Source organism: Aquila chrysaetos, chromosome 11 (assembly GCF_900496995.4).
Source record: "Aquila chrysaetos chrysaetos chromosome 11, bAquChr1.4, whole genome shotgun sequence".
In the NCBI taxonomy this organism is placed as follows: domain Eukaryota; kingdom Metazoa; phylum Chordata; class Aves; order Accipitriformes; family Accipitridae; genus Aquila; species Aquila chrysaetos.
The window spans coordinates 23,140,374-23,257,383 of NC_044014.1; the positions used below are offsets into that span (position 1 = coordinate 23,140,374).

General features: G+C 46.1%; 1 protein-coding gene across 6 annotated transcripts; it reads left to right on the plus strand.

Annotated features, from left to right (window-relative positions):
* Positions 1–7,812: 7,812 nt before the first annotated feature.
* Positions 7,813–108,557, plus strand: TLL2 (tolloid like 2). Of its 6 annotated transcripts, XM_030031284.1 has the most exons (23): positions 7,813–8,017; positions 44,336–44,446; positions 64,024–64,131; positions 68,071–68,241; positions 70,262–70,379; positions 70,825–71,003; positions 71,302–71,407; positions 75,066–75,164; positions 76,681–76,805; positions 82,529–82,644; positions 84,586–84,688; positions 87,782–87,898; positions 91,510–91,655; positions 92,625–92,820; positions 96,717–96,842; positions 98,591–98,751; positions 99,522–99,702; positions 101,051–101,176; positions 102,032–102,159; positions 102,971–103,184; positions 104,247–104,497; positions 105,021–105,082; positions 105,704–105,858. In XM_030031284.1, the coding sequence occupies exons 1-23, from the start codon at positions 7,867–7,869 to the stop codon at positions 105,741–105,743; spliced, it is 3,135 nt and encodes a 1,044-aa protein (XP_029887144.1). In that variant the 5' UTR covers positions 7,813–7,866; the 3' UTR covers positions 105,744–105,858. The 6 variants fall into 6 exon arrangements, with proteins under 6 accessions (XP_029887144.1, XP_029887142.1, XP_029887143.1 ...); XM_030031282.1 differs by lacking the exon at positions 105,021–105,082 and having other exon boundaries at positions 105,704–108,557; XM_030031283.2 differs by lacking the exon at positions 105,021–105,082 and having other exon boundaries at positions 64,054–64,131; positions 105,704–108,557.
* The last annotated feature ends 8,453 nt before the right edge of the window (positions 108,558–117,010 follow it).

A 117,010-nucleotide genomic window follows, 5' to 3' on the forward strand; every position in this document is an offset into this window, starting at 1 on the left:
GGGGGAAGATGGGAGAATCCATGAATTTGGAAGCCTTCGTGCAGTTCCAGTAAATTCAAGCAGTTCTTGGAGAGAAATGCTTTAAAGGGCAGAAAACTGGGAAAAGCATAACAAAAAGTTGTTTTAGCTGGTGGACGGACCTATTTCAAAGGCAGGCCTCTGGAGACAAATTTGCTGTTGCAGTATTGTCGCCAATCCCATACCAGTTACAGTCTTTTTGTTTTCATCAGTGTATTTGCCATGGTGCGAGGCTTTTGCAATAAACCAAGGATTCATCTGTCCTGAGCAACAGAGATGATGTTAGTTGCTACCAGCATTTTTGGCTTGTTGATAGGTTAATTTTCTTGCCAGCTCCTAGTAATACAATGCAGAACTATATGTTGAATATCTCTGGAGGTTCTACCATGCTGAGGCTTCATTTCTTATGAAAACCAAACCCATAGGAACTTCCCTTGCATTCTAGACAGGAGACCTCCTTTAAGACCTTGGGCTTGGAGCATTCCAAAACATAACTATGCAAGTTCATACTTATCCTTCAGCTGGCATCGCATGACTACAGCATTCCAGAAAATACATGCATTTTTAGAATTGGGAATTTGTGCAACAAACAAAATACCTAATTTTACAGAACTGTTATTTTAGGGTTTTCTCTTCTAGTATTGTGAGAAATGCTTACCCGTATGATGCAGTCGTTACCTTGATAGATTCCAGTTCACCAAAGCATAGACCTAAGCCCTATAAACTTGAAATGCTATGCTGGGACTGGGCCAAAAAGTTTAGTCTCTACTAGTTCTAACAAGCTGACCAACCTAGAAAAACATGCTACAGTTAGGCACCCCACTGTGATGTTTGGTTGGTTTTTTTTTTCTGAAGGCTGTGTGTTGCAAGCTTTTACTTGGTTTCTGAAAAGTTTTGAGAGCTGTAGTAGCTAACTCTTTCTGAGAAGCTTCCAACCATTGCTGAGAACATCATGCGATACTGAACTTGGGAAAGCTTTTGTGCCTGCTCCTTCTCATTTCCCAAAGGTTTGTCTCAGGAATTTTGGAGTTGTGTGATGTACTAAAGCAGTAGACAAAGCATGGTGGTTTTCTGGGCTCCTAGAGATATAATGCTTCCTTTGAGTTCATTTTATGCTATTTTTTTCATTCTGAATCACTAGCTTTGGTTTAGCCATATCACTTTACTGGGCTGAGAAAAATGGATTATGTTATTAGCTTAGCGTGAGGCTTTTCTTGCTTTGCTACAGAGGAATAGCTACAAGAACGGGATGGAAATTTTCTCCTCATTTCCCTCCTAATGTCTGGCCAGAAGTTGGCAGGAGAATTAGTGCATATTACCTACTGTTTGTTTTAAAAAGAGATATGATAGTTTTACAGAGACAGACACCCATTCACCTGCAAGAATTGGAGACATGAAATGTTGAAGAGATGCTATTAGGTTAAGTTCTGCATTTGGACTCTGCAGAGTCATTTTTAGTAATTTGAATTGCTTAGCTGAAAGTTGATTTTTGTTGAGAACTTTTTTTATCTGTTTATCTTGCTACCAGACAGTGATCAATCACCCGCCTTTGTCTGAATTTGAAATGTACCACACTTTTTTATGGTATGTATAGCAAAATAAATAGCGAAAAATGAAGTCACTATTCCTGGTTTTAGCAATCTAAGGAGTAACATGTTAGACAAACCTATTTTAAAGTATTGCTTGCCTAATGAGAGGAAATAGCTGCATGTTCTGTGCCATAGCCAGGTGTGTGGTTTGGATTAAGATGTTACTACAGATAAATCTATGTACAGAAATCCTGTGCAGAAACTGTAATTGGGAAACTTCTCTAAGGCAATTTTCCATGAATGAGTGTCTCTGCTTTTTGAGAGATTCATTAAATTCTACTCACTGTTGTGAAACAGCCTAAACTCAGGTAACATAGGCTACCAGCCTCTGTAAAGGATGCCTGTGGATGAACAGGTAAATGCAACTATCCCATCTTTGTCTCATAGCAGAGGCTTGGAGAAATGTTTTTACTTTCCCAGATCCATCGCTTTGGGGAAAAAGAAGAAAATTCTTTAAGACAGATTTTTTTCCTATGGCAAAGAATACTTTGGAAAGACCAGTGGATTCACCTTTCAGAATTTTGAACTGACAGATGCTTTTCCAAAGGTGTTCCCATGCCCTCCTGCTTAACCTTGCAGCAGAGATTACCAAAACCACCAGCTTTGCTCAATGCTTTCCAAGCACAACTGACTCCTGTATGAACCCTGAAAAAGGTAGTAATGAAGCATCAGTTTGACATGCCTCAGTTTGGCAACCAGTAGTCAAGCCAAAATTCATACTTCCAGATAAGACAGATTTCTCTCCCTGCCTCCCGCAGCTTGTCTCTGACTACAGCTCACAAATACTCCAGAAGTAGCTTGTTTTTCCTCTCACAGTTCAAGGATTGCAGTAATGATGGGAAGAATGTTTGGTGCCTTTTTAGATGGGATGACTTAAAATCCTGTCTGCCTCTACTTTGGTGAACAAAAAGGAATATTCCAACCATGGGTAGCTTGCTTCTAGCATCCCGAAGCGTCACTGCTTGTGTATAACAGGGCTATGTTGTTAAACGTATGTTGAGTTGTTAATGCACAGGTGAATGTGCCTGTGACTGCAGTGAGCTCTCTCTACAGCAGATTTCAGAACTCCTGGAACACATTTAAGCACCTATGTGTCAGCACCTTTAAAGATTCCTTTTGGGTAGTGAATCATTTAATCTTACAAGAGGTATTTCCTGGGTGGCAATGAAATAAACTTGATTAAAAAAAAGGAATGACCCACCCCCAGCCTACTGCAGTAGAGACTAAAATGGGTGATGGAAGGAAGTGAGTAGCGGTCAATATTCGTTTTATCACCTGGATTTGTCAATGACGGTGGTCAAGCTGGTGAAGAAGGGATGTCCTAAGAGGGGTCAACTCTAGGAGTGGTAAGGGGAGTCGAGAGCAATAGACTGCTAGATAAAACCAGGTGGAGAAAACCAGCGAGAGGAGATGGGGAAAGTGAACAGGCTTCATCAGGGTGGGAAGCCTGTAACGGTACTAATGGAGTAAATGAGCCTTTGATAGTGTTGTGAAGCAGAGGGAGGGTGATGGGTCTGCATAGTGCCCAGTGGTGCCTGTAGGAAGTGATGCATGGCACACCGGGTTCCACCTGCAGCAGGGGTTGTTTCCTACCAAAAAGGAAGCAATGAAATGAGTCTAAGCAGAAGTGACGGATACCGGAAATGCAGAGGGAAGAGGAAAGAGAATGCTCTGCATTCAGAAAGATGTGCTCCAGCTCTCCAGGGCTCCATCTGCCTTTGTAGTGGTGATCTACATGGAGGAAGAAATGTCTTAGAACGTTTGGGGAGCTAAGACCAGGAAAGGAAATCTCTGCTCATAAACCTGGAGACAGCTGAGGAGTCAGGAGTGGGACAGGCTCCAAGGGAGTGGTGCTTCAGTCACTTCATTAGAAGATTTGATGGACCCAAGTGTTGGCAAGAGGGAAGAAGCAGGTCTTGTGGAAGAACTAACAAACTTGTGTGTGTGTGTTTTGGCCTCGAGACATGTTGTGTGCAGGGATATTCCATCAGCGCTAAGTAGCTCCCACATAGCTTTGCTCATGGATGCTGTTCAGAAAGAGCTGTGTGCATTCTTGCTCAGCGAGGCTTGAAGACGGTGGATTTTGTTTGCATGTGTTGGGCAGGAGGGGATTCTGCAAAGGAAAAGGCTGCCTTTGACAGCAATGGATGTAGATTGTTTTGTTTTGTTTTCGGATAGTTAACTGTTGGTGGCACGAGTTGCTCTGCTGGTGTGGAACTTCACTGACTGTTTTACCAGCTTAGATGAAAAAGATACTTTCACAGGACTTCTTACGTTCCTTATTTGCACTGATGTGGCACCTGCCAATCAAGATGATGTGAACTGATCTTCTAAACACCAGGTCGCAGTCATTACTCTGTGTGCACTGCTTTGGCTGCCAGTTGCAAAATGCCGTAATTGTTACTGAGAGCCATTTCTAGAAGGGTCGAGCAGCTGTCATGTTGGGGACTTCCAGAGTCTACTGTAATGGGAAAACTTTTTTGTTTGTGTGTGGGTAATTGTAATAGACTCCCCTGAACTCCCTCACAGGCTCATTCTAATTGCACAATTAAGGATCCACATTTTATTTTGCTCCCTTCCTCTTCCTCCTTCAAAGCCGTAGGATGTTCTCTTGTATGTTCATCCATGTCTATAATAGAGCTTCTGTATGCAGAAGAGGTTGGGCTCCCCAACATAGGCTGCCATCCTGCAAGAGGTTAACAGACAGTTTCCATGTGGTCAAAAGACTTTGTTCTTAGTGGGTGACAGCCCAGATCTCCACACTGCTGACAAGGGCAGTGTTTGCTCTGCTAATCCATGATGCTGATCAGGGAAGCTGTTGAACCACCCTTGCAAGCGTTCAAGCTTTTATTTTCCAGCTTGCTGTACCCTCAGAGAGTAATGCTGCCAGGACCACCTCTATCAAGCAGAGAGAAAAGAGCACCTCGTGCTATTATCTCATGAGAATTGGGAGTTCTTCTGAAGCACAGAGGGGCGATCAGCCTTTCCTTTTAAAATAACCATTAGGCTCTGTTCTTTGACAAAATCATGGAAAGTAGCAACCTAATGTGGAAAAAGTAAAAGTTGTTAGGGTTAGCATGTATATGAGCAGTATAGAACTCAGGAGATGGATCTAGTTACCTTACTAAGTTTATTCTGATGGACGTTTGTCTACATTCCTCTTCAAAATCCTACAGTGATGGAAACTCCCTTGATTCTTCATGGCAATCTGCTCTAGGGCTTCCCTGTTTTACTGCTAGAAAACTTGCTTGAAACCTAATTGTTCCTTGGTCCAGCTGATGTTTATTCTTCCTTTAGTTATTTGAAGAGGGCTACTGTCTTTTCCTCTGTCCTCCATGCAGGTCTCACATGCAGGGCTCAGCTCAGGTCTTCCAGAATTGTACCTAAAGCCCCTGGTAATTATCTGCTAAGATGGTGAGAACAAGAGCAACAGCAAGATGCTTCTATGCCCATGAGGCCTCAAGTGCTAGACCGGTTTCCAAAATTACCTTTCCTTTCAATATTTCTGTTCAGGACACTCATCAATGGATGGGTCAGCTGCATGTCAAATCTTCGGAAGTTTGTTACCCATTTAGGGCTCCTGTTCAAAGTGCGCGTATTCTCCAGGCTTGATCTCAACAGGTGGATTTGGTGTTACAGCCCCAGTTTGGTGACCATCAGTGAGGAGTGAAGGGTGGAGAGTTTGGAATGAGCATCTTCAGGGCAATCAAATGACCAGGCAGCTGGTTTGCTATCTAGCATTAGCAGTAAGTCCTAGTCACGACCTTGACACGTCCATTGAAAAGTGTTCTTGTTATTCCTGGTTTTGCCTCATTTTGCTGAGATTGGTACAGCAAAAGGATGTTTCACTCTTCCAGTAAAAATCCAAGACCTTTCCCATGCATGTCTTCTCTTCCCACCCCTGTGAGTGATGGCCCCTGGAGTAGCCTGGGACTTTCCCTCACGGGTGACCCAGAGTCTCCCACCTGCTGATCCCTGTCCTTCAGGTTTCTCCTCTGATCTGGGACCTGCTTGGAAGCACAAAGTGGAGGAAATGCAGTGCGTCTTGTGCTCAGCTGTTGCCAGAACTGCTGACATTAAAGGCTGAATGCAGGTCTTGGGCGTTAGCGTGGACCAGCTGCTGTGTTTGTTTGGGACACGGAAATAAATGGCCAGCTTGCTCCATCTCACATGACAGTTCAAAAGACAAGAAAGATTCTGAGGTGTTGGTGGATACCTGACTGCCATCACCTTGGTTATAGTCCCCAGAAAACGAAGTTTAGACAGAAAAACATTGGTGTTAGAAGTTTTCCTCAGGGTGTTTCTTGTGCGGAGGATAGGATTGCGTCCATCACGTGCACAAAAATGTCTCATGCTATAAAGATTTTTAGAGTGCCCTTACTGTAATGTCTTGTACCTTGCTGGTAGTTGTGTACATGACATCTGGTTCTTACCTTTCTTGACCTCTCCCCCTGGGTAGCTATACGGGCTGTGTCTCCTCAGTGCTGTGTGTTACAGGAGATAGGTGGAGAACCTGGTGCTTGGGGTGGAAAGTGGGTAACTCATGCCAGCCTCCCCTTGCTGTGGGAGGGAGTCTCCTCCACGCTCCCCAGCCAGCTGTTTGTCTTTACCCAATGGGCTTTTCACCAGTTGTAGAAAACTCTAGTGTGTTCGATCAGCAGAGCTTTTGACCGTGGTCTTCATGCCAGGGTTTGATGCAGCCTTTTTGGCTTCTGTGAAGGTTTGGAGATTATATTAATTTCCTGACTTTATCTTTTCTGGGAAGCCAATATTAAATGGGGGGTGGGGGAGAGAGGCAGGAACGGTTTGCAGTAGCCTGCATTGCTGCTGAGGAGATGCCTGAATCATGTTGTGCCTTTTTATGCTCAGGTATCATTCATTGCTGTAGACTAGAAGAGAAGTGACAAATTTATGGATAGCTGATGGCAAGCCATCATCTCGTAGAGTGAAGGGAGGGTTTGGAGCTGGTGCTGTAACAGGAGACACTGCTCAAAGGTTCTGCTGTGGGAGCTTGGAAGTACACAGCTGAAGGAGCAAAGAGTTACGGCACAGGGAGATTGTGGTATGCACTTCACCCCAAGAACCCCCCCAGCAAGCTTGTACACTTGTCAGCTCTCCTCTGCTCACCGGTATAGCGTCTGTACTGTCTTTGCCTAATGCTGCATCTGTTGAGCGGCACGAGGATAGGTGAGCGACCCGTAACTAGTGCTGCAGTCTCAGACTGTCACGTCTTGTTCAACTGCCCTATGCAGTGTTGAATTCATACGGAAGCACCTGGCTGGCCCTTGGGAGATGACTCTTAAGACTCTTCAGCATCCAGTGAGGTGGCTGGGCTTCAGGCGTCCGCCCTTTTCCCACAGAGTCACTGTGTAAATAGCAGAGACATCCCTCCTGTGTGGACTACCTCCACCACAAGCCAGCAGCCCTGAAGTAGGATGCTTTCCAATGTGTTACCCCATGCTCCGCTGTTAAAGATGTCTGAGGTACCGTACAACCTTGGGCAGCTGGGGTCCACCAGCTCAGATACCACGGCGTAGATTTTGATGCAGCTGAGCATCTCGCACACGATCCGTCTGCCTGATTTCCCAGGCCTTGCTGTATATGGATCATCCCAAAGCCCAAATTTCCAGTAAAACAGCCCAGTTGCTCCTGAAACCTGCTGTAATGCGCTTAAAAAGCGGTCGAGAGGGGACAGATGCACACCCTGACGTTTTGCCCCACCTTTCTTAATTTCTCCCGTTCTTTAATTTGGTTCTTCTTGCCCCATCTTTTTTCATCCATGCTCTTGCAACTCTGCTGACGCACGGGTTTTAAGGCCGTGACGCAAAATGTTGTTTCTCCTGGCAGCAGATGAGCTATTTCTCTTCGGCTGCCCATGAAGCAACGATTATCTCGAGGGGAAAAAATAATAATAATAGTAGTAATTATAATATTAATAAATTTTATTTATTTTTTCGTTATAATTCGAGCTTTTGCCACTCAAGTGTGGCAACCGGGAAGGGGGAACGGGGTTCTCCCCCCCCCACCCCCCCGCAGCAACCCCCCCCCCCCCCCGGCCCGGGCCGGGGGGGGGTGCTGCGGGGGGGGGGGTGCTCGTGGTGTCCCTCGGGGGCGGGGCAGAAGCGCGGGCGCAGACGTAATTGGCTGGCCGTGCCTTGAGTGACAGCATCGGCGTGTCCCCCGCCTCCCGCGGTGGCGGCGGCTGCTGTCGCCGCGCAGTGCCCGCAACCGGGGCAGCCGTGCCTCCTTCTCCGCCGCTATGGGCCGCGGGGCCGCCCCGCTCCGCCGTTTGCTGTTATCGTTGCTACTTCTACCTACCGCGGGGACGGGCGGACGGGGAGCCGCCTTAACGGTGGGGGAACCGGAGACGGCGGAGGAGCTGATGGAGTACCGCGACCCTTGCAAAGCCGGTAGGGGAGCGGGCGCGCTGCAACTCCGGGAGAAGTTTGCAAGCACGGTGGTGGCGGACAGGTGTCCCTGCGAAACGCTCCTCGCTAGCCCGGTACCGCGCGGGGGGACGGGCCCCGGGCTTACCTGGCCGCGGCGGGAGCCACCCCCCACCTCACCCCCCCGTCCCGGCCGGGAGCCGCCTCGGCATCCCGCTGCCCTCCCAAACCCCAGCGGGCACCCGGCGAGCCCCCCCCCCCCCCCGCCCCGCTCCCGGTCCCGCCGGTGCGGGGGGTTTCTGGCTGCCCCCCAGCCTGCGCCCCCGCCGCCCCCGTTACCTGCGGGTTGCAGCCCCGGGTAGGAGGCTACGCTGGGGTTTTCTTAAAAAATTATCCCCCGCTCCCCCCATCTCTTCGCTCACCCACCTGTTATCCGCCCCTCCCACTGAGGTCTCTGCAAAGCCAGGGAAATGCCCAGCGGTGCTTTGCAGTCTGGTGTTGGGTGGTTGGTTTTGTTGGTGTTCCCCCCCCCCCCCCCACCCCAAGCTTTTTCTGTGCATTTTTGCAGCCTGTTGGCAGCTGTTCCGACTTGTCCCGGGGTCCGTCCGGCCCGAAGTTGCGGTGCGTGCCCCGGAGAGCAGGAGCACGCCGGCGCTTTGCGGGCTGCCTCCCTGCCGGCGGCTCCACGGGCTGGCGCCGGGGCTCTCCCGGGGCTCCCCGGCGGGCAGGGAGCCGGTGCGGCCAGCCCCGGGCACCCGCCGAGCCTCCCGGGGTATCCGGATACTTTTCTAGTCGCCTGCGTGCGAGTTACCGCATCCTCTCCAGGAAGGCTCCGGCTGCTCCCTCCATCCCTTTTCCAGAGTTTTTCGTTCCCGTGTTAGACTGCGCTCGGTGGTTTCTGAGCTCGTTGTAACCCTTTTTAACCGTTTGATCCTCCAAGAGCTTCTGTCGTTCCGAATATCTTAATTCGAAGGGAATATGAACCCAGGTTTTCTCTTTGGAAAACTCAGTGGTACTCTTGATCTGTCTGTTCCTCTGTTCGGTTCCAGCTATCAGCGAACATTGTGAATTGCTTCTCTGCTGGGAAATCGGCAATCGATACCTTGTTAGTCTTGTTCCATTTACAGATAGCTTCGTGCAAAGTCCGATTTTCTTAATGCTGTAGAAATCAAAAAAAAGGAAGGAGTTTCTTTGTGTGTGGTGTTCTCGGTCTCTCTTTTGAGTTGGGGCTTTGCCCCCCAAATGCTCTCCTAGCTGTTCTTCAGTGTCCCTTGGTGATAGCTTCCCTTGTTATCAGCTCTCTCCTGACTGCTTTTAGGGGACTTCTGGCCGTATCTGCTCACATAGATGAGCTCTGTCAAAGCAACGTCTATCAGAGCCCCTCTGTCTTGTATAGCAAGTTGTTTAACTGGCCTTGTATGTGGGCTCTGTTGTGAGTGGTGGATTTTATTCCAAAATTCATCTCAGTCCTCTTCTGTCCTCAGAGTCTTTTTTGCACAAAACATTTCCTTGATCTGTAAGTCATTTGTGTTTTGATATATAGTTGTGGGGGTGTGTTAATTCTTTTTAATCAATATGGGACCTAGCCCACCCAAACATGCTTTACTGTATTTGTGTCTACTTCTAAATGGTAATGAACTAGTCTCTCTCTTTCCAGTGAAACTGGTTGTTAGTGATACAGCTATGGTTCAGACCTGGAGAGCTGCAGGTACAGTGCTTTGGCCTTTCTGTCTGAAAATGCACTATCTTTGCTTTTTCCTCAAAAGTATGGCATCATCTCCAGTGAGTCTCACTTGCACTTCGGACTGTTAGGTATTACTGTCAGGTCAAGTATGCAGAGGATGAGGAATGCTCCTTTAAGGAACACATGCAGAACACTTACTTTAGAGGACTTACCTACATCAGACAGGGAGCCTGTGGCAGAAAAGGAAAAAAAAAATTATTTCCCTAACCTGCCATTTACCTGCCTTTGCTGTAAGACCCTTTCTTTGTCCTACAGTCCCCCCATTTCCAGGCTCTCTACCTCTCACTTCTGCACGTACACAGAGAAGAGCCTGGACTGCCAACGGCAGCCTCCCTTCGTTGTACATCCTCATCTCCTCTCCTGGTGGGCAGAAAAACCTTATGTGTGTTATTCCTGTCAATTCAATTCAGTCAGGATCAGTTGCAGAAATGATCTTTATATTCTGACTTCTCAGTGTTTGTCTCTAATACTTTTCCAATGTCTTCTTTCTGATAGAAAGAAAGGAGCAAACAAGACCTCTGGAGGTCACACAGTCCTTTTCTGGAGCCCAGGACCAGGCTGGTGTTTCTGACCGTGCCGGCACACATCTGTCTGTGGTGGAGGCTGCCAGGCAGCCTAGCCCAGCGCTACTTTGGCTTTCCTGTTGTCTGACCTGAGGCTCCAGTCCTGCAGTTTAAGTCTGTCTTTCTCACCCAGTCTGCTGGGTGTGGAGGACAGTGTGGTGCCTTCTGCTTTGCTGCAGCCTTTTTCACTGGTGAGCACCATTACCGGCTTTCTCAAGTTTCAGTCTTCTTTTCTGTAGAAGAAAAAGACTCTGGCTCTTTCAGTCTGTCCTGACTGGCTGTATTTCCTGGCTCTCTGATCCAGTTTCTCTCCATGTGGGCTGTATCAACCTAAAGTGCAGAGCACTTATGGAACAAGACACTCCTTATGCGCCATGTACCTGTCTCTGTGCACTGAATGGCTCCACTTGTTAAAGTCAGCCCCAAAGAAAGCAAGCAGGACTTGTACCACATGGACCCATGTTAGACCCTGTCTCTCCTCCTCCCCCTGCCTTGCATTCGCAGCCTTCTTTCTCTTCCAGTACTAGACCATCAGGAGAGCTAGGCAGGTGTTCACTGCTGCAAACGCCATCCCAAAGGGTTAGTTCAGCCAAGATTAATGAGTGAAGAGATCTGTTTCTGTAAGTGAGATGAGGTGAAGACAACTCTGATGGAGTTGTCCCTCCAAGACGGGCTATGTCAGGGCTGTTGTCTAATGCCTATGAAGGAAGTCTATCATGCTCTGTTCCTGAGGTGCTATAGCAGTGTGTCCTGGTTTCAGCTGGGATAGAGTTAATTTTCTTTCTAGTAGCTGGTAGACTGTTATGTTTTGGATTAGTATGAGAAGAATATTGATAACACACTGATGTTTTCAGTTGTTGCTAAGTAGTGTTTAGACTAAGTGAAGGATTTGTCAGCTTCTCATGCCCAGCCAGCAAGAAGGCTGGAGGGGCACAAGAAGTTGGGAGAGGACACAGCCAGGACAGCTGACCCAAACTGGCCAACAGGGTATTCCATACCATGTGATGTTATGCCCAGTATATAAACTGGAGGGAGTTGGCCTGGAGGGGCAGGTCGCTGCTCAGGAACTAACTGGGCATTGGGCAGTGAATGGTGAGCAATTGCATTGTGCATCACTTGTTTTGTATATTCCAATTCTTTTATTATTATTATTGTCATTATTGTTGTTGTTGTTGTTGTTATTATTATTTTCTTCCTTTCTGTCCTATTAAACTGTCTTTATCTCAACCCACGAGTTTTACTTTTTTCTGATTCTCTCCCCCATCCCACTGGGTGGGGGGAGTAAGCGAGCGGCTGCATGGCGCTTGGTTGCCAGCTGGGGTTAAACCACGACACAGTGACAAGTCTTCTTAACTTCCTTGGGCCTGACTTTCTCTGTTGGTGGGACGCTGTCAGTATTTGTCTAGAAGCATGACTGGCAAGAGGGCAATGATTGCAGATGTGCTGTGAAAAGCTCAGGTGCCTGGTATGCTTTGCGAGGGAAAGTTTTTGATGGTCTGTGGAAACAGCTGGCACTGTGAGGCTTGTGGTGATGTTTCCATTGATGCCGTAGGCACAGGCCCCTGTGCACAGTCTTGTGGCTGCAGATTGTATGCAGGCTCTTAGCCCATTGCAAAGACAAACTGCTGCTCCACTTACGTGTTTTCCAAAGCTGTTAAAACTATAGTGCTTTACTTCTTTTTTTGCTGGAGGCTAATGGCTGTGACCCAGAGGCCGTGATGGATTTAGACCTGGCAGGTTACGAGGTAAAAGCTTGCCAGTTCCTCACCCCTGCAGCTCATGCCCTGAGGTTGAGTGCAGACTGTCGATGGTTGATCTGCTAGACGGGAGTGAAAAGCCTGGCACACGCTCCTCTCTGTTGCATTAGCTAAGGGTGTAATAATCTCCAGCAGCAAAGCAGGATGGACAGCACAGGGCAGTAACCTCGTAAATCACTGCAACTACTGAGCTACTGGTATAAACACGTGCCCAGTTACCAGGGCTCAGTCGATGGGCCATAACTCCACTGCTGCTCAACCTCCTAACTCCAGCCGTCCAGGATTTCCTTTTCCTAATCTGTGTCTGCTTCCCTGCCTTTTTGATAGGGTAGAATGAGAGGGGAAAACGCCTGAATGGCTGATAAAGGGACAGTTGAGGCAGGGCTGCACCGTCGGTTTGAGTTGCCAGGGGAGGTGACAGTGCTGACTCTGCTGGGTGGGTTTTGCTGAGTGTTGCAGCAGGTCACTGGAGCTTTTCAAAAGGAATGGTACAAAGGTTCCTGCCCAGATCTGCTCCATTATAGATGGAAAAATGTCGTAAGCCTGACGTGCTTCGGATAGATCTGCTGCTTAGAGGGTCCAGCTAAGGATATCCAGGCCAGGGTGCAGGTCTGAGGGAGGCTGCCTGACAGACAGGCAGCCCGAATAACTATGGATGCCTGGTAAACAAAACAAGCGCATCCTTCTGGGGCTCCTCAGGCAAACTGGAACCAAAAGAATTAAATAGGCTGTAATTTGTTCTGGTAGTTATTTTGAGAGCTGGGCGCTGAATAACTTGTTCCCTGGATGTTTACAGACTCAATGACCCCTTCCCTCCAGGGGCAACCCTCTGATGAGGCTCTTTTCCACTTGCCAAATCAGCAGGTGAGGAGAAAAAGCTGCAGATTGGTCTCAGCATCTCGGTTCCTGGGTACTTTGGCTCCTAGTATGGTGCCTGCTGCCCTTTGTGAGCTGGATTTGCAGTGTTGCTTCCCAAGGCCTGGCATTTCCCTTGGTAGCTCATCTTCCAGGGTGGGATCCATTGAGGGTGTCCTGTGTTGGAGTCCGCTGTTTCTGTCTGCTCCGGCTAGGCTGTTTATTCTTGTATGACATATCTTGTCTATAGGCTGACAGAGTCTGGACACGGGCCAACCTCCAAGTCTTGACTCCCAGGCCAAGCAGGCGATGCAGGGTTTCTCCGTGCAGGTGTTTGCGTTAGGAGACAGGCAGATCTGCCTGCCTAGCCGTGTGCTCCTGAGGCAGAGACCAAAAGGGTCTCAGGCTCCTGCTGCCTGTGCGTGTCTCAAGTACCCTTCAGGGGGGTTTGCGTTGCTGAGGAGAGCCAGACTGAAGAGGAATTGCATATAGGTACAAAATGAGCCTTGCAAGCAAGTTCAGCTTCCTTCTGTGAGACTTTGATCAGAGAAATGCCTTTTGCTCTGGGCTGTTGCTTGCAGTGCTCCTGAGCAGGCAGAGCCTGGTGTGGGAAGGCTGCAAAACGGGAGCGGGCTCTGGCAGGGAGGTGGCACCTGGAAAGTGAGTTAGTCCCTATGGATATTGTAGAGTGCTGGGGATGTGAGCTCAGAAGGGGAAGAACTGAGGCAAGAGGTACGAGGGGGCACCGTTAGGGAATTGAGCAGTAGACGCATCTCTCCTGTTTCTTTATCACTAGAAAAGTTGTTAGAGAAGCAGTTTGGCAATGATAGTGCAGCTTTTCCTGCCAAACCACTGCTCCTTCAAGCGTGGATGCTGCTTGCTCAGTTGCAGGGTACCACTGTGCATCCCTGTTCCTGCTCCATCTGCTGATTTGATCCACCAGCTTCTAAATGCCCCACGGCAGGGGTCTCACACCCCGAGTGCTGTCCTGAGAGAAGCTCTCACAGAGAGACTTAACTTGTGCTTTACTGTCATTCTGTTCCTCCTAGCTCTCCCTCTGTATAGGTGCGGTGCCTTTTGTTCTGGAGGCAGCAAATTTCAATTGGGTTGTGGTGCAAGCATCTGAAGTCGCATACAGACATTTCTGTGGGCACCTGAGGAATTTGCTGTTAGGAACTGAAAGCCTTGAAGGGGTAATTAAATGAGAAAGTGGAGAGAGGATCTGTAAAGTCCAGGTCGCTTGAATATTGCTTGGGTTTTGAGTGTGATGCAACTGCTGTTTTCTCTGTTGGAAGCACAGATCAGTCATGTTAGCGGGGCAACTTGAAAGCTCTTTGCAGGCTGCACTGTGGATCCAGCCCACTCAGCTCTTGATGAGGGCCTTCCTGCAATCTCACAAGTTGTTCTGTTCAGTTTGGCAATGGTGGGAGCACTGGCAGAGCATGTGCCAACCTGCCCTTTGCTTCGGAATCCCAGATTCCTGTGGAGGAATCTCATTTGCATCTTACAGATTTTCCATAAAGCTTTGAGGCTTCTGAGCTGGCATGGAAAGCCTAAGGGAGCTGCAGTGCAGCTGTGGTGAGGGTACCAGTGCCTCTGGTGCGGGGCTCTGAGTTTGTAAAAGTTGGTGGTGGGAGCTTACCCAAGGGCAGTCAGTATGGTGGTGGCAGTGCTGGGAGCTGAATCTTAGTCTCCTGACATCAGAAGTCATGTGGGCTTCCAGAAAATAAAGTTTCCTTCCTCCTTTCTTTGCCACCAATAGTGACATGTGTGCTTTGCGGGAAGAGTCTGGGATGTAACGCAGTCTGTGGATTCCTCGGTGCTGATGCAAACATTTATAGAGGAAGGAGAAAGCTCTCACCAGCAATCATTCCCCTTACGTTTTTTCCCCAGTAGGTTGCAGGAAGGGTTAAATGCTCGAGGAGGAAGTTGACTGAGTCTTTTTGGGTGGTCTGGGAAAGAATGAGAGAACAGACTATTCAGTCTTTAATTTACCTGCTTTGGGGAGGTGACAGCAGTTACAGAACGGAAAACAGGTGGGTGAGGACTAGTGGAGACGCTGTCTTTATATGCGCATTCAGCGATGCAGCCGTTTGCTGTTGGGGAGGCTGTATTTCACAGTGAGGTAGAACTGTAGCAAAAACTTCCTCCTCAAAGGGAAGGTTTAAGGTGGCTTTTATTATAATCCTAGCCAAACACAAGCTAATGGCTGTGGCTTAAAAAAAAAATAACCACCAAACATTTTCTTGCAGCTGAGATTCCCAGGTAGAGAAGCCATTAGCCTGGGGAATTTGAGAGCAAAACCTTATGATCACTGGGAAAAGAAGCACTTGAGATCTGGGTCTGAAGTCCTTCCAGTGTTTAGCTGCCTACTTGGGATCTGACAAAACCATGCTTGTGGTTTGACACTTCTTGGGCTGTGTTGGATCTGCTTGTCCTGCATGAGATGTAACACTCAGTGCTATACCTACACCTTGGGATTTAGCAATGGACAGGACAAGGGATGGGCAAATTTAGGACAAGGGGCTTTTTTTTTTTTCCTTAAGGAAGGCTGGTGGGGTGGGGAAGAGGTGCTTGGAGTTGTCATGGATACTTCTCCGCAAAGACCTTGTAGAGCTTTTATTGAACTTTGTAGACTGGGGGCAGTTCACAGGTGTATGCCCTTAGCCATAGCCTGCCCAGGTTTGAGCAATGAAGACTGTTCGTTCCTCAGGTGTTCTGTGGCATAAGATTAGTAAGTCAGAGAGCCCCAGACAAAGGCATTTAGAAAGTGTGCTGCAAGTCTTCCAGGCTTCAAAAGTCTACAAAGCCGATGATTTTGGTTTGAGGCACTTAACTGCTTGTGTAATTATATTCTACCTTCATAGTTGTGCTTGAAGTTTTTATTCTCTTCTTGTCCTAACCTCTTGCGCAGTGTGCCTATGCCTTGCTGGACGGCTAATGCAAGAACTAGCTGCATTTTACTGGTAAGCCTCTTCTTTCTCACTGCTAAAACTGTGCTTGTGGGTGTCTGTCTCCCAGGTGAGTAGCTGCTGCCCCAGTCTGGGGAGGAGCTGTGTGACTACAAATACCTGCTGCAGTGTGTTCAGGCTCACACATTTGTACCCAGGGAAATTGCAGGTGCCGCGTGCCTGATATACTGGATTTTCTAGCCTCCTTTCTTTAATACATCCATTTATTTTTTTTTTCACATTGCCTTCGCTGCAGAGACCCTTGTGCTTTCTGCCTGCTGCCTGCTTCCCTCTGAGTTTCGCACAGATCCGTTTCAGCTGTTCCCGTCTCCCTTTTCCTGAAGCTCTCTCCAGTCCCTGCCTGGAGAATTGCTGAAGTCCTCTTCTGCTTTCTGCCTCAGGTGTCCTGCAATGCTTTCTCCCCCAGGCTGTGGGGTACTCCATCTCCTCTCCCACCCCAGTAACTCATGCTGTTCACCCAGTAGTCAGCAGGTTCTTCCATCCTCGCTCACGGAACAGAAGCCCTGAGCTATGGTGTGCATTGACCTGCTGTGTTGCTCTTGATGAACTGGTTCTGTGCAACAGGCTGTTTGCTGTAATAGGTGGGCTGCTGTGGTGCCAATCTCCCCTGCCCTTTGGGAAACCAGATGGAAATGGTGGGGCTGGCTTCTGCGAATCAGAGTCCAGAGCTGTCTATGCCAAGGGGAGAACACTGACTTGATGGGGAGGTCCATATGCTCGTTTTGGAGTCAGGCAACCTTGGAAGGAAGGGGGCACCTCTGCCACTGAATGACTGGGTTGTCCTGGATGACAAGTATTGCAGGTATGAACCTGCAACAAAATTGCTTTCAACTAGTGCTGAAATGTGCTTTCACTGCTCAGAAGGAATGGATGATTGAGCAGAAACTGGCTGTTGTTTTGATTCAGCTACTAGCTCTTCTGGGGTTTGATTCAGCTACTAGGTCTTCTGGGTTTTTTGGTTTTTTTCCTCCTTTGTTGTAGCTGAGCTCCCAGAAATGCTGATCTCCAAGGGTGCCTGTATTTTGATGTTCAGATCCACTCTAGCACTTCCTGAAGAGGAATAGTCAATAGAAACCGCTTAAATGCGCAAGGAAGCCTTTGATTAAAGAACTCTCAATGATTGATTGCTCTTTCTTGGCCAGTTTGTGTCAGCCCAGCTTGGAATGGAGAGAAATGTTTAACTGCATGTTGAGAAGGAAACCCACGTGAAACCCCAGCCACTGGTAAATCACCTTCTGGTTTGACTGATACAAATTGTCAGAGACCTGCAGCTGCTGCCAGTCCATGAATCAGCTCAGCTTTAGACCCGCACAGAAATTCGCATCCTCTCAAGTCATTTTGTATTCGTGCAAATGTCAGCACCCAAGCAAAAAGCATCTATTTAACCTCCCCATCCACAAACCCCAAAGCTGCTTGCAGCAAGTTCAAGACTGCTGAGCATTTTATCTCCTCCTCTTATGAGTTAGTGTTGGAGTATGGTTGAGTCCCTTTGTCTCCTTATTAGAAGCTGTTGATACGGTCCTGGAGGGTGCTGAGAATTACCTTTCTCCACTTCTCGTGTCATAGCTGTGGGTGTTGCCAGTCTCCCACCCCGCCTGCACACAGCATTACCTAATCTGCAGCATTTTCATTTGTTCAGAACTTTGGCAAAATTAGCTGGTTTTGTTGGTATTTTGCACGCTGAATTTCAGATGAGACCTGCTGGGGGTTGTTCATTCATTTCAGAGAGTAGAGTTTGGAGGAGAGAGATTTATTTACAAACTGTGCCCTGGCTCCTGCTAGCAGTGGCTGTACCTGACAGACATGCCTGTCCCTGCTCCAGGGGCAGATGTCTGTTGTGGAAGTTGAGGACTGCCCGCACCGATGTGTGTGTTGGAAGGATGCTGTGTGAAGAAGGTATTGGTTCAGCAAGGCATTGGTTTTGCTTAAAAATTCCTCAGATATAAAAATACTTAAAGGCACTGGACTTGCAAAGTCAAAACTCCCTCTTGCAGAAATGCCAGCGTTATGCCTACTTTGGAGCTTGTGATGTAGCTTCTTGGGCATGTAGGTAGACCGGAATGATGTGACGTGGACTTCTGTCTTGAACAGCTATCCTGTGCAACGAGTCTACTCTGAGACTGCCTCAAATACAGGTAACAAAGGGGACTTCTGGCTGCATTATCCATGTCTCTGTTGCAGAAGTTGGGTAGTGGGTAGCAAATGAGGCAGCTGCTGCAGGAGAAGCTTGGACAGCTGCATGGCAGAGGTGTTTGAGCTGTACTGGAGTCAAGAGGCACCAGGCTGAGAAACTGCAGTTGGTAAATTATTCTGGCAGGCAGTGGGGGAACCTAATATAGTGACCTACGTGTTAGGTGGCCTTTAAAAGGATGGAAATCATGCACCTGCATTTCCCTTACCGAGTAACTTGGGCCTAAGTAGAGCTATTCCTTGGGTGGCCTATTGTCCTGGCTTTGGCTGGGATAGAGTTAATTTTCTTTCTAGTAGCTGGTAGAGTGTTATATTTTGGATTCGTTTGAGAAGAATGTTGATAACACACTGATGTTTGCAGTTGTTGCTAAGTAGTGTTTAGATTAAGTGAAGGATTTGTCAGCTTCTCATGCCCAGCCAGCAAGAAGGCTGGAGGGGCACAAGAAGCTGGGAGAGGACACAGCCAGGACAGCTGACCCAAACTGGCCAAAGGGTATTCCATACCATGTGATGTCATGCCCAGTATATAAACTGGAGGGAGTTGGCCTGGGGCGGCAGATTGCTGCTCAGGAACTAACTGGGCATTGGGCAGTGAATGGTGAGCAATTGCATTGTGCATCACTTGTTTTGTATATTCCAATTCTTTTATGATTATTATTGTCATTTTATTATTGCTATTATTATCATTATTATTTTCTTCCTTTGTGTCCCCTTAAACTGTTCTTATCTCAACCCACAAGTTTTACTTTTTTTCCCCCCAATTCTCTCCCCCATCCCACTGGGTGGGGGGAGTGAGTGAGCGGCTGCGTGGTGCTTAGTTGCTGGCTGGGGTTAAACCACGACGCCTGTAGTCAGTAGCTCAAGCTAGATATGAGCAGGAGAGTGATAAAACAGCAAGGGTCTGTGCTTCTTTTATGGAGCCTGTCAGTAGGCCTCCAGTCAGAAGAAACTGCAGTTCAAAGTTATATGCACCTGGCTTTGGATGTCTTTGATACTCCAGAGGTCTTGGTCAGGCTTCTGTGGCCAACAGATGATATACCCTGCCATTGTCCAGATGCTTCTCTGTTGGTTTGTCTGCTGCCTGTGCATTCCTGACAAGAGTAACGCACAGCCCTTTAGGTAAAAGTGAGTTTTGAGAGATTTTGGCCACTGGGCCAAGAGCTTTCTGAGTTATTTGCACAGTGTGACTTGTGGTGCAGTCTGTTTTTTGTGGTTCTATTGCAGTTACTCAGATTAGAGACCCATAGACCATTTTGTTTTGTCTGTGCTGGCACTGCTGACCTGGGAAGGAAGGGATGCTCTGATTCTCGGGGCTGACCCTTCGGGGGAGCTGGGGTGGCCTGTTGGGCTGGCTTTGCCCTGGAAAAGAAGCCTGTTACGTGCTGTGCTGTTGATGTTGGAAGTGTATTTTGCTCAGTGACGCTCTGAGCTGCAGCTGGCCTGTGTATCAAGCTGCTGATGTGTTGTGCAGTTGACCGCTGCCTGGATTTAATCTCTAACCTTTGATTGTTCTTGAAAGCATGTTCTAGGGATTGCATTCCCACCCACACTGCTCCTGTGACCCCTTCCATTTCCTGGGTGTCTAAGTACAGAACAGAAAAGATTCATTAACCTGGCAAGTAACCTCTTTTTACGGGGTAAGTGATTTTCCGTCACGCTTTGTTAGATCCTATTGATTTCTGTTTTTCCCCTCTTTGGCCTCTTCTGACATATATTCTCTTCTTTGTCATGCTTCAGTAGGAAGGTGATATGTGATATGCTGGGTGTTTTTTCGCTGTTTCCTGGGCAGAGAGCTGGGATCTCCTAAGGCCATTGCTTGAGTGCCCAAGTCTCTGCCTTTTCTTGGAAAGCTTTGTTGTCGAGGTAAACTGCTGGTTAGTAATAGAATGTAAAACCTCCTGGCTGCCCTCTTTTTTCCTTGATGTTGAGAAGAGCATTTTCATTCCTTTTGCCCTCTTTGCCCATTGTACAATCCCTCATCTCCTGGCAGAGGTGCGACGTGTTTGCCATGGGGTTTGCAAGCATGCGTGAAATGGAGAGCCTCAAACCATCAAGTGTGCCTGCTCTTTCTGTCCTCCTGGGTGGTGTCAGTGGCTGGGTCCTGATGCTTTTGCGGTGCCTGTGTATTTCATAGCTACACCTCTGCTTGGTGTGAAATAGAAGGGGCTGCCAGGTTTGGGCTGTCCCACTGGCTCATCGTTACAGAGGTAGACTGTGGCAAGCGTGAGGGGAAGAGGCATGTCCTTGGAGCTGGGTGGGAGGGCTTGGGGGTGTGCCCTGTTTCAGGAGGAACAGGACATTCTGTGCAAAATTCCACCCAGGGAACAGGGAAAGTGTTTTCTTCCCAACGAGTTCCCCTCCTTCTGTGTACATTTGTGTATTCCTCCCTCTGGACAGTCATCTTTATACTAACGCAGCTATTGCAGAGATAAAATATTTCAAAGGTAAATGCTAAATACATGTTCTCTGAGCAGGAGAGCCTGTACCTCAGTTTTGAGAAGGCTGTTGCTGTTTACTAATGTGTTTGATTTTTAGACAGAGCCTTTCTGTGATTCAAGGCAGGCATTTCACTAGTTAGAGAAATAGTTTTCCTTCCAAAAGTACACTTTTACCTTTTGTATTAATTTCTCAACTGTCATGGTTCTTGCTGAATTCCTCTTCTATATGCATGAATGTTTTTAGTAGTCTTGTGTAGAAGTGCTGCAATTGAAGTGTCAAAGACTTAAAAGCTAAGGGAGCATTGCTGTTTCTTTTAGACTTTTGTATTGTTACAGGAAGCCGTATTCCAAAGGAACGGTTGGCCTTTGCACTGTCCACTGGCCTAGCCTGTCCTAGTGCTGCTCAGCTTCAGCTGATCAGAATGAGGAGCTCTGCCCAAAAAGAGAAATAAAGCTCTCTGTGGCAAGGTTTGTCATCTAGGTTGTCCTGAAGGAAGATGCATGAGGAACAGATCCTATTAATTTACATATGTTAGGCTGCGCTTTCCCTAAAATAGGAAATTAAAGCCTGAGGGGTCAGTGAAGGGATACGAGCTCTGTCTGCAGACCAGGCAGACTGATTCACAGTGATGTGGGATGGAGAGCTGTGCTCCTAGCTCTCAGCAAAAAAGGGCCTGGCTGTTTGGTGCCAGGCTGTTTGAAGGCTTGCTGTCATGGTTCACTACATTATGTGGGAGAAGGTGGAAAAGCTAATGGGAAGTTTTTGTAGGAAAAGAGAGTGGATACTTTGGTGAGTGGAATACACCAGGAAACTCCTGAAGACCTTACCAGATCATAGTCTTAACTTTGAGTTGTGAGCAGATGTGGGGAAACAAACCAACAAGCTCAAGAATCTTAAAATGCATTCAGTTCAGCATTTAAAGTTGTTTTCTTCATATGGCTTTCAAGGCTTTGAACTTTCAGTTTCTGTGGTTTGTTTTTTGTTTTTTTTTTTTTTTAAAGTTTCCTCATGTACTTCATTAACCCCAATGACATACCTTGAAAGGGGGAGCAGTAATCTGTTGTTAATACAAGTTGGAGTAGAGATGTTGGAAGGTCTCGTAGAAAAACTGGGAAAGCTGGCAGTGTTGCTATCAGCAGAAGGTGGCACCGTCAAAGGAACAGCTGGATGTGGGGCTGGCTAGGGAGGCTTGGGACTCTTTAAAATATGCTTTGGAAGGACGTTTGCTATCTGGTGTGAATGCAGGGCTGCGGCTTGGTGACTTCTCCCTGCAGGACTGTTGTCAGAATGTCAAAGTGGCCTTTCAGTCAACATGGAGCCTCAAGGGATTGTGTTTAGGGGCATGCAGGTACTCCTTCCCGTGTAAGGAGTGGACCGCTCCTCTGCTCCATGGTGCCGCTGTGTGATGCGGGCAGCTGCTGCTTCCTCGAGGGCTGGCTGGAGGATGCTGTTGTCTGCCAGAGAGAGAAAGTCTGGAATAAGCCATGTCCTGGAGGGACTGGAGGTGAAGGATGGGATTGTGCTGCAGGTGGTGCCTCTTCTCTCCTTCTTCTGCTGGTGGTGAGTCAGAGAGGGTGAGGGATACACCAGAAGTCCTGTGCATCCTGGGGCTCTTGTTACTCATTATCAAAAACCTGCCAGCAACCTCTGTTACACTGTCACAAGCCAAGGTCCTGGCGTTGTCTCCATCCCCCTGCCTTGCCCCGAATTTTGCTAACATGCATGAATGCAGAGTCCTGAAATTCAGGTTCATGGTTCCAAAGTTCATGGTTTTGAGAATAAACAAAAAACTATTGTGGTGGCTGAGAGCTGGGTACCCCATTAACCCAGAATCATGAATATTTATCATGCTGGATTACAAAAGAACATAGAGACTATATTGTATTTCCTATAACTTTATTTCCATGGCATCTTTTCTTGGCGGGTCACTTTAATGTAAGCTTTGCTTATTTAGTTGCACACTTTAAGCCGATTAACTTTTTACTAATAAAATGTGTGTTGACTCCCTTTGTCCCAGCTCCTGTTTGTTTGTACCTACACTCCTGTGACAAAGAGTCACAGAGAACTGCTTTAAGCTCTGTCTAAATCCCCCTGCTGGAAGCTTTGCACGAGCTGAATGTGTCTGGGGGTGATTTCAGCCTTGCATTTTCTCTCTCGCCCTCTCGCTGCCTGGAAGCTGGGCCCTGCAAAGCAAGCTCTTCTGAACACCGCCTCCACTTCTGAAAGAGTTTGTGGTGCTTTGGGGTTTGGGAGGAATGATCCAGCCTGTTATTGTCGCTCACTGAGCTGGGTCAGAATAAAACTATGAGTGGGGGGAGTTGGAGAAGCTTTCCAGCCATGAAGACTGATCTGTGGCTCTGCATGTTCAGTAGTTTCCCAGCTGGTAACCACACTATTCCTTCTCTGCTTACATACCTTGCCCTGTCATTCAATGCCCAACATACTGCATGTTTCACCGTGACTTCTCTCTAGGAACATCCCAGAGAGATGATTACATCCTGCAGCTTTATTAAAGGCCCTCTATAAAAATTCTCCTTTTCCACCAAAGACAGTTCAGACCAGAATTTTAAAGTTAGTTGGGAGCCTAAAGGTATGGATAAGCACTTGGAAAATACTTTCTAAAGGCCTTTTATAAATGTGTTCCTTTGTATTTGGAGCTTTGCCAAAGCTAAAATGATCCCTTAGAAATGTACTGTTAATACTTAAGAATGGCTGATCTGCCTCAAAACAAACTCGGTAGCCTGTTTCCATCGGGCCAGCAGCAAATGCCAAGGGAGGTGTAGAAAAGTGGGGTAAAACAGAGTGATACATCCAAAAAGTCTCCCTGACTGTAGCAGACTCCACAGTCCCTGAGCCAGAGATGGTTCATTGTCTTTAATGATCTTGGATAGCTTTGTCTTCCATCTGCTTTCTTTTTGAACCTGCATAAGCTTTTAGCATCCATAGCCTCCTGGGATCAGAAGTGCCAGAGCTTAACTGCAGCATCCCTTTACTCTTTTCTTATCCACTTGTGAGTCAGTGCATCGGGTGTTGCAGAGGTTTAGTTAGTGTAGCCTACCAGTTTCCGTTCTTGTTTCCTTTTAGACCAAAGCTTCCCATGTGTAGTGTCTGTCTAGGGGAGATTCAGAGGAACACAGCTGTTTTTAATAGCAGAAGATACTCATCCTTTGCTATTGCAAGAATATCCTTGCTTTAAGAACTCGAGATCACACTAGCTGGGAAAAAGGAGGGGAAATGTTGAGGGCACTAGCTGCCATGCTCTACACCTCATGGAAATTGGTTAGTGCTTCTCTGCAGCACGTTTTGCAGGTGAGCATTGGACTGCTCAGGTTTGAGGGATAATTTTGAATGTGCCCATTAATTTACTTGCAGTGGAGAGGGGATGACCAGAGGAGGTGCATGCCATTGCTCCCCCGTCCCCTGTCCTCTCCAGGGAAGTGTCTAACAAATTGTGGTGGGAGGTGATGGAAGGAAGGACAGTGTAGGAAGGGGATATACTCACCACTGTAGTATCTGCGCATCATCTAGTACTGGAAGTTTGAAACTCCTGTTACTTTGTTAGAGATTTTGGTGAGGTTTTGCGTCTGAAGGCGTGGTTTCAGAAAACACCTTGTGTTTGTGATGGCCCTGATTTCAGGGAAGGGCATTGTGCCTTTACTACTGGACCCCTGAGAAAGCTGATAAAATAGTTGTTCTTCACCCAGTCTCGGCTAACCATTTGGCTGCTGTGATATGGTTGTATGGTGGACATAGGTAGCTCTGTGTTGTGGCATCTACAGATGGCTGCTGGTGGTGTTCATCCCATGGACAGTCAGCGGGTGAACCGGTGAGGTTAGGAAGAATAAAAAAGAGAATCTTCATACGGTCAGTAGCAGATCTCTAGTAGTGCTCAGTCCGCTGTGTTGGATGGGACAGCAGTCAAGATATATGAAAGTAGTGCTGTGGGTGAGTTAGTTCTGTGGCTCGCCCTGAACCCAGAGCATGCTGGTCCAGAGTGAAGCTTTGATTATATGAGCTTGTAACTGGCTTGTTATAACAGCTAGTTTGGGATTCTGCTTAGGAGCTGGGGGTGATTTAGGAAGGAGCAGCTTTAAAGTGCAAGTGATAGGAGCACTTCCTAGCTTGTGAAAGTTTGCAACCTGTCCTCCTTCTGACGGCACCTGGAAAGCATGTAGTGACAGCGCACCTCCTTTGGGTAGTTTATACACAGTATTCTCCACTGATGGCAGATGTGTATTTAGTGCAGTGCATTGGGCGGGAATATTTGGGGTTTTAGTTATTTCTTCTAGATCTGTGAAGTTCCTTGGGTTGTCTTCCCCAAACTTCCCAATGGCTGTGTGCCCTGTATCTAGGACTAGTGGAGCAGATGAGGTTTCACATGAGTCATGATTGATTTTCAACATCTAGTGTGTGGATGTAAAAGGGCCTACTAGCAATAAGTCCAGAGAAATACATTGATGTGTTCCCCCTTTCCCTTGCTCTCTGACCCATTGTGCCACCTTCTGTCACGGATCTTGTAACTGTTCCTGTGCAGTCAGACCTGGTGGGGAGACAAAACCAGCCTTAGCATGTGAAGCCATCACCAGCCATGGAAATACCGGTTCCCCATCTGACGGTACTCAGTTCCTGTGTGACAGCCATGCCATATCCTGCAGCAGGGACACCTTTGATGTGAAAGGACACTGTGAACTATACTCATCCTGCGTAACCACCATTAAATACAAACAAAGTATAAATCTCTGTGCTGGATGCAAGCTTTTTCTTTGTGGTGCTGACAGTATCTTTTTGTTGCAGCAGTTCCTGCTAGGGGCGCAAAAAATTCAAGGATCTTCGTACTCTCGATTTCCTCCTGGCTGAATAATATAAAAATTGGGTTGACATGTTTACATCATTCTTCTGTCAGCATCGTAGTTCAACAGTGTCCATCATACCAACATATCTCAGGAGTGGTGTGTATATTGCATGACTGTTGACTGTGGAGTATTTGAATGTGTCTGAAGACTGATGCAGGGCAGTAATGTCCAGATAAATGAATGAAACATGGACATGAGGCTACTTGTATAGTTTTGTGTGGAGAAGAAATTGTCGTGTGTTGGTTGCTTTGTTTGAGGAATGTTATGTTGGGAACAGAGTTATGTTTTCTGCACTACCTTAAATATTACATTTCTAAACTTCCTCAGACTCCTAGACCCTGGTAATACCCCTTTCTATCAGTGGATTTGCCTGCTCTCAGCTCTTCAGTGTCTGATGGTGAGGAAGCTCTGTCCTCTCTTGCAGGTGCATGAAGAGTGGATGAAGGTTTTTCTCCCCTCTGCAGGTCTGGGGAAAATGTGGAGGGGAATCAGAAAAGTACAGCTTGAAGACCTCCATGCTAGGCAATGCTGCTTTATGGTGGTTTTAATCTTGCGCAAGGTTAATATTAAAAGTACGGGTGTGTACCATGCAAGGAAGCACTGGCATTTGACGGGTTAAAAGCTGTGGTGTTGATGTGGCTGCAGAGGGATAACTGACAGGAGGGGGAGCAGATCTGCTGCTGCTGGGTTGTTACAATAGCTGGAAACTCTTTTTGATGGGGGCAGCCTTTCTGGAAAGTGCTTGCATTTTGCTTTCCACTGATCCAGAGCTGGCACAGGAGACCTGCTCCGTGAGAGGGCGAGCCGGGGGCAGATCTCCTTGCTCATCGTTTCTGCTAATGGTGGGAGAGAAAGGGATTTGCTACAGCGCTCTCAGGCTCTCTTGCTGAGCTGAGATGCCCTGTCTGTGGCATCTTCTGGAGGAGCAGGAGGTGTTGAAAACCAGCATCCACGGGAGCAAATGCCTGAGCACTGAGTCTTCTTTCTGACCCAGCACAAGTGTCCTTCTGCAATAAATGAGCCACTTCCCGGTTTTGGTACCTTCCTTTTTACCAGCGGGGCTGGTGACCCTCCCTCCTGCCGATGCCCAGGGGTGCTCATGGCAAGGCCTGGCTTAAGGCTGTGGGAAGCTGGAACTAGTTTCTAGTTTGCAGTTCTTTGGGCTGGAGTTTTTCCTGACATTGGTCTGCCTGGGGCTGGGAAGTGTTTTCAGAGCCTGAGCCAAAAAAAGTCTTCGCTGCCTCAGAGCAAGGCTAATGCAGGGAGACCTTCCTGGCACTGTTAAATCCTGGCAACTGCCTCAAAGCAGCTCTGTCCTCTCTCCCCTTTGCACCCTGCTTTTGTCAAACTGCAACCTCCCACTTCAAAGACAGGCACGCTTCTGACACAAGAGTGTTTGCTATCCAGAGGGCACAGACAGCTTGTCAGGGAAAGAAGTTGTCTTCATTCCCCGTGTAAAGACATTTTATTAAGGCTGGGAAATGTCAAAATTGAAGTTTGCTTTTGCACCTTCAATCCAACCCTGCTTATGTGTTACGATAGTCGCTAATTATACGATTGCATGATGCTGCTCCTGGAATAGATCCAGCTGTGGGGTGAAGGGGACTGATGATGACAGGGATCCTTCCTCTTCTCTTGCAGAGCCAGGGAGGTGCACACTGAGCAAGGATGAAAAAAGCCTCTATCTTTTAGACAGCTGAGCGGCACCATGGCGAAGTGTGTGCTGATGCTCTGCACCAGTGTTCCTACGTGGTCTTCAGTGAGCTGTGGCAGCAGTCTTTCCAAGGCTTCTTGCTACCTTTGTACTTTTCTGGGTGTTTGACATGGGAGCATATAGATCACTTGCAAAAGTGGCAAGTACTAGCTGCCGCAAAGGAGGGAGCGGAGCTCTGACACAGACAGGACTAGGCTAATGCACAGGGTGCAGCTGGGTTGTTTCAGCAGAGGGATGGCCAGCAGAAGTGGTTATGGTGTATATTTTTATATTTATATGGTTGTATATTTAATGTAGCCTTGTGAATTTTTGTGAAGGCCTGGGATGAGTAACTCTGGGTGATGGTTTGTTTTCAGTACAAGGCTGGAAAGAGATGGTTGGGCATACTGATGTAGAAGGCCGTCCACTGCCTAAGGAGGGCTGAGCAGCTTCTCTCTAAGTCAGCCATGTCCACTGACGCTGCAGTTGTGGCCACTTTATTCTGGCTTAAGTCTGGGCTGCTGCTGGGGAGGACAGTCTTCCCTCCCGTCTTCCTTCTCCCAGTATCGGTGAGCTGTGGGAGCTGAGCGCAAAGAGGGACTGATCTGGCTGAGAACAAACTGGTTTTTACTGAGTTGGCAAAACCAAGTTGCTTTTTACTGTGTTGCTTCCCAGTCCTATGAATGCATGTGGTAGCACAGGAGAGGCCATAGGAACAAGTGACTGGGAAGGAAGAAGGGGAGAAAAGAGATAAAACCAGCTGCCTCTGGGAGTGTAAACTAACAATTCTGCAAGTTGCATGCACAGTGAGATGGTAGCTGTAGTTAATCTTCACTGAGACACCCTCCAGTTTCCATGAAGTTGTAGGAGATTTTATGTATTAGTGATCAAATGTGACCGGAAAGCACTGAATTAACAGTTTATGAAGGTGTGGAAGGTAGACCATATTTGCATATGCATAAAGGATAAGCCTTGTTGAACATCATCATCTGCTGGATGCTTTAAGCCAGTCTTGCTGCATGAGGGGACAGAGCTCAGTTAGGCTGGCCTCTCTTTCTGGCCTTCCCTAGGAGGTGAAGGATTAACAATGACTCCTTCAGATTACTTAACACTATAGTTTTATGCTGGCTCTTCACATTTGCTGTGACGTGATACAATGCTGAATGCCATGAAGGGCCTTTAAATGGCAAACTGCTTCCACCTGACTTCAGAGCCTTTGATTCCAGTCTGGAGCTGGGTCTACTAGCAATTATATTTTGTATAAATTCCACCACCATCCCTTTGGAGATGGCAGTGTGTTGGTTTTCCTTCCATACCCCATCTCCAGTGTACTGATTTCTGTTCCTGAGAAGACTTGTGTGTTCTGCAGTGATATCCCCAAAAGCTACATCTTACCATGAGAGACAGACTGTGATGGAGAGCCTGAACATGTTCCTAGCACTCTCCGAGGGCAGCCTTCCATTACCATAGTCTCGTACTTGCATGGGCTCCAGGCTTCCTGCAGAGTTCAGGGCATGAAATAACTCCTGTAATTTGGACCCACGGGAAGAGGCTGAACTGGAGAGGACCCTGCACTAACAGTGGAGGAAGCAGAGGTGGCTGCCATTAGCATGCTGAATCGCACAGCATTTTCATTCATTCCAGCTGTTTAATGGGATTACATGAGGAGTGGCTTCTGCCTGCAGGCACTTAGTGCTGATGGAAATCTGCAGCTGTCTGGATCGGTTACATGCAAATCCGATGCCTCCCCTTTATGCACAGGAATTTATGAATGACGGAAACCATGTGAATCAATTGCATGAGTAATTTTTCATGTGCTTCACCCTATGTCAGATTGGAGAGAGACTTTCAGTTAACTGTGTCTGTGGTCCCCGACAGCTTCCCCGAAGAGGGAGGAGATGCTTTGGGATGGCCACTAGGTGTAGGAGTAGGATAGCTTTGGTGAACGTGAATCCCCTTGTCTTGGGCAACGGGAGACAGACCAGTATGCAAGTGGACGTGGAGCGGAATGCTCTCATCTTTTTCTTGGTCCGACTGCCTTGTGAAGAGGCAAAGACGTGAAACCCTTCAGCCTCAACAGAGGGAAGGTAACTCCAGCACCTCGGTGCTGGCCAGAGGCAGGTGGTCTCTCTAATAGTGGAGCACAGGGATGGGGAGCTGGGACATCCAGCTCTACCTTGGATTCTGTGACCAAAAAAAATTGCTTCACTTCTTCAGGACAGGCTGAGAAACATATCTTTGGGTGGCTCTTTGAGACATCTGTTTGGTGCCTGCTTCACTAAGCTTTGTCTAAAGAGATGAGGTGAGTTTTATGGTGCAAGACCTGTTCCAGTAGGCACGGATTCTGCACTGCGCTTTCTTTGGGTGCGAGTATAATGTGCTGTTATTGACAAGGAAAATAGTGGCATCCATGTACTTTCCCCTTTGAATTTTTAAATCCTTCTAATAGCCTCCCCTGCATTTCCAAATAGATATTTTTTGTCTGCTTCGCTGACCAGATCTACCTTTTGGAGAGCAGTATCCCTGAGTGAAGGCCTTACCTGTCTGTCAGCTCAGTCCTCCCATCTACTGACCATTAGTTTGGATGTGGTCTAGCTGTAATATGGCAAATGACCTGTTGCCAGGCAGGAACTGAGCAGGAAGCCACAATGGGTTCACATTAAAAGTGAGGTGCTAACTTCGGATGGCGCAGCAAAATGTGGAAACATGAAATTACAGCTTACATGGAACCCCAGAGCTTCATTTATGCTTTGAGGAATTCTAACAGCTACAGCCTGCTGCCCCATGGTAATGTCTGGATGGGGGATAAGTGAAAAGCATGCCTGTCCTATGAGTAAGTAACTTCTCTGGAACCAGGAGCAAGGGTGGTTGCGCTGCCTGACCTGATAGATCTTCACATGTTGAGGTATTCTTTACAGGTCTTTTCCAAAATCTGCTCACTGTGGTCCATAAAATGTGTTGCTGTGGTGGCATGATCCTGGGAGGAGGCAGCGTTTGGACCAGTCAGCAGCATCTGACTGTGCAAGGGGCTGAGGAAGCCCAGGCAGACCTGGGAACAAAGGAGCTGTTGCTGCAAGCTACGTGATGAAACTTTTCTCTGCGGAAGCCAGACAATCTCCCCATTTATTTGCAAGTGGCATTCGGTCACAGTTTTTTGGCAACATATGGAAACTGTTTAAATTAGCCGTATGAGCCATACGTGAAACAGATGCATATTCTTGAGCAGGCTTTTGTCATTGATGTTTGAGCAAGTGAAGGGTGCAGCTGGCTTGCTTGGGAAGTGGGGAGCATGTCCTCACCCAGATGTAGTTAAGTGCTTGAAGTGAAACAGAGAACCAGAATGTTACAGAATGTGTGTTGATAAAGACCGACTTCTCATGGGCGCCTACTGCATAAATAAGATGAACAGATGTAATGACAGTTAACCCTTCACTGCTTTCCTGATTGCTCACTGCTGCTGCAGGATCACTTGTGTCAACAGAAGACTGTAGGTCTGTGACTCTCTTGCTGGTGTCTTTCACTTGTATGCTAGTATATTGACACACTAGTTTAAAGCTCTGAGGTCTGATTAGAGCACAATTCTACACCTTTCTGAGCAATCTTAGTAAATAGAGAGTAATGAGATCTTTTTGAAGAAAGCAGAACATTGTGACTGCTGTGGGTTTTGGGTGTGAATCTTGAGAGCAATTTTGTACAGGGAGAAATTTCACACAAAGCTGATGCCTCCGTAACTGGAGTTGTGACAGCCTCTGAACTTTAAATCCTCATGGAGCTCTGTACACTGGGAGGATTGTGTTGCTACACAGTCCTAGATGCTCACTGTGGTGTGTATGGTTGGGACAATAAAAAATGGCCTTGAATATTGAGAACATTGACTTCATATGTGCCAACTGCGACGGGGTAGACCAAGGTAGGAGTTGCTGAGACCGCAGTGATGGTTGCTGTGGATGTTTGGGTGGCTGAGTTTAGCTGATGTGGGACAGTAACACTGAAAGACAAGAACGGGGAGTTTGTGGCAGTGGGGTTCAGAAAAGGGTAAGGAAGCAGTGAAAGCAGAGTTCTGGGAGCACTGCTGATAGGGCTGACTGGAAAGGAAGAGATTTTGGGACATCAGAAGGAGCCACCCGAAGGAAGACCATGGCAGGATGCAGATCTCTCCTACAAGGGCAGGACTGTGATTTTGTCTGCCTTACAGGGATGTCTGCACAGCGCAGTATTCATATATGGGTGTGCTGCTGACGGTCCTGTAATGCTGGCCATGGCAAAGCACACTTGAGGAGTGTCTGCTGGGGCGGGCGGCCTGGCTGGATCCTCTGCTATGTGTCTCTAAAGGTGCAAATCCAGAGAAGTATTTGAACAGGCTGCGGACAAGGCTTAGGAGCTGCAGAAGGGGAAGCAGGAGATCCTGTTTACTCTATACAAATGATGAGAAAAGGCAATCACTGGTTTTTTCCAGGCTTTCTTGTAGGAGTTTAAAACAGGCAGGGAATGACCAGAGGGTATGAGGTGGTTTAGGGGACTCTAGTCTCCCTGAACCAAGTGTCCTTGCAGCAGCCTGTGCTCTGGGCCATCTTGTGCTGAGCTAGCAGCACAGTTCCCATATGGGGCATCGCTGTATCCTGCAGGATCATCCCCTTCTGGGATCAAAGATCCAAATCTTTGGATTACATGGCACTAGAGGTCAGGTTTCTGTGACCAAGGTGAGTTACTTGTCAAATGCCTGTTTCTGGGCAAGTTGATGGTATGGGGAGTTTCCCTGAGGTGCATAATGCAGGTGCGAGTGCCCTTCTCAAACACCCATGGGCTGAGCCCTTCCCCAGGCTTGTGGAGGGGATTCCCTTTGCTGTAGCACCAAAGGGTTCAAATGTAAAACCAATGTGTTTTCAAACTTAACAGGCAAACCAAGCAACTGTTTGTGATGACAAATACTGGTATTTTGGCTTGCAGACGAACCTAGGTGAAACATCTCTTGGGATGTGTTTTGACCTCTCCTCTTTTTTCTTTTGTTCATGTGCTTCTTTGAACCGTTTTTGCCTGTGGTGAGACTTACCCGGAAGCATCCTTGTCACACGCATTACTCTAGCAATGTTTTGCGTACTGCAGGGGGTGGAGCGCTTCATTTTGCAAGGTTATTTTTAACTCCTAAATACTTGTGGCGAGGCCAGTCCAGGATGGTGGCTGGATTCTTCGTAAGGAAGGGCTGCGCTCCACTGCCAGGGTGAGCGATTTCCACTCCTCCTGCTCGGGGTGCCGCTGTAATTTTCCATGTGTAGTATCTCCCTCTGGGGAGTGTTTGTAAAGTTTGATTTTTTAGAGGGAAGAGGGAGGAAAGGAGATAAAAATCTGCTGGTCTCCTTTTGTTGCGTGTTTGGGTTTTGGGTTTTTTTGTTGGGAGGGGAAAAATACTTTTTTGTGTTTTGCCCCTTATTAATACAACATAAATGCCGTGTTCTAGACTGCACCACAGCTCAGCATGTGCCTGGGACAGTGCTGATGCCAACCTGCTTCCTCCTTGGTTTCTCTCCTACATTTGTGTTGCCTACTGCTTTTGCTGTGTTGTGCTATGAGATATGCTCACCTGTTTCCTCTGCTATCACCTCTTGCTTTTCCTTGACGCTGTGATTTTGCAGCTTGAGAGGGCCCCAGTCCTGTGGGGTGTTGCGCCTTTCATTCCCTGGAGTGAGCTCGGTGGTCTGTGAAGGTCCTTGCTGGTTTGCAGAACAGGAATGTGGCATTTGCCCAGTTCCTGAGATCTCATGCAAGGACGGCTTTTTTTTTTTTTTTTGTCTGTTCTGCTGGGACACCTATGCCTACCTTAGGGCATAAACCCTGCTATAGTCTGGGGGTGTCTTTGGTTACATCCCATGCCCCCACCACACCATTCAGTGCTGCAGCCACTCTGGCTACTAATCTCATTCTGATCTCTTCATTGTTTTGTTTTTGGCAACCCAAATTCCCCACCCAGGCCTGAGAATTTAACATCAGCACATTTGCATGACTGATCGGATTTGTCTCGCTTCTATGACGACATTGTTTCTATGGAAAATTAATGGATTCTCATGTTGTATTTTTAATGGCTGAAATCACCCCCCTGCTACCCTCCCATCCCTGAGCTCTCAGAGGGGAAGTCTGTAAACAGCTCAAATTAGCTATCCTCCGTAAATAGCTCCCATTTCTTTCCTGCCTGCTGTCCATTTCTTTTCTCTCTTCCAACAGAGCTGCAACACTCCTCTCCTGGTGTTGGTGGATAAAGAACAATGAGTAAAATGAGCCTATGTTTGCTTTCCTTGTCTGGCCCTTGAATAGATGTGATCTATCATGAACTACCCCCTTTCATCCAGGACCATGTGGTTTTAAATTGTCAGCCTGCCTTAAAGTTTGCTCCAAGCAGGCCTGGGTTGCTACCTTCCTTTTTTGAGGATGCAGCTCAGTTAAGGGCTCCGCTTCTGTTCATTTTTACCATCAGCCAATTTCTTCTGCAGGTGGGGAGGTGGCGGTGAATTTCCTGCCTGTCTGTTTGCGGTCACCCGTTCCCCTGCTGCAGTGCTTGGGGTGAGAGCAGTGAGGTTTTGACACCTAGTGTGTCAGGCCAACTGAAGGAAGAACATCCCTCCCCAAATGATGCAATTAAATAAGCTGTAATGGTTCACTTTGCGTTGTGGGCATGGCTGGTGAAATGTCCTCAGTGGGGGGACAGTGCTTATCCATTGAACCGTTCCTAGTGAAGTTTAGGGTTAGAGCAGTTTTAGTCTCTAAATTTTCTTCTGCCGTTGTTATTCCTCAACGTAATTTGGAGGAATAAATCCAGGGCAAGTCCCACGGTATGGGAATTACTTTACCAGAAGGTCTGACCTGGATTGTCTCCTCCCAGAAGACTGAAGCTGGTGGCAGGAAGGCTCAGAAAGTCTCTCTTGTGGGACAGCTGCTGAGGGGGGTGCAATGTTTTAGGTCAAGGTCTCCTAACACATGGTAACAAGAAAGTAGTGTTGAGCAAGGACCTGAATGCCTGAGACAGAAACTGCTGGCAGCCAGTCCCTGTGCCTGTCCTTGAGGTGACGCTGGGGTGAGTGGGTAATTGCTAACTGCCCCTAGCCATAAGTGGTTGATTGCTGAAAAGCAGGGCCTGTGTTCCCCACAAGGCAGAGGGGAAGGTCCTTTGAAAAGAGCTTGTTCCATTGCCACACAGCTGGGCTGCACTCGGTTGTCCTTATTTTCCTGCCTGCCCCAGACTTGGCTCGTGCACTGGGGTGTGCTTGCTGCTAAAGATCTTGCTTGCGGCCCCGCAAGCCCAAGGTGAGGTGGTATCTCTCACTGAGGGTAGGTGGAGTTATTCAGGAGCTCAACTGAGCTTTGTGTTCCTACCTTCTGGTTTTATGTCCAGATATCTGGAGTACAAGACCAGCCTGGTATCTCAGCCAGGATGTCGTGTTTGCGAGCAGAATAGGCTTTGCATCAGTGCTTTGGTAATTAAGATGGACTACTACAAATGGCAGGCAGGAAACTACGGGGACCTGATTGCTTCGTTACTTAGGACAAAAACATTGCCAATTTTTTAAGCAAAAATGCTGAAGGTATGGACATAAAGTGGTCGCTTTGAATTCTTGTGGTGGGGGGAGAAAAGGGGGCAGGGAGGAATCCAGTCTGTGCTTGGTTGAAGCAATCAGCTGTGCAAAGTGTTACTTTTCTGGATGCGATTGTTGCTTAGGGCTTTGGATTATATTAGCGTGGAAAAAACGCCTCCAAGTGAAGGGCCACAAATCATAGCTGGGCCAATAGGGAGGGAAAGAGGACTATAAAACAGGAAATCAATTTAATACTCAGTGGGTGTTTGCAGCGTGCTCACCCTTCCTTCAAATTGCCAAAGGAAAGATTAATTAAAGTTATATTGAGCAGCAAAAATGATGGAGGGTGTGAGATGGGGCTTGCGTGGTACAGCTTTCTCCATAATTAATTGACAAAGGCATTCTTGGATTTCATTACCCAGAACTTTGCCATCTCCTGCTCTTAAAGGGCAGCTGAAGCAATGCTAGATTTCCAAGCCGGTATTGCTGCCTTGCAGGTTGTGCTAACAAGGATCAATTCATAGGCACTTGGGGAAGGTGCTGCCTCTGTCAAGTAGGGCCACTGTGCTATTTATGGGTCCTGTCATTTAGGGTCAGACCACAAAATGCTTTTATCTGCTTGTGGCTTTGTTTCCTGGTTTCCGCTTTGACTAAGATTGAGAGCTGTATGCACTGCAAGGTGGAGGTGTTGGCAGGGGATGGAAATAGCTGGTGGCTAGGTCTCTCATCTCTGTCTGCTGTCTTTATTTAGTCAAAATAACTTTTGAGCAGGGTGTGACAAAAGCTATAGGAGGCCAGGGCTTGTCTGGACCACTTGCTAACTGTCAAACAGGGAGAGAATTGTATGTGGCTCCCCTTCCTTGCATCATGATCCAGCTGCCATCTTGTGTCCCTTCTGTACTTTTCATGAAAAGCTGCACCTGATCAGTGCTATCTTTGTGAGCGGCTTTTCCTGCTTGCACCAGCTGTTTTGGGGGGCTGTTGTGTGTTACTTTCCCTCTACCTCTCTGGGATAGGCTTTGGAGAGGCCTGGGCTTTGCCTTTGTGATGGAGTTTCAGAAGCCAATTCCTGTAAGCTGAGATGCAGCTCAACCTGCCAGGTTCCACCTGTCGGTGACTAGAGCGCTTCTTCCCAAATTTTCCCTTGAAGATCTTCACTTGGTTTGATGCCAGAGCTTCCTTTAAATCTGGCTAAATATGAAGCTTTCTGCTCTTGTTCTTCTGAAAAGGAGCTGTGGCAGTCCTCTCTAAGGGTGTTTAAACACTTTGCAGTGCAAGAGGGAGTTTCTACATACCGTGCTGTTGTAAGGGGAAAGCTCTGCTGTCTGCCCAGCGGTCCAAGGTCTGGCAATCCTGGAAGTTTGTTTCCTCTGTTGACTTCCATAATAAATTACTGAATATGCTCACTAGTGCAGGGCTGGGAGATGTAGAGCAGCCTGAAGCTTTGGGTTAATTGGATACAGCAGCTCCAGTCTTTATTGGCAATATGAGCACCATGGCCATGCCTGACTTCTGTTTGTTTTTCGTTATTGCTGTGATGGCTGATAGCACCTGGCTGTGCGATATTTCAGAAAAAAACTTTTTTGTTTAAAAAATATGTGTATGTTTAAAAGTCTCTTGATGCAAGGCTGGCACTAGATGTTCCTAAAATCAATTGTAATTGATTGGGCCAAGAAGAGGAGAAAGTGATCACAGCTTCGTTCAAATGCTGGGTTTGGCACATCTTAAACCAGCTAGGACAGAGGAAACAATGGTTGAGTAGGTTAGATTACATGAAGTTGGCAAATCAAGGGTTTGGGTTTTGTTGTTTTGTTTTTGGCAAGGGTATCTTGCCAGTCTGTTGGCTTAGAGAAGATACCAGGTCTGTTCTGAGTCACTGTTGGCTTTTCTTCTACGTGGCTCTGAACTTTGTGTAACTTGGAGAATAAAGAGACTTATGAACACTAGCCCTGTTTAAAAGCAATTTCCCTGCACTCTCTTCTACAGGCTGGGAAGGTGTCAGCTGCTCAGCTTATGGATGCAGGTAGCTAAAGACACAAAAGGTATGCTTTCTCATCATCCCTGGATGCTCTAAAGAGAGATTGTTCCTTCATAGTCCACTAGCTCAGTGCAGTAAAAGATAGATTTTTTTTCTAGCCTACCTTATGTGCAGACTGCTTCCTCAAACATTAAGCAATAGCAAATGGAGAGATGTCCAGACAAGGATGGGATGGGGTAGTATCCAGTTGAGAGCTAAACACTAGGGTGGAGGGAAGAAATGCTGAGCTGGCAGAACTTGCAGAGGAAGAATCTCACTTTGAAGTGGTGGCACAGAGTGGGGACATGCTGCTTGCGCCCAGGAACAAGCTGGATCTGAAAGTCCTTTCTGGCCTGGGAGAAAAGAAGGTGCTGAAATCGAGCCTCCTTCTTAGCAGAGAGGAGCATTGGTGGCCATGGTGGAGTTGGACAAGGAGCTGGGAAAGGTACCCGTGTCCCTCAGGCAGCAGGAGGGGGCCAGGGTTGCCTGGGCAGAAAGACAGCCAAGTGAGCTGCAGAGCTTGGTTTCACTTGCACTGGAGTGAGGTCTCCAAGTGAATTTAACTGCCTGTGGGGTGGCTCTGTGCATGTCTGTCTGTGCTGGGAGGTAGAGGTCAAACTACATACGTTTGTGTTTCCGTGGTAGCTTCTTCCTAAAGTCTGTTGTCTGCCTACATGTAAAATGAGGCCAAGAGACACTCTGCAGCCTGCATACAGCTTTCAGGGAGAACAATTTGGAGATGCACAGCCAAAGGCCTATCTCATATCAGCATTGCCATGGGACATGCACCATCACCTAGAGCTGAAAGCAGAGAGAGCAAAAATGTTATGAAGCTCACATAGCTTAGTTTGCTTCGCATGGAAACAGGAAGGGTTAAGCCAGTCCCTTGGGTTTTGCACACCACATTACAGGGGAGTACCATCCTTAACCCTGTAAGGTGGTCTGAAGTATTGGGCAGCAGACGTCCATCCCCCTGCAGTGCTTTCTTATGAAGAGGCAGGTGTTTAACCATTTAAGAGCCCATAGAGGGAGCTGCTTTGCTGCCTGTGGCATGGATTTCCAGCTCTGTGTGTTCACATATGCCCTCATGCGTTGCTCATCATACCAGGAATGGATTCATAGATCACTGGACTGGAGTGACTGCCATGTCAATGTGGAAAAGATGAAGACCTTGAGTTGAGGAAGCAACCAGCAGCAGGAGAGTTATGAATATTAAAATGGAAAGGTCTTTCTCCTAACCTAATTGTGGCAGGCATTACAATACGTGCCACTGAATTGTTCGGTTCTTGGTTAAAATAACATCACATTCAGCCAAAGGAGAGCATATATCATTCCTTAATGCTGGTCATTGTGTAGGCTCACATGTACGTTTGCAGCTTTGGACAAACTCAAACCCAAAATATTTCTTTGTTCCTGCATCGTTGCCTTCCAGGAAAGGAAATTCATTGAATGTGAATCAGAATTTCTGGCCTAATTCAGTCTGCTGCAGGTAACTTCCCAAGAGAAGGTGCTGTGGGAGTACTACACATGATAATTTAGGCAATTCGGGTTTCTGCAGAAGTCTGAACAGGCATTCAGACTCTGATTCCCAGGAGGTTTTGACGTTTTTGAAGTATTTGTTGCCATTTAGAAGTGGACTGTTGTCTTAGACATTCCTGCACACACTGAGACTCATTTCTGAAATGCAGTGTGCTCTCTGGGCAGGGGAACTCCTGTCCACTGAAAACTGAATTGCCGAGTCCCTATTGCCAGGAAATCCTACTGATGCCAGACACCGGCTCTGGCTCCAGACACCCTTGCTGTGTGGAGGGATTTACCGCCAGAGCCTTCAAGCCAGCTTATCCCCAAAGCTGGCCAGTGGGAAACTTGTGATCATTCCTACTGAGGAGAAACAAGTTGATCCAGATGAAAACGTAATGGCTGAATATGGTGGTCTTGATATTTTTCTTTTACTCGTTACTGCCGCTTGTTTCCCATCCTCCTTTGGCTTGAGTGTTCAATGCTCAGGATCTGGCTCTATTTCCAAAGTGTTGGTTTGGGATATTTTCTCTCTCTTCTTTCACGTGTTTCTGCCTTATTTTGGGGCTTTGCTCTTCCCTCTGACACAGTTGTTACTTTATCCAAAGGAATGTGTTGAGTTTTTTCTTCAAGGTATAAATCTTTCTTAGCATACTTCAGAATACTGTTCTGCTGGTTCCTGTGCCAGCAAGCGGGTTCACCAACAGTAGCAGACCGGTCTTCCTGCAAAGAAAGTAATATAGAGGTGCTGGGAATGCACTTTGATCTGTTGATTTATTTATTTATTGTTAGACTGCAGAGTGTTAGCTCTACTGAAAGTGTGGCCAGCCCTGAAAATTAAATCTCCCAGTGCTCAGAACTGTCAGGTTGGGAAGCATCAGCAAATGCTGAAAAATAACGAGTGTTTTTGCCAGTGCATGAATAGTCATATTGTTGTTTGCCAGGAGGTGGCACTCATTATTGCCTGCTTGTGTCTGCATATGCCCAGCACTCCTTGCCCGTAGCTCATGTTGCTAAGGTGGGACATCGGTTTTCCCTTGTACTATTTGGATATGGTACAATCAACTCTAGAACAAGAGGAGCTGGTGCCCTACGATCTTTCAGTAATGCAGATGATGGAGAGCAGAGATCTGGGTGGGGATAGACATTGTCCTTTACAAATATGTGTGTGATCTTACGGGTGGGTTCAGAGCACATCCTTCGATTGCACTGTGAGCCACAAACAGGCGGTGTGGCTTATCGCTTGGGTCACACAGTTGGCTCGGTGTCAGGCAGACACAGGCAGGCTACCTGGGCTGCCTGACAGTGGCTTCTGTTGATGCTTACAAAATTGGAGATGCCAAAGTTAATTGTGCAAATGTTTCCTCCTTGGCTATTGTGCACTGGCACAAGTAGTCATGAAGCATCCCTGCTTGGGAGCCCAGCTATCACCTACACACAGAGCTTGTGAACACTAGCAAAAACTGAGTTTGAGTCACGAGTATTGATGAAACAAGTCTGAGGCATCTACTTGGGTTCACTTTGCTATTTGTTTTCCATGCTCATTGTTGTACTGCACTGTGGGAAACCTGCTGAGCAAGAGTAAAGTCCTTCCAGCAAAACTGTGTTAGAACTGTGCTGGAAGAGCTGAAATGAAGTCTGTCAATATGAGCTGTGCCAGCTGGCTGTGAGTTCAGACGAGACCCTCGAGCTGATGACATAGACTAACTTAGCATGGCTCTGGTCCCACAGAAAAAGGACTCCTTTGGCTCAAGTTAGAGGGCATAGTCCTTAATCTAGGTTCAGATCCCATTCAGCACCTAATACCTGCCATTTCTTAATAAAAGCTTCAGTCGGTGAAAGAGTCTATGTTTGAGGTGGAATGGGATGGAGGGAGCGTTCCTGGCAGGCAGGGTATGCCTGTTTCCAAGGCCTCTTTTTCTGTGAATGTCTGTCACAGCAGGTCCTGGTGGGTGCTACAGGGAAACTTGCAGTGGTCTCCCATAGCATCCAGAGGGTGACTGCTTTGCTCATCCCTGTTATCAAGGTAAGTCTGGCCTATACTGATGCCCTGGTGCAGGAATGGGGGTTTCCTAGCAAGGGGCAAATGGGTGAATGTTTTGCTCCCGCTTGGTGGCTGGAGATCAGTTCAAACACGAACATTGGGTGACGTTTCTCAAGCATGGAGTTATAGTTGTCTTCTGCCAGCTCAAGTGGCTCTCATATACTTGTATAAACTTGGAGCTGACTGCGATGAGGGTGAAGGATACCCATCCACAGGTATTTGTCTTGAAGTGTTAGAGATCAGCTTGCTTTTAACAAATCACAGTATTGCATTTTGTTTTGAGATGTACTTTTAGGAACAATGTTATTCAGTTCTCTGGCTGAACACCAGAAGCTTTTCTTGGTAATTTTTTTTCCCTACTTGTTGTCTTTGGGGAAAAAAAGAAAAAAAAAAAAAAAAAAACCAAAAAGAAAAACTGGAAAGGACAGCAATTTTGTTAAAAGGTCTGGATGAAACACACTTTTCACAAAAAAGGAATATTTTAAACTGTTGTGAACATTTTTGTATCGAGTTCTCAGAGACAGCAAAACTTTTCTCCCCTGAAATCAGATTGTGCTTCTCAGAACTAGGGAAAGGAAAAAACACAAGCAGGGAATGGGAGAAAGGAATTGCTTGGGGTGTTGGCAGGAAAAACAGGTCGGAGGTGAAAAACAGGTCGGAGGTGATTTGCGGGGAACAGGGGTCAAGATTTTTGAAAGACGACACTTTGGGCTCTCGCATTGCTTTGGAGTGGGAGCCTGCCAGAGCGCCCCCCCCCCCCCCCCCAGAGTTGCTGTGGAAAAGGAGGACTGTGAAGGCATTGGTGGGTTTGGACTCTGTGGCTGTGTGTGAAGCACCTGGAGAAACTGTTCAGCCTGTCCTCTGCCTAGAAGGATGTGTTGTCCTTCTCAGTGTCATCTGCCATTACCTTCCAGGTGTCATGGCACCTCTGTGCTCAGCACACAATGCAGACACCAGCATGTGGCCTGTTTTCCTGGGTGAGAAATGTGCTGAAAACGAAGACAGCTTGCCAGGCTGCTTTTTTCATTTGGGTGCTGGATTTTTTTGTTAAACACAGTCATCCTTCCCCTTTGCCCCAACAGACAAATGCTGTCCAGTTGCATATGCTGGGAGGTGGTGAGGTTAAACATTCGGGGTGGTTGGTGCAGGTTACTAGTCCAGCGTAGAAGCAAACTCTCTCATATTGGCTCCATCAACCTCAATAAGAGCTGCTCTATTCTTACTATCCAGAGCGATTAATGCATCTTCTTGAAGAAAAGCTGGCATGCTGTTGCACCGAGTGTTAAGAGTTTGCACCTGGCTGTACACTGCAGAGCTCCCTGCCAAGAGAAATACTGGTTTCCAAGTTTGTTAGCCTGCTGTTTGGAGATTTTAATTTTTTTGTTTGTTTTTGTTTTCTTTTTTGGAAATCTTCCCACATTAAATTAAAAAGGAGACCTTGGTAAAGGAAATCAGAAGGGATGCTTTGAGATGCTTCATTTGCCAGCAGTCTCTGAACTTGTGACCCTTTAAAATAAAGTGCTTGGGCTTTCCTGTGGGACGGCTCCCTTGGGGTGGAAGCAAGCATCTTTCAGGCTTGTGTGCCTTTAGGAAGGAGCCTTTGACGGCACAGGAGAAGTTGCAGTGCAGCTTTCTCAGCCAGGACTTCCAGCAAGGAAAGTTGTTCAGCTGGTTTGGGACTGTGATAAATCATGGTTCCCCTGGAGCATGCTGGGACTGCAGAGAGCTGGAAATAAATGCTAGGGAAATTCAGCTTTTGTAGTGGGCCGTCTTTCAGGATGATGTATGGCTTTGTAACAGAAAGAGATTCCTTTGCTAGGGCTGGGAGAAAACTGCTGCCTTCCATTGGGAAGGAAAATGTAACAATTCTGTTGATGTAAATCCATGCTGCAGGCTTGCCCTGAAAGCTGTGCTTTGGTGTGGGCTGCCTTAGCCTGAGGAACAAACTGTGGTACTAATGGAAAAGAGCCACTGAGAGTGCAAGGTAGTGGCAATTAGTTTGGGGCTGAAATGGTAGGTTTGGCAGGAGAGTAGGGAATGGATATCCAGTTGGCCAGTATAGTAGTGACTTACCAAATGTGGCTGGGGATGGAATCAGATGGCATGGGATGCCATTTGCATCTCTGCCCCTTGACTGCTACGTTGTCCTGAGCAAGTAATTTCTCTGGATGGATAATATGTCTTGCCTTCAGATTGCAGTCACAGGAGCCTATGTCTCTGCTTTCTTCCACTGGCCATTCCCAATCAGCTTGGGATGTTTGGCCATGCTGGTAGGCTTGTCTGCTGGTTGGAATCTGACAGTATTTTAGGTTCTTCTCTGTTCTGTGTGAGGGCTTGGATTGCCAAGAAGTTGGGGAGAGCCCGAGTTCTATGTTTGTGTAGCAAATGGAGGCTCTGTCCTAGTTATAACTGATGTCAGTCTTTGTATAGGTTTGCACTAACTATGGTCTCTTCTGGAGCTGTTGCCGCCTTTCTGTACTCTGGGGTTTGGTAGCACTGTTAAGGAGACCCAACCAAATTGGGTTCCCATTCCTCTGCTGTGGCCAGGTAACCAGGGGGAGACAGCTTTGTTCCAGGGAAAGGGGGAAGCATCAGAGTCCCCCTCCACTCATGCCAGGGCTTTGCTGCTCATAGCAGCTCTTGGCTGGGCCAGTTTGTGGTAGCTGGGATGTGCCCAGCAGCAGGCAAAGACTTCTTGCTGTTCCCATGTCCCAGAACAGTGGCATTGGCAAATGCTGTTGTACCGACTGAGGTGCTGAGATGCAGAATAGAGAAGGCAAGCGCTGCATCAGAACCAGTGCCATGTTGTATCAGAAAAAACTTGAGTTAATCTTTCATAATTCAGTTGCCATAGATCTGATAGCAGGTTTCTGATATTCAGGCAGAGATCCATATTTTTTTTTGTCTTGGCAGTAAAAGTGAAGATGATGAGTAAAATCCATTGGTTTCTCATGCCTAACATACTTTGATTGGTGATGTTGCTAGTGTAGCAATGGGATGTTCCCGCCCCCCCCTCCAAGTAATATAAATGTTGTTGACTTAATAGGAGAAGAAAAAATGATTCCATCAAATCTGGTCACTGTTGCAGACAGTGGCTCAACATTGCTCCTTGTCTGACTTACTGAGTTCTCTTGAACTGTACCACTGATTAATTTGCTCTGGTTTTTTGTTTGTTTGTTTTTTTTTTTTAATTTTTCATCAACCTATGCAGGCTTCTCATATGAGTTTTAACAGCTCTGTTCATAACCTGTTTGTTATCTCTGAAAGATCTGTTCTGCTTGGTCAACTGCCTCATCGCCTGTGTTTATTTTGTTCAAATTCCCAAAATGGTAACTATACACTGCAGCGTCAACTTGGTCGGGATACTCCTGGGGTATAATTTTTTCCACTCAAATGTTTTCCAGTCTTTTTCTCTCAGCTGTGAATGTCGAGGTATCTGTTTGTTTGCCTTATTTCCTGTCTTCTGGCTGAAACTCAAGTATTTTTACAGATTTAAAAACTCTGCAAACTTAAATCTGGGTAACTGATCCACAAAAGGACAAATAACTGGTGTTTCTCCACTGGAGTGGAAACAGTAGGCTGGCGCTCAGCTCGGATTTAGAGCAATGCAATGTGTCTGAGTGCTAGCCATGTGTATGAGGTCCTGCAGCCTGACAACTATAGCCTTTAGATGTACATTGCTGAGCTTGAGTCCTTCACCGCTGTCCTCCTGTCTTATGCAAACTGTTGGCCTGGGGATGGTGTGCATGCAACATCTCAGGATCTGAGCTGCAGCTTAGCTAACTCCTTCACACTAACTAGGGAAATGCCAATGATTGTCCTCCTTGTAGGCTTTAATGAAGAGTGAACCCTACCACCTTAGTGCCTGGTTGAGACCCAGACCTGTAACAATGAGCAACACGAGGAATCCCAACTAATCAGCTCCTTTCGGTGGATCTGCACAGTGGCTTAATTTAAATGCTGTCACCTGGCCTCCACCAATGTCCACTCCGTCTGTACTTTTAAAACTACAGCTGTGTATTACCTTTTTCTGGTCCATGGAGTGATTGCCTTTTAGGTGTGATGTGGGTCACGTAGGAACTGTACTTTCCTTCCAAAATAAAAACTGAACTAATTGCAGTTTGTTTCTCTTCAGCTGCCTTTTGGGGAGATATCGCTTTAGATGAAGATGATCTGAAGCTGTTTCAAATAGACAGAACTGTTGACTTAACGCAGCACTCTGATGGAAACACAAGACACACTTCAGGTAAGGGCAGCCCCAGGGTGGTGACACCTTCTTTTCCCTGGTTTTATCCTTAAGGAGGAAGGAGTTCCCTCTCACTCGTGATGCCTGTTCCCACAGGCAGGGAGGTGCATGCAGAGTTTAGTTGTGTGACTGAGGGTGGGATCCAACTCTGAACTTTGTTAAACAAAAACCGGATCGCAATTTTACGTAGCCAATCCTATCTTGTCTCAGGGAGAAGATTTTCAAATTTACAACACTGGTCTTTTTCTACAAGGAACTGCCTTTCTGCAGATTTGGAAGGAAATGTGTTTGAAATAGGGACACTTGGTTTGGCATTAGTTTTGACTCCTATTGTCCTCCCCCCCTTTTCGTGCAATGTGTGATCTTAATGGAATAACACATTTTTTCATTATGCATTTTTCATTTCATTACCTGTCTACCTAGGTAAAACCTACTGTAGTCTTGCATACAGACTACACTTCAAGTAATGTTATAATTGAAATAGGTTAACAATTGTGTTGATTTTCTGTAAAGCCAATGATGAGGTAACATATGGTTATGTTACCCCCCTACACAGCTCTTAGATATGTTCAGTCTTGTGCCAGACCAGAGTTGTTTCTTGACTCAGGAGCTCTGACTGGACTCTAGCTCTAACAGTCTCTGAAACACTCTGCAACTGGTTTGGGGGGTTTGAAGGGCTCCCTGTAGTATTGTTGCCCCTACTCCACTTCATGCTGCAAGAAAGAAATTGTTGGAAGCCTGAGCTCTGAGAGATACCAGAGGGACTGGAGACAGAGCAGGTCAGGACAAACTTCTTTTCTCCCTCTGCTGTTACACGCTTAGATTAGCAAGTAGGGTGAGAGGTTGGGTAGAGAGAGAAATCACTGAAATCATATGTTCATGTGATTCCTGTGCGCCGCAGCTCGTATTGTATCATTTGTAAGGACTGGTGGCTGGTTCTGTACCCTTGTGACTGCCTAGCTTTGGTTTCAGAGCATCTAAGCACAGCGTAGGTCCAGTTCTGGGGATCAGTGCTCAAGCTTCCTGTTGGGATGAGTGTGAAAGATAACACATCCAACACAGAGGCATGCTTTTGATGCTGATGTAACTGATTAAACTCATGCAGATGCTGAGATTCTGGGCAGAGGAGGGCTGTCCAGTTCTTCAGAGTATGGATTGCTCCCTGGAAATGCAATTATCCTGCATTGTCATGTCACTTAGCCCATTCATACCATGTTTCGGGCTCTGGCGCGTTCTCAGGTGATAGGTGATTAGGAGTAGGTTGCCTTTGGAGCAGTAAATCAGAAAAAGAGGACTAAGTAAGTGGGACAGGCAGCATTCATCTCCTCCACATCCCTCTGTCAGTTCCTGAAGTTAGATGAGAATATTACTGGGGAAGAAAAGGCAGGCAGTGTTTGACTATTAGTTTTCTCTGGTGTCTTTTTTAGTTGTCACATCTAGCACATTTCTTTCACTCGGCAGTGGTGCCAGACCCACGCCATCTGGTAAGTGAACTGAATTTTATAACCCACATCTGTATCACGCAATGCAGGCACTGGTCTCTTACAACCATGACTCATGTTGTGTGGTTGGAGTAGTCTCTTCCTGGCACCTTTTATTGACTGAGGCAAAGCTGGTGCATCATGCAGTGCTTTGCATTAGGTAAATGGTGGTGTCACTCTCCGGGAGGCTTATTCGCCCCACTGGCTTTCAGCCCCTGGAAGTGCAAGCTGACAAATGGGCAGCCCCTGTGGCTGTCATGCTTTCTGCGGGGCATGCAGAGAGAGATCTCCGTGTTCACCTGTCCTGTGAGGGGGCTCTCTGCAGGGGCAGGAAGGGCTGATTCTTCTCTTGTGGGGCTTGCTTGACACTCGTGAATTGTAAGAGGGTGGTCTACTTCAGCATGGTAGGGATTGGTACCCATTCTTCCCTGGGAGAAAGTCCTGCTCTCTGCTTTTTTATTTCCAGTGGGAAGAATGCAACCTCTGTACAGAAACAGCCTAAGACCTTTTTATGAATGGGACTCCTTGAATTATAACATTTCAGAGTTTCCTAAAGCTGTTAATCGGATTAGTTGTATAGTGGAGGAAGTACTTAATACGTATATAGAGACACACAGGCTCTTCGTATCTGGGAGCTGCAGTTCTGAACACGCTATTAGGCCAGGCATTCTTCTTCCCCTGTGTTGTTTCCTTGTCCCCAGAAAAAGATGTTTGGCTGGGAGGAGGGGTGAAAATTGTGCCATTTGACACCATTGGGCTGTTTATAGGTGTACACCCTATTAGCTTTTGTGGAGCATTGGCAGCTGTCAGGCTCTGGATGAAGAATGAGGTTCCCATGTACTTATGGGTGACAGGGGACATGGTTCTTCACTGGATCCAACTGAAGATGATCTGCTTTAGTAAAAGCTCTGCCTTGGCTGGTGAGGACTCAGACTGTCAAATGTTTCAAGCTTTCCCCTTCTTCACCTTCTTCCAGTCTTTGTCTAGAAAGATAGCTATGCCCTTCTCTAGGCCCTTGAGAGAGAGAGGCAGGGTATCTGATATGAGGACCATCTGGATTCTGCCACAGATCTCTGTACTGAGCTTAATTTCACAGCATGGATGAGCTCCAGGCTTGTTTTCTGCATTAATTTCCTGCTTGCAGAAATGCCATAGTCACTATTCAGAAGCTCAAAATTTGTAAGCCTGCTTGTGGGATGCCTTGAAGTTCAGTGTTTCCAAGCATTTTCTCAGCAAATATCCGAGCTAGTGTTTTATTCCCGGTATCTGGGACTTAAAGCAATGGATCAAATAGCATTGTCTTCCTGGTGAAGTCATAGAGCAGGGTCATGGTTCCTTCCCTCTGCGGGATGTTGGCTCAGAGCTCTCTGGCAATCCCCTTGAAGACTGCTCATGTGGTGTTTACAGTTAGGGGTAGCTGTCTCCTTGGTACCCACCTCGGTACCTTGCTTCAGAGCTCCCGCAATGATGCCCTTCTTCATCTTTGTCTGGATGTCTCTGTCCAGTATGCCTGGATTCTTTTGTGTGAGTGGTCACATAGGGAATTGGCATTACACAGGGAACTGCATCACTTGTGTTATCTACTTAAAGCCTTTTGGAGTGCAGCATATGACCCGATAGTCCTTATTCATGTGAGCAGTCTCCTTTGCTCCACAGGAGCTTCCTTTCCAAGAATTTGTCAGGAAGAGTACAGGTTGAGCAGCTGAAAACTGCAGAAGGCTTTGCAATAGCATCTTGTGTGCAAACATCCTTCTCTGGTGCATTTATAAAAGTGGGGTTTTCTTCAGATCCTGTTGAGGGAAAAGCAGGCATGGTGGCGGTCTACAGCTAAGCGTAGCCCATTTAATCCAAGTAGTTTTTAGGTGCCTGCATGTTGATCTCTGTTGACTCGATTAAAACTCCGAGCTGTGAGTTAGTAGAGAGTATTTGCACACAGTGCAGAGTAACTCTGAGTGAATGTCAGGAGATGTGTTCTTCCAAGAGGGCTCAGGACTACCAACTAGTTAATTTCTTGCCTGGACACTTTCAGGATTTCCCTGAAGTTTTATTCCAAAGTGCTTTCCTCCAACCCAATTTTAAATCATTCCAGTTATATTACTTCCACAGGTGTCTCAACCTCAGCTCTGCTTTACCTGAAGCTTAGTTTTACTTTCATCAGTGATCTGGTAAAATAACTGTTTAAAGTTGCATGTTTGACCTTTCTTTGAGTTGAGGTAAAATTTTTCTAATTTTCTAAACCAGGGAAAAAAAAGTAGTTTGTTTTGGGTTCCCCCCCCTCCCCCATTGGCTCTTCTCCTTTGAACCTAGGTCATAAGCTCAGAGAATTGCTTGTGATCTTTTTCTTTGCTGCTTTTTATATTATAAAAGATTCTGCAGGCCAAACTATGCCCTCCACATCATCTACTCATCCTGCTATTACCATCTGTAATGCCAGATAAAAATCTGCCAAACAGGAAATTTCCTCCTTCCCCTTAAAAACGTTTTGCAGCTAGAAGAGGGGACAAACAGTAAGGGATGCTGTTAAAACAAAAGTGTTACTTTACATTTAAAATGTTTAAGTTAGCTACCTTTCTGTCTCTTTTTCTGTGGGATCAAGTTTAGATGTCATGTTTACTATGAAAATCGGTAGTTCTCATGCAGTGGTGTTGAAGTGGATACCCTTAGGATTTGGCCCCGTAGAGATACGGCAATGGTTTAAAACATAATGAAATTAATCCGGTACCTGGAGATCTGCCAGTGAGCGCTATCCTCAGCAAGCCCATGCTTTGCCACCTCCTAATTGCTTTGATGAAAGATTTTTCAAAGAGCTTACAGTTTTGAAAAGTTTCTCATAGATTTATTTTATTTTTTAACTTTAGTGAAAATATTTGCTTTTACAATACAATTTTAGTTTAGAAGAAACTTGAGCCAGAGCTTTGAGGATTCCTTTGCTGCTGAGAACCCCCAGATGGCTTTGAAATGGGAAACAAGAAGATCCACAGGCAGGCTGTGAAACTGCACAGTGTCACCTCTCTTTTGGACTCAGATGAGTCCACTGGTGCAAGGTGATTGTCTTTGCTTTATTGCTTTATCTGCTGAAGCATTAGCCACAGAGGAAGAAGATTTTTTCCTTTTCTTGTTGTGCCTATGGGAAGGATGTGCCTATTTAATCCTAACGGGCTTAATTTAAGTCTTTTCAGGCAGCTTAGGGATTAAGAGGACTTTTCTGATATATTACCTCTTTTCCTGATTTTTGTATCACAGAGGCAGTTTCTAGCCCTGAAAGGCACCTCTGTGAGTGAGAAAGGCAAGTTTGGCTCCTCTGGGTTTGGCACCAGCCGATCAGAAGACACAGGAGTCTGGCTGCCCTCGCTGATGCCGTGCTGTGCTGGACTTGCTGCTGAGGCACTGACTCTGCATCCCACTGCCGCCAAGAATGCTTTTCAAGAACAGTCAAAACAGGCTTTCTTTGCATCTGATCCTGAGAGGTTTTTAGGCTCATGGCTTGAAGGCCTTGATGAGGCTTTCACACTGCCACAAATGAGTGGCAGGAAGGATTTACAGAGCGTCTTTGCTACCTAGAGTGAGTAATACTTCAGATAACAGTGCAGCTGGGATAGGGATATGTTTGATCCCAGGATTTCTACTGAAATCAGAGGGGAGACAGAGGCTGCCGTGAATGGCTGGAGGCTCTGACAGCAAATTCATGCAAGTTATTCTCTGGCAAATGAGACAGACAGGAGTTCTGCATTAAACCTTCTCTTAAGAAGGGCAGGGAGTTGGTTTGTTGGCACATGCTAGCTCCGCTGTTCTTGAATGTGCCATGAAAATGCAGGCAGCTACTCTACTCCGCTGCTTCACCAGGTCTGCACAAGGCCCACATCAGCTTTGCTTCCTCTTGCTTTGGGACACCCATGGTTGCCTTGTTTCATGGGATTCTGCCTCTTGCAGGCACTTGCTCATAGCTTTTTTTTTTGTAGCATGACAACCCAGGAATCTCAGATTTCAATGCAATGTGCATAAACTGCTTTGGGGCATGAAGGCAAACCTCGAAGAGACCTGGAAGGGAGCAGAATGTGCAGTCCTGTGTGTGTGCATACCTGAAAGTCTGTATGGTGCAGGGGGGATGACTGCAGTGCTTTTCAAGTTGCATAGCAGCTTTTCATTCACCTGAGATAGGCTGTTAGGCCCTGAAACATGTTTCACTGCTCTCTAGTTGCATTCTTGAGGCAAGGTGTTGATTCCCACCTGAGCTGGGATTGCTTGCAGGACAGGTTGCTGAGTGCAGCTCTGCTGCTAAGAGCTGTGTTATGTAGCCTCAGGGTGGAGAATAAGACTTCTCCTCCAGAGGAATGCTTGAGGTGCTGGAAGCAGTGACAAGCAGGCCTTCTGCTGCTTCACTTTGGGAGAGGTTGCTCAATCTAGGGGCTGTGGCCAGTAGTAGTGCTGCACATTACTTCCAAGTCCTCTGAAGCTACTGATGTGCTTCTAGTGAAATTTAAGTTAGTGCAAAAGGCACTTCTAGAAGAATACAAAATCCAGGGATTTTAAACCATGACTGACTGAGATTCCAGGGAAGATCTGATTTATGGGTTTGAAGGAGAGACTGTTAAATTCAGCTGACTTGGCACACGCATGCCAAGCTCAGAGCTGTTTTTCCCTTGTAACTCATGTTTGGTGCTCTGCTGTAGCAGCGTTTGGTTCAGGGCAGAAGGGATGGACTTCAGCATTGGTGGATTCAGGACTGCCTGGGGACCAACCTTTAATTCATTTAGGCTTAGAGCAAATCTTGGGATTGTGCTAACTTAATCTGAGCTGTATTGGTCGTAACTGGCCAGGAGCAATGCAAATAACTATGTACGTTCTGTAACATAACCCGCGTCTGTGAACTCTCTACAGGCGTCTGGTCTTCCACTGGGAAATCTTTAGTGAAGGTTGCTTCCTCTTATGTGGGTAGAGGAACATCTTTGTTCCAAGAGACCTGTCTGAGGGCTCTGTCCATCTGTTTGCATACGTCCTTTCAGTTTTCCACAACACGTCAGGTACACTCTAGGGATGTCTCTTTGCAGTCCATACAGCCTCTTACCAGGAAGAGGAGCTTCAGCTCACTTTGCGGAAAGGTAGGTGCCAAATGCCTGATGCTTGGCCTGATGCTGAGGTTGTTTAGCTGTGCCAAATCATTTTCCTATGAATAGCCCCAATGTTTACCTTTTCGAGTCCATTCAGTCAGTGGTTTTACCAGAGCATACAACCATGAAATGAATTTCCTGTAGTTCTGTAGTTTGCTAAGGCAAGGCAGGAGCTCTCCTTTGGACGAATTGGGTAAGTCCTCTAGGGCCGAGAGCGCTCTTGTTCACACTGCTTTTCTGAGTTACCTCCTCTCCCAATTCCACATATCTATGCAATAAGCCAGATCTTCTCTTTGCAGAAGAGCAGATACTGTGTTTTTTCCTTCCAGCCCAGAGTATTGCCATCCTATTGTAACCTTCTCAGACCTACCTGATTTTCTCCAGCATAAAGATAATTGCCTAGAAAGACCATGACCCTTGGCTGTTGCTGATGAACCTTCTAAGTCCCCCTGTAGTTAAGGCTCTCCTGCTAGCAAATGTTAATCTTTAGGGTTGATATTTTCACTTCAAATGCTTTTCTTTTTTGATTCCTGAGTGCCAACTTGAAGTCCTTTTTGGAAATGTTGAGAGGGATTTTTCTCTCTAATTGCTGATCTTAGGGATGCCCTTTTGCTAGTCACAGGGACAGAGTCTGCCAGTCTGGTGCCTGACAGTGGGAGAGGAGAGAAGGTGATCAAGTCAAGGTGCCAAAGCGTGGGAGGTGTGTATGTGCAAAGAGGACAGATCTCCCTTGCAAGGTTGGAGAAGCAGCCCTGAGTTGGGACAGCACGACTGTCAGGAGCGGGGAAGTTGGCTTGCCAGGCATGCCTGCCTGTTCTCGTCGTGCCACTGCTACTGGATTGATCTGTCAGTTGGACAGCGCCTGTGGGGTGATTGCACAGGCTTCGGGTCTAGAGCCCTGGGGATATGCTGCACGGCACGTGTGTTGGTCCATCCAGTGAGCTGCAGCTCAGTTCACAGGCACAGATTCTGCTCTGGAGGGTTTTGCATCTTACACTTCCAAAAGCACAGCACAGGCCAGCTTTGTGCTTTTGGCTGGGCTGTTTTGCCCTTTCCACACTGCTTGCTTCCAGTAAGGAAGAATTCCCCTAGCTGTTCAACATGGGGGCACAAGAGAGGGGCAGAGCAGCAGCTCGTTTCTTTGCTCCTGCCCTTGTATGTGCGAGGGATTCTGATTTCCTCACTCCATGAGCTCATGTGTGTTGTACATTCAGCTCTCCTGCTTTAGAGATTCCCGCTCATCCTTGGGTTGCCCATAGCCCCTTCCCCCTTGCCCAGAGGGCTGTATTCTTCTCCCTCAGGAGGCGGTTTCACCTTGTCCCCTGCCCGGAGAGGGTTCGGTGCATTTGGCCATTTTTCCCTTCCTATATTCACCTAAGGGAGTTAGTTCTTTTCCTTACTTGTCTCCTTGGACCTCTCCCTTAGGTGATAACCATGGAGAGCTGTCTCACATGCTGACAAATGCTGTCTTACTGTTATCCCTGCTTCCCAATGTGGTTTTTGTTCCTACTTTTGCTGTGTTTTGTACAGTCCCTATGTGACCTTGAAGTGTGATGCAGGAGAGAGCGTGGTCCTTAAATGCTAGATAACATTTGAGTCAACATTAGGTGTTAATGGTAGGCTGCCCACTGCCTCCCTAGGCAGTGAGGTGCTGCTCGTGATGTGCCTGAGTAGCAACAAGAGGTGCTAGAGTCCTTACTCTACCTGTTCCACCAAAAGGTGTGCAGGCTCCAATTTTCTTCGGACTAGGGTCTTTCCAGTGTGACACGTTGCTTCAGAATCAGTTGGGACCAGTGGGGCCTGCAGTGCTCCTTCACACAGTGGGCTATGGTGTTCCAAACTTGGCTTGTGAGAGGCAGAGAACTGCTTCATTCACCACAGGAGACATGAAGTCTGTCTCCTCTTTCCCCTTTGCTGGTGATAAAGGTCCTGCAGGGCAGGGTAAAGGGAGTCCCAAGCAATAGGTGAAGATACCACCTGGCCCTAGCCAGAGCACAACCTGAATGACACAACCCTACTACTTGCTCTGCAATCCCCCTGGAGTAAAATGTATTTTTTCTCTTGTCTAGGTTCCCAATGGCAGCTGGTCACGTGCACCACAAAGTTTGTTTTGTAAATGCACTGTTCCCTGAAATCAAGTTTTCTGGATGGTGGCCCCCCGCCTGTCAAAATAAGTGGTTTTATTTCTGCTGTGCAGCCAGCGTTCAGCCTTACATAGTTTTTCTTTTAGTGATTTTATGAGCTCTGCTATATAGCTCAAATTAATCCACACAAGCAATAAAGCTTTCTCCATTGTAACGAAAATCCCCAGCTATTTCAAACTCTGCCACTTATTCATTCTTAGTGGAAACTTTGGTTGTGTTTATCCTGCGAGTCCAATTCATATGCTTCTTTTAGAAATCAGCCAGGAAGGCAGTAACTCAGTATCGCTCCTGTCAAATGCTGCACATCAGAAATTAATCAGCTTGGATTTTGTTAATGAGCAATTAACTTTAAGCACCCGAAGACATCTGCAGACACTATATACATTGATGCCATGGTTGAAGCTGCTTCCAAACAGCCTGTTTCTATAGCTCCTTCCTATTCAACGTGGTGCCACCATCAGCTTTGGGCATAGCTGCAGCAGTGACACTGCACGGACGATGCTGAGTCCCTGCTGCTCCCTGCTTGACTTTGCCTGGCTTTGGCTCCCAGCCCCTGCTTTCCCCATACCCTAAGTTCTCTTTTGGGCTCATCTCAAGCACCTGGAAGTTGGTGCTAGATGGCATTATTAACCCTTTAAGGAGCTGGGGTAGTCAACATGTAAAGCATTTATAACATCTGATTTCTGTTTGCAACTGTCTTGCTCTCAATCGCTCTTAATTAAATTTTCTTTCGCTCTTGTCTACAGCTGGTGTAACACACTGGGAGGCTGTTCCTTTTACTGATGCCAGAAGAGTCTGAATAGTCTTTTGTGTTTAAGTGGAGGTTATTAAATAGCTTTATATTAATTAACTGTGATGCAGGGAACACATGGGCAAATGCACTTGAGGAGATCAGTTTATCCATACGGAAATTACATTGGAAGTTAAATCCATTACCCTAATTGTAAAATACGACAGTGCTTAGCCAGTAACTGCAGAATTGCCTAAATCATGCATTTGTTTCAGAGCTGGGCAAATGCCTAATTTCCTTGAATACTTGCTTAAATGAAAAATTGAATTTGCCTCAACTGCATAGGCTGCCTTGTCATTTCTGAGAGTGTTTTAGCAAATGAATTTGGAGGCAGAAACGGTCAGTGAAAGAGTAGGGTCTAATAAGGTCTGAGAGCAGTCCTTGCAGGATGGTCACTCTGCAAGGCTGGCTTGGATGCCTTGACCCTCAGGCTCTCTCCTTTCAAGCAGGGATGTTGCTGTGCCCACAAAATAAAAGTTGCTTACCCTGTTCAGCAAAATAGCTGGCAGGTCCAAGAAACAATCGGTAGCCAAAATGGCTTGATGGATAATAGCAAACAACAAATAAATCAGAAGTTGTAAACTGCTCGTGGTTGATTGTGAACAGAAAGGGGTTACATTTGTGGAATAAATGTGTTCACTTTGAGCTCCTTGTTCAGGCCTAATTTGGAAAGAAGGCTGGTGCTCGTAGCTGCAGCGGACAAAAACACTTTTGCTGCGGGTCCCCTTTTCAAATGGCAAGGACAAAGTATTTATTCAGCTGTCAAGTGGGGAAAGAAAGCAAATTAGTTTTAGGCTGAAATGCTGGACTGTGTTTGCTGCTATAGTTCTGAGGCCAGATGGTGACTTGGACAGCCCTAGGGGATGGGTAACAAGTTTCTCCAGGGCAAAGATCAGAGGCAAAAGGAAATATTCAGATTATCTTGCTGTTCCACTTCCTAGAGCGGAGAAGATAGTGTGAGATGCATAAGGCTGTGTTAGGGAGGGGATTAGCCTCTCTTCTTTTCACAGTTGATGGTGTTGCTGAACCCTGGAGTCAGTCTGTGGCAGAGAGTGGGTTTGAGACCTGACTCCCCCACCGAACTGCAGCTGTCCCTGGGACAGACGGGGCAGCTTCTCTGCCAGCAGCTCTCCGTGGGCAGCTCCCCGCAGTGAGGAAAGCCTCTCTGCTACTTACCCCCTCCCAGCTCCCCCACGGCTTTTTTAATGACTGGAAATGATTTGGGCATCTGTTTCACCAAGGAGCCGGGACCTTGGGGCTGGAGATGGCCTAAGGCTACCCAGCAGTGGCCACGTTTTCCTTGTGCTCCCAAAGCTTTTCAAGCCCCATGTGTCTTTCTGCCTCAGTGCTGGCTCATGCCTCAGTTTCCCTGCTGTTGGCAGTCAGTTTGGGGTGTCCTTTAAATGATCTGTGGTGGAGCTGGTAGGTAACCAAGCAGACGGGGCATCTCGGCTGTATCTGCTTAGGGTGCTCAACTGCCTGTTAAACATGGTGCAGGCTCCTAGGGGGTAAGAAGGCACCAAAAACTCTCCGGGAAGCTCCAGGATTGGGAGTGGCTGAATATCCAGGCAGAAAGCAAGTTGGAAGAAAGGTCTCTGTGCTGGCACCACACGCTCTCCATGGAAGGAGTTTTAATTGCATTCAAACATAATTTAGCTTCCAGTGTAGTTTTTTAATTTGAAGTTAATTTTTGTCCAGTATAAACAAGGTAGAGGGAAAACAAAAGGATTAGGAAGGCTGAGTGGGAGGAGCGGTCTGGCCGGGCTGTGGAGAGCCCAGGGCTCCGACTGGGAGCCCACAGCTGGAATGGGGCAGGGGGATGCTGCAAGGCAGTGCGGGGAGCTGTGCACGGCCATGCCCAAAGGGGCCCAGAGTAGGCTGAGGCTGAAGCAATTAGACTGTGCAGGTCAGAGGGAAAGGGATGTTAGCAGAGGGGGGCCGGGAGGGTTTGTACTGCCTGCTAGAACAGTATTGGGCAAACCCAAGCCAGCTCTTACAGTTTCCTTATCACCTGCAAGTTCACTTCTCTTTTTCTTTCCTTTCAAAGGAGAAACAGGGAAGGAGGAGGATTATTGTGAAATCAAGAGGAATGTGGTAGAGAGGCAGACACCTGTTAGAAATAGATCTTGATCCATCAGATTGATGAGAAATCAAGTGCAACGGGGTGAGGGGGTAGTTGGTGCTACACATTACTGGTTTGATGTGCTGGGAGGGGAGATGTTGCATACTGTGTGTGGGGACCTGGCCATACAGCAGAGATATGCACGTGGCCAAAGTACATGTGTACTCGCCTTAGCTTTTTCACTTGTCTCAGTAAAAGCACTGTAAGCCAGGGACTTGCAGGACTCTTTCACACTGGAAGAAATCGATGACACGACACAGGTTGTAGGTAACTCCTTTCTTTCTTTTCTCTCTCATCTGTCTGTCTTTTTGCCCCAGGGAACAGAGGTGGTTGTTACAGCCTGCAGGGAAAGGCCCCTTCCAGTCTTCTCTGTCCTTCCTTGTCTCCAGAGAGCGTTGCTCCCCTTAAGCATTGGCTCTCAGTTGAAAGGTTGGTGGAGAGGTCGGGTCAGGTTGTCCCATTTCTTGCAATGCCTAATTTAAGAAGAAGATGCATCACAGTATAAAAGTGATGCTGCCACTTCCAGAATAGCAGGGAGTACCTGGGGATACACAGGTGTTGGGGAATGGTGCTGCCTACACTTCTGCTCTGCCTGCCGTGCCGCTCCAAACATGGATGCCCAGCAGAAGGGCTTGGTGCATTAAGTGCTTTGCAGCTCATGTTTGTGGCAGCCCTGTGTTTGCTTAGCTTCCTCTTCTTGTGAACTTCCCTGGGAGGTCAGTGTCCTTGCCCTGCACAAGCATTCACAGAGCTGATATGGGGATGACACATCTGCTTGTCAAACCTCTGGACCCTGGGACTCTCCCGAGTTATTGCAGCTAGTCAGCTTACTTTGAATATGAAAAACGGATTCCTGCAGGGAATTTGGCAGTCAGAATTCTTCCCCTCTTTAATTTATTTTTCTTTAAGTAAATTGAGGGAACTTCAGCTATTCCATTGACAGGAAATGCTGAAGGTTCTATCTCAAATCATTTGCTCAGATCTCTGGGGCCTGGGGGTTTATGAAAGATTTTTGCTGTAGACTCTCCACCAGCTCTGGGAAACATCTGTTCTGCATTCTGAATGCGTTTTCCCAGCAGAGCTTGTTTTAATAAAATCATCACTTTGTGGTTAGAAAATCCAGTGCAATAAAGTGTTTCTTCTACACTAAAAAGTTCTTGACCAGTGGTTAATGAGGAAGTTAAAAAGCAGCATATAACATCGTTTGACTTACCCTGTTCTTCCAGAAGCTTCTCTGATGGTCATAATATGACAGAGTTCACCAGAACTGAAGCTCTGAACAGTGACAAGTCTTTAATGTTACCTGAACTTCTTGAGTTTGTTGACGCTTCATTGTAGCTTCTGTTTGAAATCCAGTCTCTAAGCTGTGGCATGTGACTAGCATATATATTGAATGAGACTATGAAAGTTAGGTGTTTTAAGGCATAGACAGAGAAGGTGAAATTGTTAATCATTTTTTAAATGTATTTTATGATGCTTTTTTCCCTTGGTTGTGTCCCAGCTCTGAAATTTCCTCCACAGTAAGACTTATTAGAAAAAGTCTTGTGGCAGTTCAATCCACCCGAGACCAGATAATTATGCATACAGTCAAGTTATTCTCTGCTAAATCAGAAGAACAGGAGAACCTGGCAAAGTCCTCAGCACTCACTGGGGACTCCTTTGTCCTCAACGGAGGTGATGAACATAATGGTGGTAGCTACTTTCCAAGTTCAGCTATGGAGCCCTTCTCCTGTGTGGACAGCAACCAGGGGAAGGAAGAGGAGATTCAGTGAACATGGAGAGAGTCTTCATTGGCCTGGAGAGGAAAAATTATCCTGGCTTGGAACTGCTCTGAAAGTGGCAGGTTTTGATTTTAATGGGAACTTTTCCACTTTGGGAAAAAGGGAGATGTTGCAAGCTTCATCCCATTCAACTTCCCATGTAGGAACATTTTGTGTTCTCAAACTGCAATTTTTCAGACACCTACAATTCCTATTGGCAGTAGTTGGGTTTTAGACTAAAATTCTAAATGGGCATCCTCTGAAAATGAAGCTTGACATGTTTCAGGATACACTGATATTTCTCCTTTGCTTTCAGTTGGGTAACTCATCTTGCCCCAGAGTTTTCAGATAAAAGCTAGAAGACAGGTGGTGTTAAAACGTTTTAGAAGTCAGCTGCCTCTCAAGCAGCTTTGAGGTCTTAGGGGGACTCAGTAGCAGGGTGGTGGGTATTTCTAGGCCCACTATGTGCGTCCTGATTCACCAGTGGGCTGCTTAGCTGCTTTGCCTAGCTTTCCTCTCCTTTTTCAGACAAGAAGCCCCTCATGGTTTGTAATCAAGTGGCAGCAAGCGCAGAAGCTTTATTTAGTAAGGGATCTGATTGCTCCCTCTTTGGTGGTTCAGACTACCTGGGCTTAAAAAAAAAAGGCAGAACATGCACAGCAGTGAATACCTTCAATCCTAAGTTGCATCTTGTAGAAGACAAATTTTCGGGTCCAGTATATTACTACTTCTCCTAGTCCCACCCTCTCTTGTGGGAGGTATGGGTACTGAATGGAGTCTGCTTCCTGATCTTTCCTCAGGTTACCTATCTTTTATCCTCTGCTAGTGGTACAAGGGAACTGCAAACAGTACAGTTTTGATGGCATGCTTTGTGCATTCTCTCTCTCTTAGTGTGTTGTCTTTTCTTTTGGTTCCAGCTGAACAACTTGGACTTCTTTTAACAAAATTGGATTTTCATTTTCCTCTTCTGGAAGAGTGGGAGAAACTGCTTTCTTCCTAACAATGCCACAGCCTGCTGCTTTCTGCTTCGCTGGACCCTTACCTACCATCTCAGGCTGCCTCTCTAGTTCCTGCAAACAATTTAGGCCAATTAAGCCTGTTCTTCAGCCAGGGTTGCAAGCATGGTGGATTTATCTCAGATTTATGGTGCATTTAAGCTACTGGATGTTTCTTTCAGTCAGCCAAGCTCCCTTGGCAGTGCTGGTCTGTGGGAAAGAGAGAAACGAGTTGTACAAGTGCGCTGTAGGTAGAAGATGAAATATTCCCAGCCTGGGCAGAGAATCTCTTGTGTGTTCTCTGCCAGGTCATGCACAGAAACTAACTTATCTAGTTAGGAAGTCCAGCAGTGTCCTGCCGGAGTTGTAGTTGTTAAGCAGGACAAATTGTTAGGAAGGATTGAAGCACAAAAATGTGGGCGCTAAAAGAGCTTAGGAGATTTAGTACAGCTCCCTGCACAGAGGCACGATCTAACAAATTCTGTATCATCCCTGGTTGTGGGAGAAGCAGACAAAGCCTTAACAGTCAGGCTGGAGAAAGGTGATGGCTGCTCTGGTACAGCAGCAGGTGGGAAGTACTGAGGATGAAAGTGCCCTTGGAGGACTTGTTAACTGCTGGATATACATTAAAAAACAGGAAAGTCAGTCCTGGTTTGCCCATCTCATTACGGGCTATGGTAAGCGGTAGACTAAGCCTGCCTTTTTTTTACTGTATTGGCTTTCCATGGAGCATTGTGTCAAACTGAAAATCTCCATTCTCCTCTTCAGTGTTTCTGATGACAATAGGCTTCAATACATACACGGGCATTTCATGCTCTAGAGCGGTACCTCTGGAATCTGCTCTGCTCTTGGACATGACAGAATAGTCCAACAGAGAGGTACAATTTCAGGAATGTGTGGAGGGGGCAACAGAACCTGCACATTGCCTGCAGCTTAGGTGTAGCTGCTTCCAGATGCGAGGTGCATTTCTGGGCTTCCTTATTTATTGATTATGGCACATCAGTTACTTATCTTTGTTTTGCTAGGATCCTGCATTAGCCTCCTCTTGGGAAGAATCAGAAGAGAGGACTAAATGTCTGTCAAGTCACTTTAATCTTTGTGATGTGTTTAGGTATTGTAAGGATAGGAAATGTCTAAAAGCTCAAGTGAATTGGAACAGGATCTTCCAAAATTCTCATGTATGATTCCAAAACACCCTTGTGGGAGAGAAGGGTATGGGTGTTCCCTGTCTGTACTAGTGAGATTAGTAGTGTTTGAAAATATCTGATATATCTGCACACCCATATCTGGCCTTTGTGTCGTGCTTTCCCTTTTCATCGGCTACAATGAGACAAAATATGCAAAGATGTTGTAGATTTCATTAGTCACACTAGTTTATTCAAACATCTCCTTTGCATAAGAAACCAAGGCTTGCACTGATCTCTGGGAAAGAATGTGCTCACAGCTTGGAAAAGCTGTCTGCGCAAATGACACTGCAGCACGGCAGAGGTCAGCAGCTCGGGTGCAGGAGAGGGGGCCCGGCTCTAGGGTTTGGTGCCATCATTTGCAATTCAATCCCATACAGCTCCCTCTTCGGGGAACAATTCACTAAATACAGAGTTGTTCTTTTTTCCTAATTCACCATATAATTCACCTCCCAAGTTCAATTAAGAAGCAATCTGTTTGTGACTGGAAGCAAGCTGCATTTATTTAGAAATACGAAATTATCCTTTGCTCTAGCAAAGACCGCATGTCTTAATAATTCTGGTGGTGAATGGCTGGTTGGGGTTTCCTTTAAATGGAATGGGATATTGTGTGAAGAATAGCGTACTTTGGGGGGGTGAGAAGTCCTGGGGATGTAAAATTTAGCTGAGAAGAGGAACTTTTGTTGAGCTTGGCCTTAAGGAAGTGACGAGGACTGGGCATGAAAGAAAACAAAGGGAAATCTTAGGATGGGACATTGAGGCTGGAAAAGAGTGATAGAGTTCAGAGCAATCCATCTTGTTGAATCAGGCTTGTTCCTGTTCACACATCTAGTGGCTTTTGTCCAGTCAAGCTCTGTTAAACTATGGCACTTCCTTTGGGAGACAATCCCCTGATTTAGTGTGTCTCTTGGACTAGGAAGCTTTAACCTATAGTCAGCTGAGAGTCTGGGTATTTTATTTTCCTCTAGTTCATTTTGTTGCTGTCTTTCATCATCCCTTTCCTGATATTCTAATTAGTTATAGTAGTATAATGTCAGAGAGGTAGAATTTGATACCATCCTCTCAGCCCTCCTCCAAGGTGTCAGAGATATACCTTTTCCCCTGTCCTTGCCCCCTTGGAGGGGCTGAAGAAGGATTTGCAAGAAGCCAGCTCCAGAGCAAAACCAAGAGTTTTCCAGCTGGCAAAGCAAGACTGGTTCAGGGGCTGGAAGATGTCTGGCTGTCTTGAAAGTGGGACATCCCTCTTCGAAGTGTCCACACAGCATCCAGCAGTGCTATATGACTAACACTATCTCCCTTTCTGCATATGGTGGTTGACCATGTTCTTCGTGCTTTACCTTGCCACCAAGACTGTAGAAACTTGCTCTTGCTAATACCTCTATAGAGATCAGCTCATTCAGCCTCCCTTCTGCTCACAGGGCACCCACGATACCAAGGTGGGGAAGGAGGGAGGGGGACAACAGTGGTGGTATCAGCACCACCTTCTTAAGGCCGTGAATGTAGTCTGTGCCAGTTTTATTTATCTGTTATACATCTTGCCGTCTCATGTGTTGTGCTCTCTCACCCTAGGCACCATTTTTGAGTTCTCCCTCCTACTACAGTCACCATGGAGAGCTTTCCTGCTCTGGTTGGTTTTCCATGTTAGGTCTGTGACTGTTCAGTGGCTCGCAGCCCAGATATCTATACTCTCTATAGTTGCTCTCTGGCTTCTGTGGTGTTCCCAAGCTGGACCTTGCAAACTGGAAAGCCCAGGAAACCTGGAAGACAAACAGCTATAGAAAGAAGAGTCATGTTCTTTCCTCTTCCCCCTCCCCCATTTTCCAACCATGTTTCTATCCCTTTCACAGCATTTTCTTCTACTGTCCCTGTCCTGAAGGTCCTCTTGCTGCTGGATGATCTCTTAGTGCTCCCTCCTTCCCGCCCTCCCTCCCTCCCCACAATCAGCAGCTGCTGATACACAGAATTCAAATCTCAAGACTGTATGACTGTTGGTCCTCCCTTGGTGGGACAATCAACAGATCCCTGGGTAGATTTTGTGGTAGGGTGCAAAATCATTAAGCAGTCTGAACTTTTTATTAATTTAGACATTTTTAAGAATCTGAAAAATACCACAGAAAACCAATATTGTGAAAATACCTCTGCTTCTTTACCCTTTTTGAAATATTTAGCCTCTCTGAGTTTTGGGGTTGTTTTGGTTTTGGTTCTTTTTGCTTTGCTAGCTAGTGTTGGGGGAGTTAATTTAGAAACAGGCATTTTAGGGGAAGTTGAAGATGATGGTGGTGGGAAGAAAGATTAGAAAATATTTTGTGAACAGAAAAATATAGTTACAAAATCAAGACAGAAGATGCATAATTCAGGGTCTTTCCAGTGTTCTGAAAACTGCTTTGATTAAAGCAATTATCCCTGAGCTGCCTGTGAGCATTCAGAACTTCACTGTGTCTAGCACCTTGCTAACCCAGTAGCCAAGCAAGTATGAAGTGGAACTCACTCCTTCTCCTGTGTTACATGGTTGTGATTTTCTCTTCTATGCTGCTTATGGGAGGGTTGTCTGTAGACCTTAGGATTGTAGGTACCAGGGTGGACATAATGTGGCTTATAGAAATCAGACTTTAGTGGTAACATTGTGTAAGGGAGGGAGATCTCAGTTTGCTTCCTGCAGCACAGGTGAGTTTGCCCAGTTGGTATTTTCCTTTATAGTGAGCAGAACTATTCTGAAGTCCTTTGGAACAGAAGTGTGAACAAGTTATTATTTGTTTTAAATCAGTTTCTGGCACTGGGTGATATTTTAAATCTTTTTCTGTGGCAGAATGGATTCAGTATTGAGGGAAGATCCTATTTCTACATCGTACATCAGAAAAAATAAAATCAAGTACCGGGCTATTGCCAAGTACTGTGGTACCTTAATGGTCAAAAGACTGGTAGGGGCTATAGACAAGGGGCCTCTGTCTCCATTCCCTAGCGATGTGACTTTTCTGGGGAGCTAGGATCTCTCCCTGAGTCTTCGTCTTATGGTAGAGGATTCTGGATGCACTGAGCCCCCTCAGCCCTGCCGGAGTGCTGGACAGCCTAACCTGGTGGAGTCGTTTCTCCAGCCCCTGCACCCTGCTGCCAGCAGTGCTCTGCTATAGCACACTGGTGGGGAGAGGAAGCAGCAGTGCTGTCTGGAGGAAAGGGGAGGGTTAGGCACAGTGCTGGTACAAAGATGCCATGGAACTGCTGGGGTTTCTGTGCCCAATAGCTGTGACATCAAGCAGTCAAATCCCTCCCCCAACATGTTGGTGTCTTGCACGTCACGGGAACATCATGAGTTGGTTTTCCATGAGGAAATAGGAGAGCCAGGCAGGGAGGCACTCAAAGTGAGACCAACCAGTTTTGTTTTGGTGACTGAGCTGGAGGGAGCCATCTCCATGGACAAGCTGGGGACCTCCCTGTGCTTGGCAGTGCTGTTCCAAGAAAGGGGTAGCTGGCGCTGGGTGAAACACAAGAAATACCCAGGAGCTAACATCATAATTATTCCTGCTTTGGTAGCTAGTGGGTATTAGCATCACAGAGAAGGACTTTTATTTTCAGATTAAGCTGAATTCAGGCCAGATGTATAAGAGTTGATAAGAGTGTATTTGTCTGAATGTAGATCGTTCTTTGCCTTGACAGTGTATGTTTTTTAGTTTGAGATTTAATAGTGGTACTATTGCTACTATCTTCCTTGTATAGCTCCTATTCTCAGTAAATCTCTGTGGAATTAGCCTTCCTAGAAGAGACTTTCTGCCTATTCAGTATATGGGGAAACTAAGGCACAGGATGGTAATGAGTTGCAAGGTGTCACTGTAGGCTAGGAACAAACCTAGGGAAAAAGCCCAGCTTTGTCAGGCTCTTAGTCCCTGCTCCCTGTACGGGGAAAGTAGCCAGCTTCTGTGGCCAGCAGACCCCCAAATGGCATCACTGATAGCTGCTGTCCTTCCCATGTCAGAGTTCTGCCAGCCAACTCACCAGGAGATGTGTCTCTGCTCTTCTTTTCCTTTGCAGGAGGCCTGGGAGAACATTCTATTGTGTCAAGTGAGAACGCCACTTCAACTGATCGTAGTAACAAAGCAGTTAAAAAGGGTAATGTGGTACCCCACCCAGACCTTTGGGTATCTTTTATTTACTTTTTTATCCCCTGTAAAACCATGTTTTGTCCTGTGTACATGTGTGTGCCTCCGTGCCTAGGAGACCAGATGTGCTCAGGTGTCTGCATTTGTTGCTGTTGGTAGACTCTCTGCAAGGGTGGGTTTGCCCTGTATAGTGTGGTGGGTTGACCCCAGCCAGCAGCCAAGCACTCACGCAGCTGCTTGGTCACTATCCCCCTCCTCCAGCAGGATAGGTGAGAGACCAGGAAAAGCAAAAGTGAGAAAACTCATTGGTTGAGATAAAGACAGTTTAATAAGTGAAAGAAAGAGAGAAAAAAACCAAAACCAAGTGATATAAAGGCAATTGCTCACCCCCATCCACAAGCAGACTGATGTCCAGCCAGTTTCTGAGCAATGGCTACCTTGGGAGACAAAACCCTGCAGATTTTATTGCTGAGCATAATGACATATGGTATAGGGTATCCATTTGGCCACTTTGGGTCAGCTATCCCAGCTGCATCCTCTCCCAGCTTCTTGCCTATCCCATGTCTACCGCTTGGGGAGTGGACAGGACTCAGCAGAGTGAGAAAAAGAAAGCCTTGATGCTGTGCAAGCACTTTTCAGCAATAGCCTGAACATTGGTGTGTTATCAACACTGTTTTACTCATATCCAAAGCATAGTACCTTACGGGCTGCCGTGAGGAAAGTTAACGCCATCCCAGCCGGACCCAGTACATACAGGTAGCCATGACTGTCACCAGGACAGCAAAAACATTTTACTCCAAGACAGAGAGTGTAATGCTAGCTGGCTGCTCCTTGCTGTAGGGATGTTTCAGCTACACCAGTTTAAGCTTCTGTTCCCCTGAAGCAGGGCTATCACCCAGGCCAAGTTTTGCAGTTGTCTTCTCCCACTCATGTAGGTAAGGTATTGCTTACAGGATCAGTCCAGACCTGTGATCTTACAGGCATTCCCCCGGGGTTGCCCTGTTCTATACAAGATGTTTGCAACCCACTGTGTGCAGGAGGGACTCTTGTTTCCCATGGATAGACAGAGATACTGAGGCAGAGATACCACGCAGCAGGTCAGTCGAGCAGGGTGGGGAGAGGGGGAGAAATTGCACTTATGGCTGCTGTATTCTCGCATCGGAGCTGCTTATGTCTCCTGAGCTGATGGCAGGCCTGAGGCAGTGGAGCAGTGGGCAAGAGCACTTGAGGAAGGTGCTTCTGCTTGCAAAGCTGTGTTGGTGCTTCTGGTGGCCTGTTTCCACTTCGATGGGGTGGTGCTGCTGTTGGTGTAAAGCTGGGCTATCTCTGCTGTCCAGATGAGGCTAGGAGACTCCCCAGTGAGTTTCAGAGAGCAGCAGGGACTGTTTCATGGCATGTTGCAGATGCAGAGTGCTGCCCGGGCTGTGGGCAGTGTCAAGAGTCTCCCACCCATAGCTGGTGTGCAGAAACCTCTGAGTGTTGTTCATCCTGGAGGGAGGAGGGGATTTTAGAAAGGATCTCAGTTGCCCAGGCTTAGTAAGAGTACAAGTCAGTAAGAGAGGTTATGTCCAGGTAGCCTAAGCATTAGAAAGGCTGCGTGGCTTTATTTTTCACTGAAGAAACCCTCTCCATACATGCAACTTGGCAGTGACTGTAAGCAGTGCCTCTTCAAGCATGCTGTCCAGATTTCTTCTGTCCCCTGGTGGTACGGCATCTGGTGCCTGCTTTCCCCAAGTCACTGCTAGGGGGTGCGTCAGGTGTCTCCAAGCACCCACTGCAAATTTAAGTTGTTAAAGGCAGAAGATTGTAGCAGGAATTAGGAGCAGTCAAGAGCTGTTGCAGGACTGGTGCGGAGAATTCACCCAAGAAGGTGTGTTGCTGGCAAGGAATGGAAGCATTGATGGCACAGAAGTGTGGACCCAGGGTCCTCTATGCAGAGCTCCTACTGCACCAGGCACAGGAGAGTGTGGGGCAGATAGCTCCTCACTTGGCTTTGCTAGCAGGAGCTGTCTGTGTGCAAATCCACGGAGATTTTGGGCAGCCCCAGGAGCAGTTTGTGACTGGGAGACAGATGTCCACAAGACTACATGTCTCAAGACCCTCTCCCTTCTTCCAGCTGTGGCCCTTGTAATGCTGCAGCAGTACCTCTGTGGGATAGGTGTATGCAAAGAAGGGGAGGGTGGTTCTTTTTTCACTGGGGGAACCCCCAACCTCAGAGCATCTGCCTTCCAGGGTTCAGCAGCTGGCTTGGGGATGGGGCAGCTTCTGAAATGCCAGGTGCAGCCAGCATGCCAGGGAGGTGCTCAGGAGGAAGAGGAACAAAAGGCAAATTCCCAGCTTTGTCCTGCAGCTCAGAGCAAGGCCTTCAGCAGGAAGGGCTGGACCTGGTGAAGCAGGAGGGAGGGTGTGAAGTTCATTCCTTCAATCCCCCTGCACTGCCTTAATTTCCTTCCCATTGTTTTGATCCCCTCAGCCTTGCCAGTAGCGGTTTGCTTACCGATGCTTCCGCTGGAGGGATGAATGGGAGAAGAGGCTCTCAGCAGCCCCTCTAGTCACTGGAGGAAGGTCTCAGCAGGGCTTGTGCATTTTCATAACCCGGCAGCCCATGTCCCTGACTTGGGAAGCAAAGCTGTAGCAGGTCTTGCTGATTTCCATATGAACCACAAGACCACACCTGGAGCTTAGATCCCTCCTCTTGGAGTTTCAAAGAGGTCCACCAGCACTCAGAAGCCACCCCCAGCAGTGCTGCCTCTCAAGGTGAGAAGGGAGTTCCCCTTGGTGTGACCCTTTAGGCCAGTACTCTCTGCAGGTGTAGCAGCCCCTGTACTCTATTATTCCCTTGCCCAAGTCCAGCTCATGTGTTGGCTGCATGATACAAGCTTATCTAAGAAGTGGTGTCTACGCAGTCCTTACACATGCTATTAAAGCCTAGCTGGACTATGGCTGCTTTGAGAATTTGGATCACCCGTGGCACAGCAAACAGGGGAGTGATCAGGCAGGTAGCTCTGAATGGAGGATATTTTGTGCTGGGTCAGTCCCACACCACATTAAAAGTGCAACTCATGTAGGCATAACCAGTATCTGAGCAGAGCTGCAGCAGCACAGTTGCAGGGCAAGGTACAGGGTCTGCCTAGAAGCCTATGTGAATCCTCAGGCAGCTTTTACGGCCAGCACCGAGCACCACACAGCCAGGGCTCCTTTGCCTTTTTAGCAAGAAATGAGACATGTTCTGCTTTCCCTTTTGTATTTTTGCTCCTTTGCATTAAAAGGAAGAGATTCAGCATGGATGGAGATGTGTGCTAAGTATAGAATGCCTCAGCTTTTCCAGCCTTAGTGTCCCTTCTCCAGCAGAGACTGATCTGTATATATTTCCAAACCACCCAAGACCTAGCATGTGAAAACAAACACTTTTATGTAATACTTTTCAGCCTTGAGTATAGGTTTCAGTCTAAGGTGTCTGTCCTCTTCTTCCAAGGCCAACTCAAATGAGTAGTTGCTGCTGTTGTGAAGCTAGCCCTGACAGAACAAACCTTTCTCTGCAGATCTGGATGAGTGGGGCAGGTTGAGAATGTACAGTGACATCTGGGTTTGTCTGACACACCCCCCACCCCCATCCCTCTCGCCTTGCTTAAGTACTGTGTCCCCATCTATGAAGTTGCTGTTGGAGAATGTGGGTGGCTAGAGACAGGAGGGGTGTCCCTTTACACCTTTCTGGGAGAATAGGTTTGGCATAGTGCATATGGAGGCTTCAAGACAAGAAGGGCCAGGTTGCTACAGATTAACTGTCTCTAAGTCCCAAACAAATCACTGGCAAATCTGGCTATGGCTTCTGGTTTGGATTAACATCTTTCTCTTTCTGTTTTTCTTTTTCTGAAGCTCCAGGGTATTACCTGAGGGCTGCATGTGGAACTAAAGAGGATTTAAACAGTGTTGCCACTCTGTCTTGCAGACGGCAGGCAGGACACAACGCTTGCGAGGGGACCGAAGAGGAAGGACTATAAAGATGAGTCTGGGATGGATACGCACTCCTCTCCCAGAGTGCGCAGGGCAACCACATCCAGGGCTGAAAGGATCTGGCCAGGGGGTGTCATACCCTATGTGATCGGAGGAAATTTCACTGGTCAGTAGTGAAAACATTGCTCTCTGTTTGCTCAGGCATGAGTGTCTCAAAATGTGTGGGAGATCTCGGGAGCAGTTGTCCCAGAAATGCCTCAGGTCCTTGGGAACTCTCTGCTGAGGTAGGGTGGGCATGTGGTTGCACAAGGAATTGTGCACTGTGGAAGCCTGAGACTGAAGTGTGCAGTGAGATGGTTCTTCTCTTGGGGTCCAAGAAGTAAATGGGTGACTTGGTCACTTTTCTTGATTGCTTCAGGGGCCAGCACCTGTAAGCTGTGCTCACCCCCTATGTTTCCAGAAAGGGATCCTCTCTGCTGTTAGAAGAGCAGGAGCAGAAGTACCCTGGGTTGCTTGCTGAATCCCTACTGAGAGAACTTTCCCTGTGCACTCTGCTTCCTGACCTGCTGATTTCTGGGCACGGAACTTCAGGGTCTCCTGTAGGTGTGTGAGGGAGAGGAGCAGTGAGCTGTGTGCCGTGGTGGATGGGGACCTCTCCAAAGTATGCTTTTTAGGATCTTTATAGCATCTCCTGGGCACTGTCCAAACTGAAGTGTCTCTTGGGGTGCAGCAGATCTCTTGCAAGTCTCTCATGCGAAGCAGACAGACAACTTGCTCTGATGTCACCTCTCCGTAGCTCAGTGGCTCCCCATGGGATTGGTCTTCTTGACTCATGGATGAAAAGGCTCTGTGCCTCACTGGAGCTGGCTCCTTCCTGTGTCCCCCAGGCTGCCTCCACCATCTCCCACTTAGATCCAGCAGACCTTATTTCCTTGGGCTCCTATGGTGTACTTTGTCCCAGAACCCAGACTCCTGCCAAGAGTCTGTGAAGCCCCAGTGGAAGGGTCTGTTCACCTCCTACAAAGGGAGGGACTCGTGCAACCTGGCAGGATACTTAGTAGCCTGCTAGCCACAGCTGTGCCCCCACATTTGTCAGAGAACAGCCTTCCCCATCCCTCAGGGTCTGATGAGAGAGTCTTTTCTGCGTTACATGTGTCCCACTGCCCTAACCAGTCCAGAGTAGGTAACACCATCCTTCCATTTGGGTGATTCTGTAAGAAGCAGCTCTTGCCATAGCATAGTTCTCTTGCGTTCAGCTTGGTGTTTTGCCTCAGCTTAATCCCACCCTGGAGCTCCTCTCTGTATTCCTCGTGCCTTTCTGATGTACTTCTGGCCTTTCTCCACTCTCCAGTCCCTCTTGAGAGTGGCAGCTTGCTCTGCAGCCCTGTGCGTACCAGAGGCTATGCTGGAAAGGCAGTACTGTAGGGAAGCCTCCTGAGGCTGTGTACTGCTCTGGGGCCTTGCTTCCTTGCTTTCTGTATGACTGTTCTGGATGCTGCTGAGTGACTGCTGGAGGTACCCTACTCCCTGGGGAGGGGACATTCTGTAGCCTGTCATCTTGCTAGTGTGAGACAGGCATAATACTCTACGTCTCAGGTGTCTCTGCTCAAGTCCTGAGCTGTCCCTCAGCTCGAGCACAGTGCAGCAGTGTATCTCTACACCTTCTTACACTGCCCTGAGACTGCTTCTAGCTCTTATATAGTTTTTGCTTCTAATTTTAAAGATAAACTACCTGACAACAGCTTTGCCTTAGTTTTGAGAAGCATCTGTAGCACTCATGAGATTCCTGGGTCTTGAAAGATGCATGTGGTCATGTTACATTGCATCATGAGAGCAAAGTTGGCACACCGAGTAGCTGGTGTGCAGATCAGAACACCCAGCAGCTCTGCCAGAATGACCTTTACCTAGTGAGGTGACATTTCTCATATGCAGAAATATTGATGTGCTTGACCAAGTTTGCTACCTGTTTAATTAGAGCAATTAATTCATCAAGCACAAGGAGAGAAAAGGATGACACAGCAAGTTAGCCCTATAGTTGGAAGTGGGTCCCAGATTCCTGGAAGTGTCTACAGGTATAAGATTGACTGTTGGAAAGATTGACTATTCTCCTATCCAGATGAAGTCCATTAGAGATTTTCCTGAAAGCCAGGCCTTCACTGTTTGCTCTTCTCGGATTTCTTTTTCAGGAACCCAAAGAGCTATCTTTAAGCAAGCAATGAGGCATTGGGAGAAGCACACTTGTGTGACGTTTGTGGAGAGAACTGATGAAGAGAGTTTCATTGTGTTCACATACAGAACGTGTGGGTAAGTGACACACACATTCCCTGCAGCTATCTGTGTTGCAGACATCCCTTGCATTGACAAATGGTTTTGTATGTCTAGCTCTGGTCAGAATAGACCATGGCTACGTGGGGGAATCTGTCACAGAAATGCATCTCGTCACTTCTAGTAAGGATTGCCAGGATAATTTAGTATTTGCTCAGAAGAAGGTGCTAAGTCTTTCTGGATTCTTTTTCCTGGGATAACACTTAAGTGTGTGTGTGTGTATATATATCTATATATGTGCATTTTTATAGATATGCACTTACGTGTTTCCTTTATACATACACACACACATACATGTAAGTACATATACTGGATGCAACTTTGGGCTGTCCTGGACGCTGCCAGATGCCATCTTCTGTTCCTATGTCTCAGACTTCTTCAATTCACTGATGTGCTGCATGGGTTTGTGGGTTTTCTTTTCCAGATGTTGTTCATACGTGGGTCGCCGAGGAGGGGGCCCTCAGGCTATATCCATTGGAAAAAACTGTGACAAGTTTGGTATTGTAGCTCATGAGCTGGGTCACGTGGTGGGTTTCTGGCATGAGCACACACGGCCTGACAGGGATCAGCATGTCACAATCATCAGAGAAAACATACAGCAAGGTAAAAATAGCACTCCAGGTTATTCCACCTGGCTTTTGGGTGGGTGGAAACCTTTCTTGCTGGATTTATGGAAGACCCTAGTGGTCTGTGAGCTGGGAGGGAGAAGAAGAAATATTGCTAGTCCTTGCCTAGAATAAGAGTCAAAATAGTTGGGTGAATAGAGATTTTTGGATGTCCAGCTGAAATTGTTGGAACATGGGAGTATATCCCTTTCATTCTAGGCTCGCAGAGGTTGAAGACTTCTTTTTTTCTTTTTTAAGTGATTTGGTTTTTTTCCCTTTTTTGTTTGGCATCACAGGTCAGGAGTACAACTTTTTAAAGATGGAAGCTGGGGAAGTGAACTCACTGGGAGAGACCTATGACTTCGACAGCATCATGCACTATGCTAGGAATACATTCTCCAGGTGATAATCCAAGGTTATATGTCCTTAGGACTATTTTCAGTAGTTGTGATTGGCTCTGTGGGATACATGGAGCCTAGAAGGAGACCTGTGATCTGTTGCCAAGGTATGTGGCAGTTGCAGTGAGCTCTGCTGCACTGGAAAGCTTGAAAAATATTTGAAAAAGCAAGGTGGGTCAAGAGAAGTATGGCAGACTCCTGTTTTCCCCTCCCCACTATATTCACCCAGTGCTGATAATCTCAGAGACCTTCCAAAGCCACGTTAACATGTTTTCCAACCTTCTCAGGCAGCACGTATATATGTGTGTGCGTATCTGCCCACATGCAAGGAGGGTAATGCTAAAACCAGCTTTGAATCTGTTGGTCGTCCAGCTCATGCTTTGGAGTCACAATATTGCCTTCAGAGTCCCTAGCAACTTTGCTGAGGGAGAATTTAAACTCTAGACTGTGATCTTAAATTACCTGGGTATTTCTTTAACCATTTATGCATGTGCTTTACATCATGGCCTCTGCAGCTCTGTGATTCTGTGTGACTGCGTTCTTCATGACGACGTTTTCAGTCCTGTTCCTGTCCCAACTAACTGGCCCATTTCTGTGTAGGCTATTTGTCCTTGACTCCAAACTCATCCCTCCAGATGGAGCCCATTTTCTGATCAGACAGCTCTACTGGATAGAGAGGTGAAATGAACATAGTTAGTTATGTCCTGGATTTGGAATGAGAGTTACTGGATGACCGGCTTCATTTTGCTGCATTATTTGAAGTTTTTTCCATAGATCCCACTATTGCTCCTTCCCAAGAGCTTTCCTTCACTACATACCATGAGTAAAGGGGATGGAAGGCAGAGCGCAAATATTCATACTCTTGAGAACGTTTGTTGCAAAAATTAAAGGTGTCTTTTGGCTTTTTAAATTTTCTTACTACCCAGTTGTGTGGAAATGCCAAGCCTATTGTTTTGTGCTTTTGTTTCTGAAGCTTCATGTCAACCAGGGGAAAATTATCAAACTTGCTGAAATGCTGCTTGTTCTGGCAGGAGGAGATGGTGGCTGGGCCAGGGTGCTTTGCAGCCTTCAGAGATTTCTTTGGATCAGATACCCAAAGCAAACAATTTTTCTTCCCTTGAGGCATCTGCTGGACCCTTCCAGCATTTGCTAGACTCTAAATGGTTAGAATTGTCTTGCACAAAAGCAGGATTAAGTTATTACCGCCATTTATATTGTGGATGCCTTTGAGTCTGTGTCTCTTGAAAACCAGGGTCCTTCAGAACACTGCTGGGCCAAAAAGGGATAAAAATGGCAAGAGTCCTTCTAAATTTAAATTGGTGCTTAATAGGATTTTTAAGTCTGTTTTCTTTAAGCCCTTTGTCTCTGTGACCCACCCTCACCCCAGTAGCAGTCTTTGTGCCGTAATTGAACTGAGCACTAAGTGCCTCTGTGGGCTGATTGTGCTCTCACCGTAAATAGGCAGTGCTGGGAACAGGCTTTTACTTTACCAAGACCTGTCTTGACATCTGCTCCCCTAAGGGAATGATGCTTGCTTTGACCAATCAGTAGAGATTTGTGAGTGTATGCATGTCTCCTTCCCACCTTATTGAGTTTTGTGAGTGCTGGCCAATTGCAACCCAAACTGACAAAAGCATAGAGCCCATGAAGATATTAAGTTCCAGCAAGTTTCATTAAGATCAGTGGCTAGGAATGGGAGAGAGGCCCTGCATGACCGTGCGAGGGAAGGGCTGTAGTGGGTGTGTTAATACATTAGCAGACACCAGAAAGTCCACATAAGAAAAAGATGGTATGAGCACCCCACCAGCAGAGCTGGCGTGTGTATGTGAGGAGGAGGTGAAGGACACAGAGCCATGTCTGTGACTTATTGTCTTGAAGCAACTCTTACATGGCACTTAGCACAACCTTGTTGTTTATAACTCCTGTGAATGCCGATGATAGCAAATCATATGGTGTTTGCCATGGTCAAATGCTGCTACAAATCTTGGGCCCTTTTTATTCTAAACTTTGTACCTAGGACAGAAAGGGACAGTTTTTCTGAGACACAATGAGTCCTAGCAGTGGAAATTATTTCCAGTGGTGCTTTTGAAAATTGCTGTAGGAGTCACTCCCCATTTTCAGTTCACAGTGAAACATACTTCTCATTTGCATCTGTGGCTAGTAGGAATAGGAGTATGGCACAAGAGACCGTAATGACAGCAGTAACGGGTTTTTACTATGGGAATTTCTGTTCTTGTCTATGTCAGAATGTTGCCTGTTTTGCAGAGTGTGGCTGCAGGCTCTGATTTCCTGGTGCATTCCTTACAGACATGGCAGCAAATAAAATTGAATATTGCCGTCTCATTAAACAATTTCTTTTACAGCTGTCAAGACCCATAAATGGCAGCTTAGAGATAAGAAAGTTTAAACCTCCACAGAGCCCTAAGCAAATAGCGGGTTACCTTAATTCACTAAGCCTCTTGCTACCTGACATGGCAGCACAGCCTGGAGTTACAAAACATGACCTCTGCAAAGCTTGTGTTCGAATCAGGGTGCAGGTAGCACTACCTGCATGTCAAGGGGCATATTCTTGATGTGTTTGCAACACACCATCCTAATCCTGCACAAGACGTATACACATCCTCCACAGCTTTTACTGTGTGAAGTAGAGTTATGTTGTCTCTCTTCTGCACATGGAGATATAAATACAGAGTTGGGACAAAATGTAGCTGCCTGCAGCTGAGTGCTTAACCTGCCATGAGTATCTGCTTCCTTGAGTGGTGTTTAAGCACCTGTATCTATTGCCCTCAGATGGGACAGTGAATGTTCAGCATTTCTCAAGATCGGTTGATAATTTCATAATGTTTCCATGATGAGCTACACGTTCAGGGTACTGTGCAGATGCTAATGACTCTTGAGAGTATCTCTTCTCAAACTCTCTTGTTCTTAGCTGGTAGAAATGGTAGGTTGTTGTGCTTGACTTACTGCTGCATTGGGCAGCTAATGCATGTTCTGCCCATACCTGGACAGCAGGAGAATGGGGCATGCAGGATTCCTGGGTTCTTTCCCTACCTCTGGGAGGAGAGGTTAGGCGTCTTATTCAAGAATAGTTCTGGTGTTAGGGTTCCTGAGCTGCTCTGTTTAACCATGTCTGCTTGGTGTTTATTAATTTGTGAGCCAAAGTATTGGTGCTTTTAGAGACACTCACCAAACGTGCAACTTAACATCATAAGTGTTGTTAAGCAGATGGAGTTTGGGTGGACAGCATGGGACTGCTGGGACCTGTGTGGTTTAGGCCAGAAAGACTCTCCTCTGTTCTCAGTTTCTTTGTTTGTAAAATGAGAGGAACTATACTTACTGCCTCCTAATTTGCAGTCACGTTTAGCAATGTATGTGAAGGGAGTAAAAAGTTCAGTTGGTGGAAAAAGCAAAACCAGAAATCTTACTGCCCCAACCTAGGGTACAGCCTTCTGGAAGACAAATGTGTTTGGCAGGTAATAAGGGTAATTTGAAGCAGTGGGTTGTTTGCATTGTGTAAGCAGTACCCTAGGTGTATGCTGTGTGCAGAAGGCTGGGGGCTGTGAGTATGTAGTCATGAGGGCTGGCATGGGAAAAAGAATCAAAAGTTTGCATGTGCAAGTGGTGGTTTGTCTATTAAACGTTGTCATTCTTCCCTGGTTGAGCCTGGAGATCTGCATAAAACATTTCACTGGCCACAGAAGTATGTCCCTGCCAAATGCCGAGTTCTTCTGTGAACTCCTGAAGAAGCTTGAAAACCTACTGTGAGCAAACCAACCTGTTTGTCTGTTTGTGGTATTTCTGGAATTGGAGGATTTATTTTCGGTACATAAACTTAAATAAATTCAGCCAGAGGCATGCAGCTCGCATGTAGAATGCCAGCCTGAATTTGCTAATCAAAATTTGATGGGCTCACCTCAGAGCTTGTAAGTACTGATTTTGGTGCTGATCAGGAATTTTCCTACCACTGAAAAAAACCCCAACATACCCCATGCAAGAGTTGATTCCAGTTTTTAAAACAGATTAAATTCCTTCCCCTCTATTTCTTTCTTCAGTTTGAATATTTACAAAATAATTTTCCCCCACAAAATATGTTTAATAGAATGATACTTTCTGTTCAAGAATACTGACTGCGGCTCTGGACAGCTGTGATCCAAATACTCTGCTTGCAGTATTTATTTAAAATTAAACCAATGCAAAAAAAAAAAACCCTCTCAAACTCCTTCCCAAGGCTCTTATGCAGCTGAGCAGCCCAATGAACAGAATTACTTGTGTACTTAGAGCTTAACCCATACTTGAAGACTCTTGTATCAGGACTAGGCAGCACTAAAATTATTGCTTCTGCCCTGATTTCCCATTGGATTCTACAGACAGTTGTATCCTGTCCTTCAGAAAGAGAAGCCTGCCTCGCTGAGCTGATGCTGAAGTTTTAAGCTCACTGTTATCCTTGGCACCTCCAAGCCCGTTAAGCATTCAGGGGTGCAGTGAAATGGTTCCTGCGACTGGACAGCCTGGCCACGAGAGCTTGGACTTTACCAACCTGGAGTTCAGGTTTCTGATTCCTCCCTCCCTCTTTAGCCCTGCAGTCTTAATGCTGCCTTGGGGTCTCTCTTGCATGCAAGCTCTTGCTTGGATGCACGGACTTTGCATTTCGATGGAAGTGAGGCCTGAGCTTAAATCCTTTACTGGACTGAGATCAGAAGCGCAGTAGAGAGCTCCTGAGTATGAAGTACCACATGGAAGAAGTAGTAGTGAGGAAAAAGAGGCAGAGACAAGTGCAGTTATTAGCTTGGAAACTCATGCAGAAGCAAGGTAGAGCACTTGATCTTCTTCTCTTGTCTGTGGTAACCGCAGTCACTGCCAGCCCAGCCCCGTCTGCTACTGAACAAACTCCCCTTCCCTCTGCAAATTTGGCTTAAGTGTCCACTCTGTACTCCTGCTGAGCCAGATATGCCATGAACCTTCTGCAAGAATATTTCATTGCCTTTTCTGATTTATGGCAAGGAATGTGTCTATACTCAAAGAAAGGCAGCAGCAATCTTGATATATCAAATGAGGAATTTACTGGCTTGGCAGACTTGCCTGTACATTTGGAAGCTATCTGCTATAGCGAGAAGGCCACCTCAAGACATGCAGTTATCACAATCTGCATTACTCTTGCTTGTTAGCATGGGATATATGGTCAAGGGGATGGTGTGGGAGGCCTGCCAGGATGACTTTCTGTGCATCATGTCGCTTTCCCTACTTCACTGCTCTTTGTCTCTCTGTTCTTCCCTTTAGAGGGGTTTTCCTCGACACCATCCTTCCCCGTCGTGATGATAACGGGGTCCGGCCAACTATTGGTCAGCGTATTCGCCTGAGTCAGGGGGACATCGCTCAGGCGAGGAAGTTGTACAAATGCCCAGGTAAATATGGCTTCTGGAGATGGCTCCAGCTTTATTGTAGACACATGGTTTATCTGGAAGGCATTGGAGTTCAAGAGCACCTTAACTATCCCTTTGATGAAAGAGAATTAGCAAAGTTAGACCATCAAATGCTTCAGACTGGAGCTGTGGGAGAATTGAACTTGCCTAACATGCATCTCCTGTTAGTATTTTGCTGGTATTCCAGTTTGGTTTAGGGCTTCAGGTTGGTCCAGTGTAGGCTCTGTTCATAGAAAATGAAATCGATGTACAAGACCATGGACAGAGTGGGGACTAGGAGCTAGCAAAGTGGCAGATGGTTAGCTGGTAGACTGGAGTCACTACACACCAACCATCAAACTTCTCTTGAGTTATTTCTATAGTTGTTGTCCCAGAGATGAGCCTTAAGGAAACCATAAGTATATCTCTGTGATTATGGCATGTGGCACTGAGGCTTGGAAGACAACATGGAAGAAAGCTCAAAGATGCTGATTTGTGAAACAACCAGGTGCTGGAAGCTGGTGCTTTGGGCTGTTCAGGGGAGGGCTGTATCTCTCTGCTGCCAAAGGGTTGATAGACTGGGAACAGCTTTGACAGAGAACCCATCTCCATGTATGTGACATACTAAAGACTGATAGTCTGGGTCCTGCTTTGTGTGGGGTCTGAAAAGATTGGCAAAAAGAGCATTGGGGTCACAGATATGACTGGGAGACTAAAGTTACCCATCAGAACAAAAGGATCCTTTTAAAGTGGAGATGTTAGACAGTGACAGTTTATGCAACAGTTTTAGCTGAATATGTTAACAGAGAAAACCAGATTTCAGAGACGCAATCTGCTGGACTTAAGGACAGGTTGAATGTGAGGATGTAAAAAGAGGCTTCAAGCAAAGGTGACACCCAGTCTGGTGCCTGTAGCATGGACTGCAGCAACTGAGAAGGGAGATAGCATGGGAGGTGTGATACTTGGAGGTAGAAAATTTAACAAGCTCTGTTAGATTTCTGCAGGTAATGAAACATCCATGAGAAGATATTGGAGAATGAGAGCTGCCCTGATTTTGCAGAATGACTCTGTAACATTGATAGTAATGCAGGGAGGAAAAAAAGGGCTTTTGCAAGCATGGCCCAGGAGTTTATCTAAATGGGTTGGTCTGGCCAGCATATTGGTCCAGTAGAGAGTGGCTTTGATCATAAACCTAATATAATCATAAATGGTTAATTGTCTTGGAATAAGCATATCACAAGAGAGAGGGGAGAAGGTGAGGAGGAGGGATAAGTTCTATCAGTATACAGAGTCACATCTTAAGCGACTGTTTGGCTAGCACTGCTCTGTGAACCATTCATGAGGCCATGGAAAATGGTCGATAGCTGGTGTGCAAATCCACTTCTTCTCTGTATCCAGCTACAGGTCAGAGAGTATGGGTTCGTAAGGGTCTAGAATAAATTCTGAGGACTTCAGGGTCTGTGATGTCTGGGGATCCCTGCGTAGCTTATAGTGAGTGGTATAACTTTCTTAGGTGTGCTTGTTCTAATTAACTTTCTTTTTTCTTTTTACCACTTGTAATTTTCTCTAATTTGCTTTTGGTTGAACAAGATGTAGTTCTTGGAAAATCATCTCATGGATTAGTTTAGGGATTGGTTTGTTTCAATACTAAAAAAAAAAAAAATTAGGGATGTCTTGCACCATGTTTTTTGATTGAGTCAGACTTAATCCAAGCAGGCTTTTCATTCCCATAGCTGGAAGCATCGACTACAGATTCAGATTTCTCAAGGCAAGCTGAAAAGCCCCTTTGGCCTGAGGTTAAAGTCAAACTAAAAGTTACAAAGCAACTTTCTTTAAAATGAGGACCCTTCTGAATCTCAAGTTTTCTACTTGCAAAGTAGAAGTTTTCTACTTTTAAAGTTTTTTTCCTCAAAGCTTTAGCAGAGGTTATTGCAGTTCAGAACATACTTGGCAGCAGAACGATTAGAGCTTTAAGCCTACTAAACAAATTTTCTTCAAATATCTATTGTTTTGGTTTGGTTTTCTTTTTTTCTATGCATGAAAATTTATACACAGGTTGCATTTGAAGAGAAGGGGTGCAGTATATTTAGTGACATTAACTCTTCAGCTGCCGTTTGAATCTGTGGCTTGAAAAGTTCTCTTTCTCTGCAAAATGCAAAGCACAGGAGTTCAAAACCAAAGGACTTAAGGTGTATGTTCAAGCAGGGTCTGAATGAGACTTTAGGTTGAGGACAACTTTGTTCAGTAGTCAAGCTGAGGATTTTTAGGTAAAATGCAATAACATAATCCAGAAGTTGAATGGCAGATGGTTTCCCTTTTAGAAAGAGAGTCTCCACCTGAGAATGCCTGAGAAAATCCCCCCCCCCCCCCCCCCAAAAGAGCTAGTGTGGTGAAGGATGAGTTACAAGCATGCACTGGTACGAGCCAGAACAACTGCTGTGTCTATTGTAAGAAACAGGGCTCTCCAGCTCATTAGGCCGGAGCTCTTGTGGCTGCTACAGTTAGGGCTGGCTTAGCTTTTCCATTCTAAAACCCTGCTGTTTTAAATTGCTCTTAATTCCCCAAAGCTTATACCTGCTGGGTTAAAGTTAGTGCCAAGCCAGGTGAAACTAAATGAAATTTGCTGAAGGAATTTCTGGAAGGCAAGATGCATTCTGCTACATAGTAGTAAATGCTAGATTTGTTATGGCTGCATGGTTGAGGATTTGATGAGTATAGTCACTACAAAAGACTTTAAAACAGCGTGTCCTGCTGTCTTGTGCTGTGCTAAAGGAAACAGGCCTGTGTGGGTGTGCTAACTGTGCAGGAATGGTTATATAAACTATAAATTGAGAATGCTACTGCATTCTATCATCCCATCCAATTCTTTGTGCATTTTCAAAAAAAGATGTAGTGTACCAGTAACCAGCTGATGAGCAGTAAGTGCCTGTCACTCAACTACTTCATTTACAAATGACTTCTGAAGCATTCACCTTTTCTTCTTTGCTTTTCGCCTCTGTTCCTTTCTAGCTGCTTACATGTGCAACAGCCTCTTCACCATGGGCAAAAACCAACTCAGCTCAGTTTCTTGGATCCCAGAAGTACCAAACACTAGTCTTATTGGACCTGTTGGCTTCTTTGCTACTAAGTGGAGTACAGTTGTATTGCTTTTTGGTGTGCACTGCAAGAGATTGTGCTCTACACACAAATATGTGTTGCTCGTTATTATTATGCTTCCCCCTGCACGTGCGAGCAATCGCTCTCCTCTGCGCTGAGAGGCCAGCCTCTCCCCAGGTGTCTGGAGAGTTTCCTCTGCAGTTTGGATGGTTAGCTAGGTCTCCTTTCATGATATTTTAGCAGAGTAGTGTTTGGTAATAGATATGTTAGTACCTGTTCCATAATTACATAGTCTTGCCAGGAGCTGTGTAATTACACTTAGGAGAGTTAAGTCTGGGCTGTCGGAAACCTTCACTGTGGTTCAGCTGAGGGTGGTAATTCTCTTTGTCCTGTGTCGTTATGGTCATGTAGTATGTGTTCCCAGTGATTTAGAGCTCTCCTTATCATTCTGTATTTGTTTAAACAGATTTTTGAGCAGAGAAACAGAACATTTATTTATCTTGGTGAGTTATGGGTTGGAATCCCCTCTTTGTTGGGACACCTTGTCAGATGTTGGCATTCCTAGAGCCATCCTAAGGTGGTGGCCACTCCAGACCATGCACTGATCAGTGGTGATGCCAGAGGATCAGCTGAAGAATGGCTTGCTGTCCTCAGAATAAGTATGGCTGGGACTCAGCTTGTTTGAGAGGTTTTTCTGCTAGGGCAGCATGCATTTCCTGGTTGAGGTTCTAGGAGCATCCTGGGAGCTGGAATTATCCTAACAGATTCTGACACAGATAACCAGGCAAGGCATCTTTGCAAGAAGTAGAAAGGAAGAAAGTGTATTTATTCTGCAAATAGAAGTCCAGATTTCTTCTCCAGTTCATGCAGGTCATCACCTTTTACAAGCATCTCTGTCTGCCCACCTGAAGAATACAGACAGCATGACCTGCCAAACATTTTGGGAGACGTGGGAGGATATTAGCTATTTCTGCAGAATTGAAACTAAAACTTGCTGTGCAATGCTCCTTTGTAGTTGCATAATGGTAGGGGGAGTTCTCAGGGCTCAAAACTGCTTGAGAAGGAAGGAGCAATGTAGAGGTTTTGACCTTTCATTTATTTTCTTCATTCCTCTGGGTCAGATGTGTGCATTTACCTGCCTGTTTTGCTCAGTGGTGCTTTTTTTCTAGTAGTTTAAAATACCTTTGGCTTTTCTGACAGGAACCACTTTGCCAGATCCCATGCTGACCTGTGCACTGAAATATGTCCCACTTATTCCTAGGAGTGACTCCACCTTCCAGAGCACCCCTATGAGCTGTTTGGTTGGGCAAACCCCTTTTTGTGTCCCTGCCTATTGTTCATCTAGTCTGATCTGTCAAGCTGTGGATCAAACTACTTCAGGGAAATTAAGAAATTCTGGCCTAGGTGACTCCCTCTTCCCCTTTTGAAGTTATTAAACTTTTTGAATGGGACCAGTCTCTTTTCACCTCCAACTTCCGACCCGCCCATCTAAATGTAATCATGGCTGAAAAATTAGCGAGTGTGTGATAGCATCAGGCAGAGGAACATCCCTTGGCATTTCCATGAGAAAGGGAGCCAGATGTTCGGCCTTGTCGGATCTTTCAAAGCACTGCTACTTAACGAGGGATTTTTGGGAGCTGCCTTACCATCACTGAGGAAACCAAGTAGCAGGTCAAGGGCAGCTTTCTAACATCTGCGGGTTATGAAACTGGAAAACAACTGGAAAGCAGGCAAACCAAGGTCCCTGCTCCTTGCGATAGGTATTTGCATGTGTCTAGTGAGCACTCTGAAGAAAATGGGAGCTTTGATAATTGTGATCCTCCCACCTAGCCAGTAGCTACTCTGCAGATGTAGATGGTCAATCCTTCTTCCAGCTCAGTCGTCCTGACTCAGAGAGCAGGAACTACAGTAGTCACGGCTTTCCCAGATGTTGGAAGCTGCGGTTCCTTAAAGGAGCATATGCGCGTGCATATTACTTGCTTCTCAAAAGTCGCTCTGGGATCTACATTTCATCAACTGCAGCAGGCCGCGAAAACGGGAAGGTGGAGAGCAGAGTGAGCTGCAATGCTCACGTTTTATCCTGCTCAGTGTGACAGCCGGGAAGGTGCTGGACAGCCAAAGCATGAGGGCAGTGGGGCTTGCCCTGCTTTTGTTAGGATGTTTTAACCCAGAAAAAAGCCACTTAACAATGGTAACTAAGGAAAACTTCATTGAGCAGCTTGTAATGAAGGGAAAACAGATTGGCTGGCAGCAGTCTTGGTGTTGTGAGGTAGGGTGGGGTTAATATTTTGCATTTGATTAGTGGATAAGATATTCCTCAGTAGGGTTGAAATGTGCAAGCGCTGGTGTGTGGGAGGAAGATGAAGGAAGAAGGGTGCCTCTTTAAAAGGTGTTTCCCCTGTGTCCTTGCACTGATCATCTTCTATCCTGGGAATTGTGACAAATTTCACATCACCCCTTTGGCAGGGTCTCAGGTGGTCAATGACCTTTGGCCAGTACCATGAACGAACATCCTTAGAGTACCAGCCACCAACCTGCACACAGCAGCCATGTGCAAACATTTTGGTAAACCCTGATGTCTTTCAGAGAGTCACTCCTTGTTGCTGGTTTTTTTTCCCTGTTTCCCGCAGCTTGTGGAGAGACCTTGCAGGACTCAACAGGGAATTTCTCAGCCCCTGGCTTTCCAAATGGCTACCCCTCCTATTCCCACTGTGTCTGGAGGATCTCGGTGACCCCAGGGGAGAAGGTAGGTGCCACACCAGCACAAGGTGTGCTCTGCACTTCCCTTGCCTGTGTTTTGCCAGTGATGGCAGTGTTAGCTGCTGCCAAAAGATCTCTGCATGCCTGGAGTGCAGGGGTGGAGCCTGAAAAGGCTCCTGAGCACCATGGCTGTCCTCCCAGAGATGGGGTCGGGAATACGTGGTCCTGAGGAGAGAAGAGGTAATGCTGGAGCAGAGCCCCCTCACAGGTCCGGGCTGCATGTTGATCACTGATCCTTCCTCCCAGTTCGAGGCTTGAACCCTGCATGGACGTTTCCCGCTACCCGCTAGCTCCGGCCGAGCTCACCTTTCAAAGCCAGGTGCCAGTCACATGAGTTAGATAAAATGTGCCAGCAAGCTGGGGTCCCAAAGGGAGCTGAGGAGCCGTGAGTGACATCAGTGGCCTGCCCCTGTCACGCAGCCATAATGTCCCTGTCAGGAGACTCCCACTCCCCGCCTTGAAACGCCGAGCCCCGCTGCGCATCAATCACCCATCCTGTCCACGTTCTTCCCAGCTCCTTTTGTTTTATTGATCTTCCTGTGGAAATGAAGTCTTTCCTTAATCCACTAACACCAGCCGTTCAGGCCTTTCATGCTGTACCAGGCTGCAAGAATGTGCAGCCTGGCTTGGGAGCTCCTCGACAGGGTGGCTTTGCTGAGGACCACCCTCGAGACACACTTAAGACTCGTACTCGAACAAAGAAGAACAGAGCTTGGTCGTTTTGCAGCAGCCATCTTGCTCTGGGACTCGGTTCTGTCACCTGCAAGGCCAGTCCCATGCAGGGCTGAGCTCCTGCCATTAGCTGCAAGGAGAGCTTTGCTGGGGGCAGAGGTGCCAAGAACCTTCCAGGTTTTGAAACTATGCCACTGGGAGTTTTGCAGCGTAAATCTTACTGTAAATTCTCCCTTTGTCTCTTAGCCTCTTCAGAAAAGTTGTATCGGATAGGACCCAGCGTCTAAATGCTGAACCACGAATGTTAAAAAAAAATAAAATGTCAAGTTCGGATTAAATGCTTCAACTTATCTGTTTGATCAAATGCAGCAGTCGGTACAAAGTAGCATCATAGCACTGAGGCGTTAGCTTAGAACAGATATTGGGCTTGTAGTATTAATCTGCATAGAAACAGATGAACCTCCTTTTGCTGTCCAAAGTCAGAAAACTGCAAAAGTGCAAGCAAAGTAAGTGACATCGTTACAGACAGTACTTTGCATATCCAGCCAGGGCTTTGCAGGAGAATATCTAATTTAATCTAATGACATTTCTGTGGCAGACTACAGATGTAAATTAATACATGGGTCAAATCTTGCAAGGACAAAAATGCCACAACTACACCCCATCTGTGACTTCCATAGGCCCAGAGCAAGGCCTGTAATCTATGTTACAGAGGAAGGAGACCAAAGGGATAAAATTTTAATGCTAAGCTCTGCTCAGTAAAGCCACTGAACACAATTGCATCACAGTAATGGTGTGAGTGTAATTGTCAGAATACGGAAACTTGTCAGCAAAATTATCTCTTTCTTACAAGCATCATTTATATAAGGGTATAGACCCCAAACATCTGTGTTTTGGGGCAATGTGTTTCTCTGTTGTTCACAGTAATCAAAACCAAAGATTCAATTTTTAATTTTAAAAAAGCCAAATTGGGCTTTTTTAAAGTAGCGTTTTAGCAACTGAGGAGCAGTGACTGTGAATTACACAATTGATACTAAAGTGCTGTCTCCTGTCATGTATTTTTTTCATTTCATTAAAATACCTTGAGAAGTCTCTCTTTTTTTTTTAGGAAAGCTGATTAAAAAATCCAACCAACTGTCCTTTCCTGCATAGTCCCTTGGTCAGCACTGTAGCAGAGGTGAAGCACATAATCTGTAGGGTATTCTCTTTAAAGTAGCTCCCTTCCCAAAGAGAAGTGTGTACTCTTTCCCTTCAGATTATGTTAAACTTCACGTCAATGGACCTATTTAAAAGTCGCCTTTGCTGGTATGATTATGTGGAGGTGCGTGATGGCTACTGGAGGAAGGCTCCATTACTGGGTGAGTAGCTCTTTCATTTTAGTTGCGTTTCATGTGTTCTTGATGCTTAGCAGGGTGGGGAGGGAAAACAAACAGAAACAAACCTTCCTTTACCTGGAAGGAGCCTATGTCCAGCCAGTGCACTGGCCACCCATTAATGTCTCCATCCAGAGATGTTGATGTGCTGTATTCGCACCAAATGATCCATGCTCCAAGCCCTTTGGTAGCAAAGGCTTTATTCCTTCCTTTTCCAGCTTGAGAAGTGAGGCAGAGAGGCAAGTGAGCCAGGGGCATGGCCAGGACTAAAAACGTGGTCTCTGGAGTTTTATTATTGCTTTTTCCTAAGACGGGGGTGGAACTGTCAGGCAGTCAGAATGAAGCAGCCATACAGCTCCAGGCCCAAGCTCCTGCCATTATTTCTCAAGTATTTGTGTTTAAGCCTCTGTACTTCTAGGAGAGAACTTGCTACAACATACCTAGGATGTCAGACTGTGCAAGGGCTCTACTCTGCTCCTGCTCCCAAAGATCTCAAGGAAGTGCAGCTCCTCTGTGTCCTCCCTGTTCCTCTGCCTCCTGCTATTGTAACTGCAAGTTTTCTGTCACCCTGAGTGGGCAGTCAGGAGTCCCACCTGCTTTGCTACTGGCTCTGATCCGGACTCCATCCCCTAACCTCGGTGTCCAACCTGTAAAATGCTGCACTGCAAACAGCCCCTTCACCCTGAAAGGAAAGAAGCAATCAGGTTGTTTAGCATCACCAGCTGTGTTAGAGGTGCTGTGCCCCGTGCTGCAGCACAGGACTGGGCTAGTCAGCGTGGGGTCAGTGGGCTTAGGGAGGTCTGGGTGCTCTCCTTGGCCCCACTGGACATCCCAGCCCTGGTACCAGGTGAGGTGCTGAGGCTGAAGCTGTGCTGCTCTCCAGAGGTTTCTGTGGGCCTGCCTTTCAGCACAGAGTTGGCAGCTGCTTTTACTGCTTCCTGCTTGTTTTGGGCTTGGCAGCATTTATTGGTGTTTTCTGCTGCACATGCATCAGGTAACATTGCTCCAGCAACTGCAACTTAGCTCCTTGTTATTTATTTTTTCTGCAGAATAATTTAAAGGTATTTCAGAAGCCAAGCACCTCCCCATTCCCCTTCGCGCAGGTGGACTTCCGAGTGTTTCCATCTGGAAGGAGACGCTGCATGAGTGGCCATGGCTCCCGCAAGGGGCTGAGCCCATGAAATTAGCTCGGAAGAGGCAGACAGACGGCAATTCAGCGGGGGGCGGGGAGGGGGATTAGTGTGAATTGTGAAAGCACGGGCTTCTTGCAGAGAGAAAAAAATACATGTGCGCTGCATATTTTCCCAGGGAAGTATGTGAAAACCCAGCCTTTAAATAGTGTATAACTTTTTATGAATGGGCCCTTTATCACACACTGAGGACATTGCTCATTCTTGTTCCTCATCTGTGTTTCCTCTCCTTGACACCCTTGTTAAACTCCAAGTCTAAATCCAGGAGGCAGTTGCTCAGTGACCCTAGAGGAAGGAGTTTTACAGCGCTGATGCTGTTTGTTAGCATCCCCTGCGGGAGTGGAGGTGGGAGATGCTATTGGTACACTGCAGGGCTGTCACACTGCCCCAACAGCGCTGGGCAGCTCGGGGGCACAGGGGCTCAGAATAGAGTAGCCAAGTAAGACTAGGGTCCCAGATAATATTTGGATGGGTGACTCCACAAGAGAAAAAAGTTGGTGGTGAAACTGCTGTTGAAGAGAAATGAAGTTTGCAACTCACCTTCTGATTTGCGCTGACTGGCCTGTCACAGAGGCATAGCTCTTGCACCCTTGAAGGTCATAGCCTTCCCGAGGCTGCCAAGTGGTGAAGGTGGGGCAGGTAGAGCCAAAAGTGGCAGTAGCTGAGTGTGGGCAGTTGACCTAGCAGGGGGCCCCTAGGCTTTTAATGCACAGGATTCATGTCAACTACTCTGCCCCCCATACATAGGGAAAGCAACAGCCTTCTCTGCCTGCCAGCCAACAAGCCTTGAACTTATCTGTCTCCTTATTCAGTGTAGGGAACCACCAGTGCAGCCTGCTAATGGGAACTAAGGTGCTGTCTTGCAGGTAAGGCATTAACCAGGTTTTTACACAGTGAGGTTGTTCAAAGAAGCCTTTGCCTGGTGTTGCAAGGCCAGGATCCCTATCGTCACTGTCCTGACTGAATTCAACCTGAGGAAGTGCTCTCTGCCTCTTGTCAGATTCTCACTGGGGATTCAGTTGGACAGGGTGCCAAGGCCACATTGAATTCAGTATATAGCCCTGCTGGTATTAGCTGAAGTGAAAAACTGTGTTTGCACTGAGTGCTCTCAGTGCATACTTGGTGTTTGCTTTGTTTCCGTGAGGAGCTTCTGGCTGGAACTGGTAGAGGAGCACCAAATTAGGGTTGCTGAAGTTGTTTGGGCTGCAGATGCCATCTGCAGCTGTTCTGTTTCAGGATTCATCCTTGCTAGCATGATTTGGGTATTTACCAGTGCTGGTGCATGCTAGAGAGCTCAGAGCTGGGTGAACCATGGAGCAAAAAGGCTCTTAGTCTCTTTCTCCTGAAAGAGATTGAATGACTGCAGAGGCTTCACTGGGAAGAGGTGAGAACAGGGGACAAGATAAGGGGTGTTTTCTCACCAGCATGGCCACATCCCACCCTTGGTTTAACTTGGACAATTTGCTCTTGGGTGCAAAATGCTGAAGGAGTTTACAAGGCCTAGCAGGTGGAAAGGATGTTCCCTAATGTCACATCTCTAGAAGGACAGGGGATGGTTCCCCACCCTTGCAGCTCATTTGCCCAATTATGTGATCAGAACAAGAGCCCTTTTGAATTTACCAGGGCAATAAAGGCTGCACCTGTGACTACTGGATTCTGCTCTCAGCTGAAGAAAACCTTTATTAATTTAATAATTGAAGAGAATATTAATTAAGGGGGGGGGGAATAGAAACTCATTCAAAAGCACAAGTGGTGGGAGTGAAAGGCTGTTTTACACAAGCACAGCTCCTTTAACCAGAGAGTCTTTGCTTCCTGGACCCATAGGTGCCTGCTACGCTGTGCTGCTGGTCAGCCAGGAGATCTTGATCGTCTCTTTCCTGCCTTCTAGGTAGATTTTGTGGTGACAAGATCCCTGAACCAGTAATCTCCACGGACAGCAGGCTGTGGATCGAGTTCCGGAGCAGCAGTAACATCCTGGGCAAAGGCTTCTTTGTGGTCTATGAAGGTACAGCCCTTAGCTAGAAGCAGTCTGTTGCGTTCATTGCACGGAGCAGCCAGAACAGGATGCAGGGATTTACAGGGTCAGCAGGAGTTCTGCTTCACCGTGTGGTTAGATACAGCCCCTGCTCTTGTTTTTATGGGAATTGGCAGATTTTGCAGGCCATTTCAACAGACAAGGCATGGATCTTCCAACTAGATCATCACATTTTGAGGGGAACGACAGGATGGCAGCACAGAGCAATAGCTTCCATTCATAAGCTAGGTTCTGTTTGCCCTAACCAGTCCCTGCAAGCAGCAGTGCTGAGTGTAGCAGGAGTTCCTTCCAGTAATTTAACAGGGAAAGTTCTGTTTCAGATCATATATTTTATATCACTTAATGCAGCTTATTTTGGGTTTTTTTGTGTGTTTTTTTTTTTTTTTTTCTCAAATGCAAAGATTGTTCTTTGGTTTCTCCCTTGTATGTTTTACTTGCAGAAGATTAGAAATTGGCATGTCAGGTCTTCTGCAGGTCAGGTACTTTGGAAACTTGCATGGCACTGGGATGCTGAAACCACTTCAGAGGAGTAGCCAAACTACCAAAGTCACTAACAAATCAGTAACGTCCCTTCACCATATATGTTTACTTTTTACAATAATGATTCTAAAATGTATTAAAAGCCTTCATTCTTCTCTGGGCAACAGGCGTTTTCTTAGAAGTACCAGTGCTGTCAACAGTATTGAAGTTGACTGTATTGGTACTGACGTTGCATCATCTTCTTTCTGCAGCCACAGGAACAAGCATGACACTGGAAGCCTGGTGCCCAAGTGTCCAATATACTCATGAATAATGATATTAACAGGGAAGTGAAGAAAACACAGGACTGTTAGGGATGTGCAAATAAAGCATATGAGGATTTCATAACAGTGTGGGGCTAACAAATCTGTTTCACAGGAGAAATACCTGGTTTCTGCAGGAATTGTTGGCCCAGAGACAGAGGTAGCTTGCCTGAGTGGGGGTTTTTTTGGGTTTTTTTTTTTTTTACATCTCTCCTGAGCAGCAGCTGTTTCCTGGACCATGTGTGTCATAACACCCCTTTTATGGTATTTTGTTGGAGTTAGAAGTGATCAAACTAGTGTGTCTCTAACAGACTGTTTTATTTTGGTTTATTGCTTTCGTGGGCTAGTCAGCTTAATTCTTACAGTGGGTTATTCCACAGTGGTATCTACTCAAACTTTAAAAGAAAAAGAAGAAAAAGCAAGGTGAGGAATGTCTTTGGGTAGTAACTTCTCAAGAAAAATTTTTTTTACATTGGCTACATGCCAAAGTTGCTTTGCAAAACTTTCTTTTCCCTTGATAATTTTCCATATTTCCTGTTGATTGATAAATGACCCCTAAAGGTTCAGTAAAAATGAGCAATAGTTACTTCACTTGACTTTTGAGGAGAGCAAATGGAAGTGGAATGTGCATCTAGTGGTCAAACTTTGCATCCCTTCTATTGTTCATATTTTCCTGCCTCTTCAAGACTCTGGCTTTTTATGTAACCCTTTCCTTCAAGAAACTTCCCATTGGAAAGGTAGGAAAACTATGGCTAAACCTGCGAGCAAGCACGGAGTATGACTGGTGGAAGCCAGCTTGTACCACAGAAACAGTGATGGCCCATTGCATAGTTCTTTTCTTAGCTCCTCTTGTCAGAGCAGCAGGTAGTGAGATTATCTGCATCTCTCTCCATAATTTATTTGCTGAAATGGGAGAGTTTCCAAAAGTCTTCCTTAATCCCTATTTCCCTCCAATGCAAGCTCTGGTAATGGCTTGTTTCTTTCTTCCGTTGTCCGGTAGCTTGCTCAGCTGTTTTGTGATTTCTGTGTCTAGGCAGTAAGGGTAATTTTTATTTCCAGGAGGGATTGCCCTTAAATGTTTAATTTTCCATCAATTTCTGTCCAAAACCTCACTGCATCACTGTTCGTTCCTCTTTTTCTTTTGAACTCTTCTCCCTCACATACTAAAAAGCCAAAGTGGGTTTTAGCACTGCTTCTCTGTCCTCTGCTTTTGTGAGAGTGCATGTAAATGCTCATGCATCTGAACTTTGCTGGGAGCTCTGTGGGTGAGGACTGATTTTTGGATTTGGATTCCTCCAGGTCTTGGCCCTAAAGTTTTCAGTAGATGGGAGGAAAGAGGCAGAAGCATGTAGCCACATGATGGGAGAATTACTTGATACTAAATGACAGTTAATGTAGTGAAAGTGTCCTCATAGTTCAATCATATTGTTCCTTTTCTTTCATGAGATTTGAGATGGGAAGATGCTGGTGGTTTTGCCCTACAGCACTGCTGGCAGCCCCAAATCTGTCATTGTTTTTGCCTTCTCAGGCTCTATCAGCAGATGTTCTTTCCATTTTGCAGTAAGGATCTTCCAGTATACTTGGTGCTCAGCTGAATTTCAGTATGAACTATTGCAGTGGATAGAGAATATACTGTTTGCTGGCTGACAGTTTTATGGCTGTTAATAAAAATTGTCAGTTCTCTGCTCTTGTAGTGCTCTCTCTGCTAGGTGGGGGAGACAGTTCTCTAAAGGGTCCCTCAGAGGTTCTCTCTAGCACCACTTGTAGCTCTGGATATATGAACTCAAACTACAATCTAAATAGTGCTCTGCAGCTGCGTTTTGAGTGCAGCTATTTGGTGGTGCCTTAGCACTGATTCTCTAAGAAAGAAGTTAGCACTGCACTAGTGAAACAGTGCTTTTAAATAAGTTGCAGTTAGACGTTAGCAGCTTACAAGGCAAAACCAAGACAATGTTACCCAGTGCAAGCAATTTCCAGGACACTATAGGGAGACCCACATAGGAATTGTTAATGCAATGTGTTGTGGGGAGACCCCAAGGGTGAAGATGGTTGATGTCTGGCAGGTGTCATTGCAGTGCCATCTCTCTTGTAATTACTGTCAGTGCTTTTTGCTTGACTTTAAACACAGCCAAAACGTTCGTATACCTTCTGTAGACATGTGTGTCGTGCATCATGGGGTAACACCGGTTTTAGGCTGTGATGTTACTTCCATTTGTTACGTGGTCTTGCAGACAATTATGCTGAACTGCTATTGCCTTTGATGTGTCTGCTAGTTTTGTGTTAAACTAGATTTTCATTTAATTTTCTGTTCTTCATCTTTAAACTTACTCATTCTTACATTTAGCACAAAACTTAATTTTTCATGCACAGCAGTCAGCCTAATGCTTTCCTGGTGAACAGCTCAACTCATGCTTGTTAATATTGCCATCGTGTGGCTGGATTAGATTTGCAACTGTTTTTTATTTGGGGTTTTTTTTTGCCAACTTTTCTTGGTCCTTAGTGCTGGTAGCAGGTTTTAAGCAGTTGTGAAGGTGACCAGGAGTGTGAAACACACAAATCCTTAAAAATTCTCTGTCCCAGTCAGTTTACCTTCTAAGGAGATTGGCACAGCAAGACAGGAGACACTGTCACTAAGACAAAATGTTAGATTTGTAAAAACTTACATGACTTGTGTGTTTGCCTTTGCGTAACAAGCAGTATTGATACAGATTTGAACAAGGAAGAAGGCTATGTATGGAGCAGGCTTTACCTAAGGAAAAACCTGCAATCTCATGGGTTTGCCGTTTGTTTTTTATGAAGCTATTTGTGGTGGAGAAATTCACAAAGATGCTGGCCAGATCCAATCTCCCAACTACCCAGATGACTACAGACCTTCCAAAGAGTGTATCTGGAAGATCACAGTTTCTGAAGGCTTTCACATAGGTATCACATTCCAAGCCTTTGAGGTGAGAAATGTCATTGTATATTATATTATGGATATCATTTTGCATCTGTAGATCCTTTAAAATTAAGAAGAAAGTGATATAAATATTTTTTTTTTCAAAAAATTCTTTTGAATACTTCAGAACATAATTTCTTCTCACCAGAAGTTTGCTCAGAGATTTTGAAGCCAAGTTTTAAATATGATGAGTTTTCAAAAACTGTTAGTCTAGACAGAAGGAATTAGAAGGGGCACAAAATTGTTGATGATGTTAAGTAGGGACTCATGAGTCCTCAAATTTTCACTCTGGTCAAATGAAATTGAATGGTCACAATCCAGGCAAAAAACTTTCGTTGATGTCACTGGGGCTTAGCTGATTGCAGGATGTTTGTGACTCTCCAGAGAAACATCATGTTCCCAGATGATAGACAGGCTTTGAAGAGCTCAGAAAAGGTTTTCTCCTACTGGTTATAGGATGTCTTACACTAGTAGCTAGGTGCCCAATGATCTGTTTCTGACTACTGATGTATAAGTCACACACAGGCATGGACAGGACCTGGGTTGGTGCATAAATCCCATCTATCCCACAGGCTCCTGTGGCTTATGTACACTTAACTGTGCTTGTCCTAGAAAGGGCTGACACCACTACCTCCTAGCTGTGACCCCACAGCTATTCCTTGAAACTTTTTTTTTGTAGTTGTTCTGCTCTGTTCCTTACAGCTTCTCATGGAAAAGCAGCTTGTAGGTAGTCAGGGACCGGGTTTCACGAGAGGATAGCCATGAAATAGCAGTAGAACTGAGATGTGGCTGGGCTTGAATGCAGTTACAATTGCAGGAGAGTTCAATGGCAGCCATGAGGCAAGTACCTCGTTGTGACCAGTTGTTTGGGATGCTCCTTTGGAAGCTGATGTCTGGCCAAAGTCTAACTGGGTAGCTAGCCTGACTCAGAGCACTCGTAGTAGTGCGCTACAGGCAGACCCTTTTCCTATTACAGGTTGAATGGCACGACACATGTTCTTATGACTACCTGGAGATCCGAGATGGCCTCACTGAATACAGCCCACTGATTGGTCACTTCTGTGGCTACGAGAAGCCAGAAGATATCAAATCCAGTTCAAATAAAGTATGGATGAAGTTTGCATCTGATGCAACCATCAATAAAGCAGGCTTTGCAGCAAATTTCTTTAAAGGTATGTGATCTACTATCTCTCAAGGTCCAAGCTGGGGACCATTCATCCCTTAACCTACTGCCATCCCAAAGTGATCTGTTACCATTGTATCTACTTGTAGTTAAGAGCTGTTAGACTTGTCTGTACAACCGCCAATATGAAGTTTATATACAAATTGCTTTGAGAGTGTAGAGGGGTTTGATGCTGAGGCACAAACACCATCTCCCAGATTAAGACAGAAAGAAAGCCTACTGCGTCAGTACCAGCACAGGCACTAATGCCTTGTGTCGCACAGCTCAACGGAATGTGACCTCCATTTATCCATGCCAGGGGACATTGATATTTTCAAAGGAGGTACTAGTACAGCACAAAGAGTATTAAAAACAACTCTCTGCTTAAGTTCTATTCCAAAAGAAACTTCTGGAAAGATGGTAAACTTGAATGCAAGTAAAGTCCGAGGGAAAATTTCTGAATGCTTTAGGAGACAAAAGTGTTCCTAAACTGAGATCCTCTTCGGGAAGATGCGAATAAGACTAAGGTTTTTCTTCAGAGCTGGACCCAAGACACGGTCCTTTACCATCATGCTGGTGACTTGATAGAAGGAAGAACCAAATATCTAACCACTTGGGAAAACACCTGCAGAGCTGCTGCGAGGTAGTCATGTTTCTCTTAGGTTCAGTGACAGTTGTACAAAAAAAATAGCTGCAATGCCAATATTTGGATTGCACAATTCCTTTATTTATTTTGACTTTGACATTTGTCTTGCGTTAAGGGTGTCACGGTCTGTTTGGACCTCTCAAGTTTACAGGACAATGTATTCTGTGAATTAAACTTTATTTCATGAGCTCATTAAGAAACAACATCAAACAAACATGGCAGGGCTCAATCCCCTTTGCTCAGACTAATCTATCACTTGAATTAACTTATTCACCATTGAAGTCATAAGGTTTCATAACTTATAACCCATAATTCTTAATCCGTGCACTTATGTGCAAAAAAAAGGAATTAGTTAAATAAAGTTTAATTCACAGAGTATGTTGTCCTGTGAATTTGAGAGATCTTAACAGACCGTGACAAAGGGTGATTGCAAGATCACTGGCAAATACTGTGATGTTTAATTCCAGTCCCTGAACAACTCTCAGAGTGCCTAGACTTCCTTGTTTAAATTTCTCAGGTTCTGTAAAGACACAGAGAATGCTTCTTCCTAAAGACATTTTGGCTTCTTTCAGGAGCTGATAGTGCAGACTGACTGGTCTTCCAGCGATTAGCACTACATGGAGACTTCTTGGCTTGCATCAAGTCATTCTCTAGAATCTGAGGTTCTCCTGCAGGTTTGTAGGGGAAGAAAGTTACACACCTGAACCTGGGATGCTTTCCTTGTGATACAGATAGTCAGAAATAATTTTTTTTTCTTTTCTTTTCTTTTTTTTTTTTTTTTTAAATGCATAAACATGCACTGCTAGTACGATTGCAGACACAGGTATTGTCTGTGGAGTTTTTGCTGGCAGACTAGATCTTGTAGTGTCTCCTCAGACTTCACATGTTTGAACCAGAAATGGTCTAGCTTGTGGATGGTGAGGGTGTTGCTAAGTCCATGCCAGTGAGTCCAGCCAAGGAGCAAAGTTTATTTGCTTGGACCAAGCACCACAGTAGCCATAGCTACACAACTTCTAGCCAGCTTGCATTGTGGGCAGAGCTGATGTCAGTTTGCAAAAGCTGGGTAGACATACCTGCAGGCTACATGTGGAGTTTCAAGCTGGGGTCTGAAGTCTGCAGCCTTTACCTCCATATCCAGAGGGATTTTGACTACCAGCCACTCCATGAATGAATTAGATGGCTCTGCAGGCACTCTTCAAACTGCCACCCATAGCTGATCGAGCAATGGGTCACCTTTGCCTGAATGAATTATGAAGGGAATAGAGCTTCAATTACATCTTTTCTTACAACACTGAAAGAAAATAACTCAGCTTAAAAAAAACAACAAGCAGAGTTAAGGATGGAATTGAATGTTATACTTTGTGAGAAGTTGCAGTGGTAACTTCTAGCTTTTCAGAAAAATAAACCTGCAAACAGCTCAGAGAGAGTAAGACAGCTCAGAGAGGGTAAACTATTGGCCACATCCAAGAGACAATGTCAGGAAGATGTGAAGAGCAATTACCTCACGTCCATCCCATCATGTGTATCTCAAGGGAAAGCTCTAGGATTATTCTTTATTACTTATCTTCATTTTGGTAACAAACCATTTGTATCACTGAAGCCTATTTTGTATATGGTTGAAGTGTTAGTAGTGATGTGCTTGTCTTACACTCACATTGTTGTGCCTTTCTTCTTCATGGCAAACACTAGAGGAAGGACAATACTTTGCAAAATATACCTGCCCATAGCCAGGACATGTCCTTCCCATGGTAAAAACGGATCACGGGGGCTTTCGATGATTGTAGGAGTCGCAGCCTCTCTTTTCTCTCAAGCAAGTGATTTAACAACCAGCGGCAAAGAAATACTCTACTCTCTTCATAGTGAATCCACAAACAGAAACCAGAAAATAAAATCTGTTTGGACTGGAACTGTTACAGCGTTGGGGGGGTCCTGACTGTGGGAAGGCTTTGCAGGAAGACAGTGTTATCAATAGAAGAGAATAGAATATTTCAGTTGGAAGGGACCTACGATGATCATCTAGTCAAGACTGTTCCTCTTTGATCTACGTAGCAGTAACTGTTACTGGAACATTATATTGGGTGTAGGTGTCAAGGTGCTGGCACTGGCAGGCTGCAGAGGCTACCCCATGCCAGAGAGATGGTTCAAGCTGGCTCCGCAGTGGACCCACCGCAGGACGCAGCTGAGCCCATGAGCTGAGCTGGTGGCACCTCTGTGAAAACATGTTTAAGAAAGGTCAAAAATGACGGGGAGAGAGAGGAGAAGGGAACAAAAAGTGCCGAACAGCAGGGGTAACACCAAGGTCAGAAGGTAGAGGTGCTTCACAGCAGAGCAGATATTCCCTGCAGCCTGTGGAGGACCCATGCTGGAGCAGGGGGGAAGTATGAGAAGGAAGGAACAGTAGAGTCATGTGTTGACTGTAGCTCCCCATCCCCTCCTGCCTTTGCATGCTCATGGCTTTGCTGAAGGGACTGAGTGTAAGCTGCGGTGATACAAGGCAGAGGGAGAGGAGTCTGGAGTGAAGCTGAGTCTGGGAAAGAGGATGGAAGGGTGTTTTCCCTAAGTGTTTTAACATTTGTTTCTCTGGTTTTTGGGGTTTTTTTTCAGTTTTTGTTTCCCAATACCCAAAGCTGGGTGGGAGTTTGGCTGCTAGCTGAGGCCAACCCACCACAACCATGTTAATAAAACCATCTGTTAAGGGATGCACATGGAATCAGGGGTCAGGGTGAGAAGCCAGTACATCTGGCTATCTGTATTAAAATGTCAGTTCAGGTTGTTAAGATGTGATTGGAAGAACCTCACTTCAAAGTCCAGGGTAGCAAGACTTCATGTGTCTACGAAAAAGAAGAACTACTAGCATGTCCTCCCAGCTCCTTTAATGCACTGCATTCAGTGCGGTATGGCCTCCCACAGCTCCATTACTGTGGGCACCATAATAGGCTAATTCCTGGTAGCTCAAGTCACTCAAGAGCATGAGAAATTTAAAAAACAAAACAAAAAAAACAGGGGCAAATGAGAACAAAAGGCAGTTTTCCTGCTCCTGTCTAGAAGAAGCACTCTTGACTAGTAAGAGTAGTTGTAGTCCTTTACAGTTTTGGTGGTAGGAGTGCTTTAGTACTTGTGAGGTTTGCTGCAGTGCCTGCTCTGTGGGCTCAGGTCATCAGCTAGTGCTCTGGTCCTTCTGTCCAGAAGTGTTGCATGAGGAATATGAGGGGGTTTGGGTGGTCAGGAAAGTGAGACTTGTTCTGTTTTTCTCCTGACAGAGATGGATGAATGTTCTCTGCCAGACAATGGTGGGTGTGAGCAGCACTGTGAGAACACACTGGGCAGTTACAAATGCACCTGCGAACCTGGCTATGAGTTGACAGCTGATAAAAAGAGCTGTGAAGGTCAGTAACCTACAGATTGAGGAATCTGTCTATAGGATGGGTACTATAGCTAGTAATGAAATTGAACAATCTTGGAGATGATTTTCTTTGCCCCTACATACTCTTTGTTTCTGTTTATCTTCCCCCCACATGAAAAATTTCTTTTTGTCAACATCTTCCCTTGAAAAACAAGTTTTGGTTGAAAAACTGAAAATACTCTGATTCTGTGCTGCTAAACATCTCTAAAACCAGTTGTTCTTCATGGCCAGAGATCCCTGTTCAGACCAGATCTCCCACAGTGCAGCGTGAGGGAGGGTGGGCATTACAACCTAACCACTGAGTGGCCCAAAAGTATTTCAATCTAAGGCTGACTTTATTACTTTTTTTTAAAGAAATGTATTTTATAGAATAAAATACCAATGTTTTGCCTGCATGCAAAACAGACACTCTCCATATTGAGGAGTAAATTCCCCCCTTCTGTTACAGGGAAAAAAACCCGACGTCTTTGATAGAAACTGTTTCTGTCAGCGTTCTATTTATACAGTTAATCTCTTGCAACAAGTGTTTGCTCCCACCAACAATACAGCTCTTGGTGTGGTGAGAATCCAATCATTGTTCTTGTCTCGTAGCTCTGCTTTTCAGCTGAGATGTGTAGGCAGCTCCACATGCTGTGAGTGGTGCTCTCAAAGTCACCTGGTTTGCCCTGACTTCTACTTTTGTCAAACTGTTTGGGGAAGGCTGCTGTCGACTTGGTGAGGGCAGAGTTAGGTGCATACAAAAGGCTTTTGGAAGCTTTACTTTATTTTTTTAATAATTTCTTGCTATTTTTGAGCAAGCCAGTTGGTATAACTTGGCAAGCATTTTTTTGAACTTCACTTTTAACCTCCTATTTTAAACTTCATTTGTGGGCAATACAGGAAGGATAGTCTTTGAAATTGTAGTGATGCACATCAGAGTAAATTGCTTTTGTTTCTCCTGACACGCCTGCTTGCTACACTTTTGTACTGAAGCTGCTCCCTTGGGTTAGTTCTCTTAATGCAAAACGATGCTGGGAAAAAGACATGGGAATCTTTTATCCCTGTGGGTTTTGAAGATCTGGCCGTATCTCATTACTCCCAAGAAACAGCAAGAAAAAATTGCTTCATTGCAAATAGAATTTTGCAGCAAAAGAGCAAACAGGTTGATTCCTTTGAGGTAAAAGCCATGCCCTCCCACAAGAGGATGAAGCTGAGATGTCCTAAATTTTTAAAGGAAATGGGATAGTAAAGCTAAGTCTTTGGCTTTGTCTTCAATTTTCCCTAGAGAAGATGCAGCCCACATGTAATAAGCCACTGAAGAGCTGACAGGGGTGTCTTCCCTAGGATTCCATTATCTTCTAATTATTCCATTACTGATAAACTTGAAATAGTAAGGTTTGTAGGACTGAGTGTTGGTGAATTTGCCAAGCTGGCGTTCACAACTGCATTGTGCATGTCAAGTCAACTAATCCACTGTAAGCCCAAGGCTAGAGAGTAAAAAGCAGATCAATCTTACATGGTCTAAGTGGCTCTCAGGGCCATAGCCTGGCTGTGTGTATTTCACTGGTGATTTATAGCTGGCGAGGTTTCTATCTTCTTCGCAGCTCCCAGCATTTAAAACCTGTTCTGGAGGCCAGGATTTGATATGTGCCACCCACCAGGATCTGATTAATTTTCTAGCTTACACTGTGGCCCAATCTGTGTGTCTGAACAGAACCAAGTAAAACTTGTGTTCATTTATTGCCTCTCCAGCTGCCTGTGGGGGCTTCATCACCAAGCTCAATGGGACCATTACTAGCCCTGGATGGCCCAAGGAATATCCTACTAACAAAAACTGCGTCTGGCAGGTGGTAGCTCCAGCCCAGTACCGGATCTCTCTGCAGTTCGAAGTGTTTGAGCTGGAAGGCAATGATGTACGTAACCAGTCCCTGCATCTCAGAGGTGTGACTATTGGCTAACTCAGATCTGGATAAATCCTTGGGGTACAAGGAAGAGGAGACTGTCTTACTGGTGGAGCTTCTGGTTGTTTTCCCGCCTTTGATATAATAAGCCAATAACAGTGATTGTTCTCCTTGAAGTCTGGATCTGCTTTCTCTATGGAGTGGAAGGATTAAAGCTGTTCTGTTATAAATGGGCTTCTTTTCTCTACCAGTTTTGCATAACTGTAGGTGTTTTCCACCCCTAATAGGTGTCCCATCCCCCCCTTCCCCAGAGCTGCCTTTGCAGGAAAATAATTGGAAATGAACAATGAAGCACAGTTCTTCAAGGATAAACAAAATAACCAGTAAAAGTCTGTTCTCTGCCCTGCCAAGGACAGGGTGGAATTTGAACAAAGTATTCCAGGTGTTGCTTCCCCCACTGTAAATGGGAGCAGTGGCTCTTCCTTAATTCAACAGGCTGCTGAAGTTTGTTCAAGACTGTCAGGTTCTTGGATAAGGTGGGAGTAATTATTTTAGCTAAATTAAATGGAACCTTCACTATTCTGATAAACACACTCATGCTTTAAGACTAGGGCAGCAAGGGAAGGGCATGAGAACACTGACAGAGGAGAATTTGGGGAAGTGAGGAATGTGTTTGAGTATAAGGCTGTTTCTGTTCCCTCTCAGTCAAGCCTCTGTCCCGTTTCTCTGAAACGCTCTGTTCCAAGTCCACGGAGCTGAGAAATCTCCTCCTCTCTTGGCAGGTCTGTAAATATGACTACGTTGAGGTTCGTAGTGGGTTGGCTTCTGACTCCAAGCTGCATGGCAAATTCTGTGGCTCAGAGAAGCCCGAAGTAATCACGTCGTATGGCAACAACATGAGACTGGAGTTCAAATCAGACAACACGGTCTCCAAGAAAGGCTTTAAAGTTCATTACTTCTCTGGTACGTGGCTGTATTCTTTCACTTGCTTAGCTGTTTCCTCTGACTGAACCTCTTGATTGTGGTGAATTTTCTTTGACCTCCTGTCAAATCAGGCAGAGCCTGACATGGTTAGTTACATCTAAAAAGCATGGTTGCTCTGTGTTGTGTCCCCTTTCATCTCGGTCTCTCAGTACAGCGTATGGTCCAGTTTCATAGTGCGCTGTCAGCAAGATGCATAGATTTCATCAATGCTACCAGTCCTTCCACAGCAGAAAACAGTGAGGAACCTGGTCCTAGAAGTTATTTCTGTCCCTGGAGTCATTAAAGAAAAGCTTTTTCCTCTGAAACTAAAAGAATTAGGAAATTTCCAGAAATCTTCTATATAGCAATCCTTCCTCTCAAAGCAGTGCATGCTAGTGGAAGTTTCTGATCCTCTGCTCTGAGTCCTTTGTAGCTCTTCGTGTCAGTGATGTACCTTGTTGGCAGGCAGTTCTGGAGGTTAACTGTACATCACACGGAAGTGGAAATTCAATTTCACGCTGTGTTTTCAGCAGAGACCAAGGAGTATTAATATTTTTGATGAGGATGATGAGGCAAAATGGCCTTGAATTAAGACAGTTGCAGAATAGAATCAGGGCTAGGCATTTGCTTATTAAATCTAACAAGAGGAAGTATGAAGTTGGGTATGTTTCATCTACAAATACATTTGGGAGTGAGGAAACAGATGAGGTTAATGAGGACAAAGGAGGGCACTGGCCCAGGAAAAATTGGAGATAAACTGCTCATAAATTAAAGTGGACTGGAAACCGTGAGCAGATCCTATGCTCAGAACAGTGAGATTCAGGAATGCATAGTCCTGAACACACAGGAGCAAACATCTACTGGGGCATATTTCAGCTTCAGAGAGCAGCTTAGATCCTTAGAGGATCCTTAGATCCTCTTCTCCATCTGGCTGCTTGTGCTCTCTGGCAGGGCTATTTAAAGATGGAGGCTCATCAGAGCATGTAGGAACTTGAAAATATAAAGACTGGCCAGTAGATTTTTGCCTAGGCTAGTGAATTTGTGTGATGCTTTTCCTGGACTCTATTTTAAAAGAATGAGACATTGTTATAGGTTTCTTTTACATAGGAGTCTTTAGCCATTCAAAACCTACATTATATAATAAAACACATTCGTGATGCATTTTATGGAATGAAAGACAATTGAAGAGAATTGTATCTGGGCTAAAAAGCTGACTGGACTAATCCAGCAGCAGAAGTTGGAGGATTGCACTGATATCTGCCAGTCTGGGTATGGGACGCCCAGCTGGCAACTGTGATAGTCTGTTTCTCACTGTCAACTCAGTGTTTGTTGGTTTGATCCTGCCCAGACAAGGATGAATGCTCCAAAGACAATGGTGGTTGCCAGCACGAATGTATCAACACCTTTGGGAGCTACGTATGCCAGTGCAGAAACGGCTTCATGCTGCATGAAAACAGCCACGATTGTAAAGAAGGTATGGTCCCCACTCCCTGCCCTCAGGAAAGACAAGGTGCTTCAAACACAGTTTGAGCCAGGGTGCTTTCTGCCTGGTGTTGGAAGGATGTTTGTACAGCATAACAGGCTGGGGCACTGAAAAAGCCCCAGCTAGCTGAAAAACCACCTAGAAAAAAGAATAAGAGGGCTTGTTTTCAGCTGGATCTATTCCCCAGTCTGGCCCTCTATATGGCCATGGGGGATGGACAGGGTGGAAGCAAGAAGTTGGGCTAGTGAAAGGAGCAGTTGTGGTACATTACCATTAGACTAGTCACTGCTGCTTTGTTTGATTATTGGGTTTGAGTCAGAAGAGAAAGGATGATCTGATCTAACCGCTTGCTGCTGCCAAGATTACTTTCTTCCTGCACCCTTACCCCTGCTGTGGGCTGCCATGGCCTGCCTGTGTATGGTCTCTGGTCCTTGTCTGATCCCTCCATGAGCTGATTCAGCTTTCCAGGTCAGCAAAACAACTCAAGGCTGAGATAGCACCAGAGTCAACACAGTGGAGGGGTTGGACACCATGTCACTGGGAACAGGGCAGACAAGATGGAGGAGCAGGAGAATATGTTTGGGAGTGAGGAGGTGGATGAGGTTAATGAGATCCAGGGGAATGAGATTGTCCATTTCACCAACTGCCAAGTTAGCTCAGAAAAGTATAGGACAAACCCACCAGAACTATGCAATAATACCAAAAGATCTTGTTCAGTGACTGAAGCCTTCCCTGTTTCTGCCCTGTTGAGGGTCTCAGTGGGCAGAGAGGAGCATGTAGGACGTTATGTGGTTCCCATGTGAGACCTGCCTTGATGCCTCCATCTTGTGATCTCTCTCTCTCAAGCTGGTTGTGAGCACAAGCTGAGTGGTGCGGAGGGAATGATGAGCAGTCCAAACTGGCCCGACAAGTACCCCAGCCGGAAAGAGTGCACCTGGGACATCTCTGCAATGCCTGGCCACCGAGTGAAAGTAGTGAGTAACCAGTGAGTGGGAGCGTGAGGGGAGAAGCAGGTGGGATTATGAGGAGCTGAGGTGACTTTCCCCCACCACTCTGTGAGTGGGAGGTTGATCCCCATAGGTCCTGTGTGGGGTGCTCGGAGGAGGGCATCCCGGGAGGTTGCCCCTGGCCTGTAAAAGGGCAGAAGGTCTCAGAGGTACACAAGGCAGTGGTGAGGCAGCTTGGACGAGACTCCAGCAGATGACAACTGTGGAGCATTGCTGTCTCTGTTAACAGAAGGTATAACATGCCCTCCCGCCCCTACCCCTCCTTGTGACCCACTCTGTTGGGACCATCTCTGCATAAGGTGGTGGCAGGGCCAGTCCCCAGCCCCTCTGAGGGAGAAGCATCAGGCCCATTTTACAGCGTGGCCTGATGCATATGGCAGGACGTGACCAAAGCTGTGCAGATGGCCCATGCACTGGGGGAGATAATGCCTGGATGCCTGTGCACAGTGAAAGCAGAATTGAAGAACTGCCCATTCGGTGTGCTAGGCAGGGTTCCTGGCAGGAAAATAAGAGCATATAATGCTTGCAGTTGAAAACTGGTGTCATGCACCCATGTGAGGCAGCAAAGCTAAGGCTACGTGGCACATTCATATGAACTTCTGAGCTTTGCCACCCTGAGATCACTCTTGTCTGAAAGCGTACTATTCTGTTCTGGTTTGTGGGAGGAATGGGACAGGCATACCATTTGACCTGTTTCTCACTCGGCATTTCATCCTCTGCTAAATTGTATACTCAGATTTACAAATGTCTGTCTTAATTCTCCTTATTCTTGCTTTAGACCTTCAATGAGTTTGAGATTGAACAGCACCAAGAATGCGCCTATGACCACTTGGAAGTGTATGATGGGCCCAACAGCAAGTCACCTATCCTTGGCCGCTTCTGTGGCAGCAAGAAACCAGACCCTGTAGTGGCCTCTACCAACAAGATGTTCCTCAGGTTTTACTCTGATGCTTCTGTGCAAAGAAAAGGTTTCCAGGCAAAGCACAGCACAGGTAAGCTGGTTGCCTGCCAATACCCCAGTGCAATAAGTTGTCATCAAATCTCACTGCGTTGTTTACCAGGCAAAATGAGAGACACTTTTCTCCCAGATAAGCTCAGCCTGAATTTTAAGTGGTTGTAAATTGTGCTAACCAGTTCCCAGACCATTATTGGTACCATACCATAAATGCCAGCTTCCTTATCAGCTCAGAGGTCTCTTGATGTCAAACATTCCTGCTCAGTTCTTTTGTTTAAATTGGAGGTGTTTAGTTGAGCAGCAACCCATTCTGTTCCTCATCAACCCTCAGAAAATGAGGTGATGCAACTTAGCCCATGTATTCGCCCACACATGGAACAGGCTGGTTATGGTGGAAGCAGAGATGTGCTGTGGACAGACACAACAAGCTTGATCTTCTATCTGTGGCAGCCCAGAGGTGGGTGTGTTGTACCAAGGTTCACTTTTTTGAATCCCTGCCACTGTAAACAGATGAAACATGCTCTGAGCAGCAGTGCATGAGAGACTGGTGAGGAGGCATCTTCCTGATTGGCTGTAGGGAAACTCTGCACCAAAGCATACGCGTTTTGCACAAGCACGGGGCTACCTCTGTTCAATGCATGGGCAGAAAAGGATTATTTTGGTCCCCAGTTTTTTAACGTGCTTCAGTTTACTGCTGGTAAAATACCTGGAGTCAGAATTTCAGCTGCAGGACAAGTGCAAAGAATATGTTAAGTCTTCCTTTTAAGCAATTGCTGTATAACATAATACATTTTTCTAGAGCATAATGTGGCAGGAACCCCATCCTGCCAGTTTTAACTGATTGTCTCTTTCCTTCTATGTTTTGTATCAAAAGGACCAAGCTTCTCTATGCTATGTGAGTCAATGGATTCATGGGTGACTGGAGAATTCACTGGTTTATGGTAGTTTGGTGCAGTGGTTAATCACCTTCCCTGTGGTACATGCACTTCATGCTGGAGGTCTTCTCTCCCTACGGCTGGCCCAAACATGCAATGGCAAGTCTTTGTTGTGAGGTAGGGCCTTTGATGAGACTGTGTTTTGTGCTCTTTTTTTCCTCCAGAGTGTGGTGGGCTCTTAAAGGCTGAAGTACGAACTAAGGAGCTGTATTCCCATGCTCAGTTTGGGGACAACAACTACCCAGGTCAAGTGAACTGTGAATGGGTGATTGTAGCTGAAGATGGTTACGGGGTGGAGCTGATATTCCAGACATTTGAGATTGAGGAGGAGGCCGACTGTGGGTACGACTACATGGAGATTTATGATGGTTACGACAGCACTGCACCCCGCCTGGGACGCTTCTGTGGCTCAGGGGTAAGCCGTGGCAGTGGAGATTTCATAGGCATAACTGGAGATGGCAAGGAAGGGTACTCTCATACCCTTTTCGGAGAGGGGCAGCTCTCACAAACTGGTGATGAGAATGCCTTGTGTGTCTGGGTTTTGCTTCTCCTGTTGCTAGAGATCACAGCTATTTTGTCTGATGCACAGAGCTGGTCTGACTGACTTTCCCTTGTTAGCCCAGGGCCATGTGCAGCAGCATGGAACTGCTGTGCTCCTGTGCCCCAGCCCTGCCGCAAAAGCACTGTGTAAATTTTGGAAGCAGCTTCCAAAGGCCAGTTTCATCCTCAGTCACTTCCTGCCTGAAGCCAAGTCACACTGCGGTCATGCTATGGTGAGGGCGAAGGGTGGAGGGACTTGCAGAGCTGCTTGTTGACTCCAGAGTGGCATGCTGTCTCCTAAACTGTTATCTATGTCCCCATTAAGAGGAGTGACACTGTTAGCATAAGCAATAGTGCGTCGTATTTAAAACCAGAGGTTCTATGTTTAATTTCTCTAGGACTTCAGCAATGAAATGGAGAAGGTTCTCAGTGCATTTAGAGAGAGACATCCAAGGAGCAGGTGTGTCAGAGCAGTCCTTGCGAATTGGGGAAATGGTCTGAAAAATCAACAAAGGCATAGCAGCTTGGTGTGAAGAAGTTCAGGGCAGCAGGGTAGTAATCTACCTACCTGCACACTGACAAACAGAGAATGGCAGGGAAAGTGTTGGTCCTGCAGAGAAGCACAGGGAGGTTGTATAAGGTCATAACAGTGGGGGAGATAACCAGAGTTATCATGTAAGATATACGGCTAAGTTATTTTGCTGCTAATGAACCTTCGGAGGGCCTCTGCTGCCAAACAGGGTCCAGTTTGGATTGTGTCATTTCCTGAAAAGGTTAGGACAAATTAGAGAAAACTCAGAAGGCTGGAACAAGAACATCCAGAGAGCCCTGTGAATGTGACCTACCAAAATCAACTGGAAGAACTGGGGTTGTAGAGTGGGCTGGCATCAGTCTTCAAACATAAATAGGGCCAACATGCAAAGAGCAAGGGAATGTGCTCAGGAAATCAGAGCAGGGCAGGAGGTACTTAGCACTCAATGTTTGTGTTTCCTGGCCAGTCTGAGCTTAAATTCTAGCATCATAGTGCAGTTATTTAGCCTGCAGACTTGACCACTCTGCTGTCTTCTTTACTTTTCTGCAGCCTCTGGAAGAAATCTACTCTGCAGGGGATTCCATCATGATTCGATTCCACACAGACGACACCATCAACAAGAAAGGCTTTCACGCCCGATACATAAGTACCAAATTTCAGGATGCATTGCACATGAGAAAATAGTTTGACTACTCCTCACAGACATTCCCATCTGAAGATTGAGACTTTTAACTGTGATCTTTGTCTGGTTTTTGGGGGTTTTTTTTGGTTTTTTTTTAAGCTTCTGTGCACCTGAACAAAAGCAGTGTACAGTATTTTCAGTAACTAAAACTAAATCCAGTCTCAAAGGTTTGCCTCTGAAATTATTAGCATGACTCTTTCTTGTTAACATACCCAGGACCAAAAATTGTCTTCTAATCATACCTGCCAGGGCATAAACATTGTATTTTGCACAGCTTGCCATGGGGCTGAGCGAAGACTGAGACTGAATTGAGAAAAGCCTTCATCTCTTGCATATCTTGTTTCTAGGTGACATTTCCTAAGCATCCTGTACACATGAGCTGTCTGAACACATTTTCTGGAGCAGATGATGTGGACAGCCACCTGGTAGGATTTTCTCAAAATACCTTGGGAGCCACCCGCTCTCCCCTACCAGCCCAAAATACTCTGTGCAATAAGTGAACAACCAGATGGCTGGGACTCCATCATTCCTTCTGTCCCATCTGTTTATTGTCTCGGTTATTGTGGGTTGAAAGGTAGGCAGGGGCACAGGGACAGTCTCTTTAGGGCTGCTAGCTGCTTGGATCACAGTGAATGAGAAGGGCCCAGTGCCTGATTTGCAGTAATTGTCATGGTGTATGCTGAATGGAAGTACTTTGATCAGGTGGCCAAGGGAAATGTGGTGGCTGACAGGGAAGTGCTGTGGTGGGATGCGAGGCATGACCATGTAATGGTGGCAAAGTGCTGACAGCATGCTCCAGTTACACCACCAGGCAAGGCAGCTCAGAGGGCTGTGGCAGCAGTCCAGGCCTTATCTTAAATAAGGAATCTCTCCTCCTCACTCTACCCATGTTTGCTTTCTCAGCCTTCTTTACACTGCTTCCTTTCCTTAGTACCACTTCCATGTGAGCCCTTCCTTTTCACGGCTGAGCTGCTCTTCTCAGGGCTCCCCACCGCAATCAAGGAGTGCTCTGCAACGTCAGCTAGCTGGAGCATCTTACCGAAGGAAACACTGGGCCAGAGATAGTCAGGGTGTCCCTGAGGCAGAGGGACGCAAGCCATGCTACAGGTCAGCTCTGGTGAGCTCTGGGAACCTGTCAAACATGTGCAACCTCCAGGCATGGGACTAGGAACGGGAGAGGTCTGCTGTTCTCTGCTTCCTCCCCGTTTCTCACTGGCCCATGGCCCAGTCTCTTAACTTCATGGCGGGGTGCAAGCAAGATGGTGACTTAAGCACTTTGAGCTATAAGGCTTAGACATGCTCTGTGTTGCAGTTATTTATGTACATGGAAGCTACCGAGCCATGGACTTGCAGAATTAACAAGTAGCTTGGCACTTCTTTGGGAAAAAGTAGGGAAAACTGTGCTTTTAGGGGAACCACTGTAATTGAGCTGTTGATAAGGGAAGAAAAAAAAAGATAAGAAAAAAAAGACTTTATTCTGAATAATATTTCATTAAGGCACTCATGGGCAATTATGAGCTAAAAGCTGAGGTATGTTAGCTTTAATAAAGTATTTGTAATCCAAGGATTACTATGTTTACATAACCAATGTACTGTCAGGCTCCGGGGTGACACCTCCTCTCTGGTGTATGACTGTGGAGAAGTGTGGGGCCAGTGCCACTGTCAGGCACAAATGGCATTCCTGGAGATGAGGGCATTTCCAGATAGATAAGAAAAAGATCCAGCCCTCTCCAGAAGTCCTTGAACAGAATACAGTCCAAGTATTGTGAATACTAGGAGAAGCAAATGCATGAAAATATTTTCTTGCTTAGAACAAGAAAAATAAAGTAATTTATACACACACACACACAAGATTATATGTATATAAACTGTGCATGTAGAAGACCAGTAGTCAAAGCCTTAATAAGTGTCATGTGAACAATACTGTACCATTGACGATAGCTTTATTGCAGGCTGTATAAAACCATGTTATTTCTGTTTTGGTTTTTTAGCTCTGCTTTGTTCCTCTTTTCAAATTGTGTGGCCTTTTTACAGGCAAGACCTCTGATCTCAAGCTGTTCAACCATGCAGGTCTGGGGAAGTGAGCTCTGCTAGATGGGGTCTGTGTTTGTCCTTCTCTTCCTTGCCCCCATTCAAGCAAAATCACAGTGACTCAGGTCTGGAAATAAAAGTGTGACACTGATCCCTGTGAAATGGAAGGAAAGTTTCAGGTGGCAAGCAGCAGTTCAGGTTTCCTGGCTTTCTAATGGGAGCAATGACTCTGAAGAGAAGTGACTGTAGGAGCTTCCCGTGTACTTTAACATCTTTGTTCCATATTCTGGTAATTTCGCATCTTCCCCAGACTTGTTTGTTGCAGATGCTTGCAATGTGGTTTGACAGATCTACTACACTTGTTAGCATTCCTGCAGGTGTCTCTTGTGACAGTGTGCTCATAACTGTTGTACTGTGCATTTCAACCAATGATCTATGTAGAATATTTCTGCTGTACTGACTGGGCTTAACAGTCAATAATTCTAAATGTGTGAAAGTTTCTTAAGAAAAGGAAAAAAATGTCAGACCCTCTAAGGTGTGTATATGTATTCTGGTCTTTGTGTGGTTTTACATTTTGCTAACTAAAATAATTTTTTAAGAGGAGGAGGAGAGGAGGGTGTGGGGGCAATCACAAATGTATCTGTGCCCAGAACAAGTCTGTGCGTTCATTAAAGACTGTGGATTCAGTTGCACATTCTGTTGTATGCATGCATGTACCACTTCCTCAAGGGCAGGAAATTTCTTAATACATCCCCTGTTCTGCCAACTGTTGTTTGTGTCTACAGCTAATACCGGGTGAGATTTACTCTCTGCAGGAAGCAAATTTCCCTTGAGCCTTTAGCTTTGTCTTGGCTTTTACAATCAAGAGGGCATTTAGGAAGCGGGCAGAGGAACAAGTTGGTCAGCCAAAGGGCTACATCGTTGTGTTTCGTGTTCTGCACTCATGCTTTAGTGGGCTGAGATGCAGATCTGCAGCAGTAAACATTAGGGATCTGGAAATTAGTCCCTAAGTAGACTTCAAAAGAGGAGGCTCATTTACTACACTACAGGGTATGGCCTTCAGCAGCAGGTCCCAAAGACCCTGGGACATGAAACTCCTGTGCAAAGGACAGCAGGATGAGCCTGAGGCAGATGTTCCTTACTGCAGAGTCGTGGTCCACATTCTCACTGTGGCAGCAAAATGAACAGTAGCTAGGCAGCACCTAAAATGCTTTTCTTCCTCTTTCTGTCCACTGCTTGATGTCTATGCTGCTTGCTAAGGATCATGTCTGTGTTCTTTCCCCAACATATACCCAGTTTGTACTTGTCCCACCACCCAGAACTTTTCCTGTGGTGTGTATCACAGCCACTCAAACGTTTGTGGTGACTGAATTTCCTCCCAGCTGTTCCCAAAGGCAAAGCAGCAATGGAGATGAACTAAGGAATAAGCATCCCCATGTAGGTCCTCCTGTACCCAGAGTATCATGGCACAGTATAACCCTGGAATGAGCCTGGAGGCTGATAGTCAAGTCACCAGGTGGACATCATTTCCAAGAACAGGGCCAGAAGCCTTCAGTCACACAGAGAGTTACAGTCCAAAGCAATGTGGAAATATTAGAAATGATGCAGCCCAAGTGAAGCTGGCGGGAAATAGGAGGTCAAATAGAAGGTGGAATATGAAGTCACAGCTGTTAGAGAAACACACGGATGTTTGCAATTACAGTGAGATAGGTCCTTACTGTGTGCACAGTCTATCTGTTGTATGTGTAAAGATCTTTTGCAGGCTTCTATCTTCCCTGCTCTTCAACTACCATGTTCCCTTAATGTCTCTTTCCATACTGACTGCCTGCCACCAGTGCTGTGTGACATGGCCAGTCCTCATTTTCTCTGCTGATTTCTAGAAACAGGACTTCATTTTCCAGAAAGTGTCCAAGGACCGTCCAGTCACCATGTGTGAGAAGCTGAAGGGAATATCCATTGTCTGCCAGGAGATTCTTCATCTTTTAAAAACATGAGTACACAGCGGTACAGTGCATTTCAGACAAAGAACGATGCCTCAGACCAGACAGACACATTGGTCTCAGCATTAAGCCAGCAGAAATCTTCCACTTTGTCCTGGTGTTTCCAGCAAACGTGCTCTGGCAGATGAAGCGCGAGCCTTAGAAAGCAAAAGCAGGATTCCCCTCAGGCTGACTTGTGGTACATATTAAGCATGCTCTCGGAGCCAGGAGTGGTTTTATTTGCCATGGGGCAGGCAGAGAACAGGCAGAGTCTCTTCAGCGCCCTGAAGCCCAGCTTCCCAGGCATGTGCCAGACCCTGCCCCTGGCAGGGACCTGGCTCTATCAGGTGTGCTGGCACCCAGCCAAGTTGTCTGAGTCAGCCTGAGAGAAATGCCATCGTCTCTTCCTCTGCAGGTCTGCAGTTCAGTTTTTAGCAGGAAGAGAAGCTCATCTTAAAAGGAGCGCTAACCCTGGCATCGGGCAGTCTGCTGTTAACGCACGCAGGGATTTCTCAGGGAGAAGAGCAAAATGGTGAGTGGGAGTCGTTCTGTCGAGTCAGTGTCATCCTGTCGAGTCAGTTGGGTCTTGTTTGGATGGAAGTGGCGGGGCTGGTCAGAGTGCAGGAGAGGTGAGGCCACAGGAGTGCTTAGCTGTTGGATGAAAAGCTCCCTGGGAGTGTTTAACCCTCCCATTCTCTGCCCTAACCAGATCAATCAAGCTGGCCCCTTCACTAGCTCTGCATTTTCTTACGGTGCAACCAACAGTTTCAGACATCTGCTTGGATTTTAGCATCTGCCCCAGTTTTTCTGTCCTGGATTGTGCCCTGGATTATGCAGTGGACCCTTCTTGAGGAGATTTCCTGTCCTGTGAGATGGGACCTGCTGAAATGCACCCTGTCTGTTTAGAAATGGCCAGGTGAGAGTGGCTGAGCACGAAACTTCCTTCCCCCCAGCAGCTAGCTGGCTCTGAGGCTAAAGCAATGTTCTCCTCTGAAATGTAATAATGAATTAATTCCATGAGCATTCACTGAAAACATGCTCTCAAAGGATCTTGGATCGACAGCAGAGCTAGGGGAGTGCAGCACAAAGTTATTTGTTAACGGCATACAAACAGAAATAATAGATTAGTGGCTTTGGTCTCTCTAACCTCTGTTGATCTTCTTTCACTTCCCCATATTGGTCCCCTTGGGATCTCCCTTTCTCTCTCTTCCACAGCCTTACCCAGTGAATGGCACATAGCTGGTGCTGGCCCCATCCAGGAGTTGGCCAGGTGTTACCCCCCAGGAGCTGTATAGGCACAGAAGAGATGGTCGCTGCCCACAAGCAATCACAGTTTGAGCAAGTGTGAGAATAGCTAGCGGAAAGGGAGTATTAGCCATGTGTTGGAGAGTTGATGCTGAGAGGTGGAAGCATCTGTGGTAAATCTGAGAAGTAAATCCAGAGCATCTGATCTCTGGATGTACGTGTTAACTGCACTCGTCTATCTCCCCCCTGTTGCCTTCAGTGAAAAGCTCTCTGTATGGATCTGCAGGGGCCTAATGATGCTGGTTTTGGTTGGGGAAGAGGCCTGTCTCCTTGTGGTCTTTCCTTCTGTTTCCAGGTCAGCAGGATGCTATGAGTTACTGAGTGGCAAAAAGGGAGAGGGAAAGGTTGCAATGTTTATCTCTTGCCTCAGCTGCAGTATAAGGCTTTCTCTCACCCAAGAGATGCTCTTGGTAGACAGTAGAAGCTGTAGTTAGTGCTGCCAGGAAACCTACCTGACTCACATCAGGGTCACTGATACTCAGAGCCCTGTAAACATTACTTTGGAGTAGTCAGGGCAATCTATTAGCAAAAGCAGGAGCACAGCAGGCATAGAAAGATATCACAATATTGAATTACTTTCACTTTACATTTTGAAATTTCAGGGCAATGGTCAGGAGTTTTAATCAGGAAGATTAGAATTGTCCTCTTCTTTCTTTTTTGAAGTAAATAAATTGGAAGTCAACAGTAGTTTTCATGTAAAGGACATCCTTGTCTCTCCTGACATGGCTAGCATACAAACTTGCATACTGATCCATTTTTGCAAGTCACTTGACACAATGGCTTTAAACCATTGTGCAATTGAGAGAAACAGCCTGTTTCTCAGTGTCTTGCTATGGCTTTCTGTATTTGCTTGCTAGCAGGTTAGACACTTCAGTTTCCAAATATGACGGTCTTATGATATCCCAAATCCTGCATTTTGTAATTAAAGGCAGTCAGAGGAAAGCACAAATGCCCAGTGCCCTGCAAGTCACCCGTTAGATTTCAGTGCAGAAACAGGCTTTTCCTTTAAATAAGGACTTACCTATATGGTCTGTCTGTTAGTGTCCCACCTTAAGAAACTAAGTATTTAACCCTGGTCTGGAACTGTGATTGAATAACCTAGGAAAAACATTTCTACTCAAATCAAGGGCGCCAATCAGGTTATTGTGAGTAACAGACCTGTTCCTAGCTGGCAACTTAAATTTGTAAATAGTCAGCTGCACACACAAACATAGTTTCACAAATAACTTGAGCAGAGAAAGGTGACCATATTTAAATATGTTATTTATGTGGCTCCTTCTATTCAATCTTTCATTTAGCCTGTATGCACAGTCCTAGAAATAATAATGGTGACCATTAAGTGCACTGTCTTTAACCAAGAAGAAGGAAATAAAATAAATTTACAGGTTCAGAGAAGAGGCAGGTATGAAAATCCAAGCTGAAGCATTAACAGGTCAGCTGTTCACAAAGGTGCATTTCAGTGAGTAAGTTCAAGGAAGACACAGTAGAAAATTTGGGTGAGGAATGTCTCTGCTATACTTCATTCCAGCTGACAGCCTGGGTGCAGCAATACATGCACTTCTAAGAAGTTTGAAAGAGATCCTTTTCACTTGGTGACCGATTGCTAGCCGTGTCTGCATGCTCAGGGGCATTTCCCAACATCCGCGGTCTCATAGGCTAAGCTGTTCAAAGGTTATACTTCCAGTACAATGTCCACAGCTTGCATATAAAGGCCATGCTTCTAAACAAGCCTCTGGCTGGTGTCTGTAATGGGAGGATGAATTCTGGATCTTTCAATAATCTCATCCCCTCTTTGACTTTGCCGTGGATTATGGTCCTCAACACGCAGTGATGTGCCCCACTCCTAGACTGCAGGACTTAGACTGAGCCAAATCTCTCATAGCTTGCTTGCATTTTGAACCTTCCTTCTCCATAACCTGCAGTATCCAGACTTTTATTGGCAAGCTTTCACTGCATTGACCTCCTTGTTCTGAAGTAACCAGACCCTCCTCAGTGCATGGCAGCAGGACTTCCTGCAGTCAGAAAAAGGGCAACTTGCAACCAGCTCCCTCTCTACTGGCTTTTTGTGGATGCAAAGTGAAGCTCTTTCAGCCTTTTCCTGTCACCTTCCAGAGCACCAGAATTTCAGTTCCAAGGGAGACCTCAGCAGCTTTGCTCTTTCACTCCAGTTTATTTAATTCTTATATGTTTCTGGGACGGGTGGGGGTTCAGGAGTAACACTGAATCTAAGTGTCTTGAAAGAGCTGGTTCATACAGATATGCATACTACTTGCCCCTGGATTATAGGAGAGGAGAGGTTCCTGCACTGCTTGTCCTGATAACCCACCTCTGAAGCCAAGCTTCTCCGTAGTACCATTCCCAACACTGTCACTAGCACCAATCCCTACAGGCAGCCCCAGCTGCCCACAGAGCTCACTATGTAACGGACCCAGTATTGCTTCCAGCAGTAGAGCCGCACCAGCAAAAGAGGTTAAGAGCAGCTTTCAACTGTCTCCAAGCCTCCTTCTGCATTCCTCCTGGATGGCAGAGTCTCTATATCCCAGCTGACAGACAGCACATCTAGCAGAGACTGTTCTGAATACCTCCCTTTCTATGTGTGAAAACAATTTAGTCAGGAAGGAGTTAATGTGTTTCTATCATTTTCAGCTGTCCTTGAATCAACGGGAGCAGGCTGGGGCTCAAAGGTTGCAGGTGCAAGTCCTTGCTGTTTTACAAGACAAGCTACCACTGTACTTCATCTCCCAAGCCATAGTGGGGTTAAACAGCATTACCCTTTCTCACTGGGAAGCTGTCAGGGTAAATGCATTAAATGATAAGGCCCTGACTGCTCAGAGGCCCTGCATGGTATCAACAGTTCAGGCGAACCATTTCATGTTTCCTCATACCACGTTCTTCAATAGCATGGCATGGTTTTTGTTCTCTCTGGAGTAACTAGCATGCTTTCCCTGATCAGCTCAAATGAGTATGTTCTCATGTCATCATTTCCAGTCACTTCAGAAGCACCCCTCCCTGCTCCCACACCTGCCCAGGGGCATCTCCCAACTGCTAATACTCAGATCTGGTTTTCTTCATTTTTTTTTTTATTTCTCTGCAGGAGACAACGTCTTTCTCAGCATTTTACAACACAACTGTAAATTCAGTAAGTACACTGCATAGGATGAAGATCAACTGACTACTCACCATCATTTTACCCATAGGAGCTGTTGGGACGTGGCTCTGGAAAAGAAATTGCTGCTTTTATTGGTGGGTGCTGATGGGGATCTTCTTTGACAGACTGTCCTAATGCCGATGACATTATATTGTAGCAGTAAGGACAGGTGAGATGCCTAAAGTACCCAGATTCCCACACTTGCACCTGTTTTCCTGTTTATTTAGCAATGAGCAAATCCAGCAAGAGGTGAGTTTGCTAAGCCTGTAATGCAGCTAAACTTTCTTCCTGCTCCTTTCACCAAAGGGAACATGAATGTCATTTCAGATTTCATTTCTGTTCTCTCCCAGTGAGAGAGGGGGTGACAAGGGGAGTAGGCCATTAGCCATCGCAGCAGTTACCACGGGGTTCTTTCCACGTCCTGGCACAAAATTAAGATACATGCTACTGCTAATTCTTTGCTAAAAGACATGGGGTTCCTCTCTCTTCCCACAAAAAGTTGTGGGCGTGCAAAGATCTGGGCTTTCTAATCCTACCTTGCTGCTTGCTATGCATGAGATGTAACCTCTGTTCTGATGCACAGACCCTTTCTGGTTTTGCATCTTCCCAGCCAGGGTTCAACAGCATTTGACTGCTGAGTTATAGGCATTGAGGACAATCAGTCCAGCCACAACCAGCCATAGAATGGGGAAGGGCAATTTTTCTGGCTACTGAGCTACTGAAAGGTGGATGTAGATGCGGGTATTGATCATGGTTGTTCTTGACTAAACAGAGCATCTGTTAGCTGTGGGAGCCAGAGGAGAGCTGGCTGACCCGTGGCCTTTGAGGAGGTGTGTAGAGCTCTTGAGCTCTGGCCTGTACCCAAAGGCTGCTCCCCATGGCTGTTGAGGATGGATGCTGGGTCCTGTGGCTCTCAGCTGGAGCAGTGTTAGTTTGAGATGGTCAGTCAGCCTGGCAGAGGGGATAACAAGTAAGGCGCCTGCCATCATCATTGCCTGTGTGATGGACTTTCTCCTTGCTGGAGCTGTCTTGTTATTTGGAGCTGGGTGTGACATTCGCAATGGCTAGAAAAAGCCAGATGGTTTTGGTTTGGGGTACACCAGGTTTGCTGGTGTCCTGCGCTGCATGCCTTGCATCTGTGAGTCAAGGCACCAACTGATTCTCCAGGCAAGGCTGCACAGGCAGCTGCCTCCAGCATCATGGCAAGGACAGAGAACAGACTGTTGCAAAAGCACATCTTTTCTTGGGGCTTCCTGCTCCCCTTTGTGGTGCTTTTCCTTCTGAATCCAGCTTTCTCTGGCATATATATGTGCTTATCTCTTGTGTACGCTTTTTTCCAGCCTCAAGCCCCTTTTTGAGGAAAAACATATTTTCCTTCCATTCAGTCAGAGCCATTGTTGGAAGGACCAGAGTTTAGTTTCTTGCTTATGACTGGCAAGTGCAGGCCATGACCTCAGGGTGCAGCTGGGTGCTCCATGTGTTACCGACCTTATGCTGCTGTTGAAGTCTTGCAACTGCTCACTTAGCCTCTCTCCTTGCTCGTTTTGTATGAAACATGTTTTTGCAAGTGTTCTATAACCATCTTATTTCTAGACTTCTGCACATACATTTGGAAGCACAACTATCCAGCCAGATTGTTCTTCTGGGGTAAGAGTTTGCTTCATTACTTAATCCATTTGATTATGTGGAACGTTTTCCCTCTGAAATCAAAGCTCTGCTTCCCCTGTCCATCTCAGTGTGCAATACAGCTGGGCTGGACACTACTGTTTTGATCCAGGGCTGCAGTTTTGTTCCTCACATTGGCTTTTCTTGCTGTTGTATGGTAGCCACTCACTCAGCTACTAAGCACAGAGTTAAAGGATCACACTGCATTTGACCTGACTGTCTGTCTTTGTGAGTTAGTATGAGCCCTGGGTGGTTGGAGTAGCCGCAGGGATTCCCAGCTTCCTGGCCTTGGTCCTTGCAGTTGTCTTGGCGGTGGTCTGTGTTCTCCAGTGGAAGAACTACAGCTGGAATCAGGTGACTACCTTCCATCCCCTGGGTGCCTTGCTACTTCCAGGCCTAGGCCTCCACATCAGAAACCTGATTCAACACCCTCTGAAGTTCTTGGGAAGTTCAGGACCACATCCCTAGGCACTCAGACTGTCTCTGCTCTGTCTCCCAAAGGCTGGACCTCAGCTTAGGAGTTGCAAGTTCATATGGAAATATTGAAGGGGCACCTCCAAATGATCTGTTAACTAGCAGGGAATTAAAAAAAAAAAAAAAAAAAAAATCTGTCACCACTGTTCTTCAGGGGATTTCTCTGTCATTTCCTACAGGAAATCATTCATGTAGGGATCCTCTCACTCCAAAATGGTGTTACTTAGCTTCTGTAATGCTCCAAGGTGTTTCATAGTATGTATAGCTTGTTCACCTTTTTTTTCTGTGTTCCAGCCCATGGGGTGGGTGAGTCTTTGCACCTTGCCTACTTCCTCACTGCTGGAGTAGAGCCAGGGGTTTCTGTAGCACCATGCTTCTTTCCTCTGGGGTGAAAAAAGCACCCACATCACCAAGCAGATAGTCCACCTGCCCATGGAGGAAGAAAGCCATGAAGCACACTGGCAGCCCAACATTGACAGTTCTACCTAAAAGGGCCCTTTCCTTCCCCTGCCACTTTACAGATGCTTTTAACCAGCTCTAGTTCTTGCATGGATCTTTATGTTTCCTTACTT

Excerpts from the sequence above, each read along its gene's own strand:
- TLL2 (XM_030031282.1), top strand. The coding sequence starts at position 7,867 with ATGGGCCGCGGGGCCGCCCCGCTCCGCCGTTTGCTGTTATCGTTGCTA. Across the intron at positions 70,380-70,824 it reads TTCACATACAGAACGTGTGG|ATGTTGTTCATACGTGGGTC; the intron begins GTAAGTGACACA and ends TTTCTTTTCCAG. Across the intron at positions 84,689-87,781 it reads GAGGAAGGCTCCATTACTGG|GTAGATTTTGTGGTGACAAG; the intron begins GTGAGTAGCTCT and ends CCTGCCTTCTAG.